Source organism: Staurois parvus, unplaced genomic scaffold, assembly GCF_062004578.1.
Source record: "Staurois parvus isolate SC_StPar_1 unplaced genomic scaffold, SC_StPar_1.0 ptg000550l, whole genome shotgun sequence".
Classification (NCBI taxonomy): domain Eukaryota; kingdom Metazoa; phylum Chordata; class Amphibia; order Anura; family Ranidae; genus Staurois; species Staurois parvus.
Window position 1 is genome coordinate 685 of NW_028318346.1, and position 112,708 is coordinate 113,392.

Genomic DNA, 112,708 nt, shown 5'->3' on the forward strand with positions numbered 1-112,708 from the left:
TAGAGGAAATGGACTGCACATTTCTCACCTGGTGCGACTGAATGCCTGCAGGAGGGAGAAGCGGCATTCAGTGGTGGCAGGAGTGAAATGCATGGTCCGGTTTCTCTATGTGCCGCCCCTCCTATCCAGGCGGCCCAGGTCCACCGGGTAAATTTGGTTTGGACCAAGTTGGCCCAAATCATGTATATACAGGCATATCTTGGTTTACTAATTTAATTTGTTCTGCTGGACTTTTCGTATAGCAAAACATTCGTAAATCGAAATGCTGTTTCCCGTAGGAATGCATTGAAAACCAATTAATCTGTTCCGGAGGTCAGAAAAAGTCATGCGGTATTTTAGTAGTGACAACCATGTGTTAGTGTTTCAGCTGTCTGCGAGGTTCCCCACTGACAGCTGAATGTAAAAGAAAGAATTGCAGGCAATTAAAAAGAAAATTTAAAAAAATCTGGAAGCCCCCCTTTAGCGAGGGGGCTCCCAGATCCAGCCCCCCCATGTAAATGAGTATGGGGTACATGGTCCCACTACTCATTCACAAAAAACAAAAAGTGTAGTATGAAAAAAAGACTGGACACAGTCTTTGACAAGTCCTTTATTAAAAGAAGAATGTCCCCTGCAGTAGATCCAACGTCAATCACGATGTCCGCTGCCGACCCGAAGAAAGAATTTTTTAAAAAAAAGGCTCCGCTCCCGGCCGTCTGCCTCTGAGCTGGCTTGAAGTTTGTAAATATGTAAGGGGCGGGCCACTCAGTGACATCACGTGTGTGGCCCCACCTCCTTATGACATTATTGACCCAGCATGCCCCAGTTGATGATGCCACAAGGAGGTGGGGCCACATGCGTAATGTCACTGGGTGGCCCTGCCCCTTACATATTTAACCGCATGCCGCCCAGCCACTGTAGATATACGGCGGCACTCGCAGGCAAAACCACATATTAAAACGTGTGTTTTGTAAAGAATTAGGGGGAACGCACGAAGCGTGCCGCCGCCCTATCTGTCCCGCCGATCACCGCCGCAGATGTGAGTCGCCGGTCACAGCCGGTCCTTAGCGGCTGTTTCCCGGCGATCGGCGGCACACAGTGACAGACAGCACAGCTGCAGTAGCTGTGCTGTCTGTCACTTCCCTGTCAGCTTGAGGATGAGCTGATCGAGAAAGAACAGTTTCTCTTTCTCGATCAGCCTTGTCCCGTCCAGTACACCCCCCCCCCCCGCCCCCTAGTAAAACACTCCCCCTCACTCCTATAACCCTTCCCTACAAAATAAAGTTAACCCCTTCCTCCCCATTGCCATTAGTACAGTGTCAGTGTTTTTTTTTTTTGCACTGATCACTGTATTAGTGTTTTTGGGGATGTCAGTGACCCCAAGTCAGTACCCCCCAGTGTCAGAATGTCCGCCGCAGTCCCGCCATAAGTTGCTGGTCGCTGCCATAAGTCACTGATCGCCTCCATAATTTGCTGATCGCCGCCATTATTAGTATAAAAAAAAACCCCTAAAAATCCCAGTATCTTTCCCGCCATTTGTAAACGCTATAACTTTCACGTAAACCAATTAATTTACACGTATTGGGTTTTTTTTTTAGCAAAGACATGTCGCAGAATGCATTTTGGCAGAAATTTATGACTAAATTTGATTTTTGCTTTTTTTTTTACTGGACATGTTTTACAGCAAAAAGTCCAAAATATTGTTTTTTTTTCCTCAAAATTGTCAGCCTTTTTTTTTATAGCGCAAAAAACAAAAACCGCACAGGCGATCAAATACCACCGAAAGAAAGCTCAATTTGTGGGGAAAAAAAGGATGTAAATTTCATTTATGTACCATATTGCATGACCGCGCAATTGTCCATTAAACTAGCGCAGCGCTGTATAGCAGAAAAATTGCGTAAATTGCAGTATTTATACCATAGTTTGTAGATGCTATAACTTTCACACAAAGCAATCAATATACACTTATTGGGATTTTTTTTACCAAAAACATGTAGCAGAATACATTTTGGCCTAAATTTATAACCAACTTTGAGTTTACTATATATTTTTTATAGCTGAAAATAAAAAATATTTTTCTTCAAAATTTTTGGCCTTTTTTCATAGCGTGAAAAATAAAAAGCGCACAGGTGATCAAATTACACCGAAAGAAAGCTCTATTTGTGTGAAAAAAAGGATGTAAATTTTGTTTGGGTGCAGCATTGCATGACCGCGCAATTATCAGTTGAATTAGTGCAGCGCCGAGTAGCAAAAAGAGGCCTGGTCATTAAGGGGGGTAAATCCTCTGGAGCTCAAGTGGTTAAGAACTGTCAAGCCAGTGGAGCAGGCAGATGGCCGAGAGCCAGTGTCAGGAGTGGAGCCTTTTTTCTTTTTTTGGGTCGGCGGTAGCGGATATCGTGATTGACGTAGGATCTACTGCGGGGAACATTCTTTTAGTTTTTTTTCTTTTAATAAAGGACTTGTCAAAGACTGTGTCCTTTTTTCATACTACACTTTTTGTTTTTTGTGAATGAGTAGCAGGACCATGTACCCCATACTCTTTCACATGGGGGGCAAGATCTGGGGGCCCCCTTATTAAAGGGGCTTCCCGATTCCGATAAGCCCCCTGCCCGCAGACCCCCACAACCACCAGCCAGGATTGTGGGGAAGAGGCCCTTTGGGGGGGAGCCCCCCCTGCCCCAAAGCACCCCCCATGTTGAGGGCATGTGGCCTGGTATGATTCAGGAGGAGGGGCACTGGCTCGTCCCCCCCTTACCTGACCTGCCGGGCTGAATACTTGGATAAGGGTCTGGTATGGATCTTGGGGGGGACCCCCACACCATTTTTTTTTTATTTTGCCGTGGGGGTTCCCCTCAAAACCCATATCAGACCCGAAGGGCTTGGTATGAACAGAGTGGGGACCCCACAACGTTGTTTTATTTATTATGGTTCCGGTTTTTAAATGTAATTACCGCTATTTTTTTCTTCACTATAAAGGCTGTCACTTTCCCCCAGCTAAAAGAACGTTTCCTTTTAGTTTATTTCCCCTAAAAGAAACAAGGTTTCCTTTAACTCCAGGGAAAGTGACAGCTAATTCTGTGAGCTATAGTGAAGAAAAAAAAAGGCAGTAATTGCATATAAAAATTGGCACTGACATACACTTCATATTGCGAAAAAAAATTGTAAACCGAGGCATTATTTTCAATGGATTTTCATTCGTAAACCAAAAATTATGTTAACCGAGGAGTGTGTAAACCGAGGTACACCTGTATACATGATTCTGCATTTCCGTGTAGGGGGCATGTGCCTGCTGCTAGTAGGTATCAATCACCAGGTCCCAACCAATGGTTCATTGTCAGGACTTGACGATCGGTGGAAACTCTGACAGGAGAGAGAACTGTGAGTGTAAACAACACAGATCTCTTCTGACAGTGGGGATGTGCTGGTTTTCATCTCCCTGCAAAGCAGATCAAAACCAGCACGTCCTCTAGTAAAACACTACACAGTTAACCCCTTTGATCACCCCACGTTAACCCCTTCCTGCCCAGTGTCATTAGTAGTGCCAGTGCATTTTATTAGCACTGATCACTGTATTAGTGTAATTGGGGATGTCAGTGTCAGTTAGTTCCCCTCCAGTGTCAGCACTGCACGCATTCTGACACTTAACTATCACCATCGCGCCATAAGCCGCTGATCACCACCATTGCTAGTATAAAAAAAAAAAATTCCAGTATTTATACCACCACTCGTAGATGCTAAAACCTTCACGCAAACCAATTAATATACACTTGTTGGGATTTTTTCTACCATAGACGTAACAGAACACATTTTGGCCTAAATTTATGAACAAATTTTTTTTATTGGATGTTTTATAGCAAAAAGTAAAAATATGTATTTTTTATTTTAAGTTTTCAGTCTTTTTTCATTTATAGTACAAAAAATAAAAGAAAGCAGTGATGATCAAATACCAAAAAACTCTATTTGTGTACACTGTTGCATGACCGCGCAATTTTCCAGTTAATGTAGCACAGTGCCGAATAGCAAACAAATGGCCTGGAAGGGGGTAAATCTTTTGGAGCTTAAGCGGATAGGTAAACCTTCCTTCCGCCCCTTAGCCCTGGCCTGAACTGCCCCCCCATCTGTGCTTTAGTAATGTCCGCAGTGTGTACAGTACATCCTCCTCCATTCTCCCCTCCGAGTTGCTCATTTCCCGCGCTCTCTTCGCCCTATAGCACACCAGAGCACCGGACAAGCATCACGAGCAGAGCCCGCGGTCACGTGATCGGTCCTGGCCGGCTCGGCCTCGCAGATCTCGCGGAGTCCTGCAGTAGGCGTGAGCGTGAAATCTCGCGGGATCCGGCGGGAGGACAAGTTGAGGGAATATGGCGACGTCTCATCTTTTAAAGGTAGGGAGCACTCCTCCTTCATGGCTAGTGACCGTCTCCTGCGGGCGGGGGGGACATGTCTTCTCCCGCTACATAGCAAGGCCTGGGTTCTGTCCCGGCCCCAAAGCTGTGTTTTAGGGCGGCCTACGCTGTCCATCACCGGCTTCTGTACCGGGAGAGTCCGTTGCTGGAGCCCCGGCCCCGTCTGTCACTGGAGCTGTCAGTCTGTGTCACCGGCTTCCGGCACTGATACCAGGAACTGTGCCTGCAGCACTGAAATATAGCAGGCCTTCGTCACTCACCTACAGTTGATATCCACCACCGATGCATAGATCTATAACACTGACATCCACCACTGATGCATAGATCTATAACACTGACATCCACCACCGATGCATAGATCTATAACACTTACATCAGAGAAGGAAACAGATCTATAACACTGACATCCACCCCCCGATACATAGATCTATAACACTGACATCCACCACTGATGCATAGATCTATAACACTGACATCCACCACTGATGCATAGATCTATAACACTGACATCCACCACCGATGCATAGATCTATAACACTGACATCAGAGAAGGAAACAGATCTATAACACTGACATCCACCCCCGATACATAGATCTATAACGCTAATGTCCACCACCGATACATAGATCTATAACACTGACATCCACCACTGATATATAGATCCATAACACTGACATCAGACAAGGAAACATAGATCTATAACACTGACATCCACCACCGATACATAGATCTATAACACTGATATCCGTCACTGATACATAGATCTATAACACTGACATCCACCACTGATATATAGATCCATAACACTGACATCAGACAAGGAAACATAGATCTATAACACTGACATCCACCACCGATACATAGATCTATAACACTGATATCCGTCACTGATACATAGATCTATAACACTGACATCAGACAAGGAAACATAGATCTATAACACTGACATCCACCCACGATACATAGCCCTATAACACTAATGTCCACCGATACATAGATCCATAACATTGACATCCACAACTGATACATAGATCTATAACACTGACATCCACCACTGATACATAGATCTATAACACTGATATCCACCACTGATACATAGATCTATAACACTGATATCCACCACTGATACATAGACCTATAACATTGACATCAGAGACTGGTACATAGATCTGTAACACTGATATCCTCAACTGATACATACATTTGGCACACTTACATCAGACACTGATACATACACCTATAGCACTGCATTCCACCATTGACACATGGCTCTGTGTCTGTTGTCTCCAGCACTGATACATGACTATGTCTTTCTAGTATCCAGCACTGATTGTTGGTCCTGTGTCTCTAGATTTCCGCACTCATACATAGCTCTGTATCTCTCATGTTATCACTGATACATGGCTGTGTCTCCATTTTCCAGCACTGATACATAGCTCTATCTTATATGCCTCCTGCATGTGTTTCTCTCCCCTTTCCTCCTTGTGACAGCACTGGTGCTTCACCATCTGCTGCTCAGTCGCCCAGCGCTGTCACAATGCAGTTGGTAGAAACTGCTCATCAATATGTAAGCTCTACATAGAAACAGCATCCTTGGATCATGTGATAAAATCCTTAATTGCGTGTGTCATGTATGATAGAGAAAAAATAGCAAGTAATGAAATCTATATGTTATAGTTGTGCTCCAAAAACGTTTGCACACCCTGGCAGAGATCGGGAAATGTTGGCATTGATATTGAAAACATGACTGATCATGAAAAAAAAAACTCTTTTATTCAAGGATAATGATCATATGAAGCCATTTATTATCACATAGTTGTTTAGCCTATCACCCAAATGGCCCTGACTAAAAGTTTACAAATATTTGACCTTGCTACAGACACACAAGGTGACACACAGGTTAATATGGCAATTAATGGTTCATTTCCCACATCTGTGGCTTTTTAAACAACTTCATCTTTGGAAGATTTACCCCCCTTCATTTACGCAGCTTTTACTTTGTGACTGCCTATCACATTTCTTGAGGTGCTAAAATGCCAGGGCAGTACAAAAACTCACCAAATTACCCCTTTTTGGAAAGTAGAAACCCCAAGGAATTTGTTGAGAGGCATGTTGAGTCCATGGAAGATTTTATTTTTTGCCACAAATTTTTTGGAAATGACAAAAAATTATTTTTTTTCTACACAATGTTTTTATTCAAATTATATATTGCTCATGCATGCCATGGGTGCCAAAATACATTCTGCTTCTCCCGAGTATGGGGACACCACATGTGAGAGACTTTTTGGCAGCCTAGCTACATACAGGCCCCCAACATCCAATTACCACCTCCAGGCCTTCAAAGGGCATATTTCCTCATGCCCCTTCCGCACTACCTATAGTACAACCCCCCCCCCATGACCCCTTTTTTGGAAAGTAAACACCCCAAAGAATTCGATAAGAGGCATGGTGAGTATTTTTCAGATATAATTTTTTTTGTCACAGGATTTTGAAACAGAAAAGAAAAAATACATTTTCCATTTTCTTTCTTCGTTTTCCAAAAACCTGTGGCAACAAATGAGATCTGCAAAATACTCACCATGCCTTTTAGCAAATACCTTGGAGTGTCTACTTTCCAAAAAGAGGTCTTTTGGGGTGGTGCTTCTACTATCCAGGGTCAACATTAGAAGCTTACGCCACACACCACCCACTCTTCTAACCACTAAAAGACCAAGCCTTTTCTGACACTTTTTGTGTACATAAAAAAAACTTTATTGCTAGAAAATTAGTTTTAACCCACAAACACATTATATATATATATATATAAAAAAAATTTTTAAGCAGAGACCATAGAGAACCAATAGTCCCCTATGTGATGGTATATGAGTGACAGGTCCTCTTTGTGAGGGGGGGGGCAGTTTGTGCAAGGAGGGGCAGGAGAGGAGCAGTGTATATAGTGAGGGAGCAGTGTATACACTCAGGCTCCCTCACTGGCTTCCGCTAATATGACAATGCTGGTTTTTAAATGTAATTACCGGCTTCTTTTTTTTCCTTCACTATAGCCCCTTTGTTTCCTTTAGCGGCGGGGAGAATGACAGCTCCTTCTTGGAGCTATAATCAAAGGGGGGGAAAAAAGCCAGTAATTAAATTTAAAAACCAGCAGTGACATTAAGCGGTAGCTCACTGTATACACCGCTCCTCTCCTGCCTTTAAACTGCAGATATGTTTCGGCTGCTGAAATTTCAGTGCATGCCTAATATTGCCCAATTGATAAAATATAAAAGATGATGTTATGCAGAGTAAATGGATACCAAACATGACATGCTTTAAAATTGCTCACGCTCGTGCAATGGCGACAAACTACATACATTTTTAATAGCCATAGATGATGCTTTAAAAGCCTTTACAGGTCACCACTTTAGATTTACACAGGAGGTCTAGTGCTAAAATTACTGCCCTCAATCTGACATTCACAGTGACACCTCACATGCATGGTGCAATCTCTGTGTATATACCGACACGGGACCACTGCTTACCTTTGCGTGTGAGTACAGGGATGGGGGCGGGATGAATTTTATTTTTAATTATTTTGATTTTTTTTTTATTTTTACACTGTCCCTTTTCATTTTCTTTTTTAAATCACTTTTATTGTTATCACAGGGAATGTAAAAATCCCCTGTAATAACAAGGCGGGAGAGCCAACGAAAGCGGAGTGGTGGAACTTCCCACTGCTTGTAAAAGTGATCCAGTGGCTATTTAGTAGCAATGATTGTTTTTAGATGAAAAATGACCACCATCTGAAAAAACCATACCTGGATGATACCTGTAACTGCAGGCATCATTCTGGTATAAGCACTCAAAGTCCAGTGATGTACCAGTACGTTGCTGGTTCTTGTTGGGCATATGCAGTATATTGCCTAAAGTATTGGGACGCCTGCCTTTACATGCCAATGAACTTTAATGGCATCCCAGTCTTAGTCCGTAGGGTTCAATATTGAGTTGGCCCACCCTTTATGGGAATGTTTGCCCATTTTTCCAGAAGCGCTTTTCTGAGGTCAGGCACTGATGTCAGACGAGAATGCCTGGCTCGCAGTCTCCGCTTTAATTCATCCCAAAGGTGTTCTATCAGGTTGAGGTCAGGACTCTGTGCAGGCCAGTCTGGTTTACCCACCCCAAACTCGCTCATCCATGTGTTTATGGACCTTGCTTTGTGCACTGTCATGTTGGAACAGGAAGGGGCCATTCCCAAACTGTTCCCACAAAGTCCAAAATGTCTTGGTATACTGAACCTTAAGTCCACTGGAACTAAGAGGCAAAGCCCAACCCCTGAAAAACAACCCCCCACCATAATCCCCTCTCTGCCAAACTTTACATTGGGCACGATGCAGTCAGGCAAGTACTGTTCTCCTGGCAACTGCCAAACCTAGACACATCCATCGGACTGCCAGAGAAGTGTCACTTCAGAGAACACGTCTCCACTGCTCTAGAGTCCAGTGTCGGCGTGCTTTATACCACTGCATCCGACGCTTTGCATTGCACTTTGTGATGTAAGGCTTGGATGCAGCTGCCCGGCCATGGAAACCCATTCCATGAAGCTCTCTATGCTCTGTTGTTGTTCTAATGAAGTTTGGAGGTCTTTAGCTATTGACTCTGCGCACTCATGCGTTTCCTTTTACGTGTTACGAGTTGCTGCTGTTTCCAGTTGCTTCCACTTTGTTATAATACCACTAACAGTTGATCGTGACATATTTAGTAGCAAGAAAATTTCACGGATGGACTTATTGCACAGGTGCAGCCTATCACGGTACCATGCTTACACCCCAAGCACATCAAGCTCGATTTTGAAATCGTGCGACTTACAGTGAAGTCGCACAATTTCAAAGTCGTGTGAGATGCTGATTTCAGGTGCGATTTGTAATACATCTGACACAGATGTCTATGCAAATCGCACCAAAAGTAGTGCATGTAGTACTTTAGAAATCAGTGCGGCTTCGACCAAGTCACAGCTGCACCAATATGACCGCTGTAATTGCAGACAATAGGGTGCGACTTGGCATGCTATTTGCAAGTCTCATAGCATGCAATTCGCATGTCAAGTCGTACCCGATGTGACCAGGGTGTTAAAGTGTTACTAAACCCAGGACCCTGTATTCATTCTATCTGGTCTCCCACAGTACACCGAACATGGAAATGCAATTATTTTAGTAAACATAAACGGCTAAATACCTTTTCTCATCAGCAGCTAGAACAGTCTTGTGACTTCTATCAGTGTTCAGCCAAGCACTGATTAAAGCTTGTAGGAGGAGTTTTCTTTCTGCTTTAGGAGGATGACCTCTGTCTAACCAGTGCTGATTGGCCTGACTGCTGATCACATGCACTTTTTACACAATGCAGAGGATTAACCCCTTGGGTTCCACAGTGAGTATAACAAGCATGCTTTACTGTATATAGAGACTGATCTTACTGTTGTGGGTTTAGTAACACTTTAAATTCACTGAGCACCTGAGAGCCATTCTTTCATAAATGTTTGTAGAAGCAGTCTGCATGTCTAGGTGCTTGATTTTATACACCAGTGGCCATGGAGGTGATTGGAACACCTGAATCCAGTGATTTGGAGGGGTGTCCCAGTACTTTTGGCAATATAGTGCATGTAACAGCAGAGAACATGGGCATATGATGAATCTGGTCTGTCGATCAATATGACCGCGATTAATTTTTTCGTAATGCCCATGTTGAGGGTCAGGCCCAAAAAAGTTTTATATTTGGAAACCATTGTAGGTTTCCATGTGAATTGTCTGGCAAGAGCTGAATTTGGGCGACCGGAGATGTATTGTTGTGCGTATAAATTGCTTTGGCCCACAATCAATTGATACATATCTTCCGTGAAAATAGCGGAGGGGCTAAATGCTAGTGCTGAAGGCGAAAAGGGGCTGATCCTGCTAACACTGCATTTTTGGGGACACTATACTAAGGAGGCACTAGTATAGTTCTGTTCATGATCAATATATTGATCCGTACAAACACTATACTAGTAATGGCAGTGATTAGCGACCTATAGCGTGAGTGTGATAGTGTGTGGGCAATGTAACGCTAGCTGACCCTGGCTGGGAGGGGCGCTAACTGGCCCTGATGCTATCTGATGTCACTAGTGGCAGTAATACAATGATCAGTAAAAAATTCTATTTACTGACACTGTACTAATGGCACTGGCTGGGTGACGGGGTGATTAAAGGGTTAAATGTGCTCATCTAATGTGCGTGTGAAAAATGTAGTACTTTGACTCAGTGCGGTGTTCTTTCTTCTCTCCCTGGACTGACAGGGAGGGCAGAGGGGGGTGCATGTGCTCTCACATCCAGAAATAGAAATGGGGGGATCATGGATTTTTTTTTTTTTTTTTTGCACTTTGCATTGCAGGAGCAAAAAGATTATTGGGCCTAGCACAGCTCTCCAGGAACAAAAGCAAAGCTGTTATGAATCAGATTGATTCATAATAGCTTTGCGATAATGGGATTGCATAGTGATCACATGATCACCGGTTCTAGATTTCTGGGATTTATGTTCTGCTGTGGACTGGTGGGCACAGCGGGGACGGGGGCGCCCCCCCTGTGTTGGTACAACCTCAGCGACGTACGGGTACATTGCTGGTCCTGTAGCTGCCGCTTGTTCGCAGTACATTGTGGGCGGGTGGTCTTTAAGTGGTTAAATTGTCCTGTGTATAAATAGTCATTGAGTTTCTAAGCTCTCATATGGATGTACTGAGCCATGGGGAGCAAAAAAGAACTGTCAAAAGACCTGTGTAACAATGTAATGGAACTTTATAAAGATGGACAAGGATATAAAAAGAAATCCAAAGCCTAGAATATGCCAGTCAGTACTGTTTAATCACTTATAAAGAAGTGGAAAATTTTGGGATCTCTTGATAACAAGCCAAGGTCAGGTAGACCAAGAAATATTGCATCCACAACTGCCAGAAGAATTGTTCAGGATACAGACAAAAAACAAGGGTAATTTCAAGAGAAATACAGGCTACTCTGGATGCTGTGGTTGTTTCAAGGAGCACAATATGATGATACTTGAACAAAAATTAGGTGCATGGTCAAGCTGGCAGAAAGAAACCTTTATTGCACCAATGCCACTGAAAGGCCTGGCTGCAATATGCCCAACAACACCTTGACATGTCTCACAGCTTCTGGCACACTGTAATCTTGAGTGACAAGACCAAAGTAGAGCTTTATGGTCACAACCATAAGAGCTAAGGTTGGAGAGGGGTCAACAAGGCATATAGGGACAATACCATCTCCACTGTGAAGCATGGTGGTGGATCACTGATGTTTTGGGGGTGTGAGAGCTCTAAAGGCATGGGAAATCTTGTGAAAATTGATGGCAAGATGAATGCAGCATGTTATCGGAAAATACTGGCAGACAATTTGCATTCCTTTTGTATGAAAGCTGTGCATGGGACGCACTAGGCCAAGTTGAACCTCCAGTGGTTACAGCAAAAAAAACCTGAAGCTTCTGGAATGGCCATCACAGTCTTCTGACCTTAATATCATTGAGCTACTGTGGGGAGATCTCCAATGTGTACTTTTTACAAGACAACCAAAGGCTTTGCATGACCTGGGAGGTATTTCGCAAAGACAAATGGGAAGCTATACCAAGAATTCAGGGCCTCATAGACATCTATTACAAAAGACTGCACGCTGTCATTGATGCTAAAGAGGGCAATACACAGTTTTAAGAACTAAGAGTATGCAGACTCTTAAACAGGGTTTATTTCATTTGTTTACTTGTTGCCATGTTTTGTTTTATGATTGTGCCATTCTGTTATGACCTACAGTTGAATATGAATCCCATAAGAAATAAAAGGTATGTGTTTTGCCTGCTCTCATATTTTCTTTAAAAATGACCACACTGTATATTACCAATTCTCCAAGGATATGCAAATGTCTTGCTAGTTCACCCCCAACCCTTTATACTCACAATTTTTGTACTGCTCTTTGCAAAATATTCCATGCTTCCTGGTATTTGGGAGGTCTGACATGCAGCTCACACAAGATTTGTAAAACGTGATCCAAGGGAGGAACAGAGCGGCAGGAGAGCAAGATTAGAAAAGGGAATGGGCTTTCAATAGACTCACTTTGCACTAAATGGGTGAGTGCAAGTGGCCTGGAGAAAAGTGAGATCAAGGGCTCGGCTATGCCATCTGGAAAGTTTCTGAATTGCAACACTAGCTGAGCAGAATTGCAAATCTGTAATGAAGTTAGGTTACACATACTGTATGTATTTTTTTCTTAAACTGAGTACGGAGCAGTTTGCCGGGAGCTGTGTTGTACATGGCCTGCTTTAAAGCCATATTTGTCTTTTTCATATCAAATTTAACAGAACAAAACATTAGCAATAATAACATGTACAGTTAAATGAACATGCAGATATCACAGAAGTGGAGATGATCCATGTGGGTGGATGAAAGTGATTTCATACAACGGGAATGAAAGGATCAATAACATATTACGGAGATATGAAAAAACATTGTCTCAAGGGGGGAATCCCCATGTGGGACTTATGAAACAAAATGAAATAACTCTGTATAACTAAGAGTATAACACAAACGAAGAAAAAAGATAAAGTATAGAAAGAAAAGAGAGAAATTAGATGTAGAAATCATAAAGGGCAAGAAGAGAGAGGGTCGGGAGATGGGAACAGCAAAGGCAGGGTCAAAGAGGCCTCCTACCAGGACCCCACCGGAATGACCCCGCGGCCCGTCCACAGGCGAGGGCCAATCGGCGGACATTTCAAAATGAACCGGGGTAGCAAGGCTCAACTTCATTAGGGCAAGACGGGAACACATATCTCAGGGAGTTGAAAAGGAGGAGAAATGGAGCCAGATCGACCACAGTAACTTGTGTTTATCATAAGTATCATTGGCAAACGCCAGCAATTCCTCCATATGCTTGATATCATTAAGCACAGAAACCCACATTGGAAGAGGTTGGGGGGGGGTGGTCGTTTTTCAAAAGAGGGGTATTAATTGGTGGGCCGCAAATAGAAAGAAATGCAACAAACTTATCTTCTGTGCTGCTAGTGAGCTCGGTAATATGAGAAGGGGCCAAGGACTCACCATAGATCCTGTTATATACATCAAAAACTTGACACCAGAATGGTTGTATTTGGTCGCAATCCCACCAAATATGGAGCTGCGTACCGACAACTTTAGTACAATGCCAGTAGAGAGTTCTTTTCCTACGAATAACAGGAAATAGACGATTTATGAGTGAAATGTAACGACATGGACCAGTCTTCAGCCAATATGTCTTTACCTAGGTCTCGAGCCCACGCCTTAGTATAGAGAGGGAGTTTGGAATGAAGAGCATTGTGTAACACTTTGTAGAGGGAAGCTAAGACATGTCTCGGCGGTTCAGAGTACAACCGCTCAAACTCAGAGAGTGGAAGATGAATGTAGGAGGAAGAGTATAAGTGTTTGCAGCATGAACATAAATGTAAAGTGGTCTACCAGTCCCTAGGCCCACCTTGAAGAAGTGGTAGGCCCTATCAAATAGGGGTGATAAGGGAGAGGGATCAGATGATAAGAGTGTGATGACACCCTGTTTACACCACAGCCGCAGTACAGCCACAATGGGGACAGAACGGGGAAACGCCAAAAGTCATGGCGATAACTCCATGGCAGAGTGTGAAGATCAACCTGAGATAGATCTTGTTCTATCATACAAGAGGCTTTACGGTAGGGTCTGGGGAACCAGTCAAGCATCTGAGCTAGTTGCGTGGCTCTATAGTATAGCTCAAAGTCAGGCAAACCCACTCCACCCCCGAGTTTTGGGTAAGTAAGTAACCTATATTTTAACCTTCAGAACCCTCGGCGCCAAATAGATCTGATCGAAAGAGATCGTAGAGAGAGAAAAAACTCCTAAGCACAGAGATCATTACAGTCTGGAAAATGTACAGTAACTTAGGTAGGGTATTGATGCGTCCGAACCAGGGCAAAGCTGAAGCGCCCCATGAAGCCAGATCTTTTTGGATACTTGAAAGCAGGGGTAAGTAATTAAGGGAATATAGAGCATCAAGATCGGTAGGAATCATGACCCCCAGGTACGTAATAGCCTTTGGTCACCATTGAAAAAAAAATTAAAGCGTAGATTCGCCAACACATAGTCAGGCAAAGAGATATTCAAAGCCTCCATTTTAAAGATATTAAGTTTGAAGTTACTAAATAACCCAAATCTGCGGAATTCGTGGAATAGACTAGGGAGTGAAATAAGTGGCTGTTGAATGTAAACCAGAAGGTCATCTGCATATAGGGATAAGATCGAGTCATTAGCTCGTATGGCTCTCGCAAGATGTTCCATCACTAAAACAAAGTGAAGAGGCGAGAGGGGGCAGCCCTGTCTAGTCCTGTTCGATATGGGGAAGGGCGAAGAAACTACCATTCACCAGGACAAACGCCGATGGATGAGAATAGAGGGACATAATCTGAGCAAGGAACCACGGACCTAGACCTGTTCTAGCGTAAGACGTAGAAAGCACCAGTCAACACGATTGAACACCTTCTCAGCGTAAAATGAAAGGAGGCAAGCCTTTAAGCCATGTTGCTTGATGTAAGAGATAAGATGGATTGTTTTAGAAGTATTATCCCTAGCTTCTCGCCTGGGAGCAAAGCCAACCTGATCATGGTGGATCAAAGTTGGTAGGAAAGGTGGTTCGCTAGAAGTTTAGCAAAAAGCTTAACATCTAGATTAAGTAGAGAAATTGGGTGATAGCTATTGCAAAGAGAAGGGTCTTTGCCTGGCTTAGGGAAGACCGAGATATTGGCAGACAAAAAGGCTGGTGAGGGCACGTTCAAATCGGTGATAACATTAAAAGCTTGGGCTAGAAGTGGGGCCAGTTGGGTGGAGAATGTTTTGTAAAATCTAAGGGTAAACACTTCTGGGCCTGGGCACTTACCAGTTTTCAGGGCCTTAATTGCCCCAAGAACTTCCATAATCGAGAAGGGCTCCTCTAGATCCAATGTGTCCTGAGCATCCAGAACTGGCAACGCCGTCTCCACAATGTATTGGGACATAGCCGGAAGTGAGGAAATGGAAGGAGCGTCAGGATTTGCCGAAGACAAATTATAAAGCTGGGAATAATAATGCTCAAACACGGAAGAGATTCCTTTGTTTTGCTAGAGTTTGGCATTGTCAGGCGCCCTAATATGCTGGATTGGCCGACAGGACGGTCGAGGGTGGAGTACACGTGCCTGGTGTTGGCCACATTTATTAGCTAGGGAGTAATGACTGTTGCGTGCTTTGTCACGTGCAACAAGGGAGGAAGAATCTAAAAGTTGGAGTAAGTCTCTACGAGCGTTAGATAAATCTTCCACAAGCACTGGTTTCAACATGCATTTATGGGAGGATTTTAGACGCGCAATGAGTGAAAACAGCCAACGCATCTCTGCCATTCGAGCCCTTTTTCAAGCGAGGGCCATGTTTAATAAGAACCCCTCTAAGAACACATTTAATGGTCTCCCATTGAGTAAGGGAGCCTGTAGTGTCCAATGTGTGAGCAAAAACAAAGTCTTGGATAGTCTTCGTGACCTCCGTGGTACATAGGGAGTCTTTGAGCAAGGTATCATTCAAGCGCCACGAGAAGTGGCATGAAGACGACGGTCGATCTCGAATTGTAAGATGGATTGGGGTGTGGTCTGACCATAAGAAATGACCAAGAGAGGATGAAGTTGGGTAATCTAAAAAAGACTGTGAAACAAAGAAATAGTCTATATGGCTGTATGACGTATGGGCTCCTGAATAAAAACTACAGTCGCGCTCCGAAGGGTGTTGGATACGCCAAACGTCCACTAAGTGCAGTTCATGCAAATGTGACTTAATTTGAAATAAGACCGATGGGGAGAGAGAAGATTTACCTGCGGAAGTGTCTAGGTCTGGAGAAAGAGCAAGTACATGGCCTGCTTTAGTAATCATTGCAAGGTTGTAGTTTGATGCAATGCTGCACCAGTAGCCGAAGAACTAAATTATTAACTAGGTTCACAACAAACTTTTTTTCTCATCTGCCCAGTGTCCTGATGTTATATTGAAATAGGTTGACATGTAATGCAGGTTAAAGGGTTTCTGACATCCTTTACATTCGCGTCTCTTCTGAACTCCAGAACACTCCTAATTTAATGCTGAGTAACATCCAAGTACTGTTTCTGTGCTTTCTCCCAAAGAAAATTGGCACTTGTTGAGCTCTTTGGATGTTGCAGTGGATTTGGATTAGTGAAATTGCAGAGTCTAAGAGCATAACATGATATCTGAGACTGGAAGTCCAATTTTTCACTGAAAGCAGAAAACCATTCAATGGGGGAAAATAAGTGGGTTGATGACCATACTAGTTATAATCATAACCAATTCTGTTTAACCCCTTGGCTGGTTTACCATACAATTATCGCAGTCTCTAACTTCAGCGTGTTCAAGTAAGCTTTAACAAAAAAATAAAAACTGTAAGCTCATTGGTTTCTGTGGAGAGCTGCACCAGATTTTGTACTCCCCAGTTTTAGTAAATCAACCCCAATGTGTCAAATACACACTGAGTGATTTCATATGTGGCTAAGCGTCTTACATTTCCTTCTCTATGGAAGAAAGGGCTTGTTTCACAGCTTTGTAATGCAGTTGTCGGTATTAACCTGAGAAATACACAGTGCCAGTGTTCTGATTACAGAACATCACACTGTTTACTTTTTCTTCTTTTACTGGAATACCACAAAATTACATTTCATTCATGTTTATTTACTGCATCATGTTGAAATGCAGTGTAGACATGTTGTGGTGAAAAAAAAAAAAAGTACTACTTTTTTTCAGCACACACCACCACAATGCTGTGTTGTGAATTGAACAAATAGGACATTTTGCCTTTTCCCTGTTTTAGGCCTGTCCAGGGCAAGAGTCTCACTGCCCGTCGGTGAGACATACCATATATATATATTGTGGGAACTCGCTTCAACGTGGTAGAGCTTTGAAACGCAAACAGCTACTCTTTCTTTTTCAGGGCCTTTTTAGCCCACTTTTATTTAAATGAAAGTTCAAACATAATGCTTCCCACGCAGGGGTATCCACCAACAAAACAAAGATTCAGCCTCCTGGCTTACACACAGTTCAATGTCAGTCCTCTGCAGACTCTTCCCAAATTATAGCCACTAGCACACAGCTAGTCTGGCTTCCACCTGACTCCAAGGCAGAGACTTCCCGTCTGCCGGGGTGGAGCCCTTCTGACTCCTAGCTGCCGGGGTGGAGCCCAGACCTCTGGTCCTGACTCTCTCTAAAGGCCCGCACACACCTGTGCAATCAGTGTCCTGGCCATTCCCAAAACCTGGTCCCACGATTGGAGATTTCATCCCTCCCAGATCTCTTTGAAATCTCTAGGCTCCAGATCCCAAAACAGACCTTACAAACAAAGGAGGAAAGTGAAAAGCCACTTTCCTCCGTATCAAACACTTAGCCTGGAGCCCCTCAACCTGCCTAGTTGAGAATCCAGGGTGACAGATCGCCACACTGTCACTATATATATATATATATATATATATATATATATATTTGGGATGTACTGAAATTTTGGCCACCGAAACAGATCGACCGAAAATAACATATCGGCCGAAAATAGCCCTGTCGGCATTCTGCCAATAGGAAAAATTTAGCCGATACAGGAGACTGTGTGTATTGTAGATGTGGGGGGGGGGGTTTGCGGCGGTGGAGAAAGGCAGGAGAGGAGAAGTGTATACAGTGACTGGCTGTCACTATATGTCAGTGCCGGTTTTTAAATTTAATTACCAAATTTTTTTTTTTTCTTCACTATAGCTCATAGAATTAGCTGGCACTTTCCCCCCAGCTAAAAGAAACAAAGTTTCTTTTTAGTTTATTTCCCTTAGTTAAAAGGAACCATGTTTCTTTTTAGATTCTTTCCTGTGATAAAAGAAACAAAGTTTCCTTTAGCTCCTGGGAAAGTGACAGCTAATTTTGTGAGCTATAGTGAAGAAAATAAAAAGCTGGAAATTGCATTTAAAAATCGGCAACGATATATAGTGACAGCCAGTGAGCCTCTCTGTATACACTGCTCTTTCACTGTATACACTGCCCCCTCCTTGCACACACTGCCTCCCACCCCCTACAAAGTGGATCTGTCACTCATATGCTATAAAATAGGGGACTATTGGTCCTCTATGTGATAGCAATAAAATAAGTAAAAAAAAATTAATAAAAATATACATGAAAGTAGAAAAAAATACAAACAAAAAAACATTGCCACCTCCCCACCCCCACATACGCAGACATTTCGGTTCGGTTTTTGGCCACATGCATTCTGAATTTTCGGTATCAGTTTCGGCACCAGAGAGAGATAGATATAGATAGATAGATAGATAGATAGAGATATATATATAGAGAGAGAGAGAGATAGGGGGGGGGGGAGGGGGAGAGAGAGGGAGAGAGAGAGAGAGATACTGCTCAAACAAATTAAGGGAACACTTTGAAAACACTTCAGATCTCAATGGGGAAAAATATCATGCTGGATATCTATACTGATAAGGACTGGGTAATGTGTTAGGAATGTAAGGATGCCCCATCATTTGATGGAAATGAAAATTATCAATCTACAGAGGACTGAATTCAAAGACACCCCAAAAATCAAAGTGAAAAACATGATGCAGCAGGCTAGTCCATTTTGCTGAAATTTCATTACAGCAACTCAAAGTAGTTTTTATGGCCCCCCCATCTGCTTGTATGCATGCCTGACAATGTCAGGACATGCTTCTAATGAGATGACTATATATATAGTTCTGACCTCAACCCAATAAGAACACCTTTGGGATGAATTAGAGTGGAGACTGCGAGCCAGGCCTTCTCATCCGACATCAATGCCTGACCCCACAAATGCACTTTTGGAAGAATGGTCAAACGTGTGTGTGTGTGTGTGTGTGTGTGCGTGCGTGCGTGTGTGCGTGCGTGCGTGCGCGCGTATATATATATATTCTAAATGGCATGTCTCACTTTGAACAATAGTTATATGAATCTATCTCAAGGGTTGCTTTCTAGTTTTTTGTTTTTTTTTCTTTTACTGTAATCAGCATTACTTTTGAAAGTACTGTACATCCAGTAAAGAAGGAAAACCCAACAGGGTTTTTCTGAGGTATGTGTGGCATGTTGCCAGACTCTTTGCTTAAGCCTCATTGAACTGTGTTCTACACATAGATTCAGTGTTGCTTGCTTAATTCCTTCTCTGCTAGGACAATAAGCCACTGGTATGAAAATACAGGATTTGTGAAATTGTGTGCAAGATGTACATTTGCAGTTTCTTTGCTAACTTTTATAATACATGCTGGAGTTTCCCTGTATTGGCAGTAGGTATCCTTCCTAATCTCTTGAGAACTGGAAGAATTTACCCCCTTTGTGACCAGGCCATTTTTTTGCCATTCTGCATGATGTTACTTTAGCTGGCGATTGCGCAGTCATGCAATGCTGTACCTAAAGAAGTTTTATATAATTTTTTCACACAAATAGAGCTTTCTTTTGGTGGTATTTGATCACCACTGGGTTTTTTATTTTTTGTGCTATAAATGGAACAATACCAAAAAATTTTTATGGGGGAAAAAAACCCCACAATATTTTTTCCTTTCTGCTATAAAACATATCCAATAAAACATTTTTAAAAATAAAATTTCTTTGTAAGTTTTGGTCAAAATGTATTCTGCTACATGTCTTTGACAAAATAAAATCCCAGTAAGTGTATATTGATTGGTTTGTGTGACAGTTTTATAGTGCCTACAAACTATGGTGTATGTGTATATATACTGAAATTTTTATATACTACTAATGGCGGCAATCAATGACTTATAATGGGACTGCGATACTGCGGCGGGCAATCTGACACTGAGGGGAACTGACTGACACTGACATCACCATTGACACTAATACATTAATCAGTGACACTATAATCAGAAATACTGCACAATGTCACTGTACTAATGACACTGGTTGGGAAGGGATTAACAGCAGGCCAGTCAAGGGGTTAAGTATGTGCCTAACTATGTGTCGTGTGTACAGTGTGCTTCTTTTTCTGTCTGATTTCTCAGTTTCTCATGTCTGCTTTGCAGGCATGAGACTTACAGATCCCTCACTTGGTTCAGAGCTCTATGTTGTTTACCACACAGCTGATCAGCAGGTCCCAGCCATGAATCATTGGCTCAGACTTTCTGACAGGCTCCCTTTGTGTGTAATGACAGCTGGTGCCGGGCAGGGGATATGTGCGCCCTAAACCCAGAAGCAGGCAGCGACGTGCCAGTACGTCGCTTTGTCTACAGGCGCTGTTCACCCACAGTACAGTGTGCGCGCACAGTCAGCAAGTGCTTAAAATCCTTTTCAGTGCTCTGTACATGCTGGACCCAGACTCACGAACCTTATTCTACAAATAGTATGAGAATGCCTTTAAAGGATACATCCCAAGGCATGCCTGGGGTGTAATGCACTTTCTAGTTATCTATCCAAAGATTAATAATACAATGCAGTAAGCTGAAAGTGCATGTATAGCCCAAACTGTTTTAGTAGGAAATAGTACACATTTTTGGTGAATAGGACAGTACAAACACCCCCACTCTAAATTATTTCATAAGAGGCATAGTGTGTTTTTGAAGTTATCATTTTTGTGCCACAATTTTTTGCAAAATGAAGACCGTAATTAAAATTGGATTTTTTTCACAATATTATTTTGCCATATTATTTCTGACACACAACATTGGCATACCTACAATTGCACACCGTACATTTCTTGAAGCCCTGAAGTGCCAAAACAGGGAAACGCCCACAAAACTACCACATTTTGGAATGCAGACCCTGACACTTATTTAACTAAGAGGCACGGTGAGTGCTCTGAATGTTAGTTTTGCCACAGGTTTTTGGAAAATGAAAAAAAAAAAAAAATATATATATATATTTAACACAAAATTGTCAATAAGATATTTCTAACACACAGTATGGGCATATTTAAAATGACACCCCAATACACATTATACTACTCCCAAGTATAGGTATAGCACAAATGTGAGACTTTTTCACAACCTAGCTGGATAGAGGGACACAAAATCTGAGGAGCACCTTCAAGTTTTCAAGGAGCACAAATTTCACATCGGATTCACTGACTACTTATCACATTTTTCATCAGGTTGTACTGCACTGCTGGTTGCGTGTCTGCTGCAGTTCAGTGGGAAAATGTGAGACTTTTTCACAACCTAGCTGGATAGAGGGACACAAAATCTGAGGAGCACCTTCAAGTTTTCAAGGAGCACAAATTTCACATCGGATTCACTGACTACCTATCACATTTTTCATCAGGTTGTACTGCACTGCTGGTTGCGTGTCTGCTGCAGTTCAGTGGGATGACCAGTGTTTGGTGGCGTAATACACCAGGCTCTTTTAGCAGAGACCTCTTCATCCTCTGAATCTGAGTTGGCAGTTAAGTTTCCCTCAGGTTTATACTCCAAATCTCTGTCTTACTGTGAGGTGTACTCCCCACTGCTGTCATCAGTCATACTCAGAATTTCAAAAGCCTCCTCACTTGAGTACTTTTTTGGCCATTTTTGGCAGTGGCTGTTCTGGTTCCTGATGACAGTGGTATTGGTGTCTATTGGCAATCAGGGTATGCTTGAGGCTGACAATGGCACTAAATAACACTGTACTGGTGTGGCTAGTGATCACTGTACTGATACAGGTTTACACTGGCACTGGTGACACTGAGCTAATGTAGCAGTGATCAGGGCACTGTTGTTGACTTACACTTGCTCTGGTAATACTGGCAGTGGTGTGCCTAACGACTATAACACTGTTGTCTTCACTGGCTCTGGTGTGACTAGCAATCAAAAACACTGTTGCTGGCTGCACTGGACTGTTGACACTGGCACTGGTGTAGCAAGTGATCAGGAACATTTGTTGCAGGCTGCACTGCTCTGGCAGCACTGGCACTGGTGTGGCTAGTGATCAAGAACATGGTTAATGGCTGCACTGGTCTGGTAACACTGGTGTGGCTAGCAATCAGGAACACTATTGCTGGCTGTGGTGACACTGGCACTAATATGGCTAGAGATCAGGAACACTGTTACTGGCTACCCTCTTTCTGCTGACACTGAAATGGTGTGGAGGTGATTGGTGTTGCTGACTGCACTGGTCTAGTGACATTGGGACTGGAATGACTGCAATCAGGAACATTGTTGCTGGCTTACACTGGGATCAGTATGACGGAGATCACCAACATTGTTTCTGTCTGCACTGGTCTGGCAGCACTGGGACTAGGGTAGTGGCAGTCACAAACATTGTTGGTGGCTGATACTAGTCTGGTGACACTGACTGGTGTACTGGCAATCAGGAACACTGTTGTTTTCTTACACTATTCTGGTAACACAACACTGGAACTGGTGTCTGGAACATCGCTGCTGGCTGCAATGACAGTGGTGTGGCTAGTGATCAGCAACACTGTTGGCTACATTGGCTGTGGTGACACTGTACTTTGTGGTGGCAATCATGAATACTGTTGCTAACTGTACTGGCCTGGCACTGGGGACACTGACACTAATGTGACTAGCAATCAACACTGGTTTCCTTTCACAGCCAATCAATGTGTGAGAGGAAAAAAGAGCAGTGGCTGCAAAATCTAGCCTTTGTTTACTTATATGATTGCTGTGATTGGTTGTCGTGATCACACAGTACAAGATCTTTTTTATTGGCTCTATACCCTGCCTTTGTGATCTTTCTAGTCCAATGAACACAGCAATCAGCGAGTAGGCTCGTGTGTGCGATAAAGAGCAAGGTCAAGCACTGTGAAGGGGGCAGCTTAAAATGGCATGTCGTCCCCTGGAAGCAGACATCTGGCTGTGTTTATACATGGGTAGACTGGAATTGGTTAAAGAAAATCATTACTGCAGATACAAAATGGTAATTTTATTATTAGTAATGCTGAATGACAATGTAGCCGTTATGTAGCCTTTATCCTTTGAGAACATTTGTAGTCTTTGGTTTTTTTTTCCCTAGAAAGACATAAAGGCTAAATGCATTTTTTTTATGTATCTGAACCCAAGAACAAAAACAGAATATATTGCAGTGGCTATATTTTTTTTTTTTTTTATTCTGATATTTTTTTCTTAGCCTGAAGATCCTGCTACCTGCTAGTAACAGATTTCCTATTCTTGTGTGAGAGCATTCACTCACTGTACTCTATGGAGATACAGCATTGTCACCCTAGGACAGGACTAACAACACCTCACCTCTTCTCTGTAACATAGAGGGCCAATGTTCTGTAGTCCTCAGAGATAGTTGGTAACAATGTTTCTGATAAGAATGCAGCATGGTAAATAATGCACCTAGACATCTTCTGATAAAGGTTTATTCCTCTTAAACATTGACTGAATGCCGTAGGGCACTAACACGGTGAAACTCACCCAATGACACCCAATAACACAAGGTACATCATGATCCTTGACATCTCCTGATCATCAAGATTTATTCCTCCCAAACATTGACTCAATACCCTAGGGCATTCAGTCAATGTTTTGGAGGAATAAATCTTCGTCAAGGAAACTCAAGGCTCATGATATACCTTGTGTTATTAAGTCCACAGTTATTTCCTCTGTGTTAGTGTGCAGCTGGCATGACATTGGTCTCACCTAGGGTTACCTACCTATTCCAAAATTTATGCCATAAGGAGTAAGCCTACTTTCACATTGCTCTTTTGGTAAGTACGCATATGCGTTTTTTGCCAATTTTTACGGCGTATATGCTACGTTTCTGGTGCATTCTGCACCTGTGAAAAAAAGGATATGCCACTCAAAAAATGCATCAAAAAGAATAGTGAGTGTGATTTTTGCTGCATTTTCTATTCATTTCAATGGGGAGGTGCGTTGTTGGTGCAATTTTTTTTTTTTTAACTGCATCAAAAATGCAGCTTGCAGGACTTTAAAAAATGCAACTGACCAGTATGAAGAGTTCCGTAGGGTTTAATGGTCATGCATTTTTCTCTTTGCTTTTGTTTTTAAAGCAAAAATGGAAGAATAACTGATCAGCGTAAAAGCAGCCTTTCTGATTTTTATTTTAGTTTTCTTTTCTTTTTTTGCCTTAGTTTGTGAAATTATTATATCTTCTGTTGTATCCAAAGCCAGTGACTGTACCTCATCTCAGATACCCAGCTGCTATGTGATGATAAACTGTTAAATTTTTCTTTTTTAGGGAAAAAAAAATACTATGAAAGGAAAGCAAAATATCTTTTGTGTTTCATTTTTAAATAGGTATGTGGTAAAAACATAATGTAACACATAAAACACCAGTGTGTGTAAAATAAAATAAAGTCATTGTGAGATTCTATGAATGATGAATAGGACGTGGACTGTGCTGCATATGTGAAATAATACCATCTCCCAGCATGTGGCCTGGCCTGTTTATTTATAGAAAAGCACATAGCTGTGCTGCAGGACCATTTAGGAACTTGCCTGATTTCTATTCTGGTGTCTTCTATTCATGCAGGAATAAAATGTATAATAAAGATGGTATATACTTTTTTTTTGGTTATTGGCAACAATTCCAATCTTTCTGTAGCGGTTTGGCCAGTACTATATTTTAGAATTAATTTAAAGCAGATAATTTAGAATATCTCTTTTTATTCAGTTTCTGCTTGATGATTAAAGGAGAAGTACAGCCAATACCCCTATGGCTGTACTTCTGTGGATCACAGGAGTGCATTCTGCACTCTTGTGACGTGTTTTCAGCCGATAGCGGGCTAAAGTGCACTGTCTGACATCACTCAGCGGTCCAGGCTAAGGAAAGATGGGATCCACCAAGATCCCAGGACCAGCACCTGACTCAGTCTCTCAGCGAGCCTGAGCCAGCCGCTCCCAAACCCCCTCCACAATCCAGTGCTCCAATTAGTGGGGGGAGGGGGGTGCACAGGATAGAGCAGAGAGTGGTGACTTACATTCACCAGCTCTCTGCTCACTGTGAACTGAGCGATCAGTGGTCTTTGATCGCTCTGTTCTCATTCTTAGAGCCAGCAGGGGACAGATGAAGCATTGGACTGTTGCTACATCCACGTAGGTAAGTATGATTTAAAAAAAAAAAAAAAACTCCTCCTTTGTGCCCTGCAAGATACATATTTTTATGTTGTTCTACTGTAACTGTGTTCACTTGCCCATTATTCACCATAAGCCAGCCTGACACAAATCCTGGCACTGTATCTAGGGTTGTACATAATGAACACAGACTTCAGGAATCAGTCTATCCAATCTAGAAACCAATAGGTGCTTTTTAAGAAGCAGCATTACTGAAATCCAGAAAAGTAATTTATTTATTCATCGGGCATGGTCTATCTTCAGATGACTGATGGTTCCTTTGTGTAAAAAAAAATGTTTTCGCTGTGGTTTCCTAGTTGTGGCTGATTTATTAGCACAGTATTAGAGTATAATTAGTGCTACAGGCTCTGTCAAGGACTGGTACTATCTCTGGGGCAATGCGCGCTTATTCAGCTTCATGCCCAATGATGCACATGGTACAGGCCTGGTGTTAGTTCCAGAAGTTGAATAATGTAAGCCTTTGGTATTGGACACACAACTTGGTGGGGACAGGTAAGAAACGTGGCTGTTCTCAGAACAGATATTACTTTGCTCTGTCCCCCAGTATTTCCATTCTGGAGGCAAATAACAGTCATTAGGCACCATCTCATATATATATATATATATATATATATATATATATATATATATATATACACACAGTCAGGTCCATAAATATTGGGACATCGACACAATTCTAACATTTTTGGCTCTATACACTGCCACAATGGATTTGAAATGAAACGAACAAGATGTGCTTTAACTGCAGACTGTCAGCTTTAATTTGAGGGTATTTACATCCAAATCAGGTGAACGGTGTAAGAATTACAACAGTTTGCATATGTGCCTCCCACTTGTTAAGGGACCAAAAGTATTGGGACAGTTGGCTTCTCAGCTGTTCCATGGCCAGGTGTGTGCTATTCCCTCATTATCCCAATTACAATGAGCAGATAAAAGGTCCAGAGTTTATTTCAAGTGTGCTATTTTCATTTGGAATCTGTTGCTGTCAACTCTCAAGATGAGATCCAAAGAGCTGTCACTATCAGTGAAGCAAGCCATCATTAGGCTGAAAAAACAAAACAAACCCATCAGAGAGATAGCAAAAACATTAGGCGTGGCCAAAACAACTGTTTGAAACATTCTTAAAAAGAAGGAACGCACCGGTGAGCTCAGCAACATCAAAAGACCCGTAAGACCACGGAAAACAACTGTGGTGGATGACCAAAGAATTCTTTCCCTGGTGAAGAAAACACCCTTCACAACAGTTGGCCAGATCAAGAACACTCTCCAGGAGGTAGGTGTATGTGTGTCAAAGTCAACAATCAAGAGAAGACTTCACCAGAGTGAATACAGAGGGTTCACCACAAGATGTAAACCATTGGTGAGCCTCAAAAACAGGAAGGCCAGATTAGAGTTTGCCAAACGACATCTAAAAAAGCCTTCACAGTTCTGGAACAACATCCTATGGACAGATGAGACCAAGATCAACTTGTACCAGAGTGATGGGAAGAGAAGAGTATGAAGAAGGAAAGGAACTGCTCATGATACTAAGCATACCACCTCATCAGTGAAGCATGGTGGTGGTAGTGTCATGGCGTGGGCATGTATGGCTGCCAATGGAACTGGTTCTCTTGTATTTATTGATGATGTGACTGCTGACAAAAGCAGCAGGATGAATTCTGAAGTGTTTCGGGGAATATTATCTGCTCATATTCAGCCAAATGCTTCAGAACTCATTGGACGCCGCTTCACAGTGCAGATGGACAATGACCCACAGCATACTGCAAAAGCAACCAAAGAGTTTTTTAAGGGAAAGAAGTGGAATTTTATGCAATGGCCAAGTCAATCACCTGACCTGAATCCGATTGAGCATGCATTTCACTTGCTGAAGACAAAACTGAAGGGAAAATGCCCCAAGAACAAGCAGGAACTGAAGACAGTTGCAGTAGAGGCCTGGCAGAGCATCACCAGGGATGAAACCCAGCGTCTGCTGATGTCTATGCGTTCCAGACTTCAGGCTGTAATTAACTGCAAAGGATTTGCAACCAAGTATTAAAAAGTGAAAGTTTGATTTATGATTATTATTCTGTCCCATTACTTTTGGTCCCTTAACAAGTGGGAGGCACATATGCAAACTGTTGTAATTCCTACACCGTTCACCTGATTTGGATGTAAATACCCTCAAATTAAAGCTGACAGTCTGCAGTTAAAGCACATCTCGTTTGTTTCATTTCAAATCCATTGTGGTGGTGTATAGAGCCAAAAATGTTAGAATTGTGTCAAAGTCCCAATATTTATGGACCTGACTGTATGTGTATATATATATATATATATATATATATATATATATATATATATATATATATTCTAAAAGTCATTGCTCGTTTTACGTGGAAACTCAAAGTTAGGATTGATGCTCATTTCAAAATGATTATACATCCATATGCTAACGTATCCGATAACAATAACACAGGTGTTCTACAAGGGTTATGGGCTTTCCTGTCTGTGTGTGTGTAATATCGTCAGTAGCTGAATGCACACTAGAGCCTTTTTGTTCTTGGTATTTTGTGTTTGTCTCTTTTATATATAAATTGTGCATGTGTGTAAATATATGTAATGAGAGGGGGAAAAAAAAAAATTATATATATATATTTAAATACACACACTCACTGGCCACTTTATTAGGTACACCTTGCTACCCGGTGTGGTCTTCTGATGCTGTAGCCCATCTGCTTCAAGGTTCTACGTGTTGTGCGTCTAGAGATGGTATTCTGCACACCTTGGTTGTAACGAGTGGTTTGAGTTTTTGTTGCCTTTCTATCATCTTGAACCTGTCTGCCAATTCTCCTGTGACTTCTGACATCAACAAGGCATTTTCATTCACACAACTGATCACTGGATATTTTCTGTTTTTTGGACCATTCTCTATAAAACCCTAGAGATGGTTGTGCGTGAAAATAGCACAATAGTAGATCAGCAGTTTTTAAAATACTCAGACTAGCCCGTCCGACACCAACAATCATGCCACATTCAAAGTCGCTTAAATCCCCTTTTTTCCCCATTCTGATGCTCGGTTTAAAGTGGCCCGTGAGTGTGTGTGCATGTATGTATGTGTGTGTATATGTATGTATGTAAGTGTGTGTGTGTGTATATGTATGTGTGTGTATATGTATGTATGTATGTATGTGCACACATGTGCATGTGTATTTTCTGCAAGGTGGACAGGTTCAACTGGTACCGGCAACAGTAAGAGACTAGGACATCCAGGGATTGGTTTGTCCCGTGTTTTTATTCAGCAAGGCAGCAAACACAGTTTTAGTGCAAGTGACTTTGCACAGCAAGTCCGTAGCATAAACCAAAACATCTGCTCATCCAAGTCCCTAACTAAACTTATGTCAGTTCCTAACAGGCACCCCTTGTACCGGTTAAGGCCCCATGTACACATGAACTCCCCTAGACGTTTAGATCTCTTGGCAGCAGAAAAACATGTAAACACTGTACCATGTTTAGCCACGTTTTAGCACCTGGACATTTACTCATTTAATTGGCCAGATTATTTTTCATTGGCATGAATTAAACGCCCAAGCACTAAATGTGGCTAGCATTTTTTGGCCAAAGCATTCCATGCTTTCAGGAGAGGAATGTTTAACTGTCCCTACACTCTGCTGTTCTTAAACTCTGATAAGTCTATGTGTACATGGACACAGGCTTTTATTGAGTTGAGTTCATGGGCTTTGGCAATAAAGCACCAAAAGCTCCTAACCTCACTGTTAGGAGCAGCAGTGTTCTGTGAGCAGTCATCCTTTTCACCCTGCAGTTCCCATAGCAGAGAAAGAGCAAGAGAGAGTCCGGAGCTTCTGTCAGCTCTTATATGTAAAGAAACACAGGGAGGAAAGTGAGCGCTAAAAATGACTAGCTGCTGTAACACCAAAAATGTACCAAAAAACCTTCCAAAGTAACAATATAAATAAGGGTGCAGCGCTAAAATATGAATATCACACATCAAATAATTGCAAATAAATAAGAAAAGTGCCAATGCAATAATACATATAAATAAATAACCATATCCCAGTGTCAGGTTATATTCAAGGTGACTGATGGTGTGCAAAAAGTGGTGTTATATTTATAATAATAATATGTCCATGGGGTGATCAAGTGATGAAACTATATACTGTCACTATAAAGTGACCACTAGTGCTGAATAAAGTGCCAATAGTGACAAATAAACGTCTAAAAAAGTGATAAATGAAAGATCCAATTATGATCTCAAAAGCTGGTGATCGATATCATCTATCCAACGATATGATGATGTGCCAAGTAATGTAAGAATAGCGCACTCACCAGATGTGCAATCAAATCACGCATTTAGAGATAAATACTGTGTTCAGCTGGAGGTCCCTTTAAGGATATGTGCAGCCTGGTCTGGAGTTCCCTCTCTGGTTCATCTGCAGTCAGCAATACCTCTGTTGTCCTCTTTATACAACTCTGTGGGTTGTTAGGCTCACAAAGAGCCCAAAAAAGAATACCAATAGCATGATACTGCTTTTAGGAAATATTTATTCTTTCCATAAAGTGCAAAAATACAGAGAGAAAAAAAAAAAAAAACACTGACCATATGAGAATTTCCAAGATGGCCGCCGTGCCTGCACGTGGTGCCATGACGTTGCAGCTCCTCTCTGACGCACATAATAGGCACGGCGGCCATTTTAGCGCTGCACCCTTATTTATATTCTTATATGTAAAGGCTTGTGCACATCTGAGACTAATAATGAGATCTGGCTAAAAGGTTAGATGTGGAAGTAGAGACAGAGCTTTACAAAGCCTTTGAAACTTTCCTCACAAAATATAAATTAATATTATGTATAACACCTCTCCAACTGAGTTCAGGGGGCTTCATCAAAAAAGGAAGGTCCACTTATTTACTCAGATCCTCTCCGCTATTCCAAAACTGTGTGGTAAAATGAAAAAGCCTGTGTGGAAAAAGTTTTTTCTTTCTTTACACATTGCACCAAGGCAAGAGTGATCTCCCCATCCTTCCAGCCAATTTTCATGAGAAGATGCTTTATTAATGTGGTAGAGTGTCTTTTCACATGATTTGGGGTGCTCTGTATTCACTGTTGTTTCAGTGGAACGAAGGCGATGTCACCACCTCCAGTGAGGAAGCAAGGGTAAGAAGGTGAGTATGTTTTCCTTTTTACCCCTGCAAGACTTTTTTTTTAGATTTTTTTAAATGTTTTTATTTATCACAGCATTTTTGCATGAGGAAGCTTTTTGGGGAAGGCCTTTTCTGTTGCAGGAAAACTGTGTCCCTATTCACAAAGCCATCTCCATAAAGACTTAGTTTGACCAGTTTGAGAAGGAAATTGAGTGGCTTGCAAAGAGCTGTGACCTCAGCTTTATTTAGCACCTTTGGGATGAATTAGTACATCAAATGTGAGCCAGGTATTCTCATCCAACATTAGTACCTGACCTCACAAATGCTCTTTGGGCTGAGAAGCCAGCATTTCCCACAGACCCTTTCCTTAATCTTGTGGGCAGGTTAACTCATTATTTCTCATGGTTATGTCATGTTCTACAAGCTCATATAGGTGTTATGGTCAGGTTTCCCCGAACATTTACCTATATAGTGTGGGATTTTTGTTTTTTTTCCTTAATAAAATTTTGAATATTACATGAGTCTTAATTTTGCTTTCCTTTTGCTACAGAATAAAGGTTCCCTTCAATTTGAGGACAAATGGGATTTCATGAGACCTATAGTCCTGAAGCTCCTACGACAGGAGTCCGTCACAAAACAGCAGTGGTTCGACCTCTTCTCGTAAGTCTTTGATAAAAAGTAGTCCTTTTTATCTCATTCTTCAGTAAAATTCTCATTAACGGAACATTGTTTTGTGATTGCTTTGACATGGAATAACATTTATTTTGTATGATGCAGGAATTTTTAAGTGATCACTATAAAATAGTTTGGAATATTAGGTGTTCTACATGTGTAACGGTAAACAAAAGTCTGATAGGCTAAGTTTAGACTTGCCACTCCACATTCAGATTGCTTTTCAGTGGTATTTGACAGGTAGTGAGAAGGCGGAGTGATGCCTCCTAACCGTCTTTTAACCCTGTAATTGCCGAACAAACACTCACTGACCTATTTACTTGAATGCGTCACGTTTGGTGAAGTGCAATTTTTTGCCTCAGTCACTCAGTTTGCAAAGCATCGCGACCTCAGCATGTAAACACCACCGTTCGCTGCCTTTGCATCTTGGGAGAGGCCATAAAAATGCAGCTCAAGTTCATCGATTCTAACAACCCCCCCCAACTGCTAAATGAGCCCTTAGTCTGTGTATAAGGCAGCTGTAGAAAGGATGTTTCCCTTCTTTTTCCATTGAGATGTTCTGGTGATCTGAAAGTCCCAAAGTAAGCCTTTTGATCATGTATTTACTCTGTCTGGAAATATCAGAGGTAAACTTCGCTGATTTCCCTACACTCCATCGAAACTGCCCTCCTCAAAATCACCGACCTACTAACCGCCAAAGCCAAAGGCGACTACTCTGTCCTCCTCCTCCTGGACCTCTCCGCGGCCTTCGACACAGTTGACCACCCCCTCCTCCTTAATAAACTACTCTCCCTTGGCATCAGAGACACCGCTCTCTCCTGGTTCTCCTCTTACCTATCCCGACGCTCCTTCAGCGTTTCCTACAATGGTGCCACCTCCCCTTCCCTCCCCCTCTCTGTTGGGGTCCCCCAAGGCTCTGTCCTTGGACCCCTTCTCTTCTCCATCTACACCTCCTCCCTTGGCAAACTCATACACTCCCACGGCTTCAACTACCACCTCTACGCTGATGACACTCAAATTTACCTCTCCACCCCCCACCTCACCCCCACATTCTCCGCCCGCATCACTCACCTCCTAAACGACATCTCTGACTGGATGTCGCTCCATTTCCTCAAGCTTAACCTCTCCAAAACCGAGCTTCTCGTCTTCCCTCCTGCCCGCGCCCCCCCCATCCTATCCATCACTACTAACATCACCACCATCAATCCCGCCCCGCAAGCCAAAGTCCTTGGAGTCATTCTGGACTCTAACCTCTCCTTCCAACCTCATGTCAAATCACTTACAAACACATGCAGGCTCCACCTCCGGAACATCGCCAAAATACGCACCTGCCTTACCCCAGACACCACTAAACTACTCGTACACTCCCTGATTATCTCACGCCTTGACTACTGCAACTCCCTCCTCACCGGCCTACCCCAGTGCAGGCTCTCCCCACTTCAGACCATCCTGAACTCAGCGGCCAGACTCATCCACCTCACCACCCGCTCCACCTCTGCCACCCCCCTCTGCCTGTCCCTCCACTGGCTCCCTATCGCCCAACGCATCAAATTCAAACTACTCACTCTGACCTACAAAGCCATTCACAACACTGCCCCTAACTACCTCACCAACCTGATTCCCAAGTACCACCCTACCCGTACCCTTCGCTCTTCACAGGACCTCCTTCTATCTTGCTCCCTGGTCTCCTCCTCACACGCACGTCTGCAAGACTTCTCCAGGTCCTCCCCCATCCTCTGGAACTCACTACCCCAATCCATCAGACTGTCACTTTCCCTCCTCACCTTCAGGCGCTCCCTGAAAACCCACCTCTTCAGGGAAGCCTACCCCACCCTCACCTAACTGCTGCTCTCCTTCATTCCTCCTACCACTCTATCCCCCACAGCCACTTCCTCCTGTACCACTACCCCCTCCCTCCTAGATTGTAAGCTCGAAAGAGTAGGGCCCTATAACCCCTCGTGTGCTGTTTGTAGGTGCTGTAATATTTCATGTATTGTCCCCCCCTATTGTACAGTGCTGAGCAAACCCTTTGGCGCTATATAAACTAGATGTAATAATAATAATAATAATAATTTTCTGTGGGAGTATTTTCAGCATGCAATACGTCTCACCTCTTCTCCCCTTTCTAAGATTTCCCTTTTTATCTTTTACTTACCTTGTCCCCAGTGTAGTTCTATTCCTCTTCTTGTCACCTGTGATGTTATTACAGGTACCTAAATGATCCTTCAGCTGCTGGAGCCAGGAGGATAGGTTCACAGACACAGTGGCGGATGGGGAGTTATGTAAAAGAGTGGCAGGCTCCTCGGAGGGAATTATTGTAGGAACTATCCTAGATCCCTGACCAGTGATATCACCACTTCCTTGCTAGAACTGCAGAAGGTTTTGTTAGGTGACCAGTTAGGAAGGAAGCATTGGAAACCAAGACGTTCTGGCCTCCTTGGAGGTACTAAGGCAATTTCTTTTTTTTACAAGATTTTACAGTACAGACTTGTTCTGTAATTTGAAGACCATATGTAGCTGCTATGATAAATGCTGGGGTTTCTTCACAACACTGGAACTAAAAAAGGGACTTGGATAAGCAGTGAAACAGAACAAGTCTGGTTCATTTTGATTAACTAAGTCTAGCTATACTATGATCCGCATAAATTAAAAAACCTTCACAGACACACAGTAAAGTGGAACACAAACAACTGTGAAAGTCCGTCTTTCTTCTTCTCTTTGTTTTTTTTTGGGGGGGGGGGGGGAGAGTTTAGCCATGATGTTTCATTATTGCAAATCTGCACAAATGAAGGTCTTGTCTTGGTCCCTTGTGTCAGTGTATGCATTAGAGCTTTAGCTTGGCTAAACTTCTTGGAGCCCTATTGTGACTTAAAACCTGGGCTCCATGACATGTTATCATGAAACTGCAAGGTATTTGTATTATTTTGGTGATATTAGAAATAACCCAGTTATGAACATTAAAAGGTGAAGCATAGTGTATTTTTAGTAAGAAATTTTGATTTATTATTGCAGTGTCCCATTTTTTGAGAGCTTGCTGCTTTTTTTGTTGTGTACTAAATGTAGACAATTGCCACTACCATAACTCTACCTAGTTAAGATATCAGCACACAGAGAGAGCTTGGCGTTCAAGGAATGAGAACTCATGGGATGGTAAAGCTCAACCAATGTGTTTCACTGCAAAACAGGAAGCAGAGCTTACATATGTAATGTGCACGACATCTGCTCCATGTACATATGTGATTACAAACTATGCACAGAAACAAGGTTTTAAACAATAAAACAGCTTGGTAAGGTCATTTACATTAAGCTGATCTTTTAAAGTTGAACTCCAGGCAAATATAAGGATAAAAATTAATGCAGGTCCATATTTAATAAAACATCTGTAAATTATCAACATAATTACCTTAATTTGACTCTGTCTCTTGCAGAACGGCAGCCACTATACAATAAAAAACACACCTAAACTTGTTTTGCTAGTGTCCTTAGGTGATTTGCAGCTTAACGCATGTCCCTTTTGATGGTTCATTGTTCAGTGATCTTTGCAGTCCACATCCCAGGGTTGGAGGACTGGAACGCAGATAACCTCAGCCTTCACTGCCTGGATCAAGGGAAATAGGTTCTTCACCCAAACAGCTTCAAGCCTAACATGTCAAATGGGGGAACCATGGATGTGGATTTCAAGGCCTCCAGTTTCAAAAACAAACTACTGTATTTGTGACCAGGTTTAAAGATCACTGGCATCAGATTCCTTGATAATACCCTGGTCTCAGCTCAGGCTAAGCTATGCCTTCCCTCCAGTGCATATTCTACCTCTTCTGCTCCACAAAAAGTAGAAGAAGCTGGTGATTCTCATTGCACCAAACTGACCCAGAAGAACTTGGTACCCAAACGCCCAACTACTAAGAGAAAACCCCTGGCCTCTCTCCAGCAAGCCAGATCTGCTGTCTCAGGGATCTCTCTTCCATCATGCTTCTCAGTCACTAGCTTTATTGACATAGTTGTTTGAAGCAGAGGCCTCAAAAGACAGAGGGGTTTCTGAGTGTGTCATCCCTACCTTGCTTAAAGCATGGAAAGTCACTTCCAGAAAGATATGTTATCATACCTGGAAATCTTTCTTTGCCTGGTGGGCATTTCAATTCCAGAGATTTCTCAGTGCCTTGTATTCTGGCATTCCTCCAACCTAGACTTGATCAGAACTTCGCCTTGATCACCCTGAAAGGACAGATTTCGGCCTTCACTCTCCTTTTTCAAAACCTTTTATACAAGGTCTTTCTTAGATCAGGTCCCTCTTTCAGTACCCTGTGCTTCCTTTGGACTCAACTTGTTTCTTTCTGCTCTACAGAAACCAACCTTTGAGGCCATCAGGGATATTCCCTCGATGGCCTCTCCAGCAAGGTAGCCTTTCTAGTCTCAGACGTGACGTCTCTCTTACAAAGAGTAATTTCTCATCCTTCATAATGACAAGGTAGCCCTACACCCAAGGCAATCCTCCAAGGTGGTATCAAACTTTCATCTCAATGAAGAGATAGTTCTATTGTTGTGCTCTGCTGCAATGCACCCCAAAAGAAACTGTTCTTCATTGGCCAGATGTTGTCGGAGCTATCAGTGTCTATCTCAAAGCAACAGCTTCTAGCAAGAAGATGGGTTCCCTATTTGTTCTGCCCACTGGATCTTGCAAGGATCACCCTGCTTCCAAGTCAACCATTGCTCACTGAATCAGTCAGCTGGTCAGTAGAGCTTACACTCTAGACAAAACTCCTCCTGTGTTTTTACATGCCTACTCCACCAGGCCGGTGGGAGTTTCCTGGGTCCAGCACCAGGCTTCTGTAGCTCATCACTTAAAGGCTGCCACCTGGTCTTCTGTTCATACCTTTTCAAAGTTTGATCAGGTGGACATCCAGTCTTCTGCAGATGAAGCCTTTGCCCCGCAAGGTTCTTGCAGTGGCATTCTAAGTTTGTTCTGCTGGCCTTTTTGTTGTTGGGAGTGTTGGCACAGTTCTTTTTGCCTAGTTGTTGCCCATCCTTTGCATTCATTGCTTGGGTACATCCCAAGCCACCCTCCTTTCAGTGGTTACTCTGCATTTCCTGTTACAAAACTGAGGACTCTTGAAGTGGGATAGGGTTGTAGGGAAGGAATCCAGAGGGTGTGTCCTCAAAAGTTTTGCAAGTGCGCAGTCACCTGAAGGTACAAGTCTGTAACCCAGGGTCTAGGAATACTCTGCATGTGTCCTGTACTGTACTCCCAGATTTAAAATTTACGGTTAAATTAAATTCCTATTTTTTTTAAGTACAGTACAAGCACAAGCTAACATCCACCCCCCACCCCTCTCCTCGACCATCTTTGTGTTGTCCTCTGATTTCTTGTTGAAAACTGAGGATTGGTGGATTTGGAGGGGTTATAAGGGCTGTTTTAGCAACTTAGTTTGCCAGTGTCTTTAAGTAAATCAAACATCCTTATTTTGGCAGGTAGTTTCATTTGTGTATTTAGCTATTTGCCTGGAGTTTAACTTTAATATGTATATTCATCAAAGCACTTAAATGACTACATAGTGCCATTAAAGTATCTTCTAACTCCCAATTGTGCTCCTGTCACACAGGCTTCCACTGCAAAATATAAGAAGCTGTTTCACCACACTTTACACAGCCATGGTCCACTGGTATCCCAATTCCTGCAAAGAGGCAGCAGGATGGGAAAAAAAAAATGTATTTTAATAAATTAATTCAATCAAGGTTTATATATACCTTTTAAAACAGGGCTCGACAAATCTCAGTCGCCATCGTGACGGAAATTGTGTCCTAGCTCCTGGGTTTACACGCTGCTTCCCATTGACTTCAGTGCAAAATTACGTCCCATTGACATCAATGCAAAAACTCTTGTCAATAGCATTCTTATGTGAACACTTATGTTCGCATGCCACTCTACTCTATCACTTGCGAGTCTGCAATGCACTGCTACAAACTTGCAATTTTCGTAATGGCGCGCAAAACACAATGCATGTGGATCACATCTGTGTGAAGCACCTCAATAGGAGCACATAATATCTAGCCTGTCATGCGAATGTGAGTTTTAAAATGCATCCAGAATTGCATATGTGTCAACCAGGACAGCTCCATTCACACCTGGGTGTGTTTGGATTGTGGCAGAATCGCAGCAATCGCAGAATGCAGGTTCAGGTGCCATTATTTTCAATGGCACCTAAACCGTGTGGTTTTGCTGTAATTATCGCATGGTAAATAGCATGGCATAAAGCTTGTCGCCCAAAAATTGCTTAACCCATGCTACACTAAAACAAAACTGGCTCCTAAATTTTTAGCTGGCTCCTAGATTCAAAGCAAATTTGTCAAGCCCTGCCTTTAAAACTTTCATCATGGTACGGTTAATGACTTCGGTTTATGAAATTCATGATTTAATTGTCCTGCATTACATTATATTTTTCTGTAATTGAGCTTATAAAATGTATATTTCTTGTAGGGAACTCTTTACCATAATATATTTTCTTCCCTTCATTTCATGGATTATCTGGCTCTGAAAGGTGATCATTTTTTAATTTTAGGGATGTGCATGCAGTTTGCCTATGGGATGACAAAGGCCCAGCAAAAATCCACCAGGCTTTAAAAGAGGACATTCTAGAGTTTATAAAGCAAGCTCAAGCTGTGAGTAATATTGTTTTGTTTTTGTTTTTTCTGTTTGTGACCTAATATTTAATTGTAATGTTGCATTCCAGTTTCTCTGGGAGACATTGCATAAATGTTAAATAAAAGTAAAATAAAATACAGGATCTTCAATAATTCCCTTGCACTTAAAGCTGAACTCCAGGAAATCTGCCACTTTCTGAAATTACTATGGGTTGAGTCCACTGCTAAGAACTTCAGCGAAAGTTAAAATACCTTGTGCTGCTAGCACATAGGATTGATGGCCGAAGGTAAAATACCTTGTGCTGCTAGCACATAGGATAGATGGCCGAAGGTAAAATACCTTGTGCTGCTAGCACATAGGATAGATGGCCGAAGGTTAAAATACCTTGTGCTGCTAGCAGATAGGATAGATGGCCGAAGGTAACATACCTTGTGCTGCTAGCACATAGGATAGATGGCCGAAGGTTAAAATACCTTGTGCTGCTAGCACATAGGATAGATGGCCGAAGGTAACATACCTTGTGCTGCTAGCACATAGGATAGATGGCCGAAGGTTAAAATACCTTGTGCTGCTAGCACATAGGATTGATGGCCGAAGGTAAAATACCTTGTGCTGCTAGCACATAGGATTGATGGCCGAAGGTAAAATACCTTGTGCTGCTAGCACATAGGATAGATGGCCGAAGGTTAAAATACCTTGTGCTGCTAGCACATAGGATAGATGGCCGAAGGTAAAATACCTTGTGCTGCTAGCACATAGGATTGATGGCCGAAGGTAAAATACCTTGTGCTGCTAGCACATAGGATAGATGGCCGAAGGTTAAAATACCTTGTGCTGCTAGCACATAGGATTGATGGCCGAAGGTAAAATACCTTGTGCTGCTAGCACATAGGATTGATGGCCGAAGGTAAAATACCTTGTGCTGCTAGCACATAGGATAGATGGCCGAAGGTTAAAATACCTTGTGCTGCTAGCACATAGGATAGATGGCCGAAGGTAAAATACCTTGTGCTGCTAGCACATAGGATTGATGGCCGAAGGTAAAATACCTTGTGCTGCTAGCACATAGGATAGATGGCCGAAGGTAAAATACCTTGTGCTGCTAGCACATAGGATTGATGGCCGAAGGTAAAATACCTTGTGCTGCTAGCACATAGGATAGATGGCCGAAGGTAAAATACCTTGTGCTGCTAGCACATAGGATAGATGGCCTGTGGCTTTCTCACTCAAAGCAGCAACATGGCACCCCTCTCCCCGCAAACAATGCTCCAATCAACAGCACTGCTCTTGTAGCACTTTGTACAGAGAGCGCTGTGGTCTTACTCCCCTTTGTGCTGGCAACACAAGGTATTTTAACCCTGGCTGAAAGACTTAGCAGTGTAAAGAAAGTAAAAGCCCTATGTTTATTACTGTTACGCATCTTGAATGTAAAAATTAATTAACCAAGGGTCATTTGGGCTTCAACAGCTATAATCAGTTCACTGAAAAACGTATTGACTTTGGACTCACACAGTCCACAGGCTTGCCGGGGTTACATAGGGGGATGTCCCTCTTTTTTGCCAGTGTCCAATCACCAGAGGATAGCAGCATGTAACCCATGGTTAAGAAAAAAGTCCTGTGTCCTGTCCTGTCCTGTACTTCAAGAAAACAATTTTACAGGTAGGATTATTGTTATTAAATACCGTATTTTTCGCACCATAAGACGCACTTTTTTCCCCCCCAAAAAGGGGGGAAAATGTCAGTGCGTCTTATGGAGCGAATGTAAAGCGGCCGGTCCGGTATTTTTGCGGCCACCATGTCAGAATACCGTGCCGGCCGCTCAGCTGTTGTCTCCTGCAGGGCCTTACCTGTTCCTCGCTCCAGCGCTGCACAGTCTTCCCGCGCTGGCTTCTGTGACAGCCGGGTGCCCACTGCGCATGTGCTGCGCTTTGTGAATGATCCGGTGTCTTCTGGGACACATGAAAGGTCCCAGAAGGCTCCAGGCCATTCACAAAGCGAAGCGCTTCTCGCACCTGCGCAGTGGGCACCCGGCTGTCACAGAAGCCGGCCCGGGAAGAAGAGGGAAGGCAGCTCCGCGGAAGTGGGAGCGGGTACCTGTCAAATTCAGGTACCCGCTCCCCCTCCCTCCCCAAAGGTCAGCAGTCTCTGGTCATCCCCTTCACTGTCTGCAGTCTCTGGTCATTCCCTGCACTGTCCACAGTCTCTGGTCATTCCCTGTACTGTGTCCGCAGTCTCTGGTCATTCCCTGCACTGTCTGCAGTCTCTGGTCATTCCCTGCACTGTCCGCAGTCTCTGGTCATTCCCTGCACTGTCCACAGTCTCTGGTCATTCCCTGCACTGTCCGCAGTCTCTGGTCATCCCCTGCACTGTCCACAGTCTCTGGTCATCCCCTGTACTGTCCGCAGTCTCTGGTCATCCCCTGTACTGTCCGCAGTCTCTGGTCATCCCCTGTACTGTCCGCAGTCTCTGGTCATCCCCTGTACTGTCCGCAGTCTCTGGTCATCCCCTGTACTGTCCGCAGTCTCTGGTCATCCCCTGTACTGTCCGCAGTCTCTGGTCATTCCCTGCACTGTGTCCGCAGTCTCTGGTCATCCCCTGCACTGTGTCCGCAGTCTCTGGTCATCTCCTGCACTGTGTCCGCAGTCTCTGGTCATCTCCTGCACTATGTCCGCAGTCTCTGGTCATCCCCTGTACTTTGTCTGCAGTCTCTGGTCATCTCCTGTACTATGTCCGCAGTCTCTGGTCATCTCCTGTACTATGTCCGCAGTCTCTGGTCATCTCCTGTACTGTGTCTGCAGTCTCTGGTCATCTCCTGCACTGTGTCCGCAGTCTCTGGTCATCCCCTGTACTGTGTCTGCAGTCCATTGGTTCAGAATATTTTTTTTTCTTGTTTTTCACCTCTAAAACCTAGGTGCGTCTTATGGTCAGGTGCGTCTTATGGAGCGAAAAATACGGTAGCTCTTTTTATGAGAACTTTTGAAGAGTTTTTTTAGGGGAGCTGTTCTCCTCACTAGAGAAAGTTAAGTTAATGGCTTAATATTTTAACAGCACTTGTTACCTTAAAGTGATACTAAAGGTAATTTGTTTTTTAACCACTTGCCCTCCTGAGGATTTACCCCCCTTCTTGGCAAGGTCAATTTTTGCGTTACGGCGCTGCATTACTTTAACTGACACTTGCGCGGTCATGCAACGCTGCACCCAAATGAAATTTACGTTCTTTTTCCCACAAATAGACCTTTTTTTGGTGGTATTTGATTGCCTGTGCAGTTTTTAGTTTTTGCGCTATAAAAAAAAAAAAAAGACTGACAATTTTGAGAAAAAAACAATATTTTAAAAAATCAAATTGTGTCATAAATTTAGGCCAAAATGTATTCTGCTACATGTCTTTGCTAAAAGAAAAAAAAATCCCAATACGTGTAAATTAATTGATTTATGTGAAAGTTATAGCGTTTACAAATGGCAGTTTATATATACTGGGCTTTTTTTTTTCTTAATTTATTATTTTTACTAGTAATGGCAGCGATCAGTGACTTATAGCGGGACTGCGGCGGGCACTGGGGGGAACTGAATAATTGTCACTGACATCCCCAGTGACACCAATACAGTGATCAGTGCTAATAAAAAGCACTGGCACTGTACTAATGGCGCTGGGCATGAAGGGGTTAACATCTGGAGCGATCAAAGGGTTAGTTGTGTGCTGTCTTACTATGATGTTCTGTGTTTGTGGTTCACTGTAAGCACACTGCTTTGCACGGCTGTGCACAGCACAGCCATGCAAAGCAGTGTGCAGGAGCTGACAGGGAGGAGAACTGTTTTGATTACAAACAGTTCTCCCCCTGTCGGAGATCCTCAGCAATCACTAGGCGCCACCGAGTAATCACTGTCCAGGACCCGGTGATTGACGGCCGGATATGGCAGCGTGGGTAGGGCGCACGCACGCCCTCTACCCGGAAATGCAAAATCACGTATATATATACGTGATTTTGCACACCGCTGCTGCCCTGTAGCAGTATTTCTGCTATGAGGTGGCGCTAAAGAGGTTAAATAACAAACATGTTATAACTACCTGCTCTGTGCAGTGGTTTTGCACAGAGCAGCCCCAAACCTCCTCTTCTCAGGACCACTACTGGTAATCCTGGCTATTCCCCCCCCCCCCCCTGCTGTGTGCTTGTATAGCTAGCAGCTTGCTATGGGGGTACTTGTGTGTGTTCACTCCCAAGCCCCACTTCCTACTTTGTGTTTGTGCAAAGAATGCATTATCGTAAAAAACCTTCAGCCTTTAGAACCACTTTTAAAGTGGTAGTAAAGTCAAAATTTGTATACCTTTTCCATTCCTTTGGAGCTCTGTGCCATAAGCCTTGTGCATGCGCTGGTGTGACGTCATCATGGCTCGACTATTCAAAGTGCTGGAGCCTGTGAATCCAGAAATAAGACCAGGTGAAGATGGAAACCCTGTCAGTGGTGACATCGCGCCGCTGGAGGGCTTCCTTTCATAATGTGCTAGTACGTGATGCCTACTAGCACAATATAACATTGCCTTGCAGGGGATTTTTTTTGCTGCAGTTTACTACTGCTTTAAAGTGGGACTAAAAAAATTGTTATCATTTGGAGTTCCTCTGCCCAAAAACTTACTTCACTTTCTCCTGACTTTCTATACACTGCCTGTGGCACATGCACAGAGCAGAGCCCACTCTTAGACCACTCCAAGATGTTGAAAATAAAGCTGGATGCCACGATAATGTAACGCTGATGCTCAGGAATGACTTCATCAGTAGCCAGCCAATGACCAAAGAATGAAGGTGCCATAACAAGACTTTACAATGGAAGCTAGACTGTACAGAATCCAGGGAACAGATTTCCCTGATACGTGAAGAGCTATTATAATATGTATAGTAAATCTTTGTGGATAGAAAACTGGAAGCTGCCAATACTGACTTGTTAAACGTGAAAAGCTGTCTTTGATCCCAGCTTCACTATCCAGTCACTGACATGGAAAAAACATGCAGCCAGAGACATCTGAAAGGTCTGAAATCCTGCATGCTTGTTCACTGTCAGCGACTCACTTGGTAGGGAAGGTCAGGACTAAAACTTTGGTTCCTTTATTTTGGGAACAAGTCAGCAATGACCTTTTTTATATTTATATTTCTGACTTTGACTCGGTTATAGTATTTGCTATCATTGATTTTTTTTTTTTAAGTATTTTTTCCTGAATTGTACAGCCTTTGTCTTTAACAGCTAGTTCCCACCTATCGATGTGCCTCACTCAGGGCACAATGTTTAATGACAAACCCATGTAGGCACTATGATTGGGAACTATGCTGTCATATTAGCTATACAAGACTTGAATTTCAGATGATTCCTAATAAACTGGGCAAAATTAGAGCTGTGGGTGGTCTTTTCGGCACCACCTGCCTTGACAGACTTCAATTTGAAAAGTGGAACATTCCCTGACAAACAGTGACTTTAGCCAATCGGATCCTGTTCAGGTATTATGACAGCCTGTGGATCAGCAACTTTTTATATATGATTACTGGCAGGGGAGTCTTCCATCTATGTCAAATGAGAAAAATCTACGTGTGTATGGCTAGCCTAAGGCAAAGGTGATTGACCCTCTCAGGTTTTTTTTCTGCTGTCTATAACTCCAATGGTGAGATCTCTTCTACTCCTGGTATGGCTGTCCCAGGCTTGGATGCCAGCTAAAAGATTGCTTTACTGTCTGAATAGGTCATCAATGTATTCCTATGAAGAGGCTGGTAGAAAGTACAGGGAACACTGTATCAGACTTCCCCCTAGTGAATTCTTCATTGGAATATAGAACCCACTGGCCAATGACACCAGATCAATCCTTTTTTTCACACCATTAATGGTGAATAATCTATCTTGAGTTGGTATAACACTTTCCAGAGATGTTGGCTGAATAATTGTATTTTCTTTTTTCTTTAGAGAGTACTCAGTCATCAGGATGACACTGCTTTACTGAAGGCTTATATTGTAGAATGGCGCAAATTCTTTACACAGTGTGACATCTTACCCAAACCCTTCTGTCAGTTAGAAATCACTTTAATGGGAAAACAAGGAAGTAACAAGAAATCAAATGTGGAAGACAGCATTGTTAGGAAGGTAAGCCTTGATTAATGGATGTATTGGGGTTATGTTATGTCATCATATGTGCACCAGAGCATTCTTTACATGAATGTTTGCTTATGTTTAAACCGAGGCATCTACTCAAAGGTTGACGATGGACAGGTAGATGTCTAACTGAGGATGATGATCGGTGACTTTTTTAGCTATCTTTGCTTTATTTCCCTGATCCACAAAATCAATATGGCACATGCAAAATGAAAGGTTTATTCATTTTTTTTCTATAAAAGGTTTTTGACAGCATGCTAAATATGTATTGATGTGAACATCAATGTGATGTACTTATAAAAGCAAAAAGCTACTTTTATTTCTTCTTATGTCTTTTAGGGCTCATTCACACTACATGTGGTGACCTGGATTTTTCTGCACTGGATAAACACAGATCACCTCCAGGGCACATAGGATACAACTATTTTCTATGTGTCCTGTTCACACCACGACACTAGTGTGATGTGCAGTGTGGTACAGTGTGGAAAAGTGTAGCATGCTTAAATTTTTCCGCAGCACAACGGATGGCACCGCTTAACACCCCACAGCAGCGCAACGTGCTGCTGTGCAGAGACATGAATGTATGTGACACGCCAAATAAAGTGAAGAAATCAAGTAAACAGTGTGATGTGCTGAAACATGCATTGCACCTCTTTCTTCCTGGTGCCGCCTCACTCTCTCCTCATTTGGCTATGATTGAAAGCAGCAGGAGCCAATGACTCCCACTGCTGCCAATGACTCTCTCTGAGGAGAGAGAGTCCCGGGACAGCCGAGGCCCCTGTGTACATCGCTGGATCGAGATGGATCTCAGGTAGGTATAAGGAGGACTGCAGGGGGAGCTGCATCCAGAAGGATTTTTACCTTCATGCATAGAATGCATGAAGGTAAAAAAGCCTTCTTCCATTAGAGCAAAATATATTAAATTGTATTCACCAAATGTGGTGGCTGCATTAGTTTTCAATTTTTAGGCTTTTTACATTTCGTTTCACCTGGTGAAGGAAATCAGTTTTTTTCAATTTACTTTAACAGACCAAGCTTTCCAGACAAAGTAGCAATTTGATGGTTGAGACAAACAATTTAACACTGACAGGGGTGCTTACAATGGTCGGCTTTAATTTAGTAATTTGTGAAAAACCTTTATCCCAAAAGGGAAAAACTTTTTGCAGCAACTGCTTAAAAAGTGTGAGCTGGAGTTCAGGATCAATTTGTTAAGCCAGTCCATCTAAATCTGCTAGTCTAACACTACCTCTGCCCAGATTAACAGGGTGTTGAATATTGAAGATTTTTCCCTAGGTTTTAGCTCTTCAAAAGAGTGAGTCTCCAGTGTGAGTAGCAGGATAGGGAAGTATGACGTCTTTCTAGGCAGGCCTTATTTTTACATGTTTTTAATTATAGTAAAAGAGCCATTTTAAAGCGGAGATCTACCCAAAAGGGGACGTTCTACTTTAACCACTTCAAGTCTGGACACTTTTACCCCTTTCCAGGCCAGTCCAGGCTTTCAGTGCTATCACACTTTGAATGACAATTGCGCGGTCATGCAACACTGTACCCATATGAATATTTTAGCATTTTTTTGAGACAGATAAAACTTTATTTTCGTGGTATTCACCACTGGGATTTTTTTTTTTTGCTATATAAATGAAAAAGTCCACAAATTTTGAAAAAAGTGTTTTTCTTATAAACTTTTGCAAATACACAGTCTTTCTTCATAAATCTTGGCCAAAATGTATCCATCTATCTTTTTAGTAAAAAAAAAAAAATAACTCAAATTAGTTTATAACCAAAAATCATAATTTTTCTAAAAAAATTTTTTACATTTTTATTTTATTAATTTATATTATTATTATTTTTTTCATACTGTCACCCTAGCAGTACAGTGTCACCATAGTGACACTGTACTACTTGTGGGGGGCGATGAAGATTTTTTTTTCTTTTTTTACACTGATTACTTTTACACCCATAAAGGCTGTAAAAGCAATCAGTTCGCCTTCTCTCTGGCTGCATTCCTGCAGCCATTGAGAAATACTGTGCGAGCTGTGATTGGTCCCAGCTTGTCACATGGTACAAGACTGTTGTGAATAGCCTTGTACCATGTGACCTCTGTGATCATTCACAGATTTCACAAGTAGTAGACAATGATGTCAGGAAGTGACATCTTGTTTACTACTGCTCATGTGATCACTGATTGGCCAATCAGTGATCACATGAATCGGGACCTCACACAGAGGCCTCTTACAGCATGCACCGGCAATGGATGCGTGGGGACATTTAGAAACGCCCCCCCACATCGGCAGCGCTCCCGTCCAGCCGTTTATCAACATGGACCAGACGGGAAGAGGTTAAGTATTTGTCCCCCAATCCCGCGAGGAATTACCACCTTTGGGGGGTGGGGAGAGGAGTGAATACCCGATTTTGACAGGTATCCAGCCCCACTTTTGCTGCAGTCACCTAGGCAACTGGAAGCAGAAGTTGTCCTCGCCCTCCCCGTAGTCTTCTGTGATATGTCCCAGAAGACTATGGGACCATTCACAAGGTGCAATGCTACTCACACATGCGCAGTAGGCATCTGACTGTGAACCTGTAAGCTTTCACACCCAGGTGCCCACACTTAGGATGCCAGCGTCAGGAAGATAGGGCGGCCGGTGAAAGGCAAGTGGCTGTTTTTTAAATTCAGCCGTTACCATTTTTGTAGCTGCTGACTGTTAATTTTCATAGGTTTGACTGAAGCTCCACTTTAAAATATATCTAATCCCAAGTGCAAAAATATCATGTAATTTATCTTATCAGTACTTAGATGTGGTAGCTGCGTTAGATTTCTTTTTTTTTTTCCAAACTAAGATACATTTTCTGAAATTGCAGAAAAAAAGTCCTGTTGAGCCTAACAGAAATCCTGTGTCCTTGTAACTTGCTGTTCACTGAAGTTAAATATCAGATGATGTCATCAGCCTCCTGCGTGTCTCCCCTCTGTAATACAGAATAATTCTTTCCTATGTTATAGTGATGAGCAGAAGGGGAGGTATTTGTAGTCCAAATCAGGAGAACAGCGTAAGGTCTAAGGACAATGCTGCTCTTTAATAGATGCAGTACAGTAAGCACATGAAGTTTGTTACGGGCTGGATCAGCAAATGAGAATAAAAAAAGAAAGTGAATGCAGCCACCATATCTAAAGACTGGTAAACTGCAATATATTATATTTTTGCTCTTGGGTCTAGATATGCTCAATTACTTATACACAGGTTGTGTACTCAGAGGAGGCCACCACTATCTTTTTATTTTACAACAAATTGGTATATTACACCAGATTCAAATTGAAACAATTTTTCTTGTGCAAAGGTGATATGAATATGTCTCTTCATTTGGTTTTATATCTTGTCTTGCAGCTGATGCTGGATACGTGGAATGAATCAATATTTTCTAATATAAAGAATCGTCTTCAGGACAGTGCAATGAAATTGGTCCATGCTGAGCGGTTAGGGGAAGCATTTGATTCCCAACTAGTTATTGGTGTTAGAGAATCCTATGGTGTGTGTTACAAGATGTACTAGCAATCTTTTGTTTTTTTTCTGTATTATGAACATTATGTTTGTGAGCCAGATTTTTCTCTTTGTGGAGTAATTACCTACTTCCTCTCCCCAGAAATCAGTGTGTATATTGTGTATTATACTGTATGACTAATATACTGCTGTTATTTTACTAAAGTGGCACTAAACTCAAATGATGTGTTTAAAGCATTGTTAACATTTTTGTTGAGGTTGATATATTAGGTGTTTCAGGCATTTTGTTACTCTTATTTACAGGCTTTAATAAGTGTTGTACATACATGAGATTCTTAAAAAGACATTGGGGTTGACTTACTAAAACTGGAGATTGCAAATTCTGGTCCAGCTCTGCATAAAAACCAATCGGCTTCCATTATTTTATTTTTTGTTTCTTTATCAAAGCTTAATTGAACAAGCTGACGTTAGACTATATTTGGCTACAATGCACAGCTGCACCAGATATTGCACTCTCCAGTTTTAGTTAGTCGACTCCATTGTCATATTACCAATGTAAGGCAAAGTGGCAGGGGCTATAGGAAGGGCATCCCCAGACCCCAGTATGCTTGCATCATCTGCACTCCTCTTGAAGCTCTTTGCAGACAGTGACACTACCCAGCACTTCCAAGTATGGAGGAGAAGGTAAGCTTCTGCCCTGTTATAGTGCCTAAGCCTAGCAGCCTATCACTAGGACCAAGCACTGACACATGACTGTGGTAATAGGATTACTGCTGCCCTGAGTCCCCAACGCACCAGGATGTCATTTCTGTCTGCAGAGGAGCAAGGAACTGTGTGGGAGTACAGGTAAGGAAGGCATAGGAAGGTAGGTCATAAGGTGCCCTTTCAAGAGACACTTTGTTAACTTACCCTGCTTGGGCAAGGTGAAAGGCTCTTTTTATTTACCTAATTTATTTAGCATTAAAGTGTTTCGAAACCCAGGACCCTGTATTCACTCTATCTGGTCTCCCACAGTACACCGAACTTGGAAATGCAATTATTTTAGTAAATATAAACCGCTAAACACCTTTTTTCATCAACAGTATATAGCAGTCTTGTGACTTTTATCAGTGTCCAGCATAGCACTGGTTAAAGCTTGTAGGAGACGTTTTAATTCTGCTCTAGGAGGATGCAGGATCCCTGACCTCTGGACAGTGCTGATTGGCCCTGTGCTCATCACATGCACTCTCCCAAAAAAAAAAAACCCTTTATCAATACACACCAAACTGAGCATGTGTAGAGTATCTCCTAGGGCTCTGCATTATCAGCACATGGAATGACAGTGAGTAGAACAAGCATGCTTTACTGCATATGCAGACTGATTTTACTGTTGTGGGTTTAGTAACACTTTAAGGCAAAATCTAGACAAATCTGAAAATTAAGCATTCAGATATTCAAACACATCTTTACCTATCCTTACCTATTCACAGCTTCAACAGGAAAAGGACAGGGCCGGTAAATTACATATTTACCAGCCCCTTCCCACCACTCTCCATCCTGAAACAATCCTTGCGGCATAGGAGGAAGCCGGCAGTGCTGCAAGGTGGGCTGACCAGGGGAGCACACAGGGGGTCTGAGCAGCAGAAGGAAGTGGAACCTGGACAAGAGGGACAGCGGAGGTGGCATTTTACTGGAAGCTATCCCCTGTATTTTCCTCCTAAAGCTGCTGAAAGCTGTCGGGAAGGAGAGGAGGAGAAGCAGCCATTCAGCTGCTGCAAGAGGAAAATACAGGGACCAGTTCCAGTAAATGCCGCTGCTGCTCCTGTTAAGGATTCATGGTTGACAAGGGATGGGATCCTACCTGTCACCTACCCCCAATCAATGGGTTGCCGTCACCCATGTTAAACTATTTAGTCTGTCATGAGACTTTCAGTTCTACATCTGGGTGTATACATAGCTTTTATATTACTGGTATTGCGGATGCCCTGAAGGTGTCTGTGCTACTTTAAATAATATTTTTCTGTGCTGCAGTGCTTTGCTTTTTCATCTGGTACCCAGAGCACTACTGAGAGGCCCATTTGTAATGGACAACAATTTCCACTCTCTGCAATTACTGCAATGTGTTGGCATTTTATGATTTATTTATGAATACAGAGCACAGTTTTGAGCTTTAGGTGTACTTTAATGTGCTATCTGCATAATGCTGTAGAGAACACTTGTGGCAAGGTGGAGATCTGTCACATGACCTTGAACAGTTCATGCGACAGGTTTCCACCTCCACACAACACTTTTTTCCACATCGTGCTGAGGAATGTTTATGTACAGATTGTGTGCAAGAAGGGATTAATATTCTCCAAAACCTCCATACATGTGGCTAAAAGAATCTTTTTAGTCAGCGAACAGGGATTTTTGACACTGAATGCAATATAAAATAGACATGACATAATCACACCACACATCATTGTATATACTACAGTATTTAAACCACATTCAACTGAGCAAAGCCCCAATGCTGGCAGTAATCATTAATGGCTGACCAACAATAAAGGTTATGATTCAGTCTTTAATCTGACGCACGATCATAGCAGCACTGGGAGGCTAAGCATGTTTACTTATGTAGAAGTGTTTTCTGATGTCCAAATTGAAAAGATTTTGTTTTGTGTTTTGGTTTTCAGTTAATCTTTGTTCAAATCCAGAATACAAACTGCAGATCTATCGGGATAATTTTGAAAAAGCCTATTTAGATTCTACGGAGAGGTTTTACCGAACCCAGGCCCCTTCCTACCTCCAACAAAACGGTGTACAGAATTACATGAAATACGTAAGATGATATTGGAAATGTGTGACATCTGTGTGCCTTCCAGAGGAGAAACTCTTTATAACGGATATTTCACTCTGAACAGGCAGATGCTAAACTAAAAGAAGAAGAGAAGAGAGCCCAACGATACTTAGAGACAAGGCAAGAATGTAACTCTGTGCAGGCGGTGAGTGTGCTGAAAGGCTTTCTAGTATTTGTGAATGCATGACCCCTGTCGTGAGACGATCTCCAAGGCTGAATTGCTGACCTTTCCTTCATTATTGAATGGGCTTCAATATGTTGAGCCATTGACCTGGTACAAGTATAAAGATTTTTTTTTGCACCTCATTTACAGCATCCATATTCCAGGTCTGTGGCTGAGAACGTATTCAAGCTGGACACAGCCAGATAACAATCATTTTTTAGAAGGGTACCAGCAATATCAGCCCCTATACTACTATCTTGATTGGGCCACTTTATATCTAAAGCGAAAACTTTTATTTTTCTTTTGCATAATGTCATTTTTCCCCAATTCTGTCCCACCGGGGAGATTTGTCGTCAATTCCTGTACTGTAGACACAACAGCAGTTGAGAGGAAATTTCCCCAAAGTGAGGGAATTACCGTTGCAGACAGTTGTCACTGGAACAAGTACCCTCATTGAAAGATTTTCTCTCTATTCTTGTTCCTTATTACAACTCAAATTCTTGGATTTTCCCACCACTTTGTCATCAGGACCATTTGGGAGAGTATATTTCTCTAACCTGGACAGAGAAATAAAAAGCCTGACAGGGCTTCTGATCCCTCACTACATTATCCACACAAAAAACACTGTTTTTAAGTGTACCTGTTTAAACAGACTTTCATAAAGTACTTTCATAAATGTTTTCAAGATTTAGAGCTAGACTATCTGTACAATCCTTTGATTCCATATGTTCCTAATTACAGCTCATGGAGTGCTGTGTTAATGCCCTGGTGACATCCTTCAAAGAAACCATTTTAGCTGAGTGCCAAGGAATGATCAAACGCAATGAGACAGAAAGTAAGTAGTTACTAATACACTTGTATCATTAATTTAAAGAATAGATGCACCTTTAAAATCAGCTGCCCTATTTAAAGCGACTCTGTCTCTAAAAATGTAAAAGAAAAGTACTGATACCTGTCCGCCCCCCATACATATGATCTTCAATCTTTTGCAGAACAGCGCTAAATAAATTATCTTCATCATCCTATGTCCTCTGCTGCACTTTTTGGTTCCACCTGCAGGCCGCTACATCAGTACAAAAGAAAGTAAGTGATGTAGCAGCTGGAGGGTGGAAATGGCTATCGCACAAACTGGAAGTGTGCGGGTGCTGAGAATTCTTTTGGCTAGTGTAGCAGCAAGAGGTCAAAGATCACAAGCACAGGCAGGGGACAGGTTAGTATTTTATTATTTATTTAATATATATATATATATATATATATATATATAAACCATGCATACAGTGGGGAAGTGCTAGAAAATGGACTCCTGCTTTCCTTCTTACTGTCCAGGTTATAGGTGTCAGAACAGGATGTGAAGGACACCAACAGCATTTAGAGCTTCCAATTTTTCCCCACTTCATCCAAAAAAAATGTAGGAGTGCTTTTACCAAGGTAAATGAAGCAAACTTTGAAATATAACTTTCTTAATCATACAGTATGGGACACATGATCTTTAACCCTTTCGCTGCCAAGAAGTTAGGACTTATGTCTTAACAAAACTGGTTATAGCTGGCTGGCTTAGTAAGCCTTACATCCTTGGCATTTCCTTCATGGTCCAGAGATCATGAACTTATATTAGAAGGGTCCCTTAGACTCCTTCTCACTAAGGAATTGCTACCATCAGCCACTGACGAGCAATAATGCACACATTCCCAAAGTACATGAGTTGCAGCGTATCACAATAAATTTTAACTTGGTACTTTGCGTTGCAGTGTGCTGCGTTTAAAAAAACAAAAAAAAAAAAAGTACTTTTTGTGTGATGTACGTGTACAGACTTTCCTGAACATGTCACTGCCCATACGGTCAATAACATTGGGTTTAAGTGGGAAAATATTCATTCCATGATTGGTCATGTAGAAATAGATTCAACGCGCACAGGTTGTTTGTCAGTAGTAAATTCAAGGACATGAAAGCAAGCATGAGCATTCATGCATAGCAGGACAGAAGACAGTTATTGGTAAGCTTAGTAGAAAATCCATGCTGAGATAGAAGCACAAACAAATGTTACAGGCATGGACCTGGTAGAAATAGAGCATGACAGCAAAGTCTCGGTTTATTTTTCCTCTCCTGTGTACTTCAGCAATTCTACCTGTATTTACACAGACATCTCATATATATATATATATATATATATATATATATATATAAAAAACAGAATGGGCTTACTTGGGTATTTTGTGTTACCATCCTTACGAATTCTCTCTATGCCTGAGGTACCACATCCCAGGCACTAAGTACAGGATGTCCTTATGAAGTCCATGTTTGGATGAAACGCATCAGCACAGGGTCATACCTGCGTGTGGGTACTGGGTCTTATGGTTGCCTGCTTTGAGATGGTATCATATGCCCAAATTAATTCCAGATTGTTGCAAGTTCACATTATGGCACCATGGGACATGCAGACCCTTCCCTTGTACCATGTGTCTGACTCCCAAGGCCAGACTCTCCTTAGTGTGCTGGATTTAAAACCCAGCACTGGAGTCAGGGAATCCTTGTTCCATTCTAATGGTTCACAGTCAGTTGGACCTTTTACATAGCTTCTTTCGTTACTGCATGTACGGCTTGGCAGACAAACCTTGTCAGCTCTTCAGGATGAATCTCCTCTCCATTTGCAAACACAGGATCCTTTGCCTTGTCCTTTGCTGGTCAGATGAGCTCCTGTGCAAGAAGCTCCTTGAGTGGTTACACTTTCAAGGTGAATGCCTGTTTGTTACCTCTTTGGATAAGTACAATAAATAGATTATAGGGTAGGAGTATTCTGCTCCCCCTCTGCCTCTAGGATGTCTGCTATTGAGGTTCGGAATAGTTCCTTTTGGCCCTCTCTGTTTTCCAATTCCAAATGTAATGCAGGGATCTACTTTCATAAGAAGACATAACCCTCCAAACCAGCCAGGCCTGATTGCAAGGTTTCTTCCTAGTGTTGGGGTGCCCTGGGGTGATGTCTGTAGCCTTTTGGTACCAGCAAATCTCAGACACCTGAGACCAGAGTGTTATTTTTGAGGGCTACAAACTGGAGTTTTGCATTTTGCCTTTATTCCAGTTTAAACTAGCCTATATCCCTGTTCTGGGCGGGGGATCTGCTTACTACTGTATGGTGCACCCATTTTTACTGCACACATTTGCAACACAACATTCTGGCAGCCTGAAAAAAGACTGCCCCTTGCATCTGACTACCAAGGCCAGACCATCCCTAGCATGGTCGATTTCTGATCCAGCAATGGAGTCAGGGAACCTCTTTTCTCCAAAGACATGGACGGTTCTTATAGTGAATGCCAGCTTGTCATGCTTGAGTGTGGTTTAGGATGCCTTCATGGTGCAGGGGACTTGATTCTTCCTCATGATCTCTACAGCATTAAAATAAAGGGTATTCCATTGATTCCCATCACACTGAATTGGCTGAGGAGGACATGATACTTGGACACACTCAGATTTCTGGCAGCCTCTTGTGAAGTGGTGATGTGGGTTTTGTGGGAATTAAAAGATGTGGTGAGTAACTTTTTGCCTGCCAAATATCCTCTGAAAAGAGATCCACTGTGGATTGCTCTTCAGAGGGCACCACAAATGTGAATTGGCCCTTAGTGCCTCATGGGCTTTTTCAGCATCAGACATCTGTTTCTCAGATTTTCAAGACTACCTCCTGGGCTTCACATGTTTGTGAAGTTCTGCCAGGTGGATGGCAGGCCTCAACTGTTGCCGGTTTTGGGCATACTGTGCTGCAAGATGCTCTAATGTTGTCCAGCCTGTCTTGACACATTTTTTTGTGGGCCTTTTAATGTTTATTGTGTTGCCCACCCCAAAGAAGAAGTGCTTTTAGATGACCAAATGGTGCTACAAGCTGCTCTGGGAGTCTGTCCAGCCTCTCTTGACTCATTTGTTTTTGGGGACTTTTATTTATTTTTTGTGTTGCCCACCCCAAGTAGAACTGCTTTTAGATGTCCAAGTGGTAATAGTTAAAGATCCTGTGTCCAGTACTGTACAATTAAGAATAGTTGTTTTAGTGTAATGCTAGGTTCACATATGTGCGGCTCTGTGAGCTGTGGTTTGCATGGGCATGGCAGCCCATTCATTTGAATGGGCTGCTGTGCCTCCTGAAAAGCAGAGAAAAGGTCTTTGCAGGATTTCAGAAATTGCAGCCCGCACGGGAACCGTAAGCACAGTGCGGTTCCCAGTGCAGGAGCTAATTCCAGTGCATGCAGTGTGCCATTAGCATTAATGTTACCCGCACACCACTCCTGTGTTTTCCTGTGTGGGTGGTTGCGGCTGCAGAAACAGGTGCATTACCGCAGCAGTAATCACCCACACATAGATGAACCTAGCCTAATAGTTATTTTTTACTTACCAGTCATATCAGTTTCTTGTAGTTCAGTATGGGACACAAGTCCCTCTGTTCTGTTCTTATGATCTCCATATTGCTTGCTGCAAAGCTGAAGATGTCCCTGCAGCCGTCTTTTTAGCTAGTGTCCAATCACCTGAAGCTGGCTTCATATAACCCAGTGGTAATGAAGATTCTGTGTCCCATACTGTAGAAACAAGTTTTGCAGATTTTAACCCTATTTTCCTTTTGCTTTTTTTCTGCTGAGCCACCATCAAAGCTCTGTATTTTCAGAATTTAACTGAAATAAGGTATATCGGGGTTCCTTTTAAATGTGCGTCCATGTAAACGCTTGTAACAATAGCCTGGCAGAGGTCACATTAGATGCTATTAGCTAAGGTGTCTGGAGATTTCACCTTTCTCAGGCTTCTCTCTTGCCTTTGTATCTGTACACGTGATTTCTTATAGTGGGCAGAAGGAGTGTACTATATAGAAAACAGTATAGCTACTAACAGTGAAAGTATTCAATTACTGGGTAAGAGAACATGACATTTCATTTTTTCTTTCATCACAAAGGTGCATTTATTCTTTAAATCCATTCACACCATTGCCTGAAATGAAAAAAAACTTTTTTTGCTAATAGGACCTTTACACGTGTTTTAGTGATGTCTCCAGGCCTTGTTTGCGCTGTTCACAGTATGTTATGAATGTATAGCTCTATATGTGGATAGTAATGGTGTTTCAGAAAGCACGGGTAGCCATAGCAGAGCATTTTTAATAAAATATGAATTTCTCACATACTGGCCATACAGGTAACAATAAATGTTCATTTTTAGACTTGATGGCTTAAAATAGTATTTCCATTGAAAACAATTGTTTAATGCAACAAAGGAAAAATCCGTTTGGTCCAGGTCATTCATTTTCCGACAGACCAAACATTTTGTGTTCTTTAACAATTGCATATCAATCATCATTCAAAATGCTTATCAAAATCAAGTGTAGTTGATATCTGACAGATTGTATATAAGATACAGGAACGGAACTCAAATATGAAACATGACTAAAATTTCATATTATCAATGTTTAAACTTTGATACAGTTTTTTTTTAAAACGGATTTAATTTTCATATAGTTGCTCACATTTGATAGCTGCCTATGACTGCTTAGTGCTCAATGCTAACTACTGTATTTTGAGTGATAGCACTTGCCAAATATGGAAAAGAGATCCCCAAATTAGAAATAGATTTTTCACAACTTTTCATTTTTATAAGGATACTTTTACTGTCACTTTGGTTACCATGTCTTTTTACAATGCACCTCTCAGCCTGTTCTGACCTGTCTTATCCAGGGGTGCAAGGTTCCTGGCTATTGATGCATTGTCTTCCATGCTTAGAATCACTGACCTGAAGGTATGGAGATAAAAAGTTCTGGTACTTCTCTGTCACCTATTTAAACCGTGTTTGTTATGGGTAGCTGGAAACAGCCAGGTCACTATTTATTTTCAGAAGAAGACCAGTTGTAGCAGCCCATTACTTCTTTCATGAATGAAATACATGCAACATTAGCAGAATTTGGTGGACCAGAATTGAAGTATTCCTCCTGAAGTGCAAAGGATTTCATTAAACAAATACACATGCAAGTGCATTTGTTGCCCAAACCTATGATATTCAGGTTATAGGCAACAGGTAACTTAGCTTCTGTTTTTACTGTTGGGTTCTTTTTGTCTGTGCCCTGATTTATATCTACTGGTACACTTGTCAGTTTTTGTTCTATATCAGACATTTTTTTATATTGGCTTGTACTATATGTGGTTTGTGTGTTTTTGGAAAGATAATCTCTTCGGGGCTAAATCTCCCCTCTGGTCTCTCAATAGAGTTGCACTTAATGTTTTCTCTCATGGATAAAGTTCCAAGTGGAATTGAGCCAATGCTGAAGGACCTCGAGGAGCATATTGTGAGTGCTGGACTAGCAGACATGGTGGCAGCTGCAGAAACCATTACTACTGTAGGTATTCTGTTCATATGTTCAATGTAGTGCAGTCATGTCTGAATTGCTTAGTGTTTTATGTATACGTAGGGTTCCCTGTTATGAAAATTGGAAGAGTGTATGCTGGAATTTGCGTTTACTCTTCCTATTAGTTTTTCATCTTACTATATAAGCAATCATATACTGTGATTTTAAGAGCTGAAGAGTAATATCACATTATTGGTTAAAAATATAATTATAGGTAAGAACCAAAATAAGAAACAAAGTCCTTAATTTTCATATTAGGTGAGGCTTTGGTTTTGCTTCTTCAAACTTTTAGCCCCGGTTCACACATATGCAGCACGGGAAACGCTTCCAGCACCACAGTGCAATCGCACATGTCAGTATAAAGTTAACAACACCCCAGATGCATCCCAATCACAGTGCAGCTTCCCCGCATTGGATCACATGGAGCTCCAAAAAAGGTGCTTGCACTTCTGTAGTGTGATGTGGTGCAATTTGAGCCAATTCAAACTGAATAGGCGCAAATCACACCACAGAGAATCGCAGGTGCACAGGAATGCTGTGCGATTCACATGCGGTTTATAATGTGAACTTGGGCTAATACGAAGTTTTACTGATTTATTTTTCATTATGATGCTTATCACCATGTCTCTATTGTTGAGCATTGGGGCAAAAATGATGTTAGCCTTCGTTAAAATGTTGTTTTTGAAAATGTTCTTTTTAGTTATCTCTAATAAGCAGAGCTCCTTGCACCTTTTCTCTTATTCTGTCATTACTGGTTATTTTTCTTATATATAGCGATATAACCTATATAACAGACTAATGCTGTTTTTCTTTATTTTGTGTTGGCTAGGATTCTGAGAAGTATGTAGAGCAATTACTGACATTGTTTAATAGATTTAGCAAACTAGTAAAAGAAGCTTTTCAAGACGATCCAAGATTTCTAACTGCTCGAGACAAGGTAGGCTGAAATTTTAGTTTGCTATAGTTAACGCATTTCTTCTTCTCTATGTATTTATAGAGCGTATAGTTAAATTACTCCAGTAAATTATTAAGTCAAATAGAAAACATGGCTGTACATTGTCATTCATTTAATTGTATAGTTGATTCCGCAGGCAACTTTGGTTTTGTGTTTGTGCTTCGCATGTGTTGCCAGTGTAGTTTCCTGGTTTTGATGTTGATCCAGTGCTGTCATACTGTTAGTGACTGGAACAGACATGCAGTCAGGAGATTGGACTTCACTAACTGCATGCTTGTTCTGAGCCAGAGGTATGAAGAAATTTGATCTTTCTCAACCAGCTAGCTGTATACCAATGAATAATAATTACTGCCCCTATTATGGTTGTAATAGGTGCAGCAGTGGGAATGAAGCAGGACAATGGGCTGTGAAGAAAGGATGTATGGATGGGGGAATTTAGGCTCTGCCTGCTTAATGTTCAGCTATCAAAGTGCCATGGTATTTTTGGAAGGCTAATTGAAATATTTGGATTGCTGACCACTTTCTGAAAATGCCAATTGCCTAGCGATAATACTGATTGTTGGGAACCCTTTACATTACTTACCTAGAATTCATTTTGATCAGTGGTTCTGATTTCACTGGTTAAATGATTGGTTCAGTTCAGTGACTCAGAAAAGACAAATGCAGCATTTTGTTCGGAAGGCCAGCAATGGAAGCTTGCCTGTCTCTTTTTGGACAAGTTCTCCTTAAAGAAGCACTCTCATGAACATTTAACATTTTTATTTACAGGACTTTTTGCTGTTCGGATCGGTTGCCCAGTTTTCTCCCAAAATGCACCTTTTAATGCTAGCTTTAGCTCCACCCCCTTTTGAAGCCCAAATTATGGGAGAAGTACAGCCAGCACAGTGCCCTGCTCCCTCTCTAGCAGGAGCTTCTCTTACATGTACACAGCCCTGTCCGATGGATCACAGCGTGGCATATCTGAGTGATCATTACTATTAATTAACAATCAGCACTGATCATCCATAATAGTGACAGATCACTCAGCACTGTAACTCTTTGTCTATCTGTTATTTCTTTTACATATACACCGCCCTGGCTGACGGATCACACAGCACCGCGGCGCTGTGTGATTTTTCACTTTTATGAATGAACAATCAGGCAGGTGCCTTGTATGACACCATCTTGCAGTGCTGATTGCCCAGTATGTACTTGGTCCCCTGGGGCAGTAAATAGAGAACTTGTAATGAGACTTCTTGCTTGCAGCAGTGTTTTGTACCCCATGCTCAGTGTTTTGGCAAAATATGAGTCTTGGTATCTCACAACCTGTGCAGCAAGCCTCTTAAATGGTTACTGAGGCCCCAACATTGTATTAGAGATGCTAGTTGGTATTTGAATGTGGAGTATGAAGAGTTTCCAGGGTGTGTTGGCATTACATCATGGTCTCTGCTGTCTTGGTATTCTGAACAGAGTGACCCTAAGGCCTAAAGAAAACTCCTATAACTAAAACTTTTGTAGTGAACACAAAATTATTAATTACCTTGGTGATAATGGCTTAAGACAGCTACGTAATGTCTGCAAAAACAAAATCCATACTTCTTGATTTTCTTTTTTTTCACAAAGCATGATGTGACAGCCACATGGTAACCAGACCATTGTATAACAGCATATGTTTAGTTTAATTGAAATTAGGAATGACATGGACGAGATTGATTAAGGATATTTTTAATTATTTAGGCAGCATTGAATATATCCAAAATTTTCCAAGCTATTTTGAAATTTGTATATTTGCATTTGTGAATTTATAGCCTTTAGAAAGGAAACAAACATTTTCATTGTGCCTCATATTATCCTTTAGGCATACAAGGCTGTGGTAAATGATGCAACAATATTTAAACTGGAGCTACCACTAAAGCAAAAAGGGTAAAGTACATTTTCTTATTGTTGATGGGGGAACATAGGTCTATCACTCTGTCTTGATTATAGAAGGTTGCTCATCTCTAGCCTTTCAGTATTTTGACAAGTTTGTAATTGCGGTCTGTTGTATTTTTTTTTATGTATTTTTTTTTTTTTTTTAGGTTTAAACATTTTTAAACTGCTGTCTCACATCTATTATATAGTATAAAATATGCTGTAAAGTAAGGATGATTTCAAGAATAGGACAATAGTTTTTATGCAATAGTTTTTATTTATCAATTAACCTACAAAATACATAAACAGAAAAAAACTTAAGTCAAACCCACAATGTGATACTATCAGGGAGGCGTCCAAGTGGGTCCCATTACATTTTTCAGCAGCCTAAGACATATAGGCAAATTATAGTGAAGACACAAATGAGTCCTAAAAGAGATGGTATAGCTCAACACCAAGTCTTTCTGGTGGTACATAAATTGACAGAAGCAACTGAGACAACCTAAATCAATAGAAGAACTGTGGTTGTTTATTGTTTATTTTAGATTTTGTTTAACACCCTGAATGCAGAGTTCCTACAAAATTCTGTGTGCAAGTGTATCTGGGAGAATTTATGCTATTTTAAAGGCAAAGGGTGGACATACTGAAAATGATCTTGATTTATTTTTTTTGTTTATACACCCTGTAGGTTTTTAATTAATATTATTTCATTATTATTATTTTTTTTTTTTAAAGCATTCTCACGTTACAGCAAGTGCCTAAAATGTTTGCACAATACTGTATGCATACCATTTATGTTTCATATTTCATGCATAAGAGGATTCCTTGAGCACCATGGGTTAGCTAAAAAGACATCACAGTTAGTGGGTTTTTTTCTTCAGGCAGACTGGCTGTCACTTAAACCTCAGCCCTCTGATGGGGGATTTCACCCTGGTCTACTAAGTCTTTAAAAACATTCTTTTTTAACAGTGGGATAAATAAGGATATAAATAAGTGCCTCTTGTTGGTCAAAAAAGATAAAACAAAATATTATTCTGCAATTTACCATATTTACCTGACCTTAAGTAAATGCAATATACATTAATTCTAAGGGTCAATACCCTAAGATACTTGAAAGTGGAACTCTGGTCAGCTTGCAAAAACAACCTTTCAGTCCCACAAAGCCTTCATGTGTTAAATGACCTCATGAGGATGTTGAGGGCTGTCTTTTATTTCCCAAAGACTAAATGAGCATTAGGGCCCATTCATGCCAGGGTGATCCTTTGAGGTGCAAATAATGTGTGTTGCATTAAGGCAACCCATTCAAATGAATGCACCACAATGGGTCAAAATATCCTACCTGCTGAATGTTTGATGCAAAGTACAAGTGATGCATTAGTGCATTACTGTGTTGTGGTGCGCTGCAATGCACTCAGTGTGCAAGTGTGTTAGGGTGCCATTTTCAATGAATGGCACAACAGTGTACCAAGGCACACACAATACAGTGGTGTAAATGGGCCCTTACTGTGCAAGAAGGAGGGCAACAGTGATGTATTTATTTATTTAAATCAGATAATTGTTATCAAGCATAGGAATATAAAACATAAAGAATAGATAAGCCCAAACAGTAGGCTCACATAAAGAAAAACAAAGATAAAATCATACATAGGAACAGAAAAAGTATGCAGGAGTTCGAGGTATGGTCACATTACAGACAGAGTGAAACGATCATGAGAGAGTAGACCATATATACTAAATCACATATGGTAAAAACAATGAAACTTGATTTGTTGTAGAAGACCTAGTGCTACTATGACATATCCATCAAACTCTCCAGCAATAAAGCATCAACCATCAACATAGGTATTACAAGCAAGTATAAAAAGAATCTTGAAAAACCCTCATATAGCGTGTCACAGCAGGCCACAAACCGCTGCCCCTGAGTAAAATAGGGCAAAACAGAGAGAAACACAGAGAAAAAGTGTTATAGGCAGTTAATTGGCATATTGTACAACCTCAGACTGAGTAATAACCTATTCAGGACCACTTGTGTGAGGGCCATACCAGGGACTGCCAACCAGGCATCCCAGATTTTGGTAAATTTAGTATGACAACCCCTATGTTGATACACAAATTTTCCTCCTAAGAGTGAAGCATTGACCGGTTGTAACCACTCTTTATTAGAGGGGTAGGTGGAGAAATTCATTTTTGCATGATAAGCTTACATGCTATAAATAATAGACAGGTACAGTAAGAGTAGTATATACCTAAGAAGTACATTGCTCCTCATCTAACCATCCCAGCACACATAACTTAGATCCAGGTTGTAAATTAACAGAAAAAGCAGCATTAATTGTGTCTAAATTTCAAAGTTCAATATCAAAAAGCTTGGGACTTTTCCAAAACATGTAGATCATCATACCTGTGTCTACTGCACATCTCACAAACATGGGAATTTATCTTTTTTGCCATCTAAAAAGTTTTTGAGGAGTATGATAGATTCTATGAATAAGGAACAATTGAGTCAATTTCTGTGTAGTAGGTAAAGATACCTGTAACACATTGTTTAGGATATCTGTCTACTCAACGTCCAAGATAGGCCCTACATTAGATTGCCAGTGTTCCCTACCTACCCTTGGCTTTATACAATGATGTTATCTGATCAAACTTTTTTTTTCCCAAGGACTTAAAATCTTTAAGGACACGTCCACTATATAGTTGTGCTATGTAAATAAGACGCTCGCAACCCAGACATCAAAGCCCTCCAATTTAAAAAGCTCTGGATAGTTCAAATTACAGATAAACATGGTGTAATTAGTAAATCCCAAATGCCCCCAGTGTTTAACAGTTTGTCAAGTAAACACAGGGTAGGTAATGAGTTCTGAGCTCTAAATCTGCGAGTTTCCTGTGACAGACCGCCTGCCACCCTGATTGGGTGAATCCATCAGAGACCTGCTTTCTCATCGCTGGGACACAAGACCAAGGTATTATAGCTGGGCATTGCACCCAAGGACTAGACAACACTAGCCTATGTGTAACTGGAACTACTTTATTGAACAGAAATACAGGCTCTTATACACTTTAGAAATAGGAGCTGTCCCCACATGAACAAAAAAAAAAACACAAATATTACACATTGAGATAAACATCTCACACTGATTAGGTAACAAGGTAAAGTTGACACCAGATTAATCCCATCATGTAGTTATTTCCAGAAGGATCAAACAATAGTAAATGGAAGCTTACACAAACTTGCCGATTTTTGCTTTTGAATTTAGCAATTAAAGGTGTAGTGTCTATGTGCTCGGTCTAAGTTCATTGCCAATTTGTATGCAATTGCACTGCATGTCGGCAGATTGCATGCCGATTGTAAAGTAGCAGATCTTCCAGACAGAGATGTGTGTGTGTGTGTATGTGTGTGGTGGCCCAGCGGACCAGTCTGCAGACAAACTGTTGGGTGGTGGCAAGCTACAATTTGTTGTGTGTCTGGTGTGGGGGGGTGTGGACAGTGGAAGAGTGATTAACACCGGGGTTCTAGCTTGTAGGATAGCTGGAAGAAACCTAGAAGGATGTGCTAATTGCTAGACTGCTCCCCAGCCCTTAGAGTGCACCAGATTGTATATAAGATTTGCATCTGCCTGTGGATTGGAGTCTCCCTCTAGTGGTGGCCAGAGGTAGTGTGGGCTGTGAAAGTGTATCACGGACAGTCATATATGCTCAAAGTTAGTCCCCCTCATTCCCTCCAGTCACGGACCACGCCTCGGTTAGCTAGTTGCCGTGGGCAATCCGTTTTATCCATGACAGATAACGTTTTCTCAGAATCCCGTCTCACCACGTGCCCTGTCCCCTCTCAACTACTATGGACACCCTTTTCTTCTGTCCTATGCTCCCTCACTCACATCTTCAATCTCTCCCTCTCTAATGGTGCCTTTCCCTCCCCTCTAAAGCATGCACACATCACACCCATACTTAAAAAGTCTTCGTTGGACCCCACCAACCTGAACAACTTAAGACCCATCTACCTGCTCCCGTTTACCTCTAAACTCTTAGAACGCTTCGTCTACAATCGTCTGAGCTCCTACCTCACTGACAACAACCTTCTTGACCCTTTACAGTCTGGCTTTCGCTCACTACACTCCACTGAAACTGACCTACTAAAACTCACTAATGATTTACTAACTGCTGAAACCAATGGCCACTACTCCATACTCTTACTACTTGACCTCTCTGCGGCTTTTGATACTGTTGACCATCCCCTCCTCCTCAAAAAACTCCACTCACTTTGCCTCCGAGACTCTGCTCTCTCCTGGTTCTCCTCCTACCTATCGCAGTGCTCCTTCAGCGTTACCTATAACTCTGGCTCCTCCTCTCCACTCCCTCTTTCTGTAGGGGTCCCTCAAGGTTCTGTCCTTGGACCCCTTCTCTTCTCCTTCTACACCTCCTCCCTTGGTCACTTGATAAACTCCCATGGCTTTAAGTACCATCTATATGCTAATGACACACAAATCTATCTTTCTATCCCTCCTCTCGCATTACTAACCTACTAAGTGACATATTGGCATGGATGTCACTCCACTTCCTCAAGCTAAATCTTTCCAAAACAGAGCTCATACTATTCCCTCCAGCCCGTGCCCCCTCCCCTGACTTCTCCATCAAGATTAATAATACTACCTTCAGTCCCTGCCCTCATGCCAGGGTGCTAGATGTAATCCTAGACTCCCATCTGTCCTTTCACCCCAAATCCAATCACTGTCCAAATCTTGTAGACTTCACCTTCGCAACATCTCCAAGATACGCTCGTTCTTAACCTCTGAAACTACTAAGCAACTTATTCACTCCCTTGTTATCTCTCTCCTTGACTATTGTAACTCCCTCCTCATTGGCCTACCTAATCGCTGGCTGTCCCCTCTTCAGTCTATCATGAATGCTGCTGCCAGACTCATCCGCCTAACTAACCATTCCATATCTGCCATCCACTCCACTGGCTTCCCATTGCCCAACGAATACAATTCGAAACATTAACAATAACATATAAAGCCATTTATAACTCCTCCCCAAATTACATCACCAATCTTGTCTCCAAATATCACCCAAACCGTCTTCTTCACTCCTCCCATGACCTCCTGCTCTCTAGCTCCCTTGTCTCCTCCTGCCATGATCGTCTCCAGGACTTCTCCAGAGCCTCCCCCATCCTCTGGAACTCTCTAGCCCAATCTATCCGACTGTCGCCTACTCTGCCCACTTTTAGGCGATCTCTGAAAACCTATCTCTTCAGAGAAGCTTATCCCACCTTCAGCTAATAACAGAATCTTCTATTCCTCCTACCAGTCCATCCCCCCACAGTTACTACCTTTTGTACCACCAGCCCCTTCCTCTTAGATTGTAAGCTCCAAGGAGCAGGGTCCTCCTAACCCTCTTGTATTGAACTGTATCATTGCTTTATATTGTAAAGCTCTGCGCAACCTGTTGGCGCTATATAAATCCTGTATAATAATAATAATATACGTTAGAATGATAATGCTTTCAAGGAGGAGTTGCCGCCTCTCATGGAACATTTATTGTTTTAGGGTGGGATTGAAAACACAGCCTGAGTCAAAGTGCCCGGAATTACTTGCTAATTACTGTGATATGTTGTTAAGAAAAACACCTCTCAGTAAAAAGCTTACTTCTGAAGAAATTGAAGCAAAGCTGAAGGAAGTGGTATGTGTTTATTTTATGCACTTTTATATAATAGCATGATGACAACTTGCGTAGCAGTTGACAGAGCTTGTAGGTTTTGCACATCAGTCCCAGATCCCAAAAATAATTTACTATCTTGTGTCCTCATAACAAACTCAAACACATAGGAAACCCCAAGGGGACTACATGCAAGTGTGCAGTTAGTGTTTTAGTGGTATTCCTATCCAGTATCACAGCAGTGCTGTCACAAGTTCTCAATTGCCACCATCCTGTCAAATACTATTTATTTGACACTGATAGCTATTCTACAGTTTACCAGTCAGGTCTGCCAAAATGTATAAACCAACAATAATTGTAAGTGCAGGCAAGTCTTGGTGCCTTCTTGTACCTGTGTTTGTTATCAGATCAGTTAACTAGGAAGGACCCCGGATTACAGACCCAAGTAATAAAAAGGGCCTCTACTTCTCTCCAGTTTAACACGAAGTCTTCGCCATGCACTTAGCAGTGCAATGCCAGTGCCTTTTAGTGGCCACTGAAGTTTTTTGTTTTGTCTTTTTTTTGTTTTGTGTTTTTGTTTATAGTTGTAGATAGGTGGTGGTAAGAGAGTAAACTGGTCATAGACAGATCAATATCTGGCCAGTTCACCAGGATTCTTTCATTTTTTTTTTTCCAGTGCAATGTAAGTTGTGGGAAATCCAAAATTTTGAGTTGTCCGCAGAACATAATAGAAGGGAAATCTTTCAGTGAGGACAGTTGTTCAGATTTCAATGAATAAAATAGATTTCACTTTTATGTCTTGCTATGTTGAAGTGAAGGAAAATCTCCCAAGTTGGATACAAATGGTTAAAAAAAAACCTAACGGGATTTAACCATTCTTTGCTCTATCCAAAAAGAAAAAAGGTTTTGGGTTTAGATGCACTTTAATTGCAGATTTTGAGTAAAGATGAGGACCTTTATACAAGCATGGGCATAAAATGCACATTTTTTTTCCCAGGCACGCAGGGAGTATTTTATTGTAATTATATATTCTCTTGGTGTATCTTACAGATTCACCCTAAAAGCACACCAATCAACATGAAATCCATGAACATATCCCCTATAGAATTGGAGCTGAATGGGACAGATGTTAGTTTTTTACATCTGTGCGTGTTCAGTTTGTGTCTGGCTGGCACGGGTGGACCCCTGAAAGCTCTGTGGCTAGCCGGATGTAAGCAAACTTGTGTCTGTTTACATAAGGCTACCTCTGATCCGTCACCTTTTAGGTCTGGAAAAACAGAAAAGGAGGCTTTCTTTTTTTTTGTGTGTTTTTTTTTTTTTTTTTTTTTTTTTTTCTTTGGACCTGGACAGACTTGTAGGTAGGTGGATGCAAACAGACTCAAAATTAAGTCTGTTTTCATTAACCTGCCCATAGAGCTGCATGGAGCTTCCAATCAGGTCTGCCTGAAAAACTGACAGGTGGACCTTGTTGGAAAGCCCGTGTGAAAGGGCCCTAAGGCTAATTTATGCCAAAGGCTCTGGTTTTTCTGCCAAAGCCTCTGTTACCCACTGTGGTTCTGGCATTTGACTGTTGAATGACAAGTGAAGTTTAGTGCAGCGAAGGGGCAGGGTTTAATCTGGACTTGAATATATTCCAAAGGGCATAGAGATCATATAAAGACAAAAGCTAGCCATACCTTTTTAGTAGATTTTTGAACAAGCGTTTATAGGAACATTTGTACAAAAATCCTCAGTACTTTCGGTGACGTGACAAATGGCGTTTGAAAGTACTTTAAAATTTGTGTGCTTTTAACATTCAGTTGTAGAATAAATCGATATTACTGAACAACAACTACATATTACATGTACATTGTTAGAAATCCTTTTTCTAGTTAGAAAAAACTTTTCCCATCCCGCTCCCTTTTTCTTGTCACCGTGATCGAAAATGAACATTGATATGAACAAAATTGAACAAATGTTTGTACAAATGCTTGCTCAAAAATCTACTAGTGTATAGTCAGCTTTAGGCAATAGATGTTGTCACCTTGTCAGGTCTACCCTTAGCTAGTCTTTCTGTTTAGATTTGCTTTTTTATTTTTTATTATGCATTTTTAGCAGTTCTCAGTACATTGGAAATATGGCTCGTCCACCTTGTTAATTGTAAGTGATGTCTGCTTCTTGTCATGTAGTTTAATTATTTTCTGTTGTTCACAGCTGCTGGTGCTTAAATATGTTCAGAACAAAGACGTGTTCATGAGATATCACAAAGCTCACCTCACCAGACGTCTCATTCTGGACATCTCCGCAGACAGTGAGATTGAAGAGAACATGGTGGAATGGCTCAGGGTAAAAAAGATGTCCTTAATAGACTGTTTCTCTCCTGTAGATTTCTGGTTTTCATAGAAATTCTGTTAGATATGCATTAAGAACTATGAACATGGCCAATAAGTTTCTATAATGTTGTGGAAACCTTTTTTGTCTTGCACAGTTAAAGCTGAATTTTGCCAGGTTTGTTTGTAAACCAACCTCATCCGATCACTGTGAATTGACATTATGGTGATCACATGATTAGGAACCACACTGATTAGTTCCTGATTGTAATTGTAGACCAGCAGCTTCCAGCGACAGTGGGGTGTCAGAAGTAAGAGCTGCACAAGTGTGGACCAGTGGCTGTCAGTGGCAGTGCGATGTTAAAACTAGAATCCTCCACATGTGTGCACTCCTACTTCTAATATGGAGCATAGATTAAGGCCTTGTTCACACTATACATGCATAAAATCTGATGGAAAACTTCCACAATTTCACTTGCAGACACGAGTTTACATCAGTTTTCATGCGCGTTTCGACCCTGCTGGCACTTTTTTTTTTTTTGTGCAGATATGTAACATAAATTTTCTGCAAGAGCACAAAGAAAACAATTGTTCTCTATGTGCTATGTTCATACAACAATGTTGATGTCCCGCTGTTTTTTTTTCCCCAGGCAGAAAACTGTAAACTCATTGCAGATTCTTGCACATGATATTAGTGTTGTGGTGTGAACAGGACACATAGAGAATTGTTTTTTTTTGTACTCTTGTAGAACGCATGCAGAAAAAGGAGACCTAACATTCTCTCAACAGAAAGAAAGCAGATTGGGGTTCCTTGGTTTTAAACAATTATTTTTATATGTAATTTAGTTTTGTATTTAGCTTGCCATCTAAACTGTGTGTATAAAAATTGTTAACTTTGTAGATTTCACTTGGTTGCTGTGTCTCTCTCCTTTTTTTTTCACTTTCACTACCCTAATACGATTGTTTAGTACAGCCTTTCCCAACTAGGGTACCTTAAGATTTCTTCAGGGGTGCCTTGGCAAAATGTCTAAAAATTGTATACATGCCAGTGGGTGGACAGTCCTGCCTTTTAGTTAATAAATCACCTCTAATGTTGGGTGTCCTACATGTGTGAATGTTGTTGCATTATAAAAACTATTAGAATAGTTTCTCATATTTTAGAATGGGGTGCTCTTTTAAAATTATGGACAGTCTTGAGGCACCCTATTTTAAAATGGGGTGCCTCAAGACTGTCCATAATTTTAAAGGGTGCCTCGGGTATACCCATAATTTTTAAAGGGTGCCTTGACTGAAAAAAGGTTGGGAAACACTGGTTTAGTATTCTGTTCCATAGTGAAGATGTTTACTATATACTTTACCAGAGAAAATAATCCTTCCATTGCATCATGTAGAAGGGCAGGGAGAGTTTGTTAGTACTGTCACAATAATTTCAGTGAGAGGTAGATCTTAAAGTGCCCCCTAATCAGCGCTGTATTTACCATAATGGTGCTTTTGGGGCAGCACCATTCCTAAAATGTTTACAAATTGTGATATAACTATCTTATTTTATTTCCCTCCTCTGACCACTTCTGAACATCTGTTCGTAAATTGAGAAAGAAATGTAGAGGAAATGGACAGGGGGCTGTGAATGTTTTAAAACTGAGAAATTGGAAAACATGAAACCTTTCTCTTGTTTCATAATCTGCACAGATGGAAAGTAGTCCTGAATATAAATAATACATCTTCCTTCCTCCTATAGTGATACAGTCACATGATACAAAAGCTGTCATCCTTTATGTGTGCTAATGGCAGCATGATGTATCAATCCAGCCCTGCCCCTATTATATGCCCCTATATAGCCAGCATACCAAAAATGTAAATATCAGTACCCAGCCTTTTATTTTCTTATTTTAATATTTCTGTTGCTGCAATGAAAGCTTGTGCTTCCTGGTTGATGAAAATTATTACTCATTTCTTAATTAATGCCAACTTTTTTGTTAGTAATATCCACAAAATTGTTGCTTGATATTTGCTTGATAGAAAAGAACCACTACATAGCTTAATTAGGATTGATGGCACTATTTTGACATTCCTTTTGTTTGTATTTTAAAGGAAGTCGGAATGCCTGCTGACTATGTAAATAAACTGGCTCGGATGTTCCAAGACATTAAAGTATCTGAAGATTTAAATCAAGCTTTCAAAGAAATGCATAAAAATAATAAATTAGCACTTCCAGGTACGATATACAATGATATAAAGTGTATCAATCATTTAGTTCTGTGTTTGTAGTGTAACAGTCTCCACATGTTGTGAGGTAGGGCGATATGGGAGCCTCAAGGCTATAGTATCTTAGGAGTAATGTTTTAAGAACCATGCTAGTCCTGTTTGCCTCTGTGCCATTTTCCTGAAGAAGGCATAGTTGGAGGTTACATGCCACCCTAGTTTGCCACTATAAGGTTTTGTGTTCATGCCAAACACTGTGTTAGATGCATGTATCTGCTTGCAAAACATAGTGTTTCACAGGAAGAGGCTAGATTTGACCTGCTTTGCCTCCAATCCAAATGCACCCCAGTAGGAAATGCTACATCCAAAAACACAAAGCAGATCAAATGCAGCCTCTGAACTGTCATTTACACTACTCCAATTGAGTCAATGGGAATCTGTTGACCTGAGTCTGGCATGTATTTCAGGCAACATCCTTGAACAAAAGCCCTTAGTGAAACCCGCACTTCCACAAGCTGTCATATATAACATTTTTGAAGCTGAGGCTGAAAGCCTGTCAGGATAGAAATATAGGAGATTCCATTACGGACAGGCTAGGACTCCTAACCTGCATGCTTGTTCAAAGTCGCTGTCTGACCATGTAGATGAGCAAGGATGTGAATAGGCTTGTACAATGAATAGAAAGTTGGAAAAGGTAGCTCATGTATTTATGTTCAGATTTGATAGAAGATGAGGTTTATTTTTTTTTTAATTTTTTCTTAGTTTCAATGGTCTAATCTTGTTTTGGTATGATGTTTTGTTGGCAGCTGATTCTGTGAACATTAAGATTTTAAATGCGGGTGCGTGGTCAAGGAGCTCTGAAAAGGTCTTTGTGTCTCTCCCCACTGAACTGGAAGACCTGATCCCTGAAGTGGAAGAGTTCTACAAGAAGAATCACAGTGGAAGAAAACTGCACTGGCATCATTTAATGTCTAATGGCATTGTAAGTAGTGCTTGCTTAGGAATGGCTCACAAGAGTCTGCAAATACTTATAGCTATGTTTATAGTATTCCACACAGAGACAATATACATTTCATGATAAAGACCATTGATAATAAAGGTGAACACAGGTATCACTACTCACACTTGACCTGATCAGCGTAGTGTTAAAGCTGAATTCCAGGAAAAATTGATATTGAAAAGTTAGATTGGGTCAGCTTGGTCACCTCTAATGATTGCAGTTTAACACTCGGACAGCATCGGGAGATGCTCAAATTATCAGTAGTAGTTCATCCTAAATACAGTCTGAGCTATGATCTTCTGGGAAATGCTGTAATAGCTTCCATCTCTTACAGTGACAGGAAGTGACAGTTTAGCTTTGAAAAATCAGTTTTTCCTGGAGTTCATCTTTAATGAGCATTGATGCCAGTTTTCATGGTATAGTGCTGTCAACTATATTGTGCTGTTGCGTTCACATTACACAGTGTAGTACCAATACTCGGCAGCGGTTTATAGAGTACACTGAAATGGTTATATCAGTCCTTATATCAAATGAGAGTACAATCTGTTATACTGGTCCCGCAGTTCCTTTTTTTCCCAGTCTGCATGAATACCTTCTAAAATGTGACAATATGCTGAAACAGTGTGTGTATATGTGCATGTATATATGACACATATATATTTTTTTTTTAAAATCCACCTTATATTAAAAAATAGACCCTGTGCTGCAGGTAAATGACTTATCTATCATCAGTCTGCAGCAGACAGGAGGAAGCATTTCCTCAGTCTTTTCTCCCTACATGATCAGACTGCAACAATATAATCTATTAGAAAGCTACAGGGCGAGAGGCTGCAGCAGGGGCTGATCTGTGTCGCATTTCTGAACACAGTTTAGAATTCCCTAGTCACCATGAGTGTATCATCTCTGAGTGAACATCTTAGTCAAAGAAAAACGATGCTGACCCGTGGTAATGCCTAAATAAAATGGCTCCATCCTGGAAGAGTTAAGCATAGCTGCTTCTACAGCTAAATGTATTGGGACAAAATAGTATATATTGTATGTACTGTATTGTACAATCACTGGCCTCTTTATTAGGTATACTTGTTCAATAGCTTGGTAACACAAATTGCTAATTAGCCAATCACATGGCAGCAACTCAATGCATTTAGGCATCTAGATGTGGTGAAGACGACTTGCTGAAGTTCAAATCAAGCATCAAAATGGGGAAGAAAGGGGATTTAAGTGACTTTGAACGTGGCATGGTTGTTGGTGCCAGATGGGTTGGTCTGAATATTTAAAAAAACTGCTGATCTACTGGGATTTTCACGCACAACCATCTCTAGTGTTTACAGAGAATAATGCAAAAATGAGAAAATAACCAGTGAGCAGCAGTTGTGTGGTCTTAAATGCCTCATTGATGTCATAGGTCACAGGAGAATAGGCAGACTGGTTCGAGATGAAAAGAAAGGCAACAGTAACTCAAATAACCACTCATTACAACCAAAATATGCAGAGTGCCATCTCTAAATGCACAACACGTCAAACCTTGAAGCAGATGGACTACAGCAGCAGAGGACCATACCTGGTGCCACTCCTGTCAGCTAAGAACAGGAAACGGAGGCTACAATTCACACAGACTCACCAAAATTGGACAATAGAAGATTGGAAAAACATTGCCTGGTCTGATGAGTCTCGATTTCAGCTGCGACATTCAGATGGTAGGGTCAGAATTTGGCATAAACAACATGAAAGAATAGATCTATCCTGCCTTGTATCAACGGTTCAGGCTTGTGGTGTTATGGTGTGGGGGATATTTTCTTGGCGCACTTTGGGCCTTTAGTACAAATTGAGCATAGTTTAAATGCCACAGCCTACCTGAGTATTGTTGCTCATCATGTCCATACCTTTATGACTAGAGTGTACCGATCTTCTGATGGCTGCTTCCAGCAGGATAATGCACCATGTCACAAAGCTCAAATCATCTCAAACTAGTTTAAACATCACAATGAGTTCACTGTACTCCAATGGCCTCCATAGTCACCAGATATCAATCCAATAGAGCATCTTTGGGATGTAATGGCATGGGAGATTCGCATCATGGATATACAGCCAACAAATCTGCAGCAACTGCATGATGCTATCATGTCAATATGGACCAAAATCTCTGAGAAATGTTTCCAACACCTTGTTGAATCTATGCCACGAAGAACTAAGGCAGTACTAAAGGCAAAAAGGGGTCCAACCCGGTACTAGCAAGGTGTACCTAATAAAGTGGCCAGTGGGTGTATATCTAGAATTATGCTTTTAAAGGGATGTGTCACCACAGACATTCTTTATACAGGAGACATACTGTACACATGCAGTTCTACTCTAGTGCTCCCAGTTGTAGTTTTTTTCCTTAATCATTTTTCACAGATGGGCAGGGTTGGACAATACTGTATACATATGTTTATTTTGTCCACATTTCAGTATGAATTTTTAAAGGCGATCTATGGAAGCTGCCATTGCTGACCTTTTAAAAACGACTACGTGACCAGTAAAGTATAGGAGCTGGCAGTCAATCAAAGCAGCTCCTGTATTTTATAAATGATTTGCTCCCTTTATCCTTTTAATCACTGTTGTTGCATTTTACAGATAACCTTTAAAAATGAAGTTGGACAGTATGACCTTGAGGTGACAACATTTCAGCTGGCTGTTTTGTTTGCTTGGAACCAGAGGCCTAAAGAGAAGATTAGTTTTGAGAATCTTAAACTAGCAACAGAATTACCAGATGCAGAGCTGAGAAGGACTCTTTGGGTATGTGTAAATGTTTTGCTTGTTGGTCACAGAGTGCGTTGTTTAGTGCCGGTAAAACACCCTTTAATCAATAAAAGGTGAAGCAGCAACTTGATCAACCCCATACTACCACTAGGGATGAGCTCAGGAGCGATCCTGTCAGGAAACTGTCACTTGTACTGGGTCAATCATAAATGGCCAGGGCATTCACCAGCCTGCAGCTGCACACACATATGGGGCGTGTATACGGGTGGCTGCAGGACATGCTTGCCTTGGCTGCTTATGGGCTTATTAGCCCAGTACAGGGACAATTTTCTGGTGGACTTGCTCAGGTGGGTTTGGACTAAGATCCAGACACACCTGAACTCATGTTCAGTTATAGACAGTATAGTTATTGTGGTGGAAGAAACATTTTTCACCCCCAGTTTTGTTCAGTGTCCTTAAGGCCTTTTTCACACAGGGCAGATTGTGTTTTGATCAGCAGGGGATCAGCTTACTGGAGCAGTTTCTGCAGAGCGGACATGGACAGAGCCCACTCTGCTGTATTGGCAGCCAGGACTAAATGGACTTCATTGTCCGTTTACACCTGACTATCCTCCAATCTGCTCCACCTAAACAGAAGTGGACAAATCCCCTTTTTTAAAAAATTTATTGGACCTGTTTGGACTCCGCATTTCCATAGTGTTGAATGGACCTTCCAGTTAGGTCTGCCTGAAAAACTGACAGGGGACTTAGGGTTTCTTCTATTATCGCACTCTATCTCTCCTTTTGCTGGGTTCAGGGAAGTTATAGTTTGTATATACATTTCTATACAAAGTCCTGCCATCTGATGAGATTTGATCTACCTGGTGGTATGGCCTGATCAAGTCGGTACTTTGTAAGTGCATTTATTCACATTTTATTTTATTAAAATGGTTCTAAAGGCTCAAGGCTTTTCACCTTCATGCATTCTATGCATGAAGGTAAAGACCTTCTAAGTGTAGCAGCCCCCCTAGTACTTACCTAAACCCTGTCCCAATTCAGCGATATCCATGAGAACCTAGGTTCTCCAGGACTCTCACTCCTGATTGGCTGAGGCAATGGGAGCCATTGTCACCCACTGCTGTTAATCACAGCCAGTTAGCCAATCTGGTGGGGGTGGGGCTGAACCGCGGCTCTGTGTGTGAATGGACCTGCAGAGCCGCGGTTCGAGAGTGCGCCTGCTTGGGTGACTCCATAGCAAGCCACTTGCTGTGGGGGCACCCAACAGGAGGGAGGGGCCAGGAGCGCCGGCAGGGGACTCGGGAAGAGGAAGTGCAAAACTACTGAACAGAGCAGGTAAGTATGACATGTTTTTTTTGTTTGTTTTTTTTAAAGACTTTAGTATCACTTTAAAGGGTGTTTTACCTGCATGTGGTGGGCTCTGTTCTGCTTTATCCTTTACCCTAGTTATATTTGCCTTTTGGATATTCACAGAGCCTGTAAAGATGGGCAGATTGTCTAGGAACCAGTGAAGTGCATTAGTTTATGCTTTGGTTTCTTGCTATGTCAATCAGACAGCTTGTGTTATGTGTTCATTGAATGTATGTTAATTTCTTTTACTTAATTCAGTCTCTTGTAGCGTTCCCAAAACTGAAGAGGCAAGTTCTGTCATATGAACCACAAGTAAATTCTCCTAAAGATTTCACAGAGGGCACCTTGTTTTCAGTAAACCAAGAGTTCAGCTTGATGTAAGTGTGATAAAAAAGCTAGGCTTGCGTTAATTACTTATGTGCGTAACGCAGGGGTGCTGGCACCCAATAAAGGAGATCTGCACAGATGTACTCAATAAAAAGTGTTAATATTATACATCTAAAAATAGAAGATCTCAACACAATGAGACTAAAATGGAACTTCAGCCAAAACCCTTTTCTAGTATTTGGTAAAATGAGCAAGGGTTAGAATTCCTTTCAAGTTTCTGTTGCTGTCCACTGTGTGCCACTGGGAAGATTTCTGCTTGACTGTCAAGGAGATACAACAGAAAAGTAAGTGGAAATCTCCCCAAAGTGAGGGGAGATATGAATGTCACCTGAACTAGTGTCCCTTTTTGGAACTTTTTCCCTTTTAATCCTTTTCTCCAGTGACAACTCTAAAATCTTTTCTTCACTCCCCTCACTGCTATATTCAGTTGCTGGGAAAAAAACCTTTTAGTAACTTAGCTCCAGCTAGAATTTACACAGGGCTCTGGAAATTCTCTTCTTTCCATGTGATAGTGCTGGACCAATCATAAAGCAAGTGCTGTCACATGAGAGGAAGGGTAGTCAGGTCACCTGATGCTAGTTAAGACCTTGATGTTCGTCACTGTGAGCTGCACTCACTGCCCAGGTGTTGTAGAATGCCATCTCTTATGTAAGGCTACTTTCACACTGAGGAGTTTTTTTAAGTGTTTTTTGTTAAAAAATGCACCTGATAAGCTCAAGAAAAACGCTTCCCTATGTAGGTGAATGTATATGTATGTATGTTTTCACACTGAGGCATTACGCTTGCGGTGCGGTGTAATAACTCCCAGTTGCAGCATCTTTGGGGCATGTTTGGTGAGTTAAAAAATAACACCCCAAAGATGCCTCTTCCCATTGAAATCAATGGAAAACATCTGAAAAGCACCTCAAAAACGCCCCTGAGAAGCGTTTTTGGTGCAGTTTTTAAGTCATGTATCTTTTAAAAACGCTCAAAGTGTGGCCTATGTGTTTTTGCTGTGTTTTTTCAGCAGATCAGTGTGAAATTAGCCTGGGGCTTCTCATGGCAGCTTCCCTTTCAAATGACAAAACAAATCATGCCGTAGAAATCTAGTTGGAGATTTTATTTTACAAGCTTCTTAACTTGTGCAAATATTATTTCTACTTCTTCCCTTTAAGAAAAAATGCAAAAGTTCAGAAAAGAGGAAAGATCAATTTAATTGGACGCTTACAACTCACAACTGAGAGAATGAGGGAGGAAGAAAATGAAGGCATTGTACAGCTCCGAATACTGAGGACTCAGGTGCGTATTAGGAGATTGTCTGCATTGTATGATATATTGTTGTAGATGATCAGTTTTGTATGTTACATTATGCCTAATTACTAACTAATGTAACTACAGCACTTCATTTACTTTTCTAGCACCTAGTTTAAGGCAGGTGATTGTTTGAATCAGTATACAGTGTTCAATTTCAGCCACTAAAACAAGGAACATCTTATTTGTACAGTACAGGACAGAGGACTGTAGTTATGGATCATGCAGGCTACCTTTAGGTGATTGGACATTGGTAAAGAACTTTATTAGGGTCGCCCCTTGTGCATGCTTATAAAACCCCACTCACTTTAAGATGGACCTTTTCCCCTTGGAAGAACTTTTTGCCTTTCTAAACCATTCCTTTTTTCCTCAGCCTTTTCTATCAAGATTTGACTGCTTATTGCCCCTAGGCTGTCTAACAGTTTCTAGACTGGTAACTATCTGTGTTTACCTTTAGGACCGTACCAAGAACCCACTATAACAGGGCCACCTGTATTGTTTGCGAAATGGATCCTGTGCTAGGTGTTCACCTTGACGTGCAGTTAGTCATAGGGTCCAGGGCTATGGTCCATATCTTTGTTTCACAGGCCCTGAAGACCCCTTATGGGGTAAGCCCACTATGACAAGTGAGGGCTGGATCCTTAACAGGCTCAGCGAGATGGGCAAAGTAAACGGTCTACCTTGAACCGTTCCTGGCTTTACACGCCTCGAAGTGGCTACATAGGTGCAGGTATGGGGAGTTAATCCCTTAATTGTGTCTCTCACCATTATACTTTTGCTTTTAGCACTGTGTATATTTACAATTTCAAACGTGGTGTTTTCATCCCCTGTGTGCTTCGTCTTGGGATGGTGACGTGATTACAACACACCTTCTGACTGATGCACTGCTGCCTGCATTATCAGCTGAAAAACATGCACACCGTGTTTGATGAATTTCCTGCTGTCTTCTGCTGCAGAGGCACAGCCAAGGGACTTGGTCAGCAAATTCTAGGTGTACATAATGCAGACTGTCTGACAAAAGCAGATTTTACTGCCACTGCGGATATTGGGGACATTGTTAGGGTGTACTTAGCAGCTGTAATATCTACTCACAAGAATGAATCCCCGTTTGTTAAGTACATGCTCTCGCAGAGGACATCCTGCTTTCCGCTCCTCCATTGCCAGGTAGATCAGACTGCTGATTTTGAGGGCTTGCACCCTTAAGGACAGCGTTCATTCTTTCCTTATTAGAGCTCATTCTGCCAGATCTGTTAGGTGTTTCTTGGGCTTTCCACCCACAAGCATTTGTATTTGAGCTTTTGGACGGCTGCCACCTGGTTTTCTGTTCACAAGTTGTTCAGTAGATGTTCAGGACTCAGCTGATATGAGCTTCAGCCAAAAAGATGCTTCAAACTGTCATCTGAGCCTTTTTTTTCCTCAGTCTGTTGGTTGGGTACATCTAATGGTCTACGGCAACAGTCCTGTTACCTCTATGTTCCTTATATTGGAGTACAGAATAAAACCCTTTCTTCTGTTCCTATGGTCACTGATTGCCAAAAACCCGGAGGCTCATAGAGCTGGTGAAGTTATAAGACCGTGCACTAGAAGCAGCCCTAGCAAAGTTCTCTTTCGGTGTCCAATTAACTGAAGGTAGCCTGCATATAACTCATGGTCTGTGACTATAGCCCTGTATCCTCTACTGTACTACAGGATAATAAATTTATAGGTAAGTCAATATTTCCTTTTATTAACACCTCCTCCCCTGCATTTGTACTTGTACAATATATAAATTCTGGCTGTATAGATAAAGCAATCTGATATATAGTTTAGTGGATAATGTAAAATATGAATAATACCGAGAAATAACTTGGGAGGACCTGGAACATGCAAAAACCAAGTAAGCACAATCTAAAACCTAATGCCTATTAGCACATTATAGTTCTGAATAAACCTGCAAAGATCAGTGACAGGTTTGCTGTAAGAAAACTACCACTGTTGGCATATACAGTAACCTGGCATGTAACTCCAGCACAACTTCAGATATAAAAATCACTGTCTCTATAGAAACATATACCCCTGGTTCACATATCCGCGTTCCCTCCGGGCAGCGTTTTGCGCGGGTACGAGAGCCCATTCATTTGAATGGACTTCTGTGCCCAGGGACACGCAGGGAAGAAGTCCCTGCACTTCTTTGGAAACCGCAGACCGCACAGGAACCTTGGTTCCCAGTGCAGTTGCGATTTCCAGGGCTGGCAGCAGGCCATTAGAATTAATGGCACTCACCCGCAGGTCCGCATTCTTCTGTGTGGGTGGTGCAGCTGCACAGATTTTTAGTGCGTATCCGCAGCGGCACCACCCGCACATATGTGAACCTAGCCTTAGGGTTTCATTCATAAAGCTAGATCTAAAGCTTAGTTCTTGTGAGCTACTATGGTGTATTTTTTGGTGTGAAAAATTAATAATTCAAATATAAACACCCCTTTAAATAGCGTGCTATTAAGTTTTCAAACATAAAATATATATACTAAATAATTGAAGTGGGTCGTCTACACCATTCACATACTCATACTTGTGTGTCACTATAACCAAAAACAAATGCAAAACGTGTCGCGTTTCACTAATTCATATGAAATATGCTCAACAAACTTATTCATGAACAATATAAAATTCAAAAAACCTTCAAAAATGTATTTTTTTTCAAAAAATTATATATATAACATATGTGAGTCCAATTTTAGTGTGCAATCCTTCAAAAACTGCGTGCCTATTTTAAGACACAATCCATGCTTTTTTTTACGTGTCTTCCTCTAGGGAAACATAAAAAAATCCATAAAAACTTTTTAACTTATGTGCTCCTTCACCAGTGTGCGCTCACCTGATTTATATGACCAAACCGTTACATCATGTCATAAAAAGCTTGTGTCCCTTTATTGGACTTGGAAATATATGGATTTAAGTATCCCTATCCCAGATGGATGGATGGAGTATTCCCTTTTTCCAACAGAAGGTTTTGCTGTTTCCTATGGATCTTTCCTCCTGGAGTTGGATGGATGGAGTTATCCCTCTCTCCTCTAGGGGGTCTCTTCACTCCTTTTTGGCTTGTTGCTCCATGAATATAGATGTCATGCAATCATAATAGGTTTAAATAAATACATTTTAAAGGCGATAAGGCACTATATTATATTCTTTGATTGCATGACAGTTGCATGAGAGTTTATGTGGACTTTTTTATGTTTCACTAGAGGAAGACATGTAAAATGAGCACGGATTGTGTCTTAAAATAAGCACTCAGTTTTTGAAGAACTGCACACTAAAATTGGACTCACATATGTTATATATATATATATAATTTTTTGAAAAATAATTTTTTTTGAAAAAAGTTTTTTGAATTTTATATTGTTTATGAATAAGTTTGTTGAGCATATTTCATATCAATTAGTGGAGCGCGATACGTTTTGCATTTGTTTTTCATTCATAAAGCTGCTGTATGCCTTACTGCAGCACAGCAGTGTGCTTTTACATATGTGCATTTTGCTTCAAGATGAAATGAGGCATCATTCAAAGGAATGGGAAAAAAAGTCGGGAAGAGAAGCCAGCTCATTTCACCTGTCAAAGTCACGTGATTGTCTCCTGCTCCATCCTTTTGCTCTGCACCTTTAAGCAGAATGAACTCCCTTGGAAACCATAGGCATGCATTCTACAAATGCAACGTAAATTGCAGGAGCAGTGTAAAGTTGTGCCGCAGTGTCCTGCAGAAAGCTGTATACCATCCCCATTTTAAATTGGCCCCTTACTGTATATAGATTTCCATCCCTTAAACAGACATGAGAAAGGGAAAAAAAGACCTGTCTAACCAGCATAACTATTAGGAAGAGAAGACACAATCTAACTTCTGTCTGTTAAAGGAGACCTCTATTGAGAAAATACATAGCCTGCTGTTAATGAACACCACCAGTTTGAGGGTTATGTTAAATCAAAGGCTTCAGTACTTTAAGTCACTGACTCAGAACAAGTCTGTAGATCTGGAATTCTGACTTTTCTGTGACTTTAGTAGCTGCATACTTGTTTCTGGTCATTGACCTGCAGTAGTTGCTTCTGTTTTGTTTTTTTATTTGTGTTAAAGAGAATACAGACAGCTTGTTGTTCTGGGTGTTTTGGTTATAAGGTTAGTTAATTTGCCTATTAGCAGCTTTCCTTCCCTCCATCAGAAAAACCATTACAGTTTGAGACCTAAATAGCTCTGCCATTAAAAACTATTAAAAGCATGTGTTTACAGCAAAGTTTGTCTTTATAGTCACTGATAGCTCAGGCAGAATTGCAAACCTCTATAATACTCTTTTCTCAGCAAGCCTTATGAATGCCATGGCAAATAGTGAAACAAAATGGCATAAAGATATAGGTATCCTCACAGATGAAGAATGGTCTGGATTCCATAATGAAAGGCAAGCAGTGCAGTACCTGAATTTGACCTGGTATTAGCCTCTTGCAGTCTACTGTACAGCAAGCTGCCTTCAGACCTGAAGATGAAGAAGTAACCCAAAGAGCCTATTATTTATTCTACAGTTCATTTGTGCTAACAAGTAGCATGCTGACAGATGGAGAGAGCAAAGTGGCAGATGAACTTATCCGTGTGCTGCTTCTCTTTTTACTGTCCAGTCACAGGCAGGGGGGAGACAAAAGACCTGCAATTGTTACTCATATGTAGCAGAGAAAAATCAGGTCTCCTGTCCTGCCAGACAAAGCTGTGCAATGTGGAAAGCTGTATAGATCTCAGGACTGGATGGGCAAAAATACAATCCTTTGACAGGTAAAGCAGCTCCCTTATACAGTCAGGTCCATAAATATTGGGACATCGACACAATTCTAAAATTTTTGGCTCTATACACCACCACAATGGATTTGAAATGAAACGAACAAGATGTGCTTTAACTGCAGACTGTCAGCTTTAATTTGAGGGTATTTACATCCAAATTGGGTGAACGGTGTAGGAATTACAACAGTTTGCATATGTGCCTCCCACTTGTTAAGGGACCAAAAGTAATGGGACAATTTGCTTCTCAGCTGTTCCATGGCCAGGTGTGTGTTATTCCCTCATTATCCCAATTACAATGAGCAGATAAAAGGTCCAGAGTTAATTTCAAGTGTGCTATTTGCATTTGGAATCTGTTGCTGTCAACTCTCAAGATGAGATCCAAAGAGCTGTCACTATCAATGAAACAAGCCATCATTAGGCTCAAAAAACAAAACAAACCCATCAGAGAGATAGCAAAAACATTAGGCGTGGCCAAAACAACTGTTTGGAACATTCTTAAAAAGAAGGAACGCACAGGTGAGCTCAGCAACACCAAAAGACCCGGAAGACCACGGAAAACAACTGTGGCGTATGACCGAAGAATTCTTTCCCTGGTGAAGAAAACACCCTTCACAACAGTTGGCCAGATCAAGAACACTCTCCAGGAGGTAGGTGTATGTGTGTCAAACTCAACAATCAAGAGAAGACTTCACCAGAGTGAATACAGAGGGTTCACCACAAGATGGAAACCATTGGTGAGCCTCAAAAAGAGGAAGGCCAGATTAGAGTTTGCCAAACGACATCTAAAAAAGCCTTCACAGTTCTGGAACAACATCCTATGGACAGATGAGACCAAGATCAACTTGTACCAGAGTGATGGGAAGAGAAGAGTATGCAGAAGGAAAGGAACTGCTCATGATCCTAAGCATACCACCTCATCAGTGAAGCATGGTGGTGGTAGTGTCATGGCGTGGGCATGTATGGCTGCCAATGGAACTGGTTCTCTTGTATTTATTGATGATGTGACTGCTGACAAAAGCAGCAGGATGAATTCTGAAGTGTTTCGGGCAATATTATCTGCTCATATTCAGCCAAATGCTTCAGAACTCATTGGACGCCACTTCACAGTGCAGATGGACAATGACCCAAAGCAGACTGCAAAAGCAACCAAAGAGTTTTTTAAGGGAAAGAAGTGGAATGTTCTGCAATGGCCAAGTCAATCACCTGACCTGAATCCGATTGAGCATGCATTTCACTTGCTGAAGACAAAACTGAAGGGAAAATACCCCAAGAACAAGCAGGAACTGAAGACAGTTGCAGTAAAGGCCTGGCAGAGCATCACCAGGGATGAAACCCAGCGCCTGGTGATGTCTATGCGTTCCAGACTTCAGGCTGTAATTGACTGCAAAGGATTTGCAACCAAGTATTAAAAAGTGAAAGTTTGATTTATGATTATTATTCTGTCCCATTACTTTTGGTCCCTTAACAAGTGGAAGGCACGTATGCAAACTGTTGTAATTCCTACACCATTCACCTGATTTGGATGTAAATACCCTCAAATTAAAGCTGACAGTCTGCAGTTAAAGCATATCATGTTAGTTTCATTTCAAATCCATTGTGGTGGTGTATAGAGCCAAAAATGTTAGAATTGTGTCCATGTCCCAATATTTATGGACCTGACTGTATGTGTATTGAGCTGTTTGCCTGGGCTTCAGCTTTAAAGCAAGGAAACTGTCTATAATTGTTCTCTGATATCAGCCTCTCCTTTTACTGAAACCTCTAATTCATTTTCCAGGAGGCCATTATTCAAATCATGAAGATGAGAAAGAAAATTACCAATGCTCAGCTCCAGACTGAACTAGTAGAAATTTTGAAGAACATGTTCTTGCCACAGAAAAAAATGATCAAAGAACAAATCGAATGGCTTATAGAACACAAGTACATCCGAAGAGATGAGTCCGATATCAACACTTTCATCTACATGGCATAGTCTAGAGACCCACCTGATCGGTACGGATAAGACGAGCGCTCCGAGCAGGTCACCAGAAATATTTATGCGAAAAAGCGAACTCACTCCAGACTTGTTTTGCTGCATAAATATTACAGTTCCCTGCCTTATCTTATGAAAGGACAGAAATCTGTTGCCAATGTCATTCTGCCAGCATGACAGCATCTCGTCCACTTTGCTTTTACCAGCATGCTGTTTTAATGGAAATCGTTTTGGAAGAACTTGTGAGCTTGTAAAGTAGAATTGTCCAAACCAGAGATTCTCATTTTTTTCTCTTTTTTTTTTTTTTCTTTTTTTTTTTTTTCTTTTTTGGTAAAGTAACTACTTTTGCCCCAGGGGAGGGGATTGTCACAGTTTCATGCACTGATGAATCGCTGTTACTGTTAGACTTTAAGTGGAAAAAAAAAAAAAAAAGAAAATCAAACTACAAAAAGAAAATACTACCACAGAAATAGCACTTTCACATTTAAGTATTGCATTAATTTAACATATGCTATCGTCCCTTCCTGCACAATTTTTGTGAATCTTTTATGCATATCATAATTTGAAGAGGTTTGTATTAATTTGTGGACATGTTGACTCATAAACAATGCTTTTGATATATTGCTTTTAAATGTGTGATCAATGTAAGGAAGCCTTGGTAGGATACAGTAAAATATTGTAAACATTTAAAGGCTATTAACAACAAGTGCTTAGAAAGTGGGCCTGTCATTAAACCCCATATCTCCTGGTTATATATATATATATATATATATATATATATATTATGCACTGTTGCAGAAGGCACAAAATATATTACGTGGCTAAAGAAAACTTCTATGGAATCCCAGTGGGCAGTCATGCAATGGAATGCCTTTACAGTTGGCCATGTGATCACTGCTGAAAGGGAAGATCTACTAATCTAAATTTTGATATGTCTGCTGTGCAGAGATTACAAGGGTGATAAAGGGTAAGTATTTCATCCCTTCTGCTATTTCATATGAGTGTAAAGTGGAAGACCACTTTTGTGAAGAATTTAACTCTGTAAGACAGTGAAAATAATAAGTTTTGTAAATAGTATCCATTTGTTTCAAGTTTATATGAGCTTTTGAAGTATTCATTGTGCCCTACTGGAAATGCTCAATTTTTGCTTCATATGGAGCAGCTATCAACAGTAAACTGTTGAATGGTCACATAAATGCAAAATTGCATTATCCCTACACTTCCCACATGGCTGCGAGACAAATGTCAACATTCCCATTTGGGCATTGTGGAAACCTGAAGATTCAGTGAAAGCTTAACTAGACAAAATGAATACTTTTTACAGTATTGATAAATGAGCCAAAAATAATTATATAAATGACCCTGTAAGGCAGAGGGTTGGCAGGGGAGAAGACAATGCGGTTTTAAGGATAGGTCCATTTTTAAGTCTGCTTTGGATGGAACTTGGTGTGTTGGTTAATGTGCCATGCTAGTAATTTTTCCTGAACCTGTTAAGGTCTGATTGTTGAGCAGTCCTCTCTCACTTTTATTATTGTGGAATTTTGGTTTAGTCAGAGAGCAGTTAGATGTTTTCAGGCTTTAAATGTAAGATCACTTTTTCAACCCAAAATATGAAAAAAAACAAAAGATGTACTGAGTGTGCTGATAATATACACTTTTACCTGTGTCTGTGGGTGACATGGCATTGATGCTGCTTATTTTTTTTTTTCTTTATTTAGGAAGACGGGTTTAATGTATAAACAGTTGAGATCTGTGTGACGTGCACTGTGGCACCTAACTGGGCCAGTTCACTAAGCTGTATGAGATATATTAACTGCATTGGACTACCTTATGGTGATTTTCTCTTTAGAAAATTCATTACATGTACATAAAGGTGTAGACTTTCCACAAAGTAGATATTTAGCCAAGAACAACTTCTATTTTACGCAAGTCTGCATTTTTGTTCCACCTTGAATCACTTTGGTTTCTGTTAATAGGCAACATACAGAATATTACAATTATCAACAGGACAAGCTAGCAGTGTAAACAAAAACTTAAAAAGATTTAGTCAGTCTTTAAAACCCACTCCGGGCCACTTATACCTTCCCAGCACTCCCCTGCCATTATGTTGCTTTGCAATCCCAATACTTTGTGAAGTCTATGTTGGATGTTTTCAGAGATTACAGTATTGATGGTGTTTAGGACTGAGCACTACATGATGGGAGGAGGTCACATGCTCTCCTATACCCATAAGCACCAGGCATTATTACAGCAGCTTCAATGGGACAGTTGATTGTTGAGGTGGTAGGGTTTAAAGAGACTGTCACTTTGCCCTAAATTGTGATAGCAAAAAACAGCAAAGCAGTAGTTAAACTTACAACATCCATAATGCTTTAGTGAATTGACCTTTTTTATGTGTAGTTCAGGTAACTGATCCTAAGGTCACCATACAGCATAAGGCTCAAAAAGATTAAAATCCAGAGATACCCAGGCAGCTAACATTTTAATAAACAATTTCAGCAATTGCAGCCTAAATATTTATTTTAGTACAGGCTTCTGGTCAAACAGAAAACATGAAAAAACAGCGTGTCTCTCAGTAATCTGGAACATCTCTTAATTTAACGGGTACCCCAGTGATATATTAAGAGACACAAATGAATGTAATCACATATCCATTAAAGAATCATTAAATGTGCAGTATTTTTAAAAGTAACTGACTTGGGTAATTGAATTTGTCCTGTAATTAGCATCCTGTAATTCCTTGTACAGCAGTATTTATACTGGGAGAGGGAGGGAGAGCACGAAGAGCAAGCAGGTGCAGAGTGAAGACCGCTTCAAGGTGTTTTTGTTGAGGGTGTGCTGACACTTCAGCATAGGTCAAGGACAAGGCTGTGTGGACCTATGACAATGTATATACAGTTGTGTTCAAAATAATAGCAGTGTGTTGAAAAAAAGTGAATAAAGCTCAAAATCCTTCTAATAGCTTTTATTTCCATACACACAAATGCATTGGGAACACTACACATTATATTCCAAATCAACATGAAGAAAAATATATCAAATTTGTGTTGTTCCTCTAAAAAAATTGAAGAAAAGTGAATATTAGACTGTTCAAAAAAATAGCAGTGTTTGTATTCTTCTTTACAAACTCAAACATTCGCTATATAAACTGAAAAAGTTTGAAGATTTTGCTTTCCTTTGAATCACTTAATGAATATTTAGTTGTATAAGCACTGTTTCTGAGAACTGTACATCTGTGTTGCATGGAGTCAACCAACTTCTGGCACCTGTGAACAGGTATTCCAGCCCAGGATGATTGGACTACATTCCAAAGTTCTTCTCTATTTCTTGGTTTCGCCTCAGAAACTGCATTTTTGATGTCACCCCACAAGTTTTCTATTGGATTAAGATCCGGGGATTGGGCTGGCCACTCCATAACGTCAATCTTGTTGGTCTGGAACCAAGGTGTTGCACGTTTACTGGTGTGTTTGGGGTCATTGTCTTGTTGGAACACCCATTTCAAGGGAATTTCCTCTTCAGCATAAGGCAGCATGACCTCTTCAAGTATTCTGATGTATTCAAACTGATCCATGATCCCTGGTATGCGATAAATAGGCCCAACACCGTAGTATGAGAAACATCCCCAAATCATGATGTTTGCGCAACCATGCTTCACTGTCTTCACAGTGTACTGTGGCTTGAATTCAGTGTTTGGGGGTCGTCTGACAAACTGTCTCCGGCCACTAGACCCAAAAAGAACAATCTTACTTTCATCAGTCCACAAAATGTTGCACCATTTCTCTTTAGGCCAGTCAATGTGCTCTTTGGCAAATTGTAACCTCTTCAGCACGTCTTTTTTTCAACAGTGGGACTTTGCGGGGGCTTCTTGCAGAAAGGTTGGCTTCATATGGCGTCTTCTAATTGTAACAGTACTCACAGGTAACTTTAGACCTTCTTTGATCTTCCTGGAGCTGATTGTTGGCTGAGTCCTTGCCATTTTGACTATTATTCTATCCATTCGAATGGCAGTTTTTCGCTTTCTTCCACGTCTTTCAGGTTTTGGTTGCCATTTTAAAGCATTTGCGATCATTTTAGCTGAGCAGCCTATCATTTTCTGCACTTCTTTATATGTTTTCCCCTCTCCAATCAACTTTTTAATCAAGGTACGCTGTTCTTCTGAACAATGTCTGGAACGACCCATTTTCCTCAGAATTTCAGAGAGAAATGCACTGTAACCATCATGTACAACATTTGCTGCCTTCCTTCCTTAAATAAGGGCAATAATTGCCACCTGTTTTTCAAAGAATGAATGACCTCACTAATAGAACTCCACACTGCTATTATTTTCAACATGCCCCTTTCAATTAGTGATTCAATTACACAGAATCAGCAGCATGCATGTCATGATTATTGGGTCTGTTGGATCTCTATTACTCTACTACACCTGCTAGTAAATTATTTGCCATGTAGAAATATCATTTCTACCAAAAACAGTGATTGATCAGGTTAGTGATGTCTGACTGCTATTATTTTGAACACAACTGTATAAATGTACAGTATATGTTTCTGTCTCCTTGTGGACAGCTTTAACATTGAATTTTAAAAGCTATCTAGTATAAACAAAAAAATGGAAACCCTACATGATTTGCAGGGGTGAGAGTGACGATATGTTTTTCGTTGAAAGCGGAAGTGATGAAACATTTTTTTGCTTTCGCTATGTAATAAGACACCTAGCTAACAGTTTAGAAACCTCACTTTCATCATTCATTGCATGCGCTGCTAGTAAAACTGAGTCATGTCAGAGCTTACTGTGCTTCAAAGAGGGCAAAATATTGGTGCCACTTCGCCTCTGCGAATGAAGTTGCAGATTTATTTGCTCTGTCACGAGGTACAGTATCAAAGGTTATGACAGCATATCATATACAGTTTCCGGGGAAAACGCCATCTGATGAGCATAAGCACAGTCAACATGGTTAACTAACCGAAAGAGATAAAAGGAAATTGTGTAGGATTGTGACCCGGAATAAGAAAACAACTGCTGCAAAAGTGACTGCAGAGCTCAATCTCATTCCCCTGAAGAATGAGGTTGAGCTATGCAATCAATTTTGCAGCAGTTGTTTTCTTGCTCAGGGTCATCAACAACTTGCCCTCTTTAAAGCATGTCTCTGTATTACTAGCAGCGCACGCAGTGAATGAGGAAAGTGAGGCTTCCCACCTGTTAGCTAGGTGTCTCATCTCAGAGGAAGCAAAAAAATGTTACATCACTTCTGCTTTCTATGCGAAACGTCATCACTTGCACACCTGCAAATCATATAGTGTTTTCATTATTTTTTCTAACCCTGTATGTATTCACTTAAAAAATGCTCTCATCAGCTAAGGTTACATCAGTAGAATAGTGTGGTAATTTAACAAAGAAGACAACTTTTTTTTTTTCTTCCCCCCCCCCCCCCTTCCTGGGATTATGCTAAATAAAACAGTGACTACACAAGATCTGACTGTTTGTTCCTCCATAGCAGTCTATTCAATCCCAGCTGCCATTTTCAACCGTTCAACAACTGGAGTGTTGGGAACAGCGCTGCTTATTTTTACACTTTTGCTAGATAAGGTTCATTGAAATTTTAGCTGTATTATAAAATGCATTGAATATTTTTTTTTTTCTTATAAAATATAACTGGATTGTTATTTTCCTGTAGTTCAGTTAATTCAGAATAATCTGGCTTTATCCAAGTTTGTTTTTCTAGAGTGTCCTTCCAAGGGCTGTTTGGAGTGATGACATTGGACATGGCATTGGATTTCTACTATTTAACAACTCCCTAAAGTGGGGCCAGACAAGAGCCACATTATGTTACTTCTCAGGGGGGTATGAATGACTGTAGAGGAAATCGACTGCAGAAAAATATGTAAAAATTGAGTAGTAATGAATATATTCATACTTGGATCGTGGCATGCCCCCTTTATGAGTTGTTTTCACTTTTATGTTCAGAAACAGCAAAAACTGCCATCAAGAAGAAACTGTATTGTAAATTTCTGCATTTGTATATACATATATCTAGATGCATGTTTATGTATCTGGATATATTATTTTGTGTATTAATCTTTACATATACTCACACATATGTGTGTATATATATGCATGTGCCTGTATATATATTGTACATATGTATGTGTGTGTATATACGTGTGTGTTTGTACATAATCGTAGTTCCACAAGGGCAACACAGTCATCTTTAGAATGTATATCTAAATGTAATAAATGAACAACTTGCACCTGATATTTTTATATAGTTTTAAACATCATTTTCAGAAGCTCTCCATGTTCATTTTACCTGCTGGGGCCTTCGGGCCTCTTTTCTCATACTGAGGCTGTAATTAAATGACAAAGAACATGCTTTGTGTGAATTTAATTATCTGGAGTATACACATGTGTATATCTGTAATATGGAGGATTGGAGCTGTGAACAGTAAATCTACTTTTTTTTCTGCCTTGTCCCATTAAGGAGATTTCTTATGACCTGTTGTGAAGACATGACATAAGACGTAAAGAGAGAACTTTCCAAAGTGAGGAAAATGTCCTGTTAGATAGTTGTCATCTAAACAAGTGTCCCTGTTAGAAGATTTCTCCTTTATTCCTGTTTTGATGACAACTCAAAATTTTCGATTTCCCTTAATTTGAAGTCCCAGTGACAAAGTTCACCATGGAAACACAGAGGGCAATATAGACTGACATGGGTTCTAACTTCTTGCTACAAAAAAACTAAAAAAAAAAATGCTGGCTTTTTTTTGTCTAAATTTTAGATACATTTTAAGGACCTTGGTGACCAACAGCCATATTCCAAATAGGCTGTCTCCCTATCTAGTTTTCATTTTATTTTATGAGATTTATTAGGTTTTCCAGCACAGCAAGTCCTGCTTCCACTTTTGTAAGAAAAGTAGTGTATAACCCTCCAGCAGCTTGGTCAGTAAGGAATGGGACACTGAAAGGGCATGTCCTAGCGGAAAAGGGTTTAGACCAGGGGTGTCAAACTGGCGGCCCTCCAGCTGTTGCGAAACTACAAGTCCCATCATGCCTCTGCCTTTGGGAGTCATGCTTGTAACTGTAAGTCTTGCAATGCCTCATGGGACTTGTAGTTTGACAAAAACTGGAGGGCCGCCAGTTTGACACCTGTGATCTAGACAGTACTTCTCAAAAGAAGTTTCAGTTGCCCACAGTACTCTGTGATACTGTGTGATCAGGTAGTGTCTAAGTTGATTGCCTGCCAGTAGTCTAGGTGGGGAATTATATCACCTATCTCTTCTATTCTGTACCAGTGGACAAAGTGACAGAGCCTGATTTGGTTAGTTAGAAGGAATACCTTAAACCAGTTATCTGTGAGTTCTGGAGGGAGGTGACATAGATGTGGGAGCTAAAGAAGGAGATGTTAAGCAGGTTGTTGTAGCCAGTGTATAGCAGAGTAAGGAATTTAATAGCAGAGGGTAAGGAGGCGGTATGATAGTTGCCTAGTCCTACAGCCCCATATGAAGTTCAGGAATCTAGGTACCTTGTAAGGTGTACTACATAACAGTATTGAAAAGGGTCAGGGAAACCTATACCTACACTCTCCTTTTGTAAAGCCAGGAGGCGGTATGATAGTTGCCTAGTCCTACAGCCCCATATGAAGTTCAGGAATCTAGGTACCTTGTAAGGTGTACTACATAACAGTATTGAAAAGGGTCAGGGAAACCTATACCTACACTCTCCTTTTGTAAAGCCAGGAGGCGGTATGATAGTTGCCTAGTCCTACAGCCCCATATGAAGTTCAGGAATTCTGCTTTTACTATTTGAAGAAAGGACTGTGGTAAGGCCAACAGAAGGGTCTGTAGGAGATACAACAATCTCAGCAAGACGATCATCTTCAATATGCTGTACCTACTGATGCCAGCGATTAAAGTCCATTCTTGGTGAAGTCCTCCTATCTAATTTTAACATACAGGCAGTCCCCTGGGTTTGAACTTGATAGGGTCTGTAGGTTTGTTCTCAAGTTGAATTTGTATGTAAGTTGGAATAGATACATTTTTTAAGTGTAGCTCCAGCCAAGTTTATTTGGATAGCATAGGTAAGGGTTAACACCCCTGTAAAGCTTTTTTGTTGTTTGTGCTCGTAGATTTCCTCTCGCTTCTTGTTTCTCGCTTCGTTTGTAAGTAGGAGTAGTTCGTAACTCAGGGACTGCCTGTAACTAGGATTGAGCCCCATATAGCTGTGTTGTTCACATGGTTAACATAAGGTTCATGGTTCAGTACCACTGCCCTAGGTTGCCATTTTATCAGTGGCTGACCATACCTCAGAAAGCATTGTGTGCATTTTGAGTGGATTGATGACCAATTGGCCTTTAAGATGCAGCATAAGGAAAGCAAGTAATATGTCTCTTAGAAAAGTAAAGAATAAAGGTACATATTTATGGAGAGTGGAGAAGGTGCCTGTTTACTAAACTTTAAAGTTTATTTATATTACTTGAATTTCTGATTGTCTGCTGCAAAAATTGTTAGGTCACCCACCCCAAGGCAGCTCTTTGCTTTTACAATCAGCATGAAATGTAAAGCCCAGCTCCACTTGTCTTAAATAAGAGAAAGGGTTAGAACTTTGGTCTGCTTTAGAGATCTCCCCTCTCTTTGTATGTCAATGCCACAGGATGTCATGATAAATGTATCAAATGGGACAGAAACTGCAAAAATGCTGTTTTAGTAGACTGGGAAATGTGAAACCTTTTTTGAGGTTTTATTGCTGTTGGTGCCTTTCTTTCCCTTGACCCTCACCCTCCTAACTTGTTGCTTTGCCTTGCATAGACAGGCAAAGCAAAAGTTAATTAAAAACAAAAAACTGTTATGAGTGAAACTTCAAGTGTTACCACTCTTAAATGAGAAGCAAACAAGAGATATCTTGTTTCTTCAATATTTTTCACCAATAGCCAATGTGTTTCAGGGACTGAAAATCCTATTTACTGGAGCTTTAAAAGATAACATGATCACAAATATTCTATCTAATCCCTAAAACTAACATGCATTCTCTGGTTGGCTATAAATGAATATCCTCTTAAGGCAATTGCTGTTTTGGTGTTATCGAGATGTAGGGGTAAGTATACAGCATGCTGCCATGCACCAGAAAAAGAGATTTATGGATGGTGAGTATACAATTTTTTTGGTACATATAGCTGCATTTGATGGGATTTAACCAACACAAAACATAAAGAAGGGAAGTGATCTAGGGGAAAGATATTTTTGAGGAACATAAACAAAGGACTGCTGAATGATGCTTCATCCAGAAATCAGGTTGAGTGATGATGGAAGGAAGACAAGGTTAGCTGCCTCGCAAACTGTTTTTGGAGATATCTTGGAAAAACCTGTCCAGGAGGTGGTCATTCCTCTAGTGAAACATGCTTGAGTCTCTTCAGAAACTAGAAAACCTTTAATCTTCTAAGCCTTGTGAAAAGGTTTTACCATCCAATATGCAGTAGTCCTTGAATGCCTTTCTTCACCGTATAACAGACAACAAGCCTTTCTAATGTTGTGATAGAATAAGTGACATGGGTCAAACCTGGGTCCATGGTTGGCAACCAAAGCATGCAGAAGCCCAGATGATGAACCAGAGATTTGATGTGAAATAAAGCCGCTTTTGGGAAAAACTGCATCATTTGACAAAGGACCACTCCATCCAGAAAGAGGCATAGAAAGGGTTCTTGGGCAGAAAATGCTTGTAGTTCACACACTCTTTTGGCTGCTGTAATAGCCATTAATAAAGTCATTTTAAAAGAATAATTTTAGAAATACCCCAAATACTTCTCGATGGGATAAAAAGAAGATTTGATAGAACCTCCAAATTGATAGACAAGACCTACCTCAGAAGCAGATTAAAACTATTCAAACATCAAATACATTTATTATAGATTCTTTAATAGTTTATAGGACAAGAATGAAAAACATCAACAAGAGAGTCTTCCAGATCCTGGTGAGAGGGACCAGCAAATGGTTGTGAAGGGCTTCCAGAGAAGTCCAGAATGGATTCTTGCACAAATTGGTAAGAGATTTTTTTCTAGTATCAGATTTGCATTTCAGGCTATAGAAAAGTATACTTGACTAACCAGCCCATCTGTAAGATCTTGTGAATCAGAGATCCAAAATGAATCCTTATCCAGCCTGCATGTGTGCCAAGAAGTGGTAGAACTGCTGTGAAGCTGCATTAGTTGAAATGACTGCCAGAATGCTGATGCCTTGAGCTTAAACATCTATGATATTAAGATCCGTGAGACTCCTCCACAATTAATTCTTTCCTGATGGCCATGATGCACACAATTGAAGAAAAAGGACAATACTCACCTAAGCTCTTACCTGGTATTTTGGGTGATTTTATGCAACTAGAATGATCTATGGTGCAATAGCTAAGACTGAGGCTGCTTTACTAAAAGTTCTGAGAATGTTCACACAATAAAACGTGTGAAGGTTCACTTCAACTTTCCAATCGTGAAATGGAAATCCCTGTTTTCTTATTTATCTACACATGATTAGTAAATTGAAGTGAATATTGACAGGATGGGGTTTATTTACTAAAACTGGAGAGTGCAAAATCTGGTGCAGATGTGCATGGTAGCCAATCAGCTTCTAACTTCAGCTTGTTCAATGAAGCTTTGACAATAAATCCTGGAAGCTGATTGGTTTCTATGCACAGCTGCACCAGATTTTGCACTCTCCAGTTTTAGTAAATCAACCCCAATGTATTGCATCAACATTTTCAAATTCTATAGTAGATCAGCCTCCTTGTCAGTGAGCCTGAAAGATATACCAAGAAAATTATAACAGCAAAAATAAGGAAACCGGGCAAATGTGTCCAAATCTCAAAAGAATGAAAAATAAAACAACACTGCAAACACAAAAGAGGAGATATCCGCCCAAATGCCAAAATAACTGTAAACTGTTTTGTAAAAAAAAAATACAGTAATAAACTAATTCAGAAACACATCATTTATTAGTGATCAAACTCATGCATACAAATTTCATAAGCCAAAACATATATGTAAGTTGAAAAAATTGTTCATAATGCAAACATGCCAAAATAATTAAAGTGCAAAAAAAGAACAAATAAATTTCTTTCTTTCTCAAAGAGGTGCCAAATGTACCAGCCGTCACCCAAAAGCATTGCGCATTTAGAAATCAACTTTTACGATGAAACGTGTAGGGCTGAGCCTCCCATTGACATCATCATCTACCTTAGCTGACCACTGTTTTGCCAGCTTTGGTGATTTCTAAATGCGCAGTGCTTTTTATACACATGAGTACATTTAATGATCAAAGGTATGAGATGATATTTTTCGATGTTTGGTGATGGTCCTGCGAATTGGATGGAGGGATGCCATTGATGCCAGAGTATACTGGCTAAGCTTTTTATAAATGCTCTTTAATAAGGGGCTCATTGATATTTGGTAAGCCTGCATCTTGACACTGTTTGGGTGAGGACAGATACATTTGGAACACAGTGGCTAAATGGTTAGCACTTCCGCCTGGCAGTACTAGGGTCGTTAGTTCGAATCCCAACCATGGCACCACATGCCTGGAGTTTGCATGTTCTCCTTGTGCCTGCGTGGGTTTCCTCCGGGTACTCCGGTTTCCTCCCACACTTCAAAGACATGCTGATAGGTTAATTGGCTCCTGTCTAAATTGGCCCTAGTATGTGTATGTATGAATGTGAGTTAGGGACCTTAGATTGTACACCCCTTGAGGTTTAGGGACTGATGTGAATGTACACTATATATGTAAAGCGCTGCGTAAATTGACGGCGCTATATAAGAACCTGAAATAAATAAAATAAATTTGGAACGTTTTTCGAGGAAGAAAGAAATTCATTTATTAGCATTTAAGGGGACTTTTTTGTTTTTGGAATTTGGGACTTTCTAGACTACTTATGGCATGTGCATTTTATCGATACTTGTTAAACTTACATTTATGCATTGGGTTATTACTTTTTTATGCATGAATTTGATCACTATTTAATGTTAATGATACTTTCATTTAATGTTGTCTGAGATTTTGGGAGGGAGGTCTCCAGCTGCCTTTTAGGGAGTGTGGCTCTTGCCGAAATTTATAACCTAAAGGTGTGCCAATCTGGCATCCTAGAAGTTCATCCAATCGTTGCTAACATGAAGACATGAATACTGTACATATACTCTTTTGCTGTGCCAAAAAAATATTACTTGGAAGAGATGACATCCTCCTTTATTATTGGAATTGACTTGGCTAATTATTGATAATCTTTGCCTATACAGTATAAGATTTCTTTGAATTAAGGGGCTATATGCATCAATTTAATAACCCTGGATAGCTTCCCTGCTGATACTGATACTGCATGGAAACTAAACAGAAATGTTCTTCAAACTACTTGCTCTGCTTTTCACTATACTGTATGTAGACAATATTCCTGGTCTATTGTATAACTGCACCCTTAAGAACCACCTTAATTTTGACCAGATGGTTCATTTATATTCTAAATTTTGCACGTCATTTTTCCTCTCTTCTACATTTTCCCACTTACACCACAGCAGCCCTGGAAGTGTCTTGTACTCTCATCCCTGCCTCAGTGAATACTACCCAGGGGCGGACTGACCATTTGGAAACTCGGCACTGCCCGAGGGCCCGGAATCAGTAGGGGGCCCCATGAGGTGCTCCTGGTACCTTTTTCATAGGCTTTTTTGAATTTGGGCAAAGACACAGGGGCCCCACGATCCCCTATTGCCCTGGGATACTACCTGTAAAATATCTATATTGGTTCAGGAACCCCTTTGTGAAAACTACTACTTGTCATGCCCAGCACAACAACGTCCCTAGAAATTGACCAGTGCCTCCACCCCTGGCAGCACATTGTACCAGGAAATGTCACCCATCCATTATTTAGCAGTGTCCCAACAAACCAATGTCCCCCATTCCTAGTTTAGCATCACAGAGTCCCTGGAAATGGCACAAAGCCTCCACCCCTTGAATCAGCAGCATATTGTATTTTAAAATATACTGTTTTCATTCTAGATTTAGCAATGTAGTGCCCAGGAGGTATCATTCCCAGACATACCACTAACCCTCCATCCTCAACTCGGCAACATAATGGGGTGGATTTACTAATAAGGCAAATAGACTGTTCACTTTGCAAGTGCATATGCGCACTGCAAGGGAATTTTCCCCAGAGCTTAGTGAATCCAGTGAGCTCTGCTGACTCCCATCTTCCAATGATGGGGGGGTTTTTTTACATTTTTCCTTGCATTTGATTGAGTATTCTTTGCAAAGTGAACTTTCACCAAAATTCACTAAGCTCTGGGGAAAATTCCCTTGCAACTACACTTGCAAAGTGAACAGTGTATTTTCCTTTAATAAATCAACCACAATGTCTCTGGAAATACCACTTTCTTCTTCCCTAACTCACATTTATAGCTAGTCTAAGAATATCACTCCTTTCCATTCCTAATATACAGTATAGTTCAACATTGAGTGCTGAGTGATCGGATAAGCAAGTACAGTAGTCTGTAGTAGGTAGCACAGAGCTGAATTGTATAATCTACTAAAGCCAAATTCTGGATTTTTTTTTCTCTTGCCTTGAGTTTTGAAAATAAAAAAATTGGTTTTCCTGTAATATTCTTCTTGGTGCTCCTGAGGTCCAGTATCAGCACGTTCCATATCATCTCAAACAAAAAAGTGCTACAGCACTTATACAGCATTCCCCAGCAGGAGTATGGATCTCACCGTGCCAGTCTTGTGATCAACATCCGCTGAACTTGCACACCTCAATCACGAAAGGTCGGCAACAAGGTGAGGATTAAATGATGATGTCTTTATTGTAAATGTAGAATAAAAATGTTCCAAGTGACAAGCAACACTAACTCATTCAGTCAAGCAAGACCTTAGCCATAGTTACTTGTAGCTCAACAAGACAATTATATAGTGGTCAGTCCCTCCCCAGAATACAAATAATTAAAAAATTAGCAACATCTAAGAGAAGCAGGGGTGGACTGACCATTCTGGCACTCGGCCACTGCTCAAGGGCCCGGGGTCAGTAGGGGGCCCCATGAGATGCCCCTGGTACCTTTCATAGGCTTTTTTGGGTGTGGTTTGAGTGTGGGGGAGAACACAGGGACCCCATGATCCCCGATTGCTTGGGGGCCCCATGAGTTGTCAGTCCGCCCCAGGAGAGCAGAGTGGTCAGTAGTTGTGAATACAATGCAAAGTAATGGAGAAAACAATGAGGAAAAAAAACACATACAGGACCATTACAAAAAAGTCCAAGCAAACAGCAAAAAAAATTAGAAAACAAGCGTAAATAAGAAAAACATCTAATATACAGTAGGCACTACCTGCAAAACAAAAAGAGGCAAACATTAATATTAAATTAATAAATGGGTAGAAAATGACACACAGAAAAAATATTTTGGACCCAGATGCATAAGCAGATCCCACCTAAGATTTAAACCATGGGGCAATAGTTTGTGGTGATTGTTGCCTCCTCTCGGAAGAGCTAGCACTCTTTCAAACCCACAAAAATGAAGTAGTGTCACTGTCATGAACATCTCTAAATTTCTTGATACACTGGAAATCTGTTTCACTTGAAAATTGCTAGAGTCACAAAAATGTTTTCCAATTTGTTTCGCTTTAAGGACTGCTCCCCATTAAGAATTGGCACCTGTGGGGAGAGGGAGGGGAGTGGGTACCCGAATTTTACAGGTACCCGTTCCCACTTCCGATCCGATCACCTAGGTGATTGAAAACGGAAGGTGTCCTCCCTCCCTATAGTCTTTTGGGACACATGACAGGTCCCAGAAGACTACAAGACCATTCACGAAGCGCATCGCTACTTGCACAAGCGCAGTGGATATCCGGCTGTGAAGCCGCAAGCTATTACAGCCAGGTGCCCACACTGAAAATGCCGGCCTCCTGGAATCTAGGACGGCCAGTGAAACGGGCTGCAGGGGACACACCACGGAACCGAGGAACAGGTAAGTGGCTGTTTTTTGAAAGTCAGCAGCTACAGTTTTTGTAGCTGTTGACTTTTATTTTTTGATAGGTCGAGTGGAACTCCGCTTTAAAGCTTGTATAGTGCAACCCACATAATGACAGCTCGTACAGTAAATGAGATGCACAACACATGTAGTGCCACAATTAACAGTGCAGGATTTTAAAACTTTCACCTGTGGTCAAGGAATCAAAGGTTTTGTGTGCAAGTTTTGTAACCACAGCCATAAGAGCCTGTCCACGACAACCAGGTAGATGTCATATTCTTAGAGGTAAAGAGAGTAGAGGAAAGAAACAAGCCCAAAGTAGGTGCTCCTCGACAAGAAAATCTACATCCTTGTATCAACACTGCATGTAGATCCAGGTCAGCGTACAGTATTGGAAGGTTCCTTTTAATCATGTGTACTATTTAATTATATTCTTTTGAAAATGTAGTGACAAAGGTAACCTTATTAGTAGCTGATTTTTGACATATTTTGTTGTTCCTACACCTATTTCTGCCCTCTAATAAATCATCATGATCTCTCCTCTCCGCAAGTCGCCTACCCTGTTCTATACTCCATGATGGAAATCCCCTTTTAAGTAACCTCATCTCAATATTACTACACTCCTTAGTAAATGTTCTTTCTGTGAAACAATTCCTGCGAGCTCTAATAAATTCTCCAACTGGTAATGCTTTTATGGTATAAAAAGGGTGACAACTCTTTGCATGCAATGTAGTGTTGCCAGCACATGATTTACAAAACATTGTAGAAGTTGTTACACCTGTGTGACGGAGGGTAGGCAGGACAGAACACACAGAGTGGATGGCAAACGCAGAAAGCTTTATTGAGACAAACAGATGACAGTCACGCAATAGAGGGACTTGCGGGGAGGGTAAATTCGCCAGTGCAGGGTAGCAAGGGGGCTAAAACACTTATAGTCCAACACCGAGAGCCAAAGGAGAGTCTATGTAGCAATTTTAATCAAACAGGGGGGGTAGGGGGTCAGTACAGGAACAGTTAAGGTAAAACAGGGAGAATGCATATACTCACGGATCCGACAGGGTGCCTGGTCTCCCAGGGACAGAAAGTGGAACACAGGTACCTGTTGGAGTCCGGATCATGCGAGTGGTCTCCCCTTCTGGGCTGAGCCCTCAGGCAGCTGGCAGGCAATCTCTCCCCTGTGCTGGGGGTCTCTGGCAGCTGGCAGGCAATCCCTCCCCTGGACTGGGAGTCTCGGGCAGCTAGCAGGCAATCCCTCCCCTGGACTGGGGGTCTCGGGCAGCTAGCAGGCAATCTCTCCTCTGCTGAGGGTCTATGGCAGCTGATAGGCAATCCCTCCCCTGGACTGGGGGTCTCAGGCAGCTAGCAGGCAATCTCTCCCTTGCTGGGGGTCTCTGGCAGCTAGCAGGCAATATCTCCCTTGCTGGGGGTCTCTGGCAGCTGGTAGGCAATCCCTCCCCTGCTGGGGGTCTCTGGCAGCTGGCAGTGCGGTTTCCCATTCGGCTAGGGTGGTCTGCAGAGTCTGGCCCCCAAAGGTCACGCCACAGCTGGGCTCCTTTGATGGCTGGCACTGTGGTGAACAACAACCCCAGAGCGCCTGGCATCAGCTTCTTAAGGTGATGCGGGATGCTCCCTGGTCCTCCTAGGTGGCCGGGGCTGGACAGGGGCCCTGGCAACGAAGCATGCCCCCTGGACAGGCACTGTGCCTCTCATGAGCACGGCCTTTGTCCAGGGACTTTCGCAAGCGCAGCAACTTCGCGTGCCCGTGCTGCGGATGACAGGGCTGAGGTGGCGTCAGCGAGACACCGTAGCCTGGGCCATCCCTGCGGGAGGCTCGCACCTCTCCGCAGAGAGGTGTGAGCCTCGCCACCTTCTCCTCTCCGGCCATGGCCTGAGAGGGAGAAGATAGGGCAGGAGTGGTGAAAGTCGCACCTCCCATCCACCTGCTGCAGGATGAGAGGTGGGGGGGGACACTAGACCCCAGGGATGAATCGAGCTGGCAAGAGGGGACACAATGAGGGCCAGGATGACACCGGACCCCCCGGGGATATCAGAGGGGCCGGTACTGGGAATTATGGAGGGCAACTTGAGGACATACAGCAAGCTGGCAACAAGCTGGCCGGGAGGGGGGAAGCCACAATAATTGAATTTGGACATTTGGCAGAGTGACACGGAGGACATACAGAGAGAGAATCTGAGGGACGTTTGGTATAGGGAATTAATAAGGGGATTAAATGAAATCAATAATTGGCAGGGGCCCCATATACCGTGACAACCTGTCTTTGAATTACTATTTAAAGTTATATCCAAAAAATCAATAGAGATTTCATGATAATTGTAGAAACGTTGGAGTCAGCTCATTGTCATCCAAATAACTTGCAAAGTTGTCAAGAAATTAAGTTTCACCCTTTCAAATGATCAGGAGATCATCAATGTAACAGCCGAGTCAATATAGATATTTACAGTACGGGTTATTGTGTGGGAACATATAATGCTTGCATTATGCCATACAGCGGTTCACCAAAGATGGTGAAAATTTAGCACCCATCAATGCTCCACATGACTAAATAATAAACCCTATCAAACCTTAAAAAGTTTTGTGTCAAAAGGTATTCTATGCATTGAAGCAAGTATTTCTGAAGTTCTTTCGTATAGCAACTGTATTGTGTTAAATGGTATTTTGCTGCTGGTAATGCCAAATGATGAGGAATACTTGAATACAATGCTTTCACATCTAAAGTTACCCAAGTGAAATCCAAAGCCCAGTTAACCTTTTGGATTTTTGAAAGTACTGTGCTAGTATCCTTGATATATCCTGTAGTCTCAAGACTAGCGGTTGAAGACGTTTTTCAGCCCATTCTCCTGACCGTTCTAGGAGAGAACGAATGCCCGCAACTATAGGATGACCTCGCACTGTTTCACCTATTTTGTGTATTTTGGACAAAAACTGGAATAAAGGCATGATCAGATCCTGTTTTAAAAGATAACTGTTTTGGGACTTAAAAGTCCCATTGATATTCCCCTATTAATGAAATCCTCCAAAATGGATTTAAAACATTTGGTAGGATCTGATCTGAGGGGCTGGTAAATGGAGCAGTCACTGAGTTGTCTGAGGACTTCAGTGAAATATTATTCTTTGGTCAAGACGACTGCTCCCCCTTATCAGCCCCATGAATAACCAAATCTTTAGATTTTTCAAAAGCTCCAATGCCAATCTTTCTTGTGTTGTAATATTAGAGTGACTTGAACCTTCATATCTATCCCTCAATTCTGTTAGTTCTTTTTCCACAACAACCACAGATTGAAAAATTTCAACGGCACTGCTTCTGGCATGGATCAGGTAAACATGCTTATCACCTGAAGCCAAAGCACTCTCCTTGATACCATGCAAACCACCAGTAGACTCTATTTGTAAATACTCTAAATTTAATTGACCACACAAATCATGGAAAAGAAAAAGATTTCTCCAGAAGGATACAAAAATTGTATCTTCAATATGGCATGGCTCCTACGTATTGTCCCCACACCAAAATGTTTTCTTAAAAGAATATTTATAATTCATTTATTTGTATCTAATAATGTTGAAAACAAATCAAAATGGTGAGTTGGGGAAAAAGACAGGCCTCAGGATAGCTCATGTGGAGTGAGATCAACTCCAGACATAGTAACAACATTTCCACATACATTTAAATCTTTTTCCTTAACAGATATCTCCTGATATCTTCTTCTTTGTTTCTTCCGTCATCTGTTTGTTTGTTTCTCTTTATTTTATCTCTGTCCTTTTTCTTTTTGTAGTTCTTTTTGGGATGTTTTTGGGATGTTTGTAGTAACTTAAGGGTGTCATGTTTGTTATGTAGACCACGCATCCTCATGAGAGAAAACCAAGCTCACTAAGGCTCTGGAAGTAGAGGAAGCTCTGGAGTCTGTTGTGTAAGGAGTTTCAGACTGAGAGTCCGATGCTTCCAAATAAAATTGACTTTTTATATGGCTGATCATATTTTCCTCTTTTTTTAAAATAGAATGAGGAGTTTTTTGTGATTTTAAATTCCTCCATCCTCACTCATATACGGAGTTATCACTTTAATCTGGAATATCCCTAAGGAATTTAGATCTTTTAGTCTCCATGATCTCATTTTCTAGTTTGTGCACTATATCCAATCATTTCTTATTTAGATCCTGATAAATCGGTAAGTGTTGAAACTTCAAAAAAAGATTCCTTATGTGACTTTATTTCAGCATTCAATTTAGCAAGACATAGTTGCTCGCTTAAACAATCACATTCATAAGATCAAAAGAACACTTAAAATCTCATTCCATTTGGTTACAAAGTTCTTCAGATAAATTGTAGTGGGTACCTTTTTGATTCATAATCCTCTTTAAGTCCTGTAAGATCCCACCAGATGGTTACCTCCGATTTCATGGCTTGCAAAAGATCCTTAAACTCCTGTTTACATGATGCATCGGCTGAGATGTTACTCGTGTTCCGATTAAACACTCTTTTAACTCAATCTTAGCGTGTTGTATTGGCTGAGTCCATACTTTGTGACTCCATTGGCTGCTGTCCTGTGCAAACTGGAAGCAACTCCATTATACATTAACGAGAACTCCAACCAATATTTAGACCTATGGTGTACAGGAAGCACTTATATGAAGCACATTCCAAATAATCTTGAACAAAAAAGTGCTACAACCCTTTTATGCCATTCCCCAGGTAGAATATAGATCTCACCTGCGGTCTCTGTCTGTTGCACTTGCAAATCTCAATCACAAAAGGACGGCAACAGGGTGAGGATTAAAATGCTGATGTCTTTATTGTAAATGCAGAGTAAAAATGTTCCAAGTGACAAGCAACATTAACGCGTTTCAGTCAAACAAGACCGTAGTCATAGTTACATATTAATGGAAATGAGGTAATGCATCCTCCTTTATGGAGATGTATCTGTGTAATTGAAATTAGGGTGTAATATTGAGATTATCACTTAAGTATTAATTTCTGATACAATGTTAACAATTTTATTAATTATATAGATACATTTTAATTGGTTTGGACAACCTTTGGTTGGAAATGGAATATAGGTTATTGAGAAAACTTGTAATATGGTGTCACTTTAGATTACATAGTTACATAGTCTGGCTGAAAAAAGACAAAAGTCCATCCAGTTCAAACAAAAAAAAAGAAGTTATAATCCTATATCCACAGTTGATCCAGAGGTGGATGAGGATGAAGTGGTTAAAATGCAGCTGCATTAATACTTAACCGCTCCCCGTCCTCCCTATAGCAGTCTTTCGCAGCCGCGGCTGTCAATCACCGGGTCCTGGCAAAGCAGTGTGCTTACAGTGAAGCACACAGACACAGCCCCTAGTAAAACAGCACACAGCACACTGTTAACCCATTGATCACCCCACATGTTAACCTATTCCTGCCCAGTGCCATTAGTACAGCGTCAGTGCTTTTTATTAGCACTGATCACTGTATTGGTGTCACTGGGGATGTCAGTGACACCAAGTCAGTTCCCCCCAGTGTCAGAATGCCTGCCGCAGTTCTGCGGTCCCGCAGCCCCACTATAAGTTGCGGATTACTAGTAAAAATAAATCTTAAAAAAAAAAAATCTCATTATCTATACTGCCATTTGTAAACGCTATAACTTTCATGTAAACCAATTTTTTACTGGACATGTTTAATAGCAAAAAGTAAAATATATTGTTTTTTTTCCTCAAAATTGTCGGTCTTTTTTTATAACGCAAAAAAATAAAAAATGCACGGGTGATCAAATACCAGCTAAAAAAAGCTCTATTTGTGAGGAAAAAAGGAAGTAAATTTAATTTGGGTGCAGCGTTGCATGGCCGTGCAATTGTCAGTTAAAGTAACGCCAAAAATGGCCTGGTCAGGAAGGGGGGTAAATCCTCTGGAGGGCAAGTGGTTAACAGAGCCTAGATGGATGAACTTTTTCTATAAAAATTAAATCTAAAAATCTGATAACTTGATGTGCAGCCCATGATGTAAGAGTAATAAATGAAATTACAGACCCAACTCACCAAGCCCACACACCCTGTTAGGATAGATACCACATGCAGCCGGCTGTTTTATAGTTTTTTTGATCTGGCTAATGATTTTCTATTCTTTCACATATAGATTGTTGGTACTTTTTGATTTTATGTATTTTTATTTTGTAATTCAAAGCAGAATGTGTGGATTGTGAAATGATGTGTCTCTTTTCCTTGTAAGTGCAGTGGTAAACTCATGAAAACTTTGGATTTACTGACATCTCTGTATGACTGCACGATATTGTTATATATTATGCTGTGACTTATGTAAGACAGAAACTAAGAACTTCTGTTATCTGGCTAAAACTAACAACAGAGCAAGCAAAGAAAAATTATAATAGTGCCAGAAAAAGATGACAGTAAAGAGTGTTATCAGAAGCAGGGGCAGACTGACAGCTCATGGGGCCCCCGGGCAATAGGGGATCATGGGGCCCCTGTGTCCTTGCCCAAACTCAAAAAACCTATGAAAAAGGTACCAGGGGCATCTCATGGGGCCCCCTACTGACCCCGGGCCCTCGGGCAGTGCCCGAGTTTCCAAATGGTCAGTCCGCCCCTGATCAGAAGTAGTCTGTAAGCAGAGTCCCAGAAGCTAGAGAGAATAACAGAGGAGCTAATTGTATAGGGTTCTTAAAAGAAGTTGTGAGGTTTTTATTTACACCCCCTACCAACCACAATGTAGTGGAGAAAGTAGAGTAACTAAGGAGATGTCAGAAACTGGAAATCTATGGACTGAATATATTCATATTTTTTAACCACTTCAAGTCCAGACACTTTTCCCCCCTCCTGCCCAGGCCAATTTTCAGCTTTCAGTGCTATTACACTTTGAATGACAATTGCGCGATCATGCAACATTGTACCCATATGAATTTTTTAGCATTTTTTGAGACAGATAAAACTTTATTTTGGTGGTATTTATACACCACTGAGAGTTTTGTTTTGCTATATAAATAAAAATGTCCAAAAATTTTGAAAAAAAGTGTTTTTCTTATAACATTTTGCAAATAAATAATCTTTCTTCATAAAACTTGGTCAAAATGTATTCAGTTATCTTTTTAGTAAAAAAAAAAATAACTCAAATTAGTTTATAACCAAAAATTATAATTTTTCAAACTTTTTTTTACATTTTTATTTTATTTTTTTATATTATTATTTATGCGTTTTTGTTTTTTTTTAACATACTGTCACCCTAGCAGTAAAGTGTCACCATAGTGACATTGTACTACTTGTGGGGGGTGATGAAGGTTTTTTTTTTTTTTTTTTTTTTTTTTTTACACTGATTGCTTTTATACCCATAAAGGCTGTAAAAGCAATAATTTCTCCTTCTCTGTGGCTGCATTATTGCAGCCATTGAGAAATACTGTGTGAGCTGTGATTGGTCACAACTTGTCACATGGTACAAGGCTGTTGTGACTAGCCTTGTACCATGTGACCCCTGTGATCATTCACAGATTTCACACGTGGTAAGCAATGATGTCAGAAGTGACATCTTGCTTACTACTATTCATGTGATCACTGATTGGCCAATCAATGATCACATGATCGGGACCTCACACAGAGGTCCCGTACAGCGATCGGTGTTGCGCTGTGTCCTCCAGACTCCCAGGGAGCGCGGACATCTTGAAAATGCGGGTGCCGTTTATGAACGGCAAGCCGCTCCTGCACTGCTCCCATCCGACCATTTACAGTCAGGTCCATAAATATTGGGACATCGACACAATTCTAACATTTTTGGCTCTATATACCACCACAATGGATTTGAAATGAAACGAACAAGATGTGCTTTAATTGCAGACTGTCAGCTTTAATTTGAGGGTATTTACATTCAAATCAGGTGAACGGTGTAGGAATTACAACATTTTGCATATGTGCCTCCCACTTATTAAGGGCTCAAAAGTAATGGGACAATTGACTTCTCAGCTGTTCCATGGCCAGGTGGGTGTTATTCCCTCATTATCCCAATTACAATGAGCAGATAAAAGGTCCAGAGTTCATTTCAAGTGTGCTATTTGCATTTGGAACCTGTTGCTGTCAACTCTCAAGATGAGATCCAAAGAGCTGTCACTATCAGTGAAACAAGCCATCATTAGGCTGAAAAAACAAAACAAACCCATCAGAGAGATAGAAAAAACATTAGGCGTGGCCAAAACAACTGTTTGGAATATTCTTAAAAAGAAGAAACACACCGGTGAGCTCAGCAACACCAAAAGACCCGGAAGACCACGGAAAACAACTGTGGTGGATGACCGAATAATTCTTTCCCTGGTGAAGAAAACACCCTTCACAACAGTTGGCCAGATCAAGAACACTCTCCAGGAGGTAGGTGTATGTGTGTCAAAGTCACCAATCAAGAGAAGACTTCACCAGAGTGAATACAGAGGGTTCACCACAAGATGGAAACCATTGGTGAGCCTCAAAAACAGGAAGGCCAGATTAGAGTTTGCCAAACGACATCTAAAAAAGCCTTCACAGTTCTGGAACAACATCCTATGGACAGAGGAGACCAACATCAACTTGTACCAGAGTGATGGGAAGAGAAGAGTATGGAGAAGGAAAGGAACTGCTCATGATCCTAAGCATACCACCTCATCAGTGAAGCATGGTGGTGGTAGTGTCATGGCGTGGGCATATATGGCTGCCAATGGAACTGGTTCTCTTGTATTTATTGATGATGTGACTGCTGACAAAAGCAGGATGAATTCTGAAGTGTTTCGGGCAATATTATCTGCTCATATTCAGCCAAAAGCTTCAGAACTCATTGGATGCCGCTTCACAGTGCAGATGGACAATGACCCAAAGCATACTGCAAAAGCAACCAAAGAGTTTTTTAAGGGAAAGAAGTGGAATGTTATGCAATGGCCAGGTCAATCACCTGAACTGAATCTGATTGAGCATGCATTTCACTTGCTGAATACAAAACTGAAGGGAAAATTCCCCAAGAACAAGCAGGAACTGAAGACAGTTGCAGTAGAGGCCTGTCAGAGCATCACCAGGGATGAAACCCAGCGTCTGGTGATGTCTATGCGTTCCAGACTTCAGGCTGTAATTGACTGCAAAGGATTTGCAACCAAGTATTAAAAAGTGAAAGTTTGATTTATGATTATTATGCTGTCCCATTACTTTTGGTTCCTTAACAAGTGGGAGGCACATATGCAAACTGTTGTAATTCCTACACCGTTCACCCAATTTGGATGTAAATACCCTCAAATTAAAGCTGACAGTCTGCAGTTAAAGCATATCATGTTAATTTCATTTCAAATCGATTGTGGTGGTGTATAGAGCCAAAAATGTTAGAATTGTGTCGATGTCCCAATATTTATGGACCTGACTGTATGTACATGGGCCGGACGGGAAGTGGTTAAGCTCCTAAGGGGATATGTGGACTCTGTCCTATGAGACAGGGGTGGACTGACAACTCATGGGGCCCCCGAGCAATAGGGGATCATGGAGCCCCTGTGTCTGTGCCCTCACTCAAACCACACCCAAAAAAGCCTATGAAAGGTACCAGGGGCATCTCATTGTGCCCCTTACTGACCCTGGGCCCTCGGGCAGTGCCCGAGTTTCCAAATGGTCAGTCCGCCCCTTCTATGAGATTTAGTTTGGGAGTGTGTTGCTCACTTACTTATATTTTTCTCCTCAGCAGCTGAGGTCCTCCACTCAGATCTCACAGAGAATGTTGCTGATCTCTTAAGGTTTTTGACAAACTCATTCATGTGTTTTCTCCCCATATTCAAGATCTTAACAGCTTGGAAGGATCTTGTAAACTAAAGTGAGGTGACATGGATTATTAAGAGACATTTATACTGTATATATAGGAAATGGTTGGAGACACAATACAGCCTCTTTTTCATGTACAGTGGATACATGAAATACATGATACACTGAATACATGAAGGATAAGTCACCTAGATCCACAACAGACACTGCAAAAATTTCCAAATTATAGTATCTCTGTGTTCAATTTGGTTTCCTCTTGGAGTCACAATCTTTGGTACTAATTATTCAAATGCTTTAATAAATACACTATATTGCCAAAAGTATTGGGACGCCTGCACATGAACTTTAATGACATCCCAGTCTTAGTCTGTAGGGTTCAATATTGAGTTGGCCCACCCTTTGCAGCTATAACAGCTTCAACTCTTCTGGGAAGGCTGTCCACAAGGTTTAGGAGTGTGTCTATGGGAATGTTTGACCATTCTTCCAGAAGCGCATTTGTGAGGTCAAGCACTGATGTTGGACAAGAAGGTCTGGCTCTCGGTCTCCGCTCTAATTCATCCCAAAGGTGTTCTATTGGGTTGAGGTCAGGACTCTGTGCAGCCCAGTCACGTTTCTCCACCCCAAACACTCTCATCCATGCCTTTATGGACCTTGCTTTGTGCACTGGTACACAGTCCTGTTGGAACAGGAAGGGGTCATCCAGAAACTGTTCCCACAAAGTTGGGAGTATGAAATTGTCCAAAATGTCCTGGTGTGCTGACACCTTAAGAGTCCCCTTCACTGGAACTAAGGGGCCAAGCCCCTGCAATAAAGTAAGTACCATTCTCCTGCATGCGCTGACCCCGCTCTGTCATTGTACATGGCCTAGCAGTTCGTGGCTGAGTTGCTGTTGTTCCCAGTTGCTTCCATTTTGTTATAATACCACTAACAGTTGACCGTGGAATATTTAGTAGCAAGGAAATTTCACGGATGGACTTATTGCACAGGTGGCAACCTATCACGGTACCATGCTTGAATTCACTGAACTCCTGAGAGCGACCCACAGCGCAGTGGTAGTACATTGAAAACTACAACCCGACAGCTGCTAAGGCTGCCTGGACTTGTAGGTACTCATTCACAGAACTCTGTGAGTGATGCGGCCTTGTGGGCGGACCTCCGTGCTGCTGCGCTGTTTTCAAATCTGACCTAATACCGGGAAACTTCTCCCCGTACTATCTGTCAGGGGGAGCAGGGGGCAGCAGGCACGGCTGCAGTTATGGGAACATGTTACTTGTTCCACCCTAAAACGGGTGGAACATGTAACATGTTCCCAAAGGTGAACTTATCCTTTAAGGGTCTTTTTATAAAAAAACAAAAAAAAGAAAATTCATAGCAATTTGTGCAGTGAGCGTGTGTGTATATTTATTTTATGCAAATTGGGGCCAAAAAGCTATTAGGCTATTTCCTGTACTGATTGTCTTTCATTGGTTTAAAATGAAAATACCTTTTTGGCCACTAGCTGGCGCTTAGTGTCATAGGAAGTTCTTATTATATTCTGCGCCATCTAGTGGACAAATGCAATTATTATGTTTTCTGTTTGAATACATCCTTTTTTTTTTTTAAATCCAAACAACTTTTATTGTCAAGACAATGAAAAATAAAAATGGAACAGGGTTTACAGAATCTTCAGCAATATTACTGCACCAGTACAATTACACATAGACAGAACAATGTGGATACGCAGATCCTGCAACAGGCATAATAACAGAAGCAATGACCAATCAAAACTGGGAACACAAGGATCCAAGACCATCTTAACAATACATAGCTTTTACCTTTAATTCCTCCCCGTCCAGGTGTATAATAAAATGGGGGAAAGGAACAAAACCAAAAAATAAACCATCAATAAAAAAAAGAAAGAAAAAAAAAACAACAGTAACTGGTTCACCCGAGACATCTCATCAGAGAAAACTGTGGATACACATGATCTCCCCTAAAGGGAGAAGTGGAGTTACATGCCTGATTTAGAATTTCACACTTGCAAGAGCTGATCTCCTATTATCTGAGGCGGGGCAAGCCCCAGCATATCTAGCCAACACTGCCACACCTGTTGGAACTTACTAAGCATTGCGATGCTGGTATGTGAGCTTTTCCCTTGGGAGTAACAAATTAACATAATCTATTCATTGCCTACTAGTCGGTGGAGCCTGTGATAACCAATACTGTGAAATCAATTTCCTAGCCAGATATAAAAGTCTAGACACCAAGATACTGTATACCCTCCAGGTTGGAGCAGTTCTTGGTCCAGTGCTCCCAGCAAACATTGCAAGGGATCCTGGGGAACAGTATATTGCGATACTAGGGAAATAAACTGGAGAACCTCACTCCAATATCTATGCAACTTGGGGCAACACCATAGCATGTGAATCAAATCACCTTGCTGGGCCTTACACCTCGGGCAGTCAGGCGATTGCACAGGAGTCCTATATGCTCGATGGAGAATAAACAATTTATGAGAAGGAGAAAGAGAAATCACCAGAACAGATTCTAGGGAAGCATCCCAGACATCTCCAGCGAGCTCTCCAACATCCACTGCGCTCTACCCCTGAGACTAGCATGATCCTGTACCATGGATAACAACTGGGAGTAGACATGAGAAATCATGCCCTTCTTATGGGTAGCCTCCGTTACATCCTTAAGGAAGATCCAGTCTGTCAACGTGAAATTGGAGAGCAGAGACTGGGCCTGTACCGCATGGCGTAGCTGAAGATAACGTTAAAATTGCTTGTGTGTAAATGTAAATTCTGTTTGCAATTGTGAAAAGGGCTTTAGAGTCTCCCCCGAGTACAGCTGAGATATAAATTGCAAAACTCGTTCCCTTCATTCTTGAAAAACCTCTAGTGTAGCTAATTCTACATTTTGCTGATTATTCCACAAGAGGGTACTGGAGAGAAAACTGGTAATATGAAAGGATGCTTTTACTGTACTCCACACACGCCGCAGAAGGTCCGCTGTTGGAGCCGTGGATGGAAGGACCGGCAGAGCCATCTCAAGATGAGAGAGAGCCGAAATGGTGGAATCAGGAAGGGAAATCAAACTTGTAATGGGGTCAGTATTATCAGGTAAATCTGAACCAACCAGTTGCTGCAATTGAGCCACCAGAACATATAGTCTAGGCTCAGGAACCGTCAACCCCCCTGAATCCTTGCCATATTGCAACGTGGACAATTTTATCCTAGTCGTCTGTTTTTTCCAAATGAGGCTCCTAAACTGGGTCTCTACACGATAAGACCATTTCTTAGGAATCCATATGGGAGAGTTATGGAAAATATAGAGAAGTTGCGGGGCTCAAATCATTTTAATTAGGTTGACCCTGCCCACCACCGACAGAGGGAGTTTGCACCAACTGTTACACTTCAATTTCTGCTGATGGAGTAGAGGCAAAAAATTGAGAGAAATGTACTGTCTAGGATCGGGAGAGACCACCACCCCTATGTACTTAAATGTAGACACCACTTGTATTTACTGCGTACAGGCCGAAAGGGGGGAGGTCCACAGGATTCACGGGCATCAACACAGATTTATGCCAGTTAATTTTAAAGCCGGAAAAGCTTCCAAAACGTTCAATAAGGGACATAACAGCATCTAAGGATGCAGAAGTATTGCCCAAATATAACAGTGTGTCATCTGTGTAAAGGGATATCTTCTCCAAGAGAACACCTCTTTTGAAATCAAAAATGTCTGGAGATTGCCGCACCAAAAGCACGCCAAAGTGAACAAAGAGAGGACAGCCCTGCCTTGTCCCCCTCTGCAGCCTGAATGAATCTGACAAATCCCCATTAACCCGAATTCATGCACTGGGGGTCGCATAAAGAAGACGTACCCAACTAATGAACTTGGAGCCAAAATTGAATCTAGTCAGTACAGTACTTCCCACAAATAAGGCCATTCCATGCTATCAAATTCCTTAGCCGAGTCCAATGACAAAATTGCCCTCTACCCTGGATTGTCCACCAGGATTTGCAAATTCAAATAAAGTCTACAAATATTATTAGCTGTCGCTCTAGAATTAATAAACCCCGACTGATCTTTATGCACGATATTACCAATGATCCGCTCCAATCTAGTAGCTAGAACCCGGGCCAGCAATTTCAGAAGGGAAATAGGTCGGTAGGAGTCAGGTTTTAACCTATCTTTGCCAGGTTTCAATAATACTATAATAACAGCTTCATTCATGGAGGGGGGCAAACCAGGTCCATTCATGGCAGCATTCAGGATGTTGAGCAAGGCCGGGAGGAGTTGCTCACCGTATCTATTAGATTTCGAAAGGCAATCCGTCAGAGCCTGAATACATCCTTAAGGCTGGCCATATATTGTACAATTTTCTGTACAGTTTCCTTTAGATCTTCCGCCAACTATGTAGTGCAACTACAGTATGTATGTATCCTGACTGGATATAATTGAAAGTGTTGTTTATGTTTGACCTCATATTATACAGGTTTGGTAAATCCAAAGGATAATAGTACAAGACAATTGTCTAATGTA

The 112,708-nt window shown here is 41.2% G+C and overlaps 1 protein-coding gene across 1 annotated transcript; it reads left to right on the forward strand.

Moving 5' to 3' along the window:
* The first annotated feature begins 4,245 nt into the window (after window positions 1-4,245).
* Window positions 4,246-84,069, forward strand: CUL5 (cullin 5). Its single transcript, XM_089691112.1, has 19 exons — window positions 4,246-4,364; window positions 31,192-31,301; window positions 37,868-37,967; window positions 43,894-44,070; window positions 47,460-47,601; window positions 50,228-50,373; window positions 50,456-50,536; window positions 51,296-51,389; window positions 56,776-56,906; window positions 57,745-57,852; window positions 59,708-59,772; window positions 65,307-65,439; window positions 67,609-67,740; window positions 69,816-69,939; window positions 70,733-70,908; window positions 73,540-73,701; window positions 75,271-75,389; window positions 76,554-76,677; window positions 83,256-84,069. The coding sequence occupies exons 1-19, from the start codon at window positions 4,341-4,343 to the stop codon at window positions 83,448-83,450; spliced, it is 2,343 nt and encodes a 780-aa protein (XP_089547238.1). The 5' UTR covers window positions 4,246-4,340; the 3' UTR covers window positions 83,451-84,069.
* Window positions 84,070-112,708: the final 28,639 nt, after the last annotated feature.

What these genes read in the sequence shown, in the direction of transcription:
- CUL5 (XM_089691112.1), top strand. Translation starts at nt 4,341, where the DNA reads ATGGCGACGTCTCATCTTTTAAAG. An exon ending in ATTTAATGTCTAATGGCATT is followed by an intron (nt 70,909 to 73,539) that starts GTAAGTAGTGCT and finishes TGCATTTTACAG; the next exon opens with ATAACCTTTAAAAATGAAGT. An exon ending in TCCGAATACTGAGGACTCAG is followed by an intron (nt 76,678 to 83,255) that starts GTGCGTATTAGG and finishes TTCATTTTCCAG; the next exon opens with GAGGCCATTATTCAAATCAT.